This window comes from Lycium barbarum, chromosome 2 (genome assembly GCF_019175385.1).
Source record: "Lycium barbarum isolate Lr01 chromosome 2, ASM1917538v2, whole genome shotgun sequence".
NCBI classification, from domain to species: Eukaryota; Viridiplantae; Streptophyta; class Magnoliopsida; order Solanales; family Solanaceae; genus Lycium; species Lycium barbarum.
This window is the reverse complement of record NC_083338.1, coordinates 152,616,867-152,761,045: the sequence shown is the minus strand read 5'-3', so window position 1 is coordinate 152,761,045 and position 144,179 is coordinate 152,616,867. Positions and strand designations below refer to the sequence as shown.

Here is a 144,179-nt window from a genome sequence, read left to right as displayed (position 1 = left end):
TGTAATAGTCACGGAGTTTGAAAGAACCCAATAACTTTGAATCAAATTTTTTTTATTTATATGTATAAACAAAAATAATAGAGTACTAATTCAGAATATAACTTGAATCTATGTCTATCACATTCATGTTTGCATAATAACAATTAGCTAGTACAGTACAAACGGCATATATCTTTGTCAAACAAAATAATTGTAAAGGTAGATTTGACATATAGTACATGTATTTATTAAGAACTTAGGTGAAGTCGGTAACTCATTAATGACATGAAGGTATACCAAATAGAGATATGTCTAAAGTTTATAGGTAGAAAGATACATGCTCAGACCCTTTTGTTTTTGAGCTCTCTGAATAGTAGAACTTTATAGAAAAACAGTACTCATGAGATTATTGCACATGTAGGAAAAGAACTAGATCTTGGAAGTATTTAGGCAAGAATCTCCAATTAATACTATACTGTTGCAAAGAAATAAAGGAAGCATAAATAAATGGAGATGGATATGGTCTCTCATTAAATATTTTTAATGAACAAATAAAGCCATAAAGAATACATTAAACAGTTTTAGTACCTCTGGCATATATACTACTACTACATTCCATCACATGTTACAACATGAGACAAAACTCAAAACTCTAAAACCATGTTCAAAACAAGGGGACCAAAAGAAAAACATAAGCTTCATTTTGAGTTACTTTTATTTCTTGTAATTTGGGACATGAAAAAAGAAGAATGCGGTGAATAAATATTGTGTGTTATAATAATTACCTGGAAGTTCCCAGGGCTCGCATCTGTTGAGATCAACTTCAGCAATTTGAATACCACAAAAGGTGCCGTTGAAAACCTTGGAGGCTAAGTAGAAAGTGATAAGCTCTTCATCAGTAGGATGAAACCTAAAACCTGGTGGAAGGCCTTGTTCATTCATGTCCTCTCTATTCAGTTCACACATTATTTCTTCCATTGCCAACATGTCTTTCTGCAAAAATGTGTGGTGTATTGTTAAAGTTGTGTGAGTAGTGGTGATTGATAATAAGATAGGTTATAAAGTGGAATATTATATATACAAAAAGAAAAAGAAAAGAAAAGAAAACAGGCACTGAAACCAAAGGAGAATGGTGAGTTTGAGAGAAGAGATAATGAAGTTATGGAACAAGTGGATAAACAAGGATGGGGTAGTAGTTTAACTTATGTACTATTGATACCCTAAGGAAATTATGACACTTTAAGTATTAAAAATAATTAAGTAATTAACTATATTCTTTGCAGCAGTTTAAGCTTAAACTTGTACATGAGATGATCACACACTTTAAGTAGACAGAAATCCCGAGTTCAAGTCTTATTGAGTCACTCATCATCAAAAAGAATTTAATGTGCCTGACCCAAAAAAAAAAAAAACAATTATGCACGTGAAGAGCTAGCACGTTGAAGATATAATTAAATAATATAAATATACTCTTTCTACCAGCTTAAATTTTTATTAGATGAGATAGTTATACAATTCAACACTAATATCACAAAGATATCTACGAGTTATAAATCTACACAAAATTAAAAAATAAATCAGATTTTCTACGATAACAAGTAAATGTGAGACTTAGAGCCCGTTTGGATTGGCTTACAAGTTGGTCAAACCAGCTTATAAGTCGTTTTTAACTTATTTGAGTATTTGGCAAAAATAGAAAACAACTTAAATTAAGTTAAAAAGTGCTTAAAATAAGCTAAAACCAAGAAGTTGCTCAACCCCAACTTTTTTTTTTTTTGCTTAAAAGCTATTTTGATTTGACCAACAACTTTATGCTTTTATCTCTTATATTTTCTGTTAATTTCAATACTACCCTTACTTCTAAAAACTCTTTAAGTACTTTTATCCAAACATGTAACTGTTTATTTATAAAATAACTTTCAGTACTTAAAAGTACTTTAAGCACTTATGCTTAAAAGTCACTTTTTTCAGCTAATCCAAACGGGCTCTTATTAATTCAGTAACATAAAAAGATTTAACATAATCAAGAAAATTAGTTGAAATGTGGGGAGAATAAGGAGGAAGATGTGGGAGGTGAGTATTAAATGCGGTTGACAGGGGGCTATGGAACTCACCTGAAAGGGGTACCAAAAATAGGTAAAGGAAAAATGCAGAAAATCAGATATTTAGGAAAACGAGAGATTTTGGAGGAGTAGAATTTCTTTGGTAGAGAGAGATAGTAAATGCAGAAGGATTGGTTTGGTGGAAGGAGATTTATGCGTGCGTGTGTGAGCATGTTTTCTAACATAGCATGTACTGTTCTAGTCAGAAAATTGTGCAGATGGATGGGGTTAATCAGACACATAACACTACACTAGGTAAAGGACATTATGGGGTGATATCACCCCCTCTACCCCTGTCTATCTCCTACAACTCTTTTCTCTTATCATCCCAAATTTTGCTTAGCTTCAATTCTCTCTCTTTAGTCTTCAGTGTTAAATATTTGAATTACTACTCAATTACTCTTTATCAATTTTCTTGATCCACTACAATTTTACAAAGAAATTAAGAGATTTAAGAGTTTTTAAGAATTTCTATTTAAGTGCACATAAAAGAAAATTGAATTGGTTCATTGTATCTTGGAAGTAATTAAGACATCATGTCTTGGACCGATTTTACTTCCTAAACTTTCTCTTCTTTTATTGTTAATTGTTTTATCTTTTGTATTGTAGATTGTTCCTCTGTTTAGTACTTCCATCCTGAGAGATTTTTCCAAGATTCTCGACGTGATTTGAACTCCAAAGAATAAAGATACTTTACCCTCATAAAATTCAAATTTTTTGGGTGATGCAAGATTAATGTTTTAAACGTCAAATTGTTATTCTTTCAGAACTCTGGAGGCACTCGAAAATCGAAATATATACTCCCTCCGTTCACTTTTACTTGTCCACTATGGACTTTGCACACCCCTTAAGAAATAATAAATTAAGTGTTTGATTTACCATGATGCTCGTATTAATTGGTGCATATTTTTAATGAATTGAAAAGATAATTTGAAATAAGTAATTAATACTATGGGTAAAACAGGAAAAAAGAAATTGTCTTCTCTTAATATGCTAAAAGTGACAAGTAAAAGCGAAAATCTATTTTTAGAATATAGGACAAGTAAAAGTGAATGGAGGGAGTATATGAGTAAAGGCTTCATCTTCCCATTCTATTTGCTTTTCCACTTTAATAGTTCAATTAGAGTAGTTATTCGTACATACAATTATAAGCATTAACTTATTACTCCCTCCTCCCATAATAAGCGTCATCTTAGGAAATCAAGACATAAATTGGCTAGTTTTCTAACTCTACTCTTAGACAAAAACTGACAAGTTAAAGTAACATCTAAATGATGATTGGAAAAAAGCCACATAGTAACTTAGTATTATTGGATTCTCAATGTCAAAAGGTTTACTACTTGTGCATGCTCTAATCAAGAGAAAAAGGTAACTTATTTTTATTATATAGGGGTTGTAACGACCCGTTTGGTCGTTATAACACTTTTGACCCATTTTCCCCCGTTGACGTTTTTCCCAAGCCTTGTTAGTATGATTTTGACCCGCTTGGATGGGCAACACGGTTCTCAAAGTCATCGGGCGAGTTCTCTTGTGATTTATGAGAATTAAAGCTTTAAAGTGAAAAGGTTTGATCAATAGTTGACTTTTGGGTAAACGAACCTTTTTTCGGAATTCTGCGATTTCTTGAGATCCAGAGGGTCGATTATGACTTACTGGGATATTTGGTTCGATTCCGAGGCATTCGGGGGTGTTTTGTCCCATTGGTTGAAATGTTGGTTTTGGCCTTTTGGGGGTTGACCCGGTCAAATAGACCTCTGTTGGGAATTTCGAGGCCACAAGTAAGTTCGTAGTGAATTTTAATGTATGTATACATGTCTGATTTGTGTCCGGAAAGCCTCGGATGGGTGCGGGGATTTTGGATGATAACTTATTGAAACCAGATTTCCGCTATTTCTGGTGTCTCGCCCCGGCGAGTGTAGCTAAACCCCTGCAGGTCCGCCCTGGTTGTACTTGGCTCGCAGGCGCGAGCATCCCATCCGCTGAGGCGTTACCACTGTAGCGGTGTAACACCCCGTACCTTTAACTTGAACTTTGATCATGATCCTAGACTTAGAAAATCAGATAAAGAATGTGAGGGTTAGAATTTCTCTGCTCAGTTGTAAGATGGTGGTTTACGCCCATGAACAGTGACCGTATTTCAGTTTACGCCCATGAACAGTGATCGTAAACTGAAACCAAGAATTTCTGAACATTCTGGAATTTGGCATTTTGATGTCACATGGTTAAATACGGACCGTATTTCTATTTACGGCCCGTATTTCAAAACTTATTTGGAATTTGGGAAAACTTCCTTGATGAAAGTTGCAGATCTTTGAAATACCTTTCCAACGGTATATTATGGGGGTCAAACGAACATCTGTGCAAAGAGTTATGGCCATTTTACTGAAGAGACGCAGTGCAGTCCGTATTGCAAAATACGGCCAGCACTATGCTGGACGTAAACTGCAATTTCACAGGACAGTATATATTCGTCCATACCAGTTCAAGTCATTATTTTTCATTCCTTCAAGCCCTAGAACGACTTCCTACCCTCTTCCATCATCAAGAACACCAAGGTAAGCCTACCCTAATTATTCCAACTCAATTCTAATACCTATCCTTGTAATTTAAACAAGAAATTATCATTCTAAAATTAGGGTTTTCAAGAAAACCCATCTCAAGGTTCAAGAATTCAAGATTTTGGAAATCTTCTTCAAAGCTCAAGTCTTTAATTCAAGTTTTGGAGCAATTAAGGTATGTAGAGCTTCCATCCACATGTGGGAATCTCTACGTTCTTCCCCATGCTCCGTTTCTTGATATCCATGAAGTTCAAACCCTAGGGCATTAAACCCAACATATTGGTAGCCCGTATTTATGTATTTATGTACATGAATTTTGTATCTATATTCGTTATTGCATTCCTAATCTTCCATTACGGTTATTAGGAACCCTAGCTTAATCCATGAATCATAAATTCTTCCTCATGTGTTCTCATTATGTTTATATGAAACTTTATGATTTTATGTAGCAAGTTACAAGCATGTTTTCAAGTCAATTATATATATATATAATTATGAACTATTGTTATTACTGATGAATCAAGAACATGTTTGCAACACTATGACAAGTTATCTCATGAAACCATATTACAAGATATTTCATGAAACCATGTTACAAGTTATTTCGTGAAATCATGATTACAAGTTATTTACAAGTTATTTCACGAAAATCATGGGCTTCTTAGCCAACTATATTATGTTCATGTTTTGGGAATTTCTTAGTTAACCGAGAAGGCTCAGATAGCCTGAAACTACATAGCCACCGTAGGATAAGGGTTGTCAGCAAGGAGGCAACACCTTTATTATGCAGTTTGGATCCTTACATGCTTATTATTACTTAAATCTCATATCCCTGGCAAGGTTGTGAGTGTTCTGCTGGTAGGACGCAAGTACCAGACCATGTTGTTATACTATAGCATTCTCCACGTTACAAGTAGTTTTACATACAAGTATTTCTATTGATTATTGTTTTAAGACTTCATTCACGTTTCATGTTCATGTTCAAGTTACATTCAGTTTCAGTTCATATCCTATATCTATGTTGTGCCATGTTCTTCATTTCAGCAAGTTTTACATACTAGTACTATTCACCATGTACTAACGTCCTTTTTGCCCGGGGCCTGCACTTCACGGTGCAGATACCGGTTTTCAGGAGCATACATCTGCGCAATAGGATCACTTCAGATATCAGCTTATTGGTGAGCCCCACTTCTATCGGGGTTCAATATGGAGTCTGCATTAGTATTCAGTTTATGGTAGTCCAGGGCCATGTCCTGGTAGTTAGTATTCAGACATGTTTTAGAGGTTTCATAAACATATGTTAGTTCACAGAGTCAGTTATGCTTTTATGTTTGCAAACTATTGTGTTTCCATGATATTTCATGTTATGAGATAATTTCAAGACTTTATTCCGCAAATTACATTTTCATGATTTATTTAAATTGCATCATATAGATTATATTGTTTTGATGCCCATGTTGACAAGCAAGCCATGAGGTTCGCTCAGACACATGCAAGCAAGGTCCGAGTGCCGTGTTACGCCCAGGCCATGGTTCGGGGCGTGATAAGCGGGCCCCTATTCGCTGGAGTGGGTGACACTGAATCAGAAAACCCTTTTTAATTCTAACTTCGAAACCATTCCTCCTATTCACCAAATTATTAATCTAGAGAGCATTAAGCGCGATTTTGAGAGATATTTGGCCGGAATCTTTAGTAGGGTAAGATCTTCTCCCTCTTTGTTGCTTACATTATGATTAGTAGGGAAATCTATGATGATTATGAATGAGGTTAGTTGGGGAATATGACATTCAACCTTATTTTGGGTATCTGAATTTTAAGTTTGAAATTAAGTTTAATTGAAAATTCTTGCTAGACTAAGCATGAATCTTATGAATTAGTGGATTATAGCTTGGATCTCTAAATTGGATTAAGAAATTTATTATGGATAGTTAGGGTTTATTACTAATTTGGGGGTTTCCCATTAAATGATGAAATCGATGTCTAATTGAGCCTAATTAGCAATTGAAGAGTATAATTGAACTTCTACAACGTTAGATTACCATTTCCATTCTTAAAATTCCCATTTTGCCATTGTGGGTCTGATTTCCTCTTTTAAAGTCTAATCTTCGATCCAAATAAGTCTATAGCAATATAGGTATAGTTAGTCTCATTTTCTAACTTAGATTACGATGTTGACTAGACTTCGATTATTCGGAAGCTCCTCAGAAGGGCAAGGCTCACGTTTGATTGTTAATGGCACCAGCTCGGCATTGAGGTAGGCTACAGCTTACCTTAGTTAGAATTTGATTAATAAGAATGCATAGAATTGATGAGAGAAGGCATGATTAGGTCTTAGGACATGATGTTGGGTTGGATATACTCGTAGGTTGGTGTGATTTATGATTATGTGGGCTTGTCGCCATTATTTTAAGCATTGTGAATTAAGGTGTACTTGTTATTTTTTAAAGTGAAGTGATATGATAGATTCACAGTGGTGATTGAGATTAGATTGTTGATTTTATTTCCATGGTTGATATGATTTATATAAGTCCTGATGTGCCTTATAGTGTTATGACTCCCATAGTATGATCATTAGCATTGACTACATTGATTTAGCATTTTTGCATTCATTCACTCATACATGATGGAAATGGCTCGGAAATAATTGATGAAAGACCTATAGCAACTATGAAAGAAAATGTGAAACTTCTGATGAAAGTATGATATGAATCCGTGATCCGAGGTCTGTTCCAGAGCGGAAAGTGTCATGACCCAGCTAGAGGGCCATGACGGGTACCCGAAGCTACCCTACCGAGCACCACTAACTCACTTGTCATCACACTCAATCTGAACATACACCGTCCTCATCGTAAAACCCATTACGAGACAACCTTCATTTACTTCCCAAACACATATATACATATACATATACATAGGCCCACAAGGCTACAAAATGATGCACAGAATATGCACTAATAAGATCATAAGACATCTACTACCCACACACATGTATCTACGAGCCTCTACTAGAATACTGGAATCATAAGAACGGGACAGGACCCCGCCATGCCCCAAATATATACACAAAAAGTATACCAACAAGCGGCAACTCCGGAGAAGTGGAGTGCTCCTATACGACTGTTGATAGAGCTCCTAGGTATCCGGTCCGTCTCCCTGTCTACCTGCGGGCATGAACGCAGCGTCCATAAAGGAAGAACGTCAGTACGAACAATGTACTGAGTATGTAAGGCATAAACCATAATGTAGTAAAGCAATAAGGAAACATGAGGAAAAGAGATAACATGTATATTAAACTGCCCCTTAAGGCGAATACCGTGCATGCTTAACCTTTTAAGAAAACATTTTTCATACATACATAATATAATATCATCACTAGCCCGCGTTCGGGCCTCCCACGTCCGGGGTAATCATCTCACGCCGCCCACTAGTGGTGACTGCCCGGCCAACTAGGCACGGTGTAACTATCATCATCCATAAGCCGCCCACCGAAGTGGTGTCTGCCCGGCCAACTAGGCACGGTGTAATCATACATAAAAATAAGCATGCAAGAGAGTCCAATTAAAAGCTAAAAACTCTATCGGAGTGACGTAAGGTCGGTAACCTCCGATTATGTTATGGAACAATCATGATCGCCATGTCTCACCTTGAAGTAAATAGTATTATGAGGTGGGAATATCAACAATGAGTAATATCAAGAAAATTATGCAATAGGATCATTGGTCTCATTATAGCATCATTTCATAAGCTTTAGAATCTCGATGAATAAAATTATCATAATCATCGTCATTATCATAGAACATATCTCCTCTCTTTCTCATAGGAAGCTCTTAGAAATCTTTAGCCTTCAACTTTGGGATACGAGAAAGTCATGGAATATAAAGGAATCACAGTATAGGAGTCATGCCTTTGAAAGAAAGGGACTAGCCTTACATACCTTTACGTCTCTTTATCTTTATCGACTAAACGTTTCCCCCTCCAAGCTCACGATTCTACATTCGAGAGATTTTGTACTAAAATTAGATATTTGGAAGCATACTTGTGTCTAAACTAAAATGGCTAAGAGCTAACGAAAATTGGACAGCATTTCTTTTGTTCCAACAACTTTCTCCATATGGTAAACAACTCCAAAATATCGATAGCAACACCCATAATATCATAATCAATAAACTTCTTTAAGTTAAACATTATTCAACTCTTAAAATTCCCTTTCAAAGTCGTCCTTAACCATAACTACAATGCAACACCGTATCCATTTTCATATAATACTTCCTCAACATCATTAGTATCATTCACAACATGATTATACTCATGGCATATCGAGAATTATGATTCAAGTCAAATTACTATTCATGGATATCACTATTTCCACATTTGAGCCTCATATTCTACTTTCTTCCCCAATCCAAGTCATTCTACCACTCAATATTCTTAATAACATGAAATGAATACAAAACTCACCTATGGTGATGTAGGAATGGACTTTAGATGAAAATACTTTACTTGAGAGAAAAACCCAACTTCAATTCCAAGAGAATTTTTTGCTTCCACCAACACTAGTGAGCATCCACACACTTGATTCTCTTGATTCTTGGTGTTTAATCTTTGATTTCTCTTGTATTTGTGTTGATATGGTGAGTTAATGGGAGCTTTGAGAGGATTTAGGGTTTTAATTTGGGTGAAAATGAGGCAAAAGTCGTGGGAAGGGGTATATAAAAGTTGGAAAAAAAAATTCCAACGCCCCAAAATCTGAAAATCTCGGGAATAGTACGTGTTACTGTTCATCACGTACTTTGAAGTACGTGTTACTGTTCATCGCGTACTTTGAAGTACGTGATGAACAGTATCACGTACTTTGGGGGGTTGAAATTTCAAGTTCTGGAAATTCTGGGCAAAATACGCCCAGAAAGTGCGGAACGTACTTTATTGTACGGCTCGTATTTCCCTCCGTATTTCACAAAAATGCGATCCGTCTGTTGCATTGGAAAAAAGACTCGCCGAACTTCAATTGACATAGGCTATGGTTTCCGTAACTCCTCATATTCTAAGAGATATGCCCCTGACAAGTTGGGCCAAAATTTTCATCAAAATTTTGTCAAGTTTTTTTCCAAATTTTCAACGAACCTATTTTCTTCGATTCGCTTGATCCAGAAACCTTTAAATACTTGTCTAACACTTATTAAAAGTCTTCCTTGACCTTATAGGGTTATCATGGCCTCTCCGAACTCACGTTAGTTTGCTTACAACGACGCGAAAATCCACGAGGTGTAACAGAAGGTATGTGTATCCGTGATCCGAGGTCTATTCCGGAGCAGAAGGTATATGGGCTCGTGATCCGAGGTCTGTTCCAGAGCGGAAGGTATATGGGCTCGTGATTCGAGGTCTATCCGGAGCGAGTGGTATATGGACGTCATGGGCCCTCCGCAGGTCATGACTGCCAAGACGTCGAGATTGCGTCAGGAGCATGTGTGTACAGGTTGAGATACTGGCCATTGCATTGCATGACTTGCATATCATTACATTTCGTCCAAGACATCATATGGCACTTTTATTATTGATTATTGTCGTTGATTGATGGATTCTTCTTGTGGTAAAGATCAATTATTTGACTTGATAGCATTGTGGTTTAGTGGCCCCATCTAGGCTTATGGCTTGAATAGTTGAGTTTCTATATGCCTTCTGGCTAGTGGATTTCCCTGATTTTTATGATGATTTGATATGTGAGTATGCCTGATTTTCATCACATTTTAAATCGATTGACTGGAATTGATAGTTGTATTCTGTGGGGGTTACTTGAGGAAATAATGGAGGATTAACATACTTGTGTTTAGGTGCTTCACTTTAGGCGATGATTTGGCTATGATGTTCTGTGACTTGAGTGGTTACTATATGCCTACCTGTTTAATCTTGTAAATTATGTGCCTTATATACGCGAACTAATCTTAGTCGGACTATGATGCCTACCAGTACCTGTTGTTTGTAATGATGCTACCTTCCGGCATTCTTTTTTGAGTGCAGGGTTTGTTACAGATTCCACATCAGGCCCTCGTGAGTGAGTTCCCCGAGGCAGTTATATCCGAGTTTCCAGGGTGAGTCATGTTCCCGATCTGCTACACGGGAAAACTCTTCTATCATGATATCTATCCATTGTTCGAGATAGTATTATTCAGAAAATTTTGTAGTTCTATTTTTCAGACATGTGTACCTATTTAGTAGCTCTTGTACTATGACTTGACCAGACCTTTGGGTAGTTAGTTGTATTTCCGTACTTATTTATATTTATACGATATTGAGACTGCTTCAGTATTTTTTATTTTTCTTCTGCATGATTTCCGATGAATAAATTAAGTAATGGAAGGGTTCACCCACTAGGGGGATGGCGTGGGTGCCCTCACGATTCACCTATTGGGTCGTGACAGGGGTAATATAGTAAACTTTACATTGCATTATTATTTCTTAATATATGTGTTTTTTACTAAGGTAAACTTTACATTGCATTATTGTTTCTTAATATGTGCGTTTTTTACTAGGATGACACTATTATGGGACGGAGGGATATATAAGTAAAGGCGCCATCTTCCCATTCTATTTCCTTTTCCACTTTAATTAGAGTAGCCATTTGCATGAGTAAAGGCTCCATATTCCCATTCTATTTCCTTTTCCACTTTAATTAGAGTAGTCATTTGTACATACAAGTATTAATTATACGCATTATCTTATTATTAAGATACACGTGCGGTGGTGCTAAATACTAGTAGTAGTCTCTGCAGACTGTTAAAGGGGAAAAGGTGACGGAAGGTCGATCTCTCACGTAAGCCTAAGTTAACTACACTTTGGTCTCTATACACTATAGTGGTATAAGTTTGCCATCTTTTTACAACCAATGTAGTAGTCAGTACCTCTAAGATGAGCGGCAGGAAAAATCTCAGGCCTGAAAATCTAACAAAATTTACATAAAGCAATTTGAAGGATATTGAAGATTTATATGCAGTTGCACACGTACATTAACCTGCTCCTCTGCACCCCACTATTCCCTAGCTAGCTAGCTACCTCATTACACGAATCCTGTATACAGGCCATATATAGCTTCCTTAAAAAAAACTGCATTATTTTTTCCTTGCTGTAATTTTGTTTCTTTCTTTCCTTGTACTGCACAGAATAAATTCACACAGTAGCTTTTACTTCCACTAGTGCTGCAATCAGGGGCGGATGTAGTCAAGGCCCAGGGTGCTCACCCGAACACCCTCGGCAAAAAATTACAGTGTATATTTAGGGTCAATTTTCCGTGTTCATGTAGATATATTGACTTTTGAACACCCTGAACAAATGCAAAAATAGGTTCATTTGTTTTTCCGAACACCCTGATTGAAAATCCTGGATCCGCCACTGGCTGCAATGTGCATATAGTCTCACGTGCCACTCTGAAAAACACAAATGAATAGGAAAATTGTGCATCAAAAATTGCAATTTTAAGATTTCTGAACGTTATATTTCCGGTATCTTAGTATTGAGATATAGTATATATAGGACTAATTAGATAATTAAGAAATATTTTTTTTAATAACTTAAGATGATCACACACAACATAATATCATGAGAATGGGCAAGAGTTCCCGATAACGTATACTTGCTAATTTGCAATGTAAGGCAAGACTCAATTACGAGATAATGATTAATCAGTGTTATTGAGAGAGGGATCATAAGGGATAGAATTAATGGTAGTAGGAGAATAAAGTCGTTACCTTTATATATATGTGGATCGTATATATATACAGTGTTAGTGGGTAGATCTCACATCTGAAATGAATTTTAATTGGAAAATGTCGGGGTCTCTGACTACTTCAGCGCCGTCCTCAATAGACAATAATAATATAACAATGGCCATATACGTACCTTGATGGAGACTACACGCTTTAGCCTAGCTAGTAGTACATAAATAGAGACCTCTACTATAAATACTTATATTACTTTACACACTACTATTTGTATGCAACAAATTTTTACTTCTGTGCATTTATCCAGGCTGGGACAACAAGACTTCTCAATTTAATACTACTCGGTACTTATTTAGTGGAGGCCTAAAGAAAGCCATATTTTCCAAGTAAATAGTCATACCGTGACAGCCAGGGCGAATCTATGTATAAAAAATGAGTCACGTGAACCCATGATCACCTAACTAAATTCGATATATTATGTATATAACCCTTAAAATATATCTAATATTAACTAAAGAAACACATGGTCAAACTAGACCGACTAGAGCACTGGTTAAGTGATGAATTTAATCCCTTAAGGTTGTGGTATTGAACCCTACTAAATGCATTTTTGCATTTCTAAGCAGCCTTTAACGTTTTGCTCTCCAAATTGATGTCACTATAAAATTTTATATCTTATCTTAAAAGTAATGATGAACCATCTTCTTGAAATTCTTGATTCGCCTCTGGTGGCAGCGATCGTTGAAATGGTTGCCCTAGCCGAGTACATATCTGTTTGCACAATAAAAGAAAATCTATAAATAATAATTCTCCTATGGAGAACCTATTAATCAAATCCCGATCACGCCTAATCCGAATTTACACCAAAAAAGTTCACTCTAGAGAATAAAGGGCCTTCCACCGAAGATGACTTCATTCTCAAAATACGAATTCCCGACCTCTCCTTAAAAATGATGGGATACTTACAAATTAACCACAACCTTTTGCATGCATGCAGATTTTATAGAGTAGTAATTATTATATTCTTTAGAAAGGAATCGAACTGGCCATATAAAATGTTTGTTTGAATTAAATCGAGTTCATGACATTATACTACCAGAAGCATAAGTGGTAAACAAATGTTATGTTAATATTGCAAAAGTTTAATTTATAGTATACGAACTAGACGTTATCATGTTAATTAAACACGGAGTATACTAGCTAGTAGTGCAAAATTCATGCATATGGCTAGTTCGATTCCTTTCTTTTCTTCGGGTAAAACCGAAGGAGAAGGAAATAAGAAAAGGAAGAAAGGGAGCATGTGTTGGGATAAAATAGCTACAGTATATAATATGATATTGTTCGGTTGAATTAATTAAATTCGTACTACTTTTTGTTTCCAAAAGGCCTAATATCTTCCTACTTTTCACATGGGAGAAGATGAGTAAATGATCAATGGAAAGAGCAGAATACGCGTGTGAGGGCGGCTGTCATCAGAATTACATTACTAAACCAGTAAGCTATAGCCAGTTAGACACCCACCACCACCATACATGTTATATCGCCACCGTCAGCTACCATCAGCCCTATTCACTACCCGTAGAGAGGCCAGAGAGTCCTATAGTATATAATTAACCCGGCCCACTTTCTGTTCTTGCACTACTTTTTAGTGCCTAGCACGACACCAAATCCAAGATTGTCCAATTATGTGTTTCCTCTATTTTCAAGACACAGATTCTCTAGACTATTTTTCTTAAAATATTGTTACTCCTCAGTCATTTGTATGGCCCCCGCAAGTAGCTCTTTTACCTTCATTCAATGTCTCTAACTGCCCTGTCTAACTACCCTTTTATCTTCTTTTCTTCCACAAACTAGAAGAAATATAATGACGAAGAGAGGTTCTGCAGTACAAGTAGTTAATTAAAGAAGGATTCTCTTTTATTTATTTATCAGAAGAAAGCTTAATTCGTTGAAGCTGTTTGAAATTTCTTTTAGGGTCTGTTTGGAAAGCCACCTGGTAATTGAAATTGATGTAATTACTAGGGTAGTAATTACACAGCCTAATAATTACATAGTATTGTAATTACAATGATCTATTTGTTTGTCATAACGTAATTAAAGTGTAATTACAAGCGTGTTGTTTGGTTGCATAAGTGTAATTACACAGTTAGTTTAATTTAAGAATAAATTTAATTATCAAAAATTAAAAAATAATATTTGAAAAATATGTGCTTTTACAAATGATATTAAGTTAGGTATTTAACAACATATTGTTTTTTGAAAATATATTAATTAATAATCATATATTTGTAACTAATTGGTCTAAAGGATTCAAGTTGAGTAGGACCAAGACAAAGTACGGAGTGCAGGTTCAATGGCGTACCTCAGGAGGCTGACGTAAAAATAAAGCTTGGTACCCAGGTCATTCAAAAGAAAGGAAGTTTCAAGTATCTTGGGTCTATTATATAAGGAAATGGGGATATTGACGATGAGGTCACACATCGTATTGGTGCAGGATGGTTGAAATGGAGGTGCGCTTCCGGAGTGCTGTGTGACAAGAAAGTTCCACCAAAACTTAAGGGAAAGTTCTATAAAGTGGTGGTTAGACCGACTCTGTTGTACGGGGCAGAGTGTTGGCCAGTCAAGAACACTCACGTGCAGAAGATGAATGTCGTGAAAATGAGAATGTTGCGGTGGATGTGTGGGCACACTAGGAGAGATAGGATTAGGAATGAGGACATCCGGAACAAGGTAGGAGTGACATCGGTGGAGGACAAGATGCGGGAAGCGAGGCTGAAATGGTTTGGGCATGTGAAGAGGAGAGACATAGATGCCCCAGTGCGGAGGTGTGAGAGGTTGACTATGGACGGTTTTAGGAGAGGTAGAGGAAGGCCAAAGAAATATTGTAGAGAGGTGATTAGGCAGGACATGGCGCAGTTTCAGATTACCGAGGACATGACCTTAGATAAGAGGTTGTGGAGGGCTCATAATAGGATAGAAGGCTAGTAGGTAGTCTCGCTTTTCTGTCGCACTAGTAGGCGTAGTTTTGCTCCACTTTTTGTTGCCCTTTGATTCCTGCTTTTATGTGTTGGGTCGTGTCTTTCCATGTTGTTTTATCATGACTTCTTTGTTCTTGTTATTTCTCATTTTCGCATTGCTTTGATTTGCTTGTCGGTATCTGACTTTTTTTCCCTTGCTTTCTTTTGAGCCGAGGGTCTTTTGGAAACAGCCTCCCTACCTTCCAAGGTGGGGGTTTGGTCTGCGTACACTTAACCCTCCCCAGACCCCACACTGTGGGATTCAACTGGGTATGTTGTTGTTGTTGTTGTTGTAACCAATTGGTAAAAAATAATTGATACTATATTTTTTAAATTAATAATATTTTAATTTTAATTAATTATAAAAATTAAAAAGAAGACTTTTTTGTGAGAACATCATGGATCGAATGTTGGACCAAAAAATTAATATTATAAATATAATGCCATCAAATGTTTGACAAAAAAAAAATCTATCAACTATAAGTTAAAATTAGACAGCATGCAATGTGAAATAACAAGTCAATAGTGCTAAAGCAAATAATTTAAAATAAAAAATATAACCTAAATTCAAAATCCAAAAGAAAAAGTTTAACATAATACTCTTATGTCAAATCCTAACATAAGTAAGTTCCAACGTAACTTAAGTAAATATAATTCAAAATAAAGGAAAAATATAAGTCTATAACCTCATTCACAACCAAAATTCTACTTTAATAACATCACTCATTATATGCCAAGTTTATTAATGACTCATTCTTTCTAATATTAAGAGGCGCAGTTTCAAAAATTAGAATAATAACACAGTTATATTGCATGATTAAAAAAGAAAAAAAGCAGCAATTACATGGAACCACAACAAGTAAAGGTTGTGAATGAGAAGAAAGGAAATGAAAGATAGATAATTTAAAAACAAAAAATATATTTTAAAAATAAAAAAGTAAAAAAAATAAAATAATAGAAATAAAAATGATTTAAAAAATAAAAGAAATTCAATTAAAACAAAAAATAAAGAAACTAAAAAGTAACCTTGTAATTACATAGTGTAATTACACCCTCTCAATTACACTCAATTCCCATCTAACCAAGTAATTACTTGATCAAACTAACAGATCAAACTGTGTAATTACACCAATTCCAATTACTTAGGTGAGTTTCCAGACAGGCCCTTAGATGGTAAAATGCACATTATTCAAGCACAGTTTGAACTGAAAGATTTCCTTTCAGTCATAATGCAAATTGTTTTAATTAAGGTTTAAGGGTTTGGAAAGCCACCTGGTAATTGAAATTGGTATAATTACTACGGTAGTACACGACCTAGTTATACACACTATTGTAATTATGAGGATATGTTTGTTTGTCATAACATAATTACAGTGTCATTACAAGCATATTGTTTGGTTGCGCATGTGTAATTACACGGTTAGATTAGTTTAAACATAAAAATTAATACTTGAAAAATACATGCCTTTATAAATGATCTATATATTAAATTAGATATATAAGATACATCTTATTTCTTGAAAATATATTGATTAATAATCACATGTTTTTGTAAATAATATTGTAAAAGTAATTGTATTTTCAAATTAATAATTTTTTAATTTAATTAATTATAAAAATTAAAAGCACACATTTTGTAAGAACATCGTAGGCCGGATGTTTGACAAAAAGATTAAAATTTATACATATGTTTGACAAAAAAATAATCTATCAATTGTAACTGGAAAATGAACAACATACAATGTAAAACAACAAGTAAATAGTGCTAAAGTAAATAAATTGAAATCCAAAATATAACCTAAATTCAAAATCCAAAAATAAATAAATTAACATGATACTTTTATGTCAAATTCCAACATAACATAAAATGAGTTCGAACATAACTTAAGTAAATATAATTCAAAAGAAAATTAAAACATTTATAAGTTTATAACCTCATTCAACAACGGAATTCTACTTTAATAACATCACTCGTTGTATGTCAAGTTTGTTAATGACTCATTCTTTCTAATATTAGGAAGTGTAATTTTAAAAACTAGAATAATAACGTAGCTACACTAAATGAAGAAGAAAACAAAATACGAGCAACTATATGGAAGCACAAGAAGTAAAGGTTGGGAAATGAGGAAAAAAATGAAAGATAAATAATATAAAAACGTTTTAAAAAGAAAAAATAATTTAATATGTAAAAAAAAGAAGTTAAAAATAAAATAAAAAGAAAAGAAATTAAAAAGTAACCATGTAATTACACCTAATTCTCAACCCCCACGCCCCACTCCACCCCGGGGAATTGGAGAGTGTCATTATTACCCCCTTCCTAATACACCCAATTACATGCTCACCATGTAATTACTTGGCCGAACAAACATGCCAGACTGTGCAATTACATCCAATTTCACTCAACATACCAGTGTAATTCTACAAGTGGAGTCTGGAGAAAGTAGAGTGTACGCATACCTTACCCCACCTTATCCCTACCTCGTGGAGGTAGTAAGGCTAGTTTATCTCTCTTTAATGCCTTTCTACCCCTTGTTAACATAGAAAAACTATTTGTAAAATACATATTTGGATTAATAGCACTTTTAGTCCTTCAATTATTAATAAGTTATTATTTTAATTCTTGTGATATCTGATTAAGCACATTTTCTTATTCAATTAATGGGAACATGCACGTTTGATCCATTTGCTTGTGAATATTCACAAATTTATCATGATTGTCAATTTTTCTATCACTCATGTATGTTGAGCATTTATTGTTACTCCACAAATCAACATTAATACAATTCTAAAAACAATCCTCATACAATAGATTTCCTACATACAGGGACCACCAAAACACGTACCTAAATTATTTTAAATTAAATATGCTTAGTTAAATATCACAAGGTTAAAATAAGAGTTAATTAGTAATATTTGAGAGCAAAAATTCTACTGCTGAAATACCAATTGGCCCTTTAGTAGGCGCATGAACTAATACTGGAAGCCCAGATCGAGTCATGGAGCACCAATACTGCATTTTTTTCGCACGGATTGTCCTTCTTTTGGGGTGGTCTTTAACTTTTGGCCCTCAAATTGCTGGTCTTTAATTTTTGTTCTTCACTTAAAAAAGTGATCGAAAATACTCCGAGATTCTGAGTTCAAACCCAATCTATATCCGATCCGGCATAATTTTAGTTATGCCTTAAGACAACCTATGTCGTCTCCGGCAGAGGTTGCCTTAGCATAACTAAAAGTCTTCCTTATAAGGCAACTTCTAACGGATCCGACAGAACTTTAGTTATGCCTTAAGATAACCCATGCCGCATAAGGCAGACTTTTCCAAAAGTCTTGCCTTGCAATTTTTTATTTTATTTTTATGTCTGAGCCGGATTCAAACCTAGAACCTCAGGGTATTATAGACGAATGACAAAAATTAAAGACCACGCCAAATAAGGTCATTCCTGCTAATTGCAGGTGCTAATCCATTGGGCCTATGATGTTCACGGCGAATGTACATGTGGTCATTTACGGGCAATTTGCAGGATTGCCCTTCGCTGGGGGTGGTCTTTAATTTTTGCCCCTCAAATGGTGGTCTTTAACTTTTGTCCTTAAGAGCCAAATTCTGCCTTGCATGGACAGTTTTGCAAATTCTGCCTCAAGGCAGAATCTGCATGGATAAATTTGCAAAATTCTGCCTTGCGATTTTTTTTTTAATTGAGCTGGGGTTCGAACCCACAACCTCAGGGTATTAGGCGAAGGGCAAAATTTAAAGACCACCCCAAATGAAGGACAATCCGCGCAAAAAAAAAAGTCATTTACCGTTACTTTGAAGTTTGAAGTCTATTTACAAAATTGAAAATATGTAATTATGTTTAATCATTGTTACTAAAGAATAGTTGGTAAAATAGCAATCCATACTTATTTGACTTAAAATTCTAAATTCGCCCATAAACAACTTCGAACATCAGCACAAAGTTGTGTGTACTTACATGCCTAGCTTAATTTGATTATAGGAATCACAAAGTGAGAAAGCAAGCTAGCTAAAAATTCAGTAATAAGGTTCATAGCAAGATTGATTTGTAACACACATAAATTGTTTCCATAGCTTAATAAAGACAAAACACAAGAATTATTTCCATATTCAGTAAAGACAATTCAAAGGAAAGAGCATATATAGGCTTAAGAATTAATGACATTAATCTTATTTCTTGAATAAAACCTTGTGAGGTTCTAGGATATTGGAAAAAATAAATAAAACAAAACTATCAAAAGTATAAGACAGCCTGAAGATTTTCAAGATTGGAAAAAGTATACAAATATATTACTCCTGTGTAATTACATTAATACTTGGATGAATTCACATGACATATACACTTCCACTATTATATTCTGATTAGTCTTAAGTGCACGTGTGTTGCACGTGTGCATAGCGTGAATCAATAAATAATTTATATAAATGAAATACATTTTTCATTAAAATAAATGCAGTTGTCTAAAAAATGAAAATAGATAATATTATGCGGACGTAACAGTTAGAATTCGATATTTACTTAATACAAATTGCTACTATTCAAAAATATTTTTCCAAAGACAATTCAAACAAAAAGCTCTTTTTAAAAAAATAAGCACAAATAAAAAGGTAAATCCTAAGACTTAAAGAATCATTGGTTCGTTTCAAGTTTTTGTATCAGCATGGGTATCGTGTTACCATTTTATTTGGAGTCTATATTTCATTGAACTTTTTAACCGATACTTTTTAAAAGTAAAATCCCTAAATATTTGGACTTCCTATGTAGTAAGTTCAAATAAAAAAATATTTGATATCCAAAATTTTAGGTGATTTCAAATTGCTAAATCTTAGAGAAAGAATAAAATGTCTATTTTGTCCAGTGTAAAAGGCGTACATTTCATTAGCGAGCTTCGTGTTATTTATGAATCTTTTTATTTTTTCTGTATATTCGTTAGACACGATGGCTATTTATGCATCCTAAATTAAATCTCATGCAATTCAAATACTAAACTTTTCCCTATTCTTTTGGAATCTATTCATGTACATATATTGCATCATCATCATTCATTAGGTTTCGGCTACTGTGAAGAATTGACAAAAAGCCTTTAGACTTCAGAGGTTAGCTTTTCTTCGTTTTCATGTAGCATGTTCTTCACGTTATGGAGTTCATATTATATTATTTTCGTTATTTTCCTTTTGAATGATGTTGTAGTGAGAATACGTTTTTAAGAACAACATAATTATTATTCAAATGATATGTTTGCATTCTACTATAATTTTTTTTTAAAAAACGTCGCAAGTTCTAAAAATAATAATTATTTCTAATGAATTATACTGTTAAAACTTTATACATACAAAAAAGACTTATAAGCCTAAACGAATTTCGAAGTTGTCCGAAAGGTTCCTAATCTTGATTTAGAATTTATAATTCTTGACAATATCGATATAACTTTCAAACACATTTTTAATATTTTTGAAAAATTCTATGATTTTTTTTTAATTAAGAACTACATTTATAATAAATCATTCAAATGCCATCTAACCTTTCAGAACACTCAATATTCAGTTAGTAGTTTATCTTTGGACGAAGTCAATGACCATGATTTGTTGCATTTTTTAGTCCGTTTGTTAAATTATTTGAATAAGTAAAACTCTTATTAACCATTGAGAAAGAAATTTACTCTTATTAATCATTGGGAAAGAAACTTTCTTAAAATGTTAATTGGCACACATTCGTTTGCCAAGTCTATTTTAATTGTCATTGCAAGTGTATATGAATTCGCATGCGCACACCTGTTTTAAAACAGACAGGCAGTAAAATCATACAAATCAATCAAAACATTTGAAATTTATTTAAAGAAGATTTAAAAGAAATATTCAACCCATAATAAAAATTGAAAAGATTAAAACAAAATTATATCGTTACATTGACACCATTCTCTAACTGAACTATTAGCTATACAATTAGATGCTATAGGTCTTTTATAATTATCCAAATTACTATGCTCTCTTTTCAAGTTCTTGTTAGTTAGCACTTCAAGGAAAAAACCTTCAATTAGTAGACGTGATCAAGCAATATTCATCCAGTGGACGAAAATGTATAAGAAATAGCTTGAGTTCACACACTCAAAAATTAAGTGAAATAAGGATTGTAACAATCTTTATCAACAACAAGTCATATACTCGTAAAGTTGTACTCAACAACATTATTTATCCAACACGAAGTCATATACTCGTATTCGAAAGAATAAATCATGTTTGAAATTATATATATTTATATTAGGTAAAATTTTAATAGTCCTAACTATTAGATTTCCTACATACTTCATATAGGAAAAGATTTAATAATCAAATTTATTATAAACAAAAACCACAATCGACTATAGTTATATTATGTAAAAAACTAATAATCCTAACTATTAGAATTTCCTACCAACTTCGTATGAGGAAAGATTTAATAACCATAATTATTATAAACAAAAACCACAATCCAACCTGGTCAGATTTCACATTCATGGCACAAGGAGTACCTACAATGGAGAACCTCCGTCAATCAAGGAGTCTGAGTAAAACAAAAGAATTTATTAATTTGGCAGGCAAAAGTTGATCGCAAATGTTATTTCACAAAAAATTTACGCCACTAAACCCGAGCTAAATGCTAAACCCTGAAGAAGACATGTATGATTAATTAGACTGCAAGTTCAAAATGGAGTTGTCAAGTTCATCTGGCTCGAAGTACATGATTAAATCTTTAGGAAATTTACAGATTAGTTGTTAATTAAAGAAAAGAAAATGTCTTTTCTTTTTCCTATTAAGGAAAAGCCAAAATAGCATCAATAGATTGGTTTATGATAATAATTGGATTTTACTTTACCTTTGAACATTATTATAGGCAATAATCAAAGGCCAACGGTCCTAAATCATCCATGATGCACCTTCCACGAGACTTTTTTTAAAAGTTTTCTTTTTGTGTGGGCAAACATCCCATCAGTTGAATTATATATGCTCCAATATTACTTTCATAAAAAAGCGGCTAAAGTTTCAAATGCTCCAAAATTATCTGACGTTAATATACGAAAAAGGCTCAAATATGTCATCGAACTATCAGAAATGACTCATTTATGCCATTCGTCATTAGTTTAGCCTATTTTATGTAATCGAACTATCGGAAATGACTCATTTATGTCACTCATCAATAGTTTGACTCATTTATGCCATCGCCCGTTACCAAAATAGCTCATTCATGTCATTTTTCCTTAACGCCGGTTTTACAATACCAGATATGACACGTGGCCTCTAACTAGATTATGGTTGTGGGTGGGTAGGGTGTATGGGTCAAATTTTTTATTAATTTGGGATTTAAAATTGGGCTAGTTTAATTAAATGACGTAGACCTCTAATTAGAGGCCACGTGCCATATCTGGTATTATAAAACCGGCGTTAATGAAAAATGGCATGGATGAGTCATTTTGGTAACGGGCGATAAAATAAATGAGTCAAACTATTGATGAGTGACATAAATAAGTCATTTCTGATAATCTGATGGCATAAATGAGTCAAACTATTGTGAGTGACATAAATGAGCCATTTCGTATAGTTGGATGACATATTTTAGCATTTTCCGTTTAATATATTATTATCATGTTAACATATAATTCAATATATTATAAGAAAGATCCCACTTAAGAATATATATAATTATTTTTTTTTCCTTTCCTAATTAACTTTAGGATCTTTTTTAATATTATATATTTCTAGACCATCTTATTACTAATATATACACAATTGATAGCTCACTAATATTCACTAACATGTGAAATAAAGGAATTATTTAACAAATTATATTATTATATGCAATGAAATCAAGAGGATGGCACTCACATTTTTTTTTTTTGACAAGTTATCCTCTCTTCAATTATTGGATGAATATTTTCAGCTATCTTATTTAAAAATTTCTCTATAATTAAATTTTAGCGTATTTATCATAAAATTTCTTTCTAAATAGAGGGTGAAAAGATTTTCAGCTTAATGGATGTATTTGATATCAGTAAGTATTTACGTATCAAACAAAATCACGAAAAATATGAGGAACGTAAAGTAAGGTATTTTCCATTTGTGCCACTACACTTAGTATTTTGTCGTTGTTGTTGTAAGATAAGGTATTAAATTGAACTTTGTTAGTAAGAAAATTTAGTAGGTACAGACAGAGCTAATAGGCGTGTATATAATAGTTCCACCAAATTATTAAACAAAAAAAGACTTAACTTTTATGATCTGTTAAAAGTATTTAAATAACGAATTAACAAACACTATTTTTAACTGGGCAAAATACGGAAACACAAGTGCGTTTATATCAAACTAATAAATGCATGCCGTGTTTTTGTACATCCACTTCCAGTAACCATGGTAAATTAATACTTCCTCCGTTTCAATTTATATGAACTCATTTGACTGGACACGACATTTAAGAAAGAAGGAAGACTTTTGAAACTTGTGGTTCAAAATAAGCCTTGAAAATTTGTGTGGCTGTAAATCATTCATAAAGTGAATTTGTTTCTAAATTAGGAAAAAGGTCATTCATTTTGACACGGACTAAAAAAGAAATAAGTTCAAACAAATTGAAACAGAGAGAGTATGTATTTACCCAACTTTTGTTGGTTAAAGGTAGGGCTGGGTATAAATATCGAAAACCGAAAACCGAACCGAACCGAACCAAATTTCAAGAAACCGAAAACCGAACCGAACCGAACCAAATTTCAAGAAACCGAAATCGAAACCGAACCGAATCAAATTTCAAGAAACCGAAACCGAACCGAATTAGTTTGGTTCGGTGTCTACCTTCAAAAAACCGAAACCGAAATAGCCGAACCGAACTTTAACGAAACCGAACCGAAGAACCGAAATTTAATACATTACCCAAAAAAATTAAAATAGTCCACGCTCATTAAGTTTAAACAAAAAAAAACCCAATTGTAACAAGTCCTCTTTTGCTTTTGTATCCCTAATTTTCCACTTCATTGAGAAAATCAAATATCTTTAACAAAGAAATGTGACTATGATGTGTTTTTAGGATTAATGTATGTCCTTTATGTGTTTGCTTAATTATTCTTACTGTATGTATATAACACCTAGTAATCATATATTATTGTTATGATTTTCTATTCTTGTGTATCCTATTTGTTTGATTTTGATTTTAATTTGTCAGTTTTATGTTTTGTTGCTTTTGAGAATATGAATTAGTGTAAATGTTCGCTTCTAATATCATATCAAAAAAACCGAATTGAAAAAATCGAAACCGAACCGAACCAAACTTCAAAAACCGAAACCGAAATAGCCGAATCGAAATTTGATAAAATCGAACCGAAGAGCCGAACGCCACCTGAGTTAAAAGGTTGTACCTTTACCTTCTAGGAGTACCATTTTGTACTTATATCTTGATCAAAATTGTACTTCATTAATTGAATTAACAGCAATTAACTTAACTTCTCCTAAATCTTTTTGAAGTGGGACTAATGGAGAAGCTTAGTTGGACCCTTTTTGTCTTGATCTCTGTTTGCTAATAGTCCAATTTAATCTTTAAAAAATTCCTTTTTCTTCTTCAAATTTCTTTATTCTTCCTTTTTCTTTAGTTATTCTTCATTCTTTCGTACCCCCGTAGTTCACTGCCACCACTACTCTCTTTCTACTATAATCTTGGAGAAAAAAACAAAGATTGAAATTGTCTTGAAGATATTTTCCTGTTAAAGTTTCTTGGGTGGGTGTTGATTAAAGTGATAGATTTGACAGAACTGTTACAAAGACAAAACCTTTTTAATGATGTCTAAGGTTTATGTTCAAAGTCGGTTGGGTTAGTTTCTGTTGTTTTTTTAACCCTCTTGTCCGGCAATAAAGATTCATAAACCAAACTTGAAAAAAATAAATTCTGCTGATTAACTCCAATTCCAAACTGTTAGAATATACTCTTTCTGTCCTTGTTGAGTTTTGAGTATATAGTGGCTCGGCCACTTTTGGCTTTTACTTTCTCTAATCAAATTCAGCTCTCTAAAGGTACAATCTTTTTTACTTTGGGTCTCTCAATTTTATCTTTATAGACTTAGTTAGTGTTAATGACTTCTTTCCCATGTACACGATTCTTAGTTTTTGTCAAATATTGAATTTTTCTTCACCTATGGCTATAGTTTTGTCTGATAAGTGATAAGTGTGAAGTTTAGATCTGTGGTTTTGGTGGAAACTGAGTTCTTATTTATTTCCCTGTTCTTAATTTACAGGTATAGTTCAAGAATTGATTGACTTGTGTGCTACTAGTACTGGAAAAGATGAATGGTGCTGTGTTAGTTGCGCTTGCTGCGACTATTGGAAATTTTTTGCAGGGTTGGGACAATGCTACTATTGCTGGTACACATTGTCTACTCTGTATTTAAATTGTTATCTTTCAAATTAAAATTGTTTTGGTTGAATAGCATATACTGAACTTTTTTTTATAGAAGTTATAAGAAGGTTCAATGTAGAATTTTCTGCTATTGTAGCTATTGAATTGTTTTTCTCATTAAGAATCTGCAACTAAAGATCTTTACATATTCTTGCATTTTGTTAGTAGTATTTTAGCCTTTTTTTTTTATAATAACCGTGGTGTTCGGGACCAACTTGCGCGCACCTCGACTAATTCCACGAAGAAGCGAACTAGTGTTTTTGCCTCTGCTGGGATATTTTAGTATTGTCAATCATTTATGTCTTCCTACTTGCATTATTTTCTCAAACATGCAGAATTAAAGCCCTACTAGAGTTTTATACATCTTTGGTGTTCTAAGTCTTCAACAATTCAAACTTGCAGGAGCTGTTGTTTACATAAAGAAGGAACTTACATTGGACGCTTCAGTTGAAGGACTTGTTGTTGCAATGTCACTCATTGGAGCCACGCTTGTCACCACTTGTTCTGGATCCATAGCTGACAGCATTGGTCGTCGCCCTATGCTTATTATGTCATCCCTGCTTTATTTCCTCAGTGGCTTAATAATGTTGTGGTCGCCTAATGTCTATGTCCTGCTTATAGCTAGGCTTTTAGATGGGTTTGGAGTCGGAGTAGCAGTTACTCTGGTCCCACTATACATATCTGAGACTGCTCCATCAGAAATACGTGGGTCACTGAATACTCTTCCGCAGTTCGCTGGTTCTGTTGGAATGTTCTTGTCCTACTGCATGATTTTTGGAATGTCCTTGATGACTGCGCCGAGTTGGCGATTGATGTTGGGTGTTCTTTCAATCCCTTCTTTTTTCTATTTCGTAGTAGTTGTACTTTATTTGCCTGAGTCTCCTCGATGGCTAGTCAGTAAAGGAAGAATGGTTGAGGCCAAACAAGTTTTGCAGAAATTGCGTGGCATAGAGGATGTTTCAGGTATGCTATCTGCTATTGTTTGGAAACAACTCCTTTTTGTGTCAGCTGGCTATTTATATGTTGGGAAAATGTCGACTGTGAACTGTGCTTTCTCAAGGACAATAAACAACTCATTTTACAATCGGCTGTGGAAGTAGCTTCGAAATAGGAACACATATAAACTTTAGCTTCCTCTTTTCTTTATTAATATCATTAGGTAACTTTTCATGTTACAGTCATAATTCTGGCACATACTTAAATTTTTGTTGGCAGTTGGTATCAACTTCACTTCCAAAATATTATTGAGATTCATTGGCTTCAATTGATGAAATTTTCGCTAGAGGAATCTTTAGAATAAAATGTTCATTCCTAGATGCATTTGATATTTCTCATTGTCAAATTTGACGAGTACAGTTAGCCAATGTTATGTATTAAGATTGTTTTAGTTGGGGGAACATTATGAGGAATGTTAATGTGCTTACTAACTTGATATCCAATTCACTGCAGTAGCTTTCTTTCATATCATATCACTTATATGCTTCAAGAACCTTAAACTAAACTGGCCCCTTTCTAGAATTGTCAAGGGTTTCACTGAATAAGACTGGAGAATCTTATTTGAGTGTTTACTGTAATTAAATATTGACTTAAAACATTTTTTAACCCATATCTAGAGAAAAATTTCGTTAGATCGCTGAATGTAGCAGTATAAATAATTTATAAATATTTAGTATTACTCGTTTTGTAATGTTCATGCTGATTTCAGAATCTGCTAGGAAAGTAGCTTCCAAAATAGGGATGCATCTAAACCTTAGCTTCCTCTATTATTTATAGTTCCATTTTTCCACCTCCAAACTATTCAGTCAGCGCCTATCTTCTTAGTTATCAAAATTCTTTTCAAAGTTTCACTTTGGAAGGAAAAATGTCAGATTTGCTAATTAATTGGTTTATTGATTTGTATTCACTCAATGTTCTCTATTTTCGTTCTCCCAGATTCTACTATCTTTCATGAATTATTTAAGTTACTTGAGAAATTAGGAACTGGAGAACACGTAAATATGTACTCAATATATTGTGCCATATCAGAACACAATCTGCAAACAATATGTATGTTGTTCTACCTACATATATAGCGATTCAATATTCCCTGGTTCCTTCCTTTTTGTTTTTCTTTCTTCGGTGGCAAAAAGGCTGCCTAACTCTTCTTATTCTGGTTCTCTAGTCAGTATAATACTCCTCATAAATTCTTTCATATTCATCTGGCGAATCCTATTTTGGTAAAGACACTGATTTCATCATATTGATTTTGTTGATTATTCTGTGCCAAGGGGAGATGACATTGCTTTTGAAGTTGTAGCAGTTGGTGGTGAACCGTTGATAGAAGAGTATATCATTGGTTCACCACATGACCATATAAACATGTATTTCTCAGTATGTTATACAATATCATATTTGTACACAATGTATATTCTACTGACATATGCTGCCACTTGGTGTTCCCTGGCTCTTTCCTTTTTGGTTTTATTTCTTTTGAGGCAATAAAGCTCACCATCTCTCTCTCTCTCTCTCAACCTCTCCCTCTCTCTCTCTGGTTCTCTAGTCAGTAGGATACTCTTTAAGTTCTTTCATATTCATCTGGTGAATCCTGTTTTGTTAAAGACACGGATTTCATCATATTGATTGTGTTGATTATAGGGGAGATGGCATTGCTTGTTGAAGGTTTGGCAGTTGGCATTGAACCATCAATAGAAGAGTATATCATTGGTCAAGCTACTGAGCTTACTGAGGATCAGGAACTGGCTACTGACAAAGATCACATCAAGTTGTATGGCCCAGAGGAAGGCCTCTCGTGGGTGGCCAAGCCAGTTACCGGCGGACAGAGTAGTCTTGCTCTTGTGTCCAGGCAAGGGAGCATGGGGCAGCAGAGTGTGCCTCTTATGGATCCTCTTGTGACTCTATTTGGTAGTGTCCATGAGAAGCTCCCTGATACAGGAAGTATGAGAAGCATGCTATTTCCCAATTTCGGTAGCATGATTAGCACCATGGATCCTCATGTCAAAGATGATCATTGGGATGAGGAGAGTCAGCGAGAAGGTGATGGTTATCCTTCGGATGATGGCGGTGCATACTCTGATGACGGTCTGCAAAGTCCGCTAATATCACGTCAAACAACCACTGTAGAAAACGTGGTCCCACCTCCCCATGGTAGCACTCTGAGCGTGAGACGGAACAGCAGCCTTATGCAAGGCAGTGCTGGAGAAGGGGTAGGCAGTACGGGGATTGGTGGTGGTTGGCAGTTGGCATGGAAATGGACTGAGAGGGAAGGTGAAGATGGAACTAAAGAAGGAGGTTTCAAAAGGATATATTTGCATGAGGAGGCAGGCCATGGCTCTCGACGTGGGTCCCTTGTTTCAGTTCCTGGTGGTGATATTCCTGAAGATGGTGAATACATACAAGCTGCGGCTTTGGTAAGTCAGCCAGCACTTTACTCAAAGGAACTTATGGGTCAGCATCCCGTGGGACCAGCGATGGTCCATCCATCTGAAACAGCTTCAAAGGGTCCGAGTTGGGCTGCTCTTCTTGAACCAGGAGTCAAGAGTGCGCTTATTGTTGGGATTGGAATCCAAATGCTGCAACAGGTGGAGTATTATGCTTTTGCCATTCTGTTGCTTCTTTTGGTTGTGTTATTAGGATTCAATCTGATAGCTCCGAAATTTCAGCATGCAGTCCTTCAATGCTGATGAAATTGACTTACTTTCTAGTTTTAAATACATCATATCTTTGGAGTAAAGCATTCTGTTTCTTGCTTAAATATAAGTAAGGGTTGCTTGACCGATTGGTTGTGTTATTAGGATTCAATCTGATAGCTCCGAAATTTCAGCATGCAGTCCTTGAATGCTGATGAAATTGACTTACTTTCTAGTTTTAAATACATCATATCTTTGGAGTAAAGCATTCTGTTTCTTGCTTAAATATAAGTAAGGGTTGCTTGACCGAACTACACAGTAAATCCTCTCATCATTTATCTGGAAGCTGATACAAAATAGCTAAATTAATAATATCTAATTTATTACTAAGTTTTAAGGAAAGACTTTGTCGTGTGTCTGTCTGAAGCATTATTATATCCTCGTGACAAAAAACTAAGCTGTTTTACTATTCTGGTGTTGTCTTTTTTCCTGCTTAGTTCACCTTTGTCGATGGGGCGGGGATGAATCATTTTCTTCGTTAGTGGTTTTTCTTTCGTTATCTATTGCAGAGTCTCTTCTTTTGTACTCTCTATTATGTCGTTTTATAAGGAGAACTACCTTGTAACTAACTAATCTCATATTCTTGAGGTATTGCTCACTGTTCGTTAGACATCAAAGCGTGGAATTTTTCCATCTTACGCCGAAATATTTGTCTGCAGTTTTCTGGTATAAATGGAGTGATGTACTACACTCCTCAAATTCTTGAGCAGGCAGGAGTGGGAGTTCTTCTTTCTAACTTTGGCATTGCATCAGACTCAGCATCCTTCCTCATCAGTGCGTTAACAAACCTTCTGATGCTCCCTTCTGTAGCTATTGCAATGCGATTCATGGATGTTGCTGGCAGAAGGTACTCTCCTCTTGATTCCTTTCTTCTCTTTTAGATTAAGGATGGTTTTGGTTATGTACTGAAAATTTGGTGCTGGAAAATCCATGCCATATGTGCAGTGAGTCTCAAATTGCATATCAGATTATATTTTTGCTTTATACTGGTTCTGGTAAGTCTCCTTTCCTAGCCATATATATCCAAGGTCAGAAAATGCACTCGCTTAGTGCAATGAGACCAAAATATCTATTTTCAAATTGGTTAGCTTTTGAGTTGTGTTTCGTGACCCATAGTATTCTCTCTGTCCAGTTTCCATGATATTCAAAATGTTGTGTGTCAAACTAACTTTTCATCTAGTATTACTTAATACATTCTCTGGTTACTACTTCTACGTGTACATACATACACAAGCCAAATAGCGTCTTAAACTTCTTGCTAGTCAAATGGTGTCAAATAGATTAGGATGGAAGGGAAGTTTTCATTTCTTGTGCTCATCAAGTAGTTAGCCATATTTTTCATACAAATTTCTGACACTTTTATCTGAGGCTATTAGGGTTGAAACTGTTTTCATTTTAGGAGTATGGATTCAAACTTATCATCTTCTGGTGTTTGACTAGACAATTCTCGTTTGTCCACTTAAGTGTGTGTTTAGCTCTTTGAATCATCTAAAAATAAAAACCACTATTATGACAAATTTCCAACAGTGGCTTCAAAGGTCTAAAGGAGAAAGTGCAGAAGTATCTCCATGACATTCTTGTGCCATCTAATATATGATTATTGTTACTTGTCCGTGGCTGTGAGCATAGACTTTGTTACTTTATGTACTTGATTATAATAAAGAAATACAAACTCTTCCATGGTTGTATTCTTTCTTTTCTGGTGTTGAATGTCTCATTAAAATGATAATTGCAGGTCGCTGCTGCTGTACACTATCCCCGTTCTCATACTATCGCTCATCTGTCTTGTCATTGGTAACACTGTCAACCTCGGGAGTGTGGCTCATGCAGTCGTTTCTACTGTTTGTGTGATTCTATACTTTTGCTTCTTTGTAACGGGCTATGGACCAGTCCCAAATATCCTCTGCTCAGAAATATTTCCCACAAGGGTTCGTGGTTTGTGCATTGCCATCTGTGCTCTTGTCTTCTGGATATGCGATGTCATTGTGACTTACACGCTTCCTGTGATGCTCAGCTCGATTGGGTTAGCTGGAGTGTTCGGTATTTATGCCATTGTATGTGTCATTTCTTGGATTTTTGTCTTCTTGAGGGTTCCCGAAACCAAAGGCATGCCTTTAGAAGTCATTACAGAGTTTTTCGCTGTTGGTGCAAGACAAGCTGCCATCGCGAAGCACGAGTAGTTTAAGGTAACTTCTGTCGGATTTTACAAGTATTTAGTAACTTGTAGAAAATAAGATTTTATTTTCTCTAGGTCGTCGATTTTACATCCATTTGGCACTGGCATTTCTCTATAGTATATGTTCAGAAGTTGTATACCATTTTGATATGAATGGCAATGTCCTAATTAGTATATTCTCTAAGTTGATAGCTTTTCTTTTTCCTTCCAAAAGGTAAGAAAACATATTGACTCATCTTGTGACCTGTAAAGTGGGAATATTTGGCCGTGATGTGATGAAAATATTGAGGACAAATTCTTATAATGTGTGTATAATTCCAATGAACCATTTATTTGCCAGTTCAGTATGCCCTTCTTTGGGATTGTGAATCATGCAAGCCCTAATCAGTAATCAGTAAGTTCCTTTTGGAAGATATATTGAGCAGAAATAAGGCTATATTTACAAATTGCAATAGGCCAAATATATAGAAAGCTCTTTAAAGTTGTCACGTGCTTTCGTTTAGACATCTCAACTGAGATTGTTACTATCTATTAATCATCTAAAGTATCTTTAAAATGTGTCTATTGAACACCTCTCGCACATGTAACACATCAAGTGACTTTCACTTAGAGTTGAGCGCGTGAAATGTTATTATTATTTTTCTTCTTCTTTTCTCTCGTCTTTCTAACTTGAATTTAAGCTCTATATCTAAAGAAGCGCGTGAAATGTTATTATTATTTTTCTTCTTCTTTTCTCTCGTCTTTCTAACTTGAATTTAAGCTCTATATCTAAAGACACCGACTGGAAAAAAGAATAGAAAGAATTGGCAGTAGAAAAAAGAAAAGTAAATCCTTTAATTCGATCATTTGCCATATCAGTCATATATAAATAGAAAGTTGTTGCTTATTTTCATTTAGAGATCTCAACTGAGATTGTTACTATCTATTAATCATCTAGAGTATGTTTAAAACCTTTCGCACACATGTATCACATCGAATGACTTTCACCTATAGTTGAGCGCGTGAAATAATGTTGTTATTATTATTATTATTATTCTGCTTCTCCTTCTACTTCTTCTTCTTCTTCTCCTTCTCCTTCTCCTTCTCCTCCTTCTTCTTCTTCTTCCTTCTCCTTCTGCTTCTCCTTCTCCTCCTCCTCCTCCTTCTTCTTCTTCTTCTCCTTCTTCTCTTCTTCTCTATATCTAAAGACACAGACCACCGACCAAAAAAAAAAAAGAACAGAAAAAATTGGCAGTAGAAAAAAGAAAAGAAAATCCTTCAATTCGATCATTTGGCATATCAACCGTTTATAAATAGGAATGGCTTTATTTTTGTTAGAAATCACACATGAGGTTTTCAATAAGCACATATTAAACACAGTATAGGTGTTTATTTGGTAACAACCTTTTGTTGAGATGTTTAAATGAAAATTCGGGTCAATTTTAAGAGGTTGCCTATGTATTTGGCATCATCATACCATCCTGATCTCTTGTTGAAAATGATTGGTTTCACATACTCTAGACGGTCAGATAAGGTCAGGGATTGATCATTTTGTTCGTTAATTCCTTTTATCTCTTGCGTAAAACCCGAATCGTGACACGTGGTTCGAGTAAGCGAGAAGAGATAATGCAGTAGAAAAGGAAACATGCTTCTTGCATGTCTCCTGGAAGAAAAAAGCCTATAACCACCCTTGTCTTCATGCTTGCAAGTTGCAATCACTCCACCTTTTAGCCATAGAAACTGCTTCTTTCTGTTCCTCATTCTTATCCCATGCTTCCCTCCTTCACATGTATATCGTATCACCTTTTATCGTTAACAAATCGACTCGTATTTATTCTGAATCTTAACAAAATTCTGACTTAATTGGACTCTAACCGAAAGATATATATTATACCCTAACTATATAGTATAGTGGAGGAATTGATGAGCATTGCTTGCTTAAATATTTTTATTCCTCGCTCACACTTTAATGTCCTTTAAGTGGAAATTAACATTAGTGTATTATAAAGTTGTCTTGAAGAACTAGGTCTTGTAGACGTTATAGTGGATTTCATCGGTCCTCCCTAGTTGCTACGTTGGACGGCTCCCATTAGAAGGGAATAAATGGCTTGAATAAATTAATTAATAGTATATTTTACCACTAAGTTGGATTAAGATTTATCCTATCATTATAATAGTAAAGGTTAGGACATGGAAAAAGAGTGTGTAGTTTATTATGTACTACTAGCTTATTTGGAGCTATCCTTTGTGAATTGTAACATTTTCATTTGATTATAATAGTTTATTAGTAATTGATAATGTGCCCCCCACATTTGTTATTATCCAGTTAACTAACATTTTTGGTAGCTCATTTGGTGGTTTACCGACTTTATCGACCTCACCACTACAATTTGGACAAACAATAGTGCTGTTCAAGTGATTATGCTTTGACATCTTATATGCTAGACTACTTATTAGTATAAAGAAAAATTTCTAAAAAGAAAAGGAAGAAGCATAGAAGAAGGGTCCAAAAAAGTGACATTTAAAATAAAAACATTAGGGGATCATCTGATCTCCATTATAAGTAAAAATAGTTCCACATATACTTTTTATTATTATTAAAATATTATTTAAAAACTTTACATCACCAATTTGGTGTTCATTTGTTGAATATCACGTCTGTGAGAATCAATATGTAATTTTATTAGGGACTAATCACAGTAAGAACTAAAGCTTGTATATACGCATATACAAATAATTCTTAATTTTAATATCGCATTTTTTGCATAACAATCTTTGTCTTATTGTTCGTCACATAACAAATATAATATTTGATTAGCTCGTACGCATCTTGATTAATATTATCATGTATTGTTATCTCCTACCATAACTATTTCTACCGAGTACCTTTACGAAGCCTGTCCACCAAGGCTTGGACAAATAAAAAGAAATCATATAATTTTTTTTTCCTTTACACACCAATTTGCATCATAGTATTCCCACTTTATTGATCACTAAGCCATTAAGATTTTAGTGCACGTTAAAATATTTTGTTAAAGGACTAAGAATTTTATGTAGATGCATTCAACAATATTTTACAAAATATAACTCCTTGATGTATTGAGTGGAACAATATGCTCCCGGGCAAAAAGCGGAAAGGTGATTGACGGCCGCACACTTTGCTAACACACTTACCTTATTTTCAGGTAATATCGACCGAAATAATATCTCTTTTATCACCCAAAAAAGCTTAGAAGTTGCCTTGTTATTTTTCTCATAAAGAATAATTGAGGAAAAAAAAAAAAAACTAAAGAAGAAATCAGAGAAGTCCAGATAAATCTTTGTTAATGCAACAAAGATAATAACATATTCAGGTGTAGTCCTACAAGCGGGGTTTGAAGAGCGTAGAAGTATAGCCAATCTTAACTCCATCACGATAGAGGCTGTTTTCAATAGACCTTCAACTCAAATAAAGCATTTCAGGATAGTTTTGAAAACGGAACACAAAAATGAAAGCACAACAAAATAATGGATATCAAAGCATAAGAAACACAGGTGGTAACAGAATGCGATACCGGATAAATCTTTGTTAATGAAATGACAGATTTACACTAATTCAAAGTTTCAAACAGTAATATGTCACAAATTCAAACAGTGGTAATTTCTGTAACCCTAAATCCCTAATTAATACAGTAGAACTGAATGAATATACATTTTTCACATACATAATACTCCTATACACCCAGCCTAATCAAAGTTCTACGGTAAAAACGCATTTACATGATAATTTGTAGGTAATCCTCTCTCCGGCTCAGCTCCGGTAGTTCTCGCCGGCAACTCACCGCACTTATGACATCTCGTAACAACTAAGATCTGCCTACAAGAAGGACACGACGAATGCGAACCTAACCACGTATCAATACATCCTACATGAAAACCATGTCCGCACTGCGGCAACACACGAATCTCATCTCCGACTCCAAATTCCGTCAAACAAATCGGACATTCAGAGAATTTAACGGCATGTTCAGCTGTATAACTGAATTTCGGAAGCGATTTGAGAACCTTCTTCTTCAAGCCTTTATTCGCCGGAGCTGATGACGTGGCATTTCCGGTAGCTCTAGCGGAGATCCGACGGATCCAAGCGCAACGAGCAACAGCTACAAGGCCGAGAACGCAAATGAGAGCGCAAAGGAGAGCAGCAAGGATGACGACGAAATCAGAATCAACGTTACCGATACGTGTTGATGGAGTCGCCGGATATGGTGACGTGGACGGTTTAATTCCACCGCCGACGGTGGGGATATGTGAAGGATCAGTACTACTCATAGTGGGAGCTTAAAACTAAGGTATTACTATTTGATTTTCGTCTATTTGCTTTGCTTCTTGTTATTCCTGTGTCTATTCACTTCTTTTTTGTAGCTTTATATATAAAGGAGGAGTAACACATATACTATAGTATAGGCAACAACCTTTTTAAATTACGTATTTACTTGGGATTAACAAGGGGAAAGGATGGAGTCAATGTCACACTTGTTGTGTGGTACACTCACGTCGTTGTTAACAAATAAAGTTTTTTTTGTTTTTTTCTTTCACACAAGTGAGTGCATATTTTATATAATATAATTATACTACTTTAAGTTATGCATGTAAAGATTTTTTTATGCTACTAAATCGCCCAAAGAATATATAGAGTTAGGAGCGGATTCACATAAACTTAATAGCTTTTACTTAGATTTTGTGTATACTCTCTGTGTTCATTTTTTATTGTCCTTTTTCGACTTTATATTTTCTTTAAGAAATAATAATTGATATGAGTGTTTTAATCACAATATCCATATTAATTGGTCTTTAGTTTTAGGTCTTGAGAAATGATTTGAGAATAAATAATTAATGTCAAGAGTAAAACATGAAAAAAAAAATATATGTATATTTTTCTCTTGATATGCTAAAAGTGACAAGTAAAAGTGAAAATGTAATTTTAGTATACTGAACAAGTAAAAGTGAACGGAAGGAGTATGTATTAGGAAATTCACCAAATATCTGTATATAATTGACTGTGAATCCAGTTATTAGGAATTCATAAACTTCAAATATTGAATTGGCCTTTGTATAAATGTCAGCCTCGTTAAAAGCTGAATTTATAATCTTCTCATAGTTAAAATTTCTTACACAAACAATGTATATAACTTTAAACTCTATATTATACATATCTAAAGAAATCATATTTAAGTTATATATACTACCAATTTAAAGATCTTTTACCCTATTATTGATATCTCAAAAAATCATAACCATAAGATTTAACATGTGAAGATAGTGTTTCATTTTTATAGTCACACTCTAATTGAGAGGCTATTTGACGTTGTTAGTCCTCCTTTAGATCTTTTTATGTGATCATTTTATCAGGTGACCCTTTATCCCTATGAATCTCTAATATAAATTTCTTTTGGATAAGCAAAGAGTTGCTTTTCAAAGCTAAATTTCATTACGTAAACTAGTAAGAACTCTTTTAACAGTGTAATTCAGTGTCAAACGTCAAATTACTTGGAATCATAACTTTAGAACTCATTCACATTCGAACTCCAGGACAGTAATTTTAATTTTCACAAAAGTATTTCCAAATACGACAATAACAGGAACATATTTGGTGATAGAAGAACCAAATTAAAGTAAGCTATAGGTAGTTTAAAGGCCTAGCTAGGTCCAAATACTTTCAAAGGCAATATACCTCTCTTTCCTCTTTTAGGATTTCCTTCACCAAATTAGCTTTTTACTGTGCCAGATTCTAAGTGAGCCATATAAAGTACTAGCTAATAGCTATTCAACTTACGATGGAATCCGTTGATTTGTGGCGATCACGTCTTTTTTTCTTTTGGTAGATAGAGATGAAAAGAACATCAATTAGTTGATAGGTTAATAGTAATGACTTTATACTAGTACTAGATTGCAAGTACATGGGAATTAATTGGGATGTGATACATCCATCATCTATTCATACTGATGTTGACATACTAAGAAGAGTTTAACAAAATACAAGGTGCATTACTATGTAGCTCCACTAGCACTAAAGACGGATTTGAAGGGTCAGTTGGAGGCACGTCAATTCAGTAACTTTTATTCAGATTTTATATATTTATGAATTTTCAGATAGTAATAGAAGTTTATAAATTTCAAATTTTAAATTCATCTTTGACTAGCATTTCGTAGTACGGATTTACAAAAGACTTAATGCGGGGGAGATGGGCTGAAAATATAGAAAAAAGCCATACAGGGTGGAGCAGGTATGGATTTTTTGCGGGCTTAAGGCTCAATCCTCCCTTCCCATTTTCCGTCCCTATTTACTTGACCTAACTTGCATGATATATAGCTTTTCTTACACGTATTGTCCAGAAATTCTAAAAAATAGACAAGGACAACCAGCATAACAGGAGGGTAAAGGTTCAAAATAACCCTTTAACTATACAAAATATCTTAATTATACCTTCAGTGTGATTCTTTTATTTGAGGTTATTCATAACTTTTTCATTTGCAAATCGTCTCATATTTGTTCTTGATTTTAATAGAACTCCATAGAATGAGTGAATTTCACGTCGCAAAATAACTAGAAAAAACATACAAATTTACCTCTCCTTTGACTATGATTTAAAATAACCTTGTTATACTTCAAATTGGAGCTCTGTTAGATCAAAGACAAATAAGAGATGATTTACTAACAGAATGGATATGAATGATCCAAGAGGGTAATTTAAAAAAAAAAAATGAGAGACGAAATATAAAAAGCTAACCCTAATCAAACCCACGGAAGAAGAGTGGGTTCCCCTAAGTAGTTGAAGACCTTCTTTTTGAACTCAAAAACAATTTCACTTGAATTAGAAGGAACATAAAAACATTTCGATAGTAGTAAAGAGCTATTTTTTTATCCCACTTATGAAAGTACTGATGAATCATATAAAAGCAACCCTTAACAATTAATATTCGTACTACTTAAGAGAGCAATCCTGTAGTCCAACATAACTAAAGAACTTGCAAATTTTCCTACTTATGGATAAATATTGAGAATTGTCCATCCCCATGTGCAGATTTTGTTTATTCGAATCTTGCCGAACAAATCTACCCCTATACATTTTACCCAAATAATTATTAGTTTTAAACGTATAATACACTCCTTTCTCTTATACCAGTAATCTCTGTGATCTCAAAATTACAATATCACATTTTAAAGAAGCTTATATATAGATATTCTTTGGGTCACAGTAAAAGAATTCTTTACACTTACGATATATCATTTATACTCTTAAAAAGCAAATGAAACAAGCCTCTTGTGACTAAATTAACATCTTATGGGTCAATGGTCATGGTCAGCTCTAATCTCTTATTCGTCAACCATCTTCCACCATTTCGATACAAAATTTAAGAAAGAAACTTAGAAAAGTACATCAAAAGTCTCACAAAAGCAAAGGGTTTGTTGCATAAAATAGGTAGTGGATGGAGTAGGCCAGTAGAAGCAAGTGAGTTGGTCATCAAGCACTTGTTATTATGCACATGACAAGTTGGCCCTTACTTATTTGTTGCTTATTAAAGGATAAGTCCTAATTGGAGCACGTTTCTCTTTTCCCTTTTGGCTAGTCTTTATCTTAATCTCTCTGCTTGTTCCACATTCTTTTTAATGAGAAATTTCTTGTAAACTTCTAGGTAGACTGACTTCAGTTGGCACAACTACTTCGAAACTACGGAGAGTATGATCCGACCTTTATTAATCTGTCTGTTTGTTCCACATTCTTTTAATGAGAAATTTCTTGTAAACTTCTAGGTAGACTGACTTCAGTTGGCACAACTACTTCGAAACTTCGGAGAGTATGATCCCACCTTTATTACTTTGTCCTTAGTAGGATTTAAATTCATGACGTGACCTAACTTACACATTACATGTTGCATTCCCATGGGATTGTGCACCAAAGCTCTATGACCCGCATATATTACAAATTGGAAGAAAAAGAAAATAATTCGTGCCACCTCGACAATTCCATGATAACCTTTTTTTTTTTCGTCTCTATTGAGTTTTGAACACTGGCATACTATAATTTTCACTCACTTCATTGATGGTGAAACTACACCTTGGAGTTCAGGTACACCTTGGAGTTCAGGTCATTGTGCCTAACTTTTGGGTTTGAAAGGCATGTCACGTATATTTCAAACTACCGAGGTTCATGACTTGAACAATTATACACACAATTGACATGAAACTGATGTATAGTTCCATGCAGAAGAGCAAGTCGCAGACCCTATCATTTTAATGCAGGCTGCGAACTTTACATAAACGTGGATTCAAGATTTTAAGTCAATAGGTCTGAAGTAGTACTGCAGCGACTACTCTTTCGTTATGATGAATATAGAAGATGGCAGCTGCGTGCACATTCGCTTCATATATCTACATCAGTACCTGGCTTCATACGTTGGCAATCTTTTTCATTGCCCTTTTCTCATATGAAGGGTTAAACATTCCAAAAGTACATCCTATGTAGCAATAAAGGACACCAGAATAGACATTTCATGCAATAAACTTTGTATAAATGGATATCCACAAGATATAATAGACCCATTTGACAACCTCTCCGCGCAAATTTCATTGGATTGTTCTTTCAAGATTATGAAACTTATGTCATATGCATAACAAATCCCACTGGCAATCTGTTGCCGTACTTAATAGCTGCATAAAATAACTAACCTACTGCAACTGTCAAGTGAACTAATGAAATCACATAAGCCTATAGTAACAGAAAGTGGACCTTAAAGGTTAGAGCAAATCCAATTCAAACTAAACAATTTCTTAACGTGGAGTGCCAGAGAATCTATGAATGACGCTTGTAGATATGGCTTCACAAAAGACAATAGCATGTTTAATGGTTAAACAATTAACTAACCTTCTAAGTGCAAATTCGATGTAAAATTAAATAAAAACTTAGCTAATAGGAACCAAGTGAGCAAACATAGCTCCTGAATCATAATATTAGCTTTAACTTCAGATTAAATGAGGCAATGCGGACAAGCATACATGGAGATCAAAATTTCTTACACAATAGAAAGGTAATTTTCATGAGCTTGAGTTTTGTATTGCAATGGGTTACTATCTCCGGAGACAATACTCAAAAAGCAGATATCATAGAAGGTAAGGCCTTTTTGCAATAATGATAGAATGCCAAATATGTAACAGAAATGCAGATGACAGATTGTGATGGTTTTCTTCTATCTTGCAATAACTCACTCTCACTGGAACAAGCTACACATCCATCAGTAGTATCATAAAGCATATCTTACTTGCCATTTCCCATTACTGTCGACATTGAGAGTCCAGTTGTTTTCCCTGATCTGAAAGTAAGGGACCTAAAAAAAAAAAGAAAGAATAAACAGAACTTTAAATGTATGAAAAACAATGAAGAAAGGAACATGCAACCAAAATGGAAATGACACGTGTCAATACATGTAGTCCACAATTACCAGCAAAAGAATGTTTGACAATTTATATTTTAAACACTTAATTTTGTTGTTTGTTGGGTAATAAACATGAATATTAAATTCAACTCACTGTAATGGGGTGTTGTTTTTACTAACTAGCTCTATAATATCAGCAGGAACACTTGTGCAAGCAACATAGACAAAGTGCAGTCTCTAGTATCAGAACTGTCCCTTTTTTTTAGTTAGTATAAAAAATTAAAAAAAAATAATATTCATTTATGAGATGCGAAGGTGCAAGACACTACCATACATTAATGAATGAGATCCAGAGAAGCTCAGGATGACCATTTTCAATAGCCAAATCTCCATTTTCGTTTAACGGTTATCATTTGGTGGAAGATGGAGTTGGATGGAGAATATGCTACTTGCAGATTTGGGAAACTATTTACCTTTTCAATGACTTCATATCCAACTTTGAGCCTCATATCTTGGTCTTTAGTCACATTCATGATGTTCCAAGTAAGTTCAGCAGCACCTCTTGGTTTTTTCTGTAAGTTTTGAAGGAAGCAAAGTTTCAGGTCTCTGTAAAGACTGTTACTTCAAAACCAAAGATATAAGCAACATGTTAAATGCCAAGATATATCAAAATATTGATCAACTACACCTCAATCCCAACCTAGTTAGGTTTAGCTATACGGATCCTCTATATCTATTTCGCTCTATACAATCGGGCCAATTTCATTCCAATACTGGCCAAGATAAATCATCATAAAGAGAACATGCCTCAATTTAATATGATTATATGCTTAGTTCAAGGGAATAGATAGATATACAACTTGATATTCAAGCCAACTTAAGTACATATGTTTGGATTGAAGTACATAAGACTGCATAAATATGAACATACTCGATGTGCCAATGGGATTACTCATTTATACTTCTCTTTTTCTTTTTTCTTTTTTTTTTTTTGAATAAGGGGGGTTAATTCATACATTTAACTCAAAACCAAACTCCTTTAATTCGTTATTTGGGTTAGCTAAGAGTATATATATCCCAATCCTTACTCCAGAAGAAATTTATAATACACAACACTTAGTAAGGGTTTAGTCATCGAGCTAGCTTCATTTCACAGACATACTTGAGAGTCTGACAATGATAGCATAAAATGACACTTACAAGAAGGAAAAAAAAAAACCATATAATCACTCTTTAAACACCACGATTTCACTCATTTGCAGACCTTACAGATTTCAAATAATTACCAACCTCAACAATGTTTTCGTCCACATCATACTTGCCCTTGATATGAAAGTTTACTGACTCATCTGTTGTCACTGGAAATGCCTTTTTACCACGAACATTATACCAGAGCTTTTGACGCCTATAATACTGCACTCCAACAGCAAGGCTGGCATATTGCTAAAAGTTCAAAAGCATGTCAATTTCCGAAGCTACTGTAACAAAATTTTCATGCACAATAGCTATTCAAGCTGAATGTCACAATTAGCTTTGAGTTGACCAATTTGAAGTGAAATCAAAAGATTTCATTTATTCTACTAACAATCAATTTTACATATTAAGAACTAAACAAAAAGTAAGAAGGAAGAGAAGTTATAAGTTTAAAATTATTAACAACATTGGTAAAGTGTCGTAAATAGTAAATCGTAACATTCAATTTAAAATGGAGAACATAGTGGTAAGTTCAAATTCCAACGGAGGCGAAAAAACACTAGGTGATTTCTTCCAATCTGTCCAAGCCTTGGTGGATAGAGTTACCCAGTACCTGTACTGGTGGGACATCGCAGGTACCCCGTGGAAGTAGTCGAGGTGCACGCTAGCTGACCCGGACACCACAATTATCTAAAAGAATATTTTTGAAATGGAGAGAATATTCATTTGTTGTCATCTATTCTTTCCTTTCCCCATGTACTTGGGTGATGGGAATGAGGGTTAGTTTGATCGAATTGCCCACAATTACATTCCCAAACTTTTCTGCTCACTACAAAGAATCACAAGTTTATACTGCATCAACACCAGTTTATCGAGCTAAGAAGTAAGAAAACGTGTGATGATGTCATTAAATAACCGTTTCATCTTTAATGTATGAAATGAACCCTGGTTTATTCAAATTGCTTTCTCTGGTCTCAAGCAGGTAAGTGGATATCAGATCAGTTTTGGGGACTTGACGCGCTATGTTACTGAATCATAAGAATAAATAGAGTGCTAAAAAGTTGGCCCTAATTATTTGTTAGATCAGTCTATACATGCTTAATTAGACTTATTGGAGTGCCTGAAGCAGAAAATGTACCTACATGTACAAGCAACAAATTGTTGTAGAAAGGGTAGGAACATACCTCAGGAAAGTATCGCCTGATCATTGCACACAGATAAGTTGGAGCTCCAATTCTGGTGTCTAGTTCTGCATGACTCTGCCAATGAATGGAAATCCACGAGATAAAGAGACAATTGGAAGCCCAAAAGGCTTATAAACAGAGTAAGGCAAATGAAGAAACCAAAACAGCTCAAAATGACATATCAAGCTCTCTCTTTTAAGTTTTATCTCAACATACCTTCTTGGGGGAAAATACCCATATCTAAATATGTAAAAAAAATTACAGCAAAATCAGTTTATTTTGGACGTCTAAGCACGTATATTCATCATTCATTTTCCGCAACAAAAAGGAAAAACCAACAGCCAATTTTATTACCGATCAACTACACCTCAATCACAACCAATAAAGATACACGCTCTGCTCAATTTTAACCCATTGTTCATCGCCAATATGCCCAATAGTGTTCCATATTAGGAAATAATGATAAACAAACCAATTGTACAATTGTCTGTAAGTCACACTATCATTAGTAGAACTTGGTAATAGAAAAACAAAGATAAACTGAGACGACTTCAAAAGCAGAGCCCCAACCCATCATATGTTGTTTCAAGCACTTAAACTAAATCAACTAGGCATAAAGGAGGCATCTTTGATTATCCCAAAATCCTACTTGGCATTTTTAATAAGTACTAATTCATATGAAAGGAAGAAATTTTGGTTTCTGCAGAAGAAGCAAGACTCTATCAAGCAAAAAATTCAAGAAGAGTAACTCAATGATGCTCAAAACTCAGTCTTTTGACAAGGGCAGATGCTTAAACCAAATCAACCAGGCATAAATGAGGCACCATGAACTAGCAGAAAGCAAACCCGAAAAAACCCACATGACATATTCAACAAAATTTTCAAATGAAGGGGGAAAATTGGGTTTCTGCAGAAGATGCAAGGCATTATAGAGCAAAAAATTCAAGAAGAGTAACTCAATGATGCTCAAAACTCAGTCTTTTAACATGGGTAAATGGTTAAACTAAATCAGCCAGGCATAAAGCAAGCATCATGAACTAGCACAAAGCCAACCGAAAAACCCACGTAACGTTTTCAATAAAGTTTCAATCTTTCAAATGAAGGGGGGGAATAATTGAGGCTGTGGAGACGAAACAAGACTTTATAGAGCAAAAAAATCAAGAAGAGTAACTTATTAATGCTCAAGACTCAGCCTTTTGACATGGGTAAATGCTTAAAACTCAGTCTTCTCACAAAAATTCATGGGAAAAGGAGCAAAATGCAGGCAATAAGAAATATTTAATACCTGCAAGTGGGTAACAGAGTTGAGGGGGAATTTCTCCTTGGCATGAATCACTAGACTCTTGGAATCAACACCATAACGAAGTGAGGTCTCCATTTTTGGTTAAATGCAAGTCAGCTCTGTAAAAGAAACCCCACTCAGTCCCCAATGGTTAAACCCTAAAATGTATGTATACAAAGAGTTTGCTTCAGCCTGCAGAAATGGATAAACCAGCAGAACGAAAACAGTGATAGAGTTAGTTTCGATTTTAACTTTTTTGCCTCTGTTGTTTTCCTTTTTTACTTACTAGTACACCATACCAAGGTCCCCTTGTTCACTATTGTACATAAACTTTATCACTTCATTATAATTAGTATTAATTAACATATATTGTCATCTCACTAAATCACTTAACTATTGTAATTGGGATAAGAATACATATTAGTCAATTATAGTTAGATGATAAAAATTTATATATAAACATATGTTAGGCATCTATTAGTTTAATACAAACACGAAATAAGTATTTAGGTTGAATAACTAAAAAGAAATACCCCTCCTGACAGACCAAGCGTACAGTGGCGTTATTTTTGTCAAATTTGCTTGGGCAATTGTCAAGTTACGGTGTACTTTTAAGTGACATTTGTTTCCGAAAAAATTGATATTTTCTTAATTAAACATTATTGGGAAAAAAATCATTATTTTGTTAAACTCAAAATTTCAAATAAGCATACAACTAACTTAAGCTTTGACATAGAACTCTATGATAACATAGTTAATTGGGACATTCTAGGGTCATAGTTGCTCTCCTCACATCTTATAATCTTCAACTAAAGTACCCATGTAAACCTAAATTTTTATCGGTCACAATTTCGATAGCATGACCTTAGTTTGTACTTCCTCCCATCCAAATGCCAAAAGAATGTATACATCTAATAATTTTTGAAAGAGAAGAATAAACCCACCCTTCGTAGTCTCCAGTCCTTTAAGAAACAAGAAAAGTTGCTAAAATTTTGTAAACTAGCATCCTTCCTGACTAGACGTCGAACTTTATAATAATTCAATCAACTTAGTCCCAAAGTTCCAGTAATATGCAACTAATGCATGTACTATGATAAGTAACCAGAAATTTGGTGATCTTTGAGCCCAATTACACTAGAATACTTTAACTAAACTGCTCCATAAATATGAAAAACAGTGGTCACTGCTAACTCATTTTACTTTCAACCAAGAAGCTTCAGCAGCCCACGTAAGAACTCAGGTGCTCAACAGCATGTGGCTGCATCAACTAAATTCTGAAATTGAACTCTCGTTACGCTGTTCGCCTCGCAACAAAAATTTGAACCTACATTGACTACATGAACCATTATAATGGTTTAATGGGTCGAAGTTGTCAGCGCTGAAATTATATCTCATCAATTATTTCCAGAAGATCATCAACTTCCTGTCTCAAGGCTGTAATTCTTTGCTGGATTGGTGCAATACGGTTCTCAATATCCCGCCCAACAGACTTCTTTTCATAACTATCTGTAACTGTGGTGTGTTTCGCTATCAGCTTCTCTTGCAGCTCTTTCTCCTTTGCAACCAGCTCCTCAACCTTCATAAAACAGCCAGAAAGTTAGTCATTGTAATACACTGATAATGAGTTCATTTGATAAGATGGGGCCAACCATCTGTGAGTGCTTCAATTAATGCACTTTTATCAAGATAACTATCCGCAAGAACAGAATAGATAGACACGAACCTTGGAATATAATGAAGTAGCCAGTGGAGAAGACTGCAAAAATGAGAGTAAAGGCTTCAAATCCTTTGAAAGCTCCTTCAACATATTATCAGCTGATTTACGAGCAGCTTTGCATGCTTGCACATCACCAGTCCTAGACAGATCTCGCAATGATGCTTCAAGTTGGTCGTGAATGCCCAAACAACGATTCATTATGCTCTGGATCTGCTGAAGAGCAGTCTGCACCTGAAAATACCGAAGGAAAATTTAAAGCACTTTCTGTACTACTGACACGAAAAGTGGTTATACTACTAGCTTACCTCATCCCACTGCAGTTTGGCAAGGTAAGAAGGAGAGGACTTCGAGATTGTTAAGTCCGCATGCATATATATGATACATGCAAGGAATAAGAACAAAAATCCAGAAATTAACATCATTGGTTCCCTAAGCAGTGACAGATTGCTGAACCTGTAATAGACCTGTCACCAAAGCTTCATCTGTCAGTACCTATGTAAAACATAAGCCAAAACACAGAAAGTTGTACTCAAAAGATACAGCAGATGATTAGAATTTTATGATTTTGTAATTCCCAGATATATAGAATGGCCATCATTAATGAACTGGAAAGTCTTAACATAAAAAGAGCCAACAGTGCGATAGAAAAAGGAGAACAATTGCTGTAATGTGTGGTATTGCCCCACCACTGGCTGAAAAGAAAATAGCAAAGAGATAAGATGTTTTTCCAGATCAGGACAGAAACTTTCTGCATGGTAATTAAACTCTAAACCTATATAAGGGATGTCATTGAAACCTCAGAATGGTGAGGTAAGCATTACTTATTCTTGTATGAAATCCCTTACAAAAACCACTAAAAGAAAAGGAAAAGAAAGAAGCATGGAGACCCCAACAAGATCCCAAGCACATTCAGCTAGCCTTATCCCTTCAAAGGAGACAATCCTTGTTCTTATCTGATATCCGAAGACTTCTTTCAGGCATGACTCTGAGCAGATGCCTTAACGACATTAAGGTAGAATAACCAAGAGGTCTTGATGACATGATGATTAGCTCAACTAAGCAGTACTCAGCTAGACTTATTGACCCAAATGGAAAGAGAGTAAGGAATCTTAAACAACACATTGTGCTTCTAATAACCAATTAGCCCAACCATTTAAATCGGAGTGAAAGATGTAAGGTTTAATTTACGTAACTTTTAACTTATACTGGTGGAACATGTTACATCATTGTGAGTAGTAATATGCCTATCCAACTGATAGGTTAGATGTCATAGTTGATATTACGGAAAAGATGCAATGGGGTCTTGTCTTATGCTCTGAATTCAATGAGATAAGTTGCAATATGAGTCTTACAATTTGGGTTTGTCACAAAAGCACAGCTATAAATGGTTTTTATTTCAATAATTTCATCATTCTTTCTTCTGGAGAATGAAAATATTTGTCCTAAATAACTTGATCCAGCAAACATATGCCCAGGGTAGCATGTGAATAAGCCATATGCAAGCAAACATATGCTGAAATGCTTGTACAGTCTGATATGCTAAATCTCCATTTCATAGAGGATGTCTGACTGGCTGTAACCATTGTAGTTAGTTTGTTGTTGTATAATAGACCAGCGGCCGAGATTTCCCTGGAGATCTTACCAATAAATCACCACTGTAATTTTCTTTCTAGCCTCTTCTTCTTCCAGATCCAAAAGGCTTGTCTAGATTATAGAGCTCAGGTTCAGCTTAAGTACCACCATTAAACCTTTCAGATTGAACCAAGCCTAATCCTTTTTTTTGAGGCTGTCATAGCTGAACTATTCTACCTACACCGAGTTTAACTCATGCCAAAAATGGTCTTGGCTTAGCTTCGCCTGTATGCAATGCTACTCACATATAGTTCTTTAATAGCAATGTGGATGGACTTCTGTACCTGGAAATATTGGTTATGCTCAGGCACAGCATTCGTCTTTTCTAGAACAACCACTGGTCTACCAATCATATCCAAATGGGAAAATTTCATCTGCAAAAAAAAGCATAAAAAGTAATAGAAAGTTAAGAGGAACAAACTTTATCATACAAGCGGAACTTCAGAGGGGACAACTAAGATTAAATCATACCTCTTTTGACTCTTTGACAGGAAATGGGACAGAGACAGAAAAATCTTTTGAACCTTCTGGAAGAATAACCTGTTCTCCGCAAAACAATTCCGTATTTATCATTTAGAACTTTTCAAGAAAAAAATTAAAAAAGTCAACTACATGCAATTAGTAGACACCGAACATACACAATGACCCAAAGAATCCCATACAATCACACTATACCATAAGCCCTCTGTTGCACGAAATATATCATAATCTTCTAAAGAATCCATGTTTTAGATTCCCGTGACAACACTGAAATCACACCATGAAAGATACGGAACTAAAGGCTTTATTCAGATCTTATAATAGTATTACCTTCACAACAAGGTTGTCAACTACCACGTCATCCATTGAGCAACCAAAAGATATATTTAGGAAACGTTTCCCCTCTGCACGGAACAAATAGTCCTTAAGGGGCAGCCCATAGCCGATGGTAAAAGAAGTTCTCCAGCCACCAAACATTGGATACCTAGGTTCAATTTGTAGCAACGTCTGAAAAGAGAGATCATAGTGTTAAGCTAGAAACAAGCTGCATAAAAGCTTTACAAAGTATGTTTTCTAACCTTTGATGAGTCACCATATACATTGGATGTTGATATATTGCCAATTTCATCTCTGTAATAAATGGAATGGGCTCTGGGAGGCAATTTGGCAACAAGATGTTTAAATGATGATGCACCTCTGAGATGTGGCCTGGACTGGTACTCTAGCCTGTGATGTTAAAAGTGGGAGACTTCCTGGTCACATATACCAGCTTAATAATTCTTGAACTTAATCAGAAAATATGATAGTACCTTGAGAACTCCCCAGTGCTTCTGGCACCAGCATTGACAAGGTTGTAATGCTCTGTGATCTGAACATTTCCCCAATGAGAGATTTCTATCTCTCGCACCAACTCCTGGGCAACCGCGAATGGCTTATTGCTCACAAAGTGTACCGCTATATGTGAGTATGACAAAGGAGGAAGATTCTCATAAGGTCCATATTTAATTTCTGAACCAGAAAATTTGGTGTTCTCTAACTTTGTATATGATTCAACTTTTGGTTCGGGTAATTTAACACTGAGAGATTGGACATTAACTGCATAAGGAGAAAGATAGTAGGCACTCTCCTGGAACACAAGAAGTTGGATATCAGCTTGAGTAATTTTCTCAGGAAATGGCTGTAGTGCATTCGTAAATGCAGTCCTGACTTCCAAATTCACGCTCTGCCCCTTTGCCAGCTCCTTTTGTAGGGAGACAGAGTACCAAGCCAATGATGGTGGCATGCCTTCAGGGTTAACAACTTTAATAGGTAGGCTACTGGAAGAAGTTTTAGTTTTCCCTTTCCCTTCACTGGTTGTTGCCACTAAATATGCTAAATCTTTTGCCTGGTGATCTCCAAATGGTAACAAAACCTCCGAAATTGGATCATTACCGGTATTCTCTACCTGAACAAACAAATAAGAAATAATACAAGCATCACCAGTTAGGTAGTAGCACTAGGCCCATTAGATTTTGCAAATTCTCAAATACATTAATTGCTTCTGGATTGAAGTAAATAGACCACTACATCTATTATCTGTAGTTTGTAATATTCAATAAACTTGTCCAGATTCTCAAAAAACGCGAGCAATAACCACTAACCTTCAAAGTTGCAGTCACACGCATTACTTGAGAGGTCAGGTCAATCTGCAATACCAGATACATGACAGCCAGGAGTGAGCATTATTGAATGGATAATTGCAATTTAGATCCAAGTCTAATTAACAGCTCAGATTTTCTCTCGCAAATGGCACCAAGATATGAAATGACAGGTAACCCAAGTAACGACCATGACAATCAAAAACAGTACCAAACACTGCTGCAGCGGACCATTAAATCTTAAGAAGATAATTAGCAAAGAAAGGGGATGAAAGATTATTATTATTATTATCATTACTCATATATAAGCATTCTATGCCACATTCAACTTGCTCTGAGCCTGAGAATAAACAAAATGAAAATAAAAAGAAACAGTGGATCGGCATCAAATAACTCTCATTGTTAGACCACTAGTTATAAATATTCTGCAAAACAATTATACAGTTAAGTTTGCCAATCACCAAAAAGCTCTTATTTTTTAAGAACTGCCAGCTCCCTTGATGCCAATATAGGGTAAAACAAAAAGTTGCAACAACAACTCCTTGATTTTAATGCTGCTTTAAAAAAAAAAAATTACTTAGCAAATTACTCCCTTTGTCCCAATTTATGCGATACTTTTCGCTTCCCGAGAGATTTAATTTTAAACTGCATGAACTTTGACCAACATTTTAAGATTGTATTTTGTTTCCCCAAATTGATATGAGAAAAGTTGCAATAAGTTATAGAACTTTTCATGTGGTTTTCTAATATATAAATTTTAATCTTAAAATATTGAGTTAATCTAATCCAATTTAGCTTCAAATATCACATAAACTGGTGGGACGGAGAGAGTATAAAATTCTTCCCAAAAAGTTATACTGATGACTAGATCTTAAGTCTTATAATCCAATTAACCTTAATATCATAGAGGGGGGAAGGTAGTAACAAACCAATATTTGTATGAAGGGCGGAAACTAAATTGAGAGGTACCTTGCGATCAAGTTTGGAGATGACTAGATCGGAAAGTGCAGGTGCCGACTGGGCCACTATAACCATAACTATAAAGAGCAAATTCAGACGCGACATCGTCATTTTCCTTTAAAACTTATGCTAATTTGAACACTATAAGATCGGACAAGTATCAGACGACCATAACCGGAGATCTATAAGTGAAGGCTCCTAAAATAAACCCTCCCTCTTCCTAATACTTTGCGATGTCGTTTTCACCCTGTACTTGCTTATCTTTCTTATAATAAATATTTTCCCCTTTTTCATTCGTCTAACTTTTAAAATCAGCTGTAAATTTCACTTTTCTTTTCTTATAAATACTGTAAATCGAAGAATTAAGTGGCATTTGGACATAAAAAATGTAAAATTTATGAAAATATTAAAATTTATATTTGAAAATTAGAGCTGTGTTTGGACATGAATACAACTTGAAAAAATGTTGAATTTTTGTGAGTGATTTGAAGTGAAAATAGGTATTTGGAGTTTTTCGAATTCCGGAAAATTGTAATAATTCTATGTCCAAGCATGACTTCGGAATACAATTCCGGAAAAAGTGAAAATTATCCCTAGCCAAACGGGCCCTAAAAATCCGCTAGTCATGAATAAGTGCATTTGATGTAAATTAATTATATAATTGATTCGGATTATTTTGAAATTAAGACATAATCAATTGAAGAAAGAAAATCTCTCTGCCAAATATGAGAATAAGAAAGAAAAATAAACAATTAAAATCTTCTTAATAGATCAAATTCTGACCAAGTATTCTCCTTATAATTCATTAATTTATAGTAATACGCTATTTTTTGAACTCGCACATTTTACCTATTAAAATCACACTTGTATGCTTGTAGCGATTTTCTCTCTTTGTAGTTTTTCATAGAAAATTGCAAGTATAAACTCAACACTATTCAAATTACATTTTAGCTCAACGACGGGAAAGGCAAAATAAGGGGAGATAAGCAATTGTGTTTCTTTTGAGTTGTTTCGTACACTATCGACCTAAGAAAAATAAAAATAAAATAAAAGAAACGAAAAGAAATATGGGTTGCCACTTTTTGCTTTGAAAGAAAATAATTTTATTCATTATTTTCATTTCCCATCAGCTAAATTTCACAAATGTTCACACAACTATAAGTTTATTGCACTAAAGTCGCACAATTTTATTTTGTCACTTAAAAGTCACAACACTATAGTCTTGGTAACTAATTGTCACAATAGCCAGAAAGTGTAACTTCCCGATGGACTTTTTAAATCTTTTTCACCTCTATTGCAACACCCCATGATTTCTCTCGACCTAGCTAGTGTGATGTCTCTCTAAATTGTAACAAACAACGTGGGAAGTTATGAAGTTGCAAAATATTACTAGTACAAAATGAAGAAGAATGGGAAAAAAGGGGAAGAGAGTTACTCCATCTACATACAAACATTAAATAGTTAACATGAAGGAGAAACAAAATTCATGGGACAATATTGAGCTTCTACATTCAAAAGCTAAAAGAATCACTTGCTAAGTTAACAAAATGTTGACGATGATGAGAATAGTTGGCACAGTTGGTGAGGCACCTCCACCTTCAACCAGTAAGTCGTGGTTCAAGTAACGTGAAGAGTAAGTGAGAACTGCTATCGGTTCCTTAGAGATTGGTGTTCATGAGAGAGAACAAAACTTTTACAATAATGAACAAGAGGAAAGGCAAGGCATATATATTCTACAGTCCGGGCACCTATTTCTTCCCTTCCGCTGATTTTACTTCCAATAGTTCAATATTCAGGTCGAATGTAGCCCCTGGCTGCACCACAGAAGTTGAATATTCATTAAATCTCGGAAACAAAAGAGTTGAAGATAATCGACAAACACCAATAAAATCAAACAAGATATTTCAGCCAAGAACTCATAGTAGAAGTGTTGTTTAATCCGCAAATAGCTTCTCCTTTCCCTAGTTGGTGAGTGGAGCTGAAAACAACCACTCACAGGTAATTAAGTACATCGATAACTAAATGACCAAGATATTTACAGTCAATTTGGCTAAAAGGGCACGAGAGGGCTGCATTAATCTCTACCAGCTATGTACTATAACTGATTGTGTCGAGAATTTTGGTTGGAGATTCTTATTCCATTGCATAACTAATTACTAAACACGCAAGCAACATTGTTGTTAGACCTTGGAATGAATACCAGGATTGTGATGGCATTTGAGCACAAACTACTCTCAAGATAAACTCACTTCTAACTGAATGCGATTTGACAGATACAGTGAACTCATCGACCTTGGTAGCTTGACATTCTTTCAAAAGAATCAAACCATAATAATAACTGTTTTTAGCTAAGATAACAAAGAAGGGAAAAAAGTGAGATTCATACCGGAATCTCATTCATTCCCCTTGAGCCATATCCAGCTTCTGGGGGAACGATCACAGTCCTCTGAGCAAAAGAGACCATTAGCAAATAATAAAACTATGTGCTTAGGCAGAAAAGAAACATCATCGCACCTTTCCTCCAACTTTCATCCCTTCAGTAATTGAGTACATTGCTTTTGGAGGTTTGGGGGCTGCTTGAGCAGAAAATAAACCATTTGGATTGTCCACAAAATCACGTTTCCGCTCTTTCCCAGGAGGAGCTCCAACCTGGAACTCGTAAGGCTACTTAAAAGTAGAAAGACATATGTATCAGTAACGAGTGTAAACCAAGGGCAGCAAATACATGTCTATTAGTAAGATGTCAACTCAATTATTGCATACTCATTTCTTATTAGAAAGAAGTCATCACAACAGACCTGTGAAATGCTACGATTTCCAGCCAACAGTTTAGATTCTCGACTTGAAACTGCAGTAATTTTACGATATACACAGTCAAAATGTACCTGCAGGAGTCAGGAGGGAAGCCAGAAATAGGTCAGTCTCAACTGGAAATCGACATGTGTGCAAATTACAAGAACGACGACGAAACCTGTACAGTGGCGCCCTTTTCAGCTACAGGACCTTTTCCTTCAAGAATATCATAGTACTTCAATCCATCAGCTGCTTTAAAACCAATCATTAATAAAGATAATATTCATGGACTCGTATCCATGATATTGTCAGGCTCTTTCAATTGACAATCAGGTTATTACTTATATATGACTACAGTATTATTTCGATTTGATTTGATTATTTTGCCAGTAAAGATTGGTCAAAACTCAACAGCAATGTCCTAATGGATGAGATAGAGGAATTATGTTACATGTTTGCCAAAGTATCAAACAGTACCTTTAGGCGCGGAGCTAGAGTATTGGTTACGGGTTCAGCAGAACTCAATAGCTTTGGCTAAAATCTTGTATTTGTGTTATCCACTTATTATGAAAAATAATTTATCCAAAACCACGTAAGCTTCCTTTTCTAGAATTCAGAACCCATATGTAATACGGAACCGTGTGGTCAAAATTCTAAAAACTCAAACTCAAACTATTGATAACTTATCTTAAGTGTCTGTTGTTAAGTAAAAAAATTACTTTTTCCAGCACTAGCTCATCATTATACAAGCATAAGTTAGCATCAATGACCATATTTTGTAGATACTAAGAGGCAAAAAAAAAAAATAGGGGTACAAAATAATACTTAGGAAAACTCCAAGTATCATTTCAAATCTCCTTTCCCCGATAGAATTCCACCTTTACTATAAGTTATAACTTCAATGTACATATCAGAACTATGGTAAATTTTGTAATTTATGAGACTACCAGTATCAGAACTTGGAAATTGCACCCAATATTGAAAAATGAAGTTAAAAAGGCATAATTGGGAAGAGGGACTAACAGCTAGTTTGATAGTCTTCAAGAGGGATGTTCTTCTTATTGCGCCTTTCTCTAGCCATGGATGTTTGAGGAACCAAACTGAGGCTAAGGGGCAACACAGAGATGAGAATTACAGATCTTCTTGAAATTGGTAACTTTAAAAACACCTGCTTTAGCTGCTGGTCATTCTGGGGACTGGACGAATTTGAAGAATTTTTTATGATGCATGATCCTTGAATGCTTAGTGTTGCAGCCATGGCTAAAGGATTTTCAAGAAGTGTAGTATACTAATTATGTCATTCTTGATTGGCTCTATCCAAACTGAGGCCGTTGAAGGGAGTTAAGGGGTGAGAGAGTCATTTCCCTTGCAACAATATCCTAAGCTACCTCTTTCATCTTCCCTTTAGTTCGCAAAGGAAATAAATAAAAAAGTATTTTTTACATTATTAGGTGGATCCTGCTCATAGGGCAAAATTGAATCATAAGCATAGTATAAAGGTAAATTTGACCCACAATGGTTTTATTACACGTGGCATAAAATTTGAGCTAAAAAATACATAAATTAAGGTCTATTAGTCAAAAGGTCAATTTTGAGTCACTTTAGTAATTGTAGAGATAGATTTGCGGCCACTTTGTAATGAGAGTTAAAGTTGTTCCATTTCGCATAGTTCAGGAGCAGCTTTGACCATTTGTTGTTCGAGTTATTGTCATAGAACCTATTACACTTTCCGAATTATGAGATTAAATTGAAAAGATTTAGTGATGATCCATATATATATATATCTTAAGCATGCTGTGTGGTTCAGTTGGAGCTGTCAATTATACTCTCCATCTGCCACTGATCGTGCAAATTTCTCTTCTGCAATTTCATCTTATAGCTATTTAGTATCCAATAGCACAGCTCTTCTAATTTTCTCTGCAAATTGGAGTGTCGTGAAAGAAAGAGAGAGATGGAGAATCTACTCAGTTGCGCATCAAAGAAAGATATTACGAAGCAAAACTTGAGAAGCTGAAAAATGGACACCTAACTGTATATCTCAAGATAAAAACAAGTGCAATAAATACAATACTAGTCTCGCGGTAATCGTGAAGAAAATTGATTTTGCTGGGAATCACTAGGAACAAATACAGGAAGCTGACCACCTCTTTGTGTTCTACCCTTATAGTAACTTCGCTGTGGACCAGCAGACAACGTACCGCCACTTCTTGCCCCTCTGCTCGCGTTCTCGTTCAGTAAAGGCCCTCCGAAAAATATAGATTGACCTGTGTATGTAAGCTCTGTCCCAGAAACTTGAGAAGTAGAACCAGCACCTCTGTTAGTATTAGCAGTAACAAATCGCCCGGCTTCTTGATCCCAGAAAACTGATGACCTAGTGTTCTCTGGAGTGCCCGTATTGTTCTTCCTTGTGGATGCCTCTGAGAGATTATCAGGGGCAGGAGATTCATTCTCCTGGCATGCCTTTGCTGACCAAGGAGACTGATCTGCAGATGACAGATATATTGGATTGAAGTGGTCTCTATTTGAAGGGTGATGCTGCAGTGCTAATGGAGACGGGGTTAGGTTAGGGGCAAGAGGACTGCTCATATTACTCATGCTGTGGCTGCATGTTTCTATATCGTCCCTGCTGGCACGACTGGGCGGATACGAGCTTTTGGAAGGAGACAACCTTGAGGTCCCAGCTCTAGCATTACTGTCATAAAATCCGTGATTAGTACTAGCTGGACTGCTTCTACCGCTCATGCCACTGGACAAATGATCAGTGTCATAAGGATTATGCTTGGCACCAACTGGACGTAGAACAGATGAAGAAGCTCTAGCCTTGGCACCAGCCTTGATTGCTTCATTAGAATCTAATTTTGCAAGCTTCCATGCACTAATTCTGACTGGACGGTGGGATCCTTTTTTGTCCTTATCTAGTGCATCAGGATCAACAGTAGATGGCAATCGCCCAGGCTCAAGATGAGGAATAATTTCATCCTGCACGGGGTGTTTAAAGGATTGAAATTAGCATCACGGTTCTATAGTTGACTGATTTGCTCAAGGAGAATGTATGAGCTCAGTTGCTTAAGTAAAAACTTATCCAGAACCCATTCTCCTCCCCCTCCCTTATACCCTCTCCACCCACAGAGAAAAAGTGAGAACTTTCTTAATCAATTCCATGTGACTTAACTTATTTTTAGCTGAAAAGCAAAAAGCAAGCACCAAAGAAGGGACAAGTAACTGAACTAAAACTGTGGAAGAGGCAGAAACAGATGACATTTTTGGAGTTTAAAGTAAATGCATACCACGGGTGTCTTTTTAAGATGGACTGCTGTTGGTCCCTTGTACAAAACTAGAAGCATGAAAGAAGTATAACCTGAAGGTCCATGAAGATTCTTGGAGGAGTACACCAAGCACCTTTATGTTGCAAGCTCATCCCAACAGAACTTCTTCCACTGATAGCAGTCACTGCAGAGCTGGTCGGTGATGATGGCAAACTCTGCTGATCACCTCCATCTATAGAGGGTCCAGGCGGCTCACTTTGAGATCTCATTGCAACAACATACTCATATGTTGTAATACCCTATAATACAGCATTATAGCAGAATCAGATATCTTTTATATATAAGCATGCACATACACAAACAAAAAACCGAGAATGAATGAGGATATGAACGGACATACCTTACGAATGAGAATAATGTGGAAGAAGAACAGTTCACCTAAAGGCACGGTTGCAAGGAAAGAAACAGCAGTACATAAGGCCTGAAACAGAAAAATAAAAAATAAAAGGATTAAACCCAAAGAGAACAAGAAAAGGCACAAGAGAACAAGGAAAAGAGGGTGTTTATTTAGTGAAGTTGTCCACAACAATATCAACAAAAAGGAAGGGGTTTTGGGCATCAGAAATTTGAAAATCATAACAACAGCTTGATGATGAAATGGTACCGCTTCCTATGGGGTTAGCTTATGGAGAAACGCAAGGAACCTGTGACCGCAATTTGTGAGCACTATTGGGTTTAAATTGGTGGTGGTAGAAAAGTTTTCTTCTGCGGTGGTAACTGGATTGACCATGCTCCTCTCAAAGAACAGTTCCCAGATCTCCGCGGGCTCTCCTTAATGGAAGAAGCAAGTTTAGATTCTTGATGGATGGAATTTCAATTTTAGGAGGAATAAGAATGATTCTGACGGGCAGATTTGCTGAATTGTTACTGTTTCCGGATAATATGATTTTCACTGTAAAATCATGCTATGATAATATGAACTCTGGGGGCATACAAAATACATATGGTGCATGCCTACTTGCCTATAAATACTGGAGAGCTGCTAAAGTGCTGGTACATCAGGGGAGAAGCAAGAAACAGAAGAAATTGTGGCGCACCTGCGTGCATTTGGTGGACTGTCTGGAGGAAAGGAATGTGAGGTGCTTTGAAGATAAAGAAAACCCTATCTAGAAGATCAAATAAACTGTTTACTTTTGTTTTGTTTAAATAGTATTTTAGTACTGATGCTGAAGAAGTGATATGGTTGATAGAATCCCTTTAAGAATAGACGGGACATACTTTTGCTTTTGATTGTAAATACTTTTGACAGCACCTCCTTTATGCAATGTTTATAATACACTTACAATTTCTCAGAAAGGCACAAAAGATGTTACAAAGCTTCAATTATGGAACAAGTTCTATGCAGCACTGTATGTCATATACACATGGTGATTCTGGCACTATGATTTGCACATTTCAAATTTACCAGCTGCTTCAAATGCCTTGATACATAAATGTTATTATATCTTTCCTTCAAAAAGTTTGCTTCAACCAGCCTAACACTTATGACCTTAGCATAGTGGATTACACATCTAAAAATTCCAACTACAATACCAGCCTAAACTACAACTCCCACAATAAATTATGGTCTAACAAAGACAAATTAGAAAATGAAGTACACACAGAGCATCTAAATACTAACACAGCAATCAGAATAGTTCTTCTGCAAGTAAAAAACTAGCTTACATACCACTACAACAGCAAATGGAGGTCTAGAGAATCCTTCTCCAAGCCTCTCTGTTATCTGATTTTCTGTAGCTTTCTTATCGACAAAGCATCTAACTAGGACCGCAATGCCCACTCCACCTTCAAAGACAAGCTACGTGCAAAGAAACATATTTAATTTTATTTTTTATTTTTATTTTGAAGGGTGAAGAAATGATTATGCCTTGCCAAACATTAAAGAGGAGATAAAATGAAAGAATCTCAAAGTGACTTACCCAGACAAAGCTGGCAGCCATCAGGCACACAAATGTGATATAGTTTTTCCTTCCCACACAATTATTCAACCACTGTAAAAAGTACACATCCGACATGACACTAAATGTGATGATAGTGACAGAAAAATCATAATGACTGCAAAAGGGAGATATGAAATAGCGTACATTATTAACAGCATGAAATGAAATATATTTTTGTTTAGTAATTTATATTTGCCAAAAATACCCTTATCTTGAACTCCTAGAATAGTAAATCAGATTCAGCATATTCCTCCAACCATTATATCATGTACCAACAGAAAATTAAAATAGAAGAGAACTCATATTTGAACTCACACGGCAGTGATGATCAAATCCATCAACACATTTGTCACAACTTCTACAGTGTTTGCTGAACTTCCGAACCTGCATAAGGAAAAAACACCTTATTCATGCCTCTCCAGTATGCCCAATAAAGTCTGAACATTTGGATGAAGTTGCAGGAGAAAGATATACTGTAGATGCAGGGTAGATTAGAGAGAGAAAGAAGCAGATGAGAAATGGTATACCTCAGCATTACACAATGTGCAAAACAAAGCATCTTCATCTCCATTCTGCTGAAGCAATTGATCATCGTTCCGACAGTCTTCAATGACGAAACAACAACAGAGGACTTTTCCGACGCTTCCACAGCAACCTGAAGCATCACTTGCAGGTGTTCCTCCATCTCGGAACCCTTCCTTGCTGGGGCCCCCTGCAGCAGATATATCACCTATCACGAGCAGTTCAAGATGCCAACAGAAGATGGATCATGGTTAAATTACCAAATGGATACCGATGTTCCATCTTTCACCCACTCCCTCCCCAACAATGCAGCGACAAAGTCTTTATACATAACATTTGATAATCATTTTCCTATTTTTAACTATAGTAAAACTTGACTATTTTTTAGTTCATGAGTAATAGTAAAAGTTGATAAATCTTAAAATTTTGTTCAGTTATATTTCCAAAAGTCTAAAAGGTCACATGCCAGGGTTTACTAGTTTATCTTCAACTCATATCTAATAGACACAATACTTGATCTTTGATTACCCACCAAAAAGATAATTCAGATGTTTCTTCAGGTTGTTTTAATCCCTTTGAAGATTTAAATTTATTTGCCTCTACAGCTGCCCTCTCCTCATTTAGTGCCATCACTACAGGTTCCTGAATTACAACGCCTACAGCGGGACGTGGAAGATGAATAAGAGGATCCTATTTCATCTAAAAACTAACCAGGCAACTCTATTTCATTGTGTGATTGATAGGCTGTTGACTTGTCAACTTCAATGAGAATCCCGGGATCCGCAGGATCAATTGCTGTGCATCTAACATAGAGCGTAAACACACACAGAGCCTGAAATCAAGAGTTAAAAGATGACAAAAAGTAACAAGAAAATGAAACAGGATGGATTGTTTGCAACAAAAATAGCAAGAAGGTTCATCCCTATTGCACTCACCAAGAAGGAATAAACACCAATTGCTATGTACTCAAAGATGTCTTTTCCTAGAAAAGGAGCAAAAAATGCATAGAAGGCAACAGATAGCAGGCAGAAAACTGTTATAGCCACAACCTGCACAGCAACATGGAATAATGAGTACATAAGCTTCGAGTTGCACAGCAACAATAGATCATATTAGTTAATCATAAAGGCCGATAATATATGATGTCACTAATCATAAGTAAGGACTGCACCTTCCAGAAGAATTTATCATTCAGAGACATGGGAAATGGGAAAATGAGTACTGAAGAAAGAAATGCATGCTGAACAACACACAAAACTAAACCAATAAACCAATAAAGTATTTTATTTTGTCAGATGGATGGCAAGAAATAATATCACGGGACCAAACTAAAAGGACATATACGGAATAGTTGCATTACTCAATCCAGTGAACTTGATTCAGAGCTAAAACCTCTTTAGACTAAGTTGTACGGTTTATCTAACAAGGAACTGGATGAAGCATATATGCATTATTGCATTACGAGCGATGGAAAGCTAGATCTCAGTCACCGTCACAGAAATTTTAATCTTGTTACAATGCAGGGTTATCACCATAAACTTTAAAACTTGTCAGAGCAAAAAATAATACGTAATAAGAATAAAGAAACCCGTCAAAAAAAATTCTCCCACAAACAAAGTTGGCATTTGGCCATAGATTCCAAATATTTTTCACTTTATTTGGAATTTATGAAGTTGGAGTTGTGTTTGGTTATATTTTTTGCAAAGGAGAGAAGAGAGCACTTTATTTGGAATTTAAGAAGATAGAGTTGGAGAACTTTTCCAAATTTGGAATCCAATTCCAAGTTGGATTTCGAGATTTTATAACCAAACACTGATTTTGAAATAAAGTGAAAAATTATTCTGAAAAAAAGTGAATAATTCTCATGGCCAAACTGGCAACTTCACCTTCTTCGCTCCAAATTCATCACAGACTCAAAACCAATTAGAATATCCAGATACAACAACTCCAACTCAAGTCAGATACCTACTCATAAGTTAAAGATCGCATTTTTCAAGAATGTGAAACACTAGAAATATCTTAGCAAATGTAACTTAAAATTTGAGCAAATCCCAAATCTACAAAGAAAACTAACATTATAGCTTTTGCAAGTAAAAATGCATTTTACTAAATAAAACATCAGCAATGCCAACAAACTACTCTACCACCAAAGCCAAAAAAAAAAAAACCACTTTGAACACCCAAAAAGATCTAATAACACCAACATTATGGCTTTTGCCAGTACAAGTGCAGTTGACTAAATAAAACACCAGCAATGCCAACAAACTACTCTACCACCAAACAAAAATCCCACTTTGAATACCCAAAAAGATCTAAATAACACCAACATTATGACTTTACAAGTGATCCAACTAAAACAAAGAGTAAAAGAAAGAACCTGAAAGGAATGGGCTGGTAGTTGCCACCCATGACGCCTAGCCATAGAGAACCGGGTCAACCCGTTTCAACTCAAACCATACACTACAAATAACAACACTCCAAATTGTAGTACCACTGTGCAAACTACTGTTCTTGAAGTAAAAGAAAATAAAAACTATTGCTTTGTTTATGCTACAATGAAAAATAAGAATTTGACAACGACCCAGATAATAAAATCAAGAAATAAGACGACCCATTAACTTAGATTTTTCAGTTTTAGGGTTTTGGAAAATTTGAAGAAGATGAAAGATGTAACTAGGAAGAAAGTGGGTGAGGAAAATAAGGAAAAAAGAGTGAGTTTCTGGTTATAGAATTCAAAGTAGTGTATAAACATTATGCAGAAAAAAGTGTAACTAAAAGAAAGACGAAAAGTGTTCTTTTCTGTTATTATTATGGAAATGGAATGATCTAAAAAAGATACTATTTCGGAAAAATAAAAAACAAGAAATTTTTTGACTATGACATATAGCCGGCTTCTTTCTACTATCTTTTTCACCCCTTTATTTCTTCCTTTTAGCAAACGGTCTCTCTACCTTTCAAGATATGTGTATATGCTACTCTTATTAAAATATGTGTATATGCTACTCTTATTAAATTTCACTTGTGAGATTACATAGGACATGTTATTATTATTGTTGTTATTGTTGCACGTAAATTTGGTTGAAATTTTTTTTAAAAAAAAAGTATATTGAAGTTAAAGTTGAAAATGATTGAAAGTTGAAATAGTATTTGAACGTGTATTTCATTTGAGAAAACAATTAAAGTTTTGTAAAATTTTAATCAGTTTTTCAGACTTGACAAAATTATATCTTAAAAAATAAGCAACAAATCAGTCCAATATTTTGAAAGAATTTGAAAAAAAAAAAAAAAGAGAGATAAAAATTCTCTATGTTCAAAGTCCAAACGGCTTCAAAATTTTCCCTTTTTTTCAAAATTTTTGGTCCTTTTCAATTCCGTACAGTTGATGTTTCATTATTTGAAAGATGGGTCCATTGGTATTCCATTATCTGAAAGATGTGAAAATTTTAACTTTTATTCCGTCTTTTTAGTGTGAGGTAGTTCTAAAAATGCTCTGACCATAATATTTTTTTTATTTAAGGAACCAAATATACATTTTATGTAAATGATGGAATAAAGTGTAATGATCTCTTTTTTTTTTGTTTTTTACTTTCCACTTTTCGATGTGGTTAACAGAATCCTCGAGCTACCAAAAGTGTAAGATTTTATTTTTGTTAAATTTACTGCTATCATCTTTTTTCTTTTTTTCACTTTATTCACAAATCACAAGTACTTTCAATTGTACATAGTAATAATAGTAGTATGATATTCCAATATAATGTCAGTGTGCAACATTAACCTTTTACAGAACTAAGGGGCAAATTCTTTCCAAATTATTACTTGCAAGCAGTCAGCTTAATAGATCTTTAAGCTAGGTCATATTTACAAATTTAATAAAGTGACACTATTAATAGTAACTTTAAGTGTGGCATAAGAGTACTAGAAAATTGAAGAAATTAGTCAGCTTTTGTATGTGTTAGGAAGAAATAAAAATGAAAGTTGAAAGAATTAGAGGAAGTATTCGAAGAACCTAAGATAGTAATATTGACATTTTTTTCTTTTTCCGTTCAACTTGATTATTACATTAACATCATCAATCCTTTTGACTACAAAGAGAGAAATGAGTGTCTAAGTGGACATCCATTATATATATATATATATATTCTTATAAAACTGACGTTTATGTTGTTATTCATCATAGAAACTCAAAAGGATAATAAAAATATAAATGGACCATAATTAAAAGGAAACCATCATTAACATTTTTACTTGTTTTGAGGAGAGTTCAACTACTAGTAAAAAAAAAGTCTAATTATTATTGATGATTTCTTAGGATTGCAAAAAAGGCATAACAAGTGGCTAATATGCCGCCATGACAAGAAAAAATTATTAAAGCCAAGAAAATCCTAAAGATGAGATAAAGTTAATATATTAGTTAAATGATGACTGAATAGAATCAATGAAAACGATAATTGAAATGCATGTGGATGTTTAGGTAAGTGTAACTTAATCAAATGAATATAATAAACAGCTTTGACCTGTGAACATTTGCTTAGGAAAAGTGAACTGTCTATCTAATTAAACTAAAGTTTGTTTCTTTGTTTTTTCCATCATGGACTTGTATATTTGTCTCAATTCTTAAGTACCAAACTGACAGGCTCTTAGTTCATGACATCATTTTGTTTATATTCGTTTTTGTAAATAAAATTATAATTGTTTAATTATTGTGCATTGAAAGTGTTACTAATAGTTTTACACAATCAATTGCTCAATTATCAGTAATTGAGATGGAAAAACGAAAAGAGAAAAGATTATAAAGAAGGACAAATGGAAAAAATAATAAAAGAGCAAGAAAAAAATTAAATGAAAAATGTGGGGTTTTATTTTTTTAGTTTCTTTTTCTAAAGAGAGCTAAGAAGTGGATGATCCACTTTGATACATCTAATGGCATATTGTCAAATAAATCAACATTGGATATTGATCCCGAATATGTTAAAGAATGCTACCTATTTTTTCATACCACTAAAAATAATTTAGATATATATGGTTCCACTTTAAATTTAATAAACTTGGATAGCACTTTTACGGTGAAGTCATCCTCGTTCAATTGATATCCCTTACTGAAAACTTACATTTTGTGGATAGATAAAAAAATATTATTCATATATACTATGTTTACTCCGTTATATTTTAATTCATCTTAGTGAAATTCTTAACTCTACCCGTGCTTGCAGTTATCACTTGGCTTTTAATTTTTTCTATGCATTCTATTCCGTCCCGTTCTATCCAAGACTAAATAATGAATAATGATCAAGAAATCACTATTTTTAGAAATGATTCTTCACCAATATTAAGCTAACAATTATTGTTTGGTTTAGTATGGTATATTTGAATTAATAATCAAACTGCAACCAACTAACTTCAAGTTGATAACTAACGTAATTTCATATTTCAGAAATCTTGTCACCAAACGGCTTGCAAAATTTAATTTGTAAAAATTGAGACATTTTTTACAGTTGTATAATTTAAGAGAAATTGCATTATCACCGCACTGTTAGTATAGAATTGTTTTAGGGTCTAGGAGTAGTAAAGCGGGCAAATAGTCACTTTTTAAATTTACACCGCTAATAAAAAATAATCGTCATCTCAAAATCAATCAACATTTAATCACTTTGTCTTACGATTCTTCTTTGGTGTGAATAAGAAATGAGGAGAAAACAATACATATGGTACACATGACTAATGACAACTATAAGAAATTGGGTAATTCCGGTTGATTTTTTTTCGCTGAATAATTTTTGAACCCCCTCATATTACTTGTTTCTTGTAGCACTTTAAGGTTAAATAATTGCTTGTCGAATTTGTGACTCTACAATTGAAAACTCAGCTCAAGAAAGAATCAGTTAGTGGTTCTACGTCTAAGAACTCAAGTAAATAGTCTTGGAGTTTTTTGTGCTATAACTGTGAACTTAAGGAAAGAGTCCTAAGTTTGTGGTTCTACAACTAATAACTCAAAAACTTTATATGCTGGTTCTACGATTGAGAACTCAAAAATTTTATTTTATTTCACTTGTAATTTTTTTTTTCGTATTTTAGCTAAAAATATCTTAGTCTAATTTTTCAATTACCTTTCAAACGAGGCTAAACTTAAAGGAAATGCCGTCTCAAAAACTGGCCATCCGACGCCACTTTCACTATTTTGTAAACAACGCTTTGTTTCAAGTCTAAACAACCAAGCCCTTTTACTTTAAATTGATTTGGATTTGGGTCATGAAAAAAGACGGGCTTACGTTGCTTGCTATCTGCTTTTCATTTGGCCCGGATAGATCAAGATTAGGACATTTGATTCTATTTTAATGTCTTGCCTTGCTTTAACAATTTGATATCCTTCCAAGTTTCCATAAATCAAGAAAAAGATGTTATTGCTATAAACTAACAGATAAATTCGATAGAAATTACCATTTTTACTTGATGTTTTCAGTAAGAAAATTTATTTTATAATTTAATGGGTTTATAATGGATTAAAACTCCTTAGAAAACATTTTTCTTTCCGTTATGCTTATATATATATATATACTAGATGGCCTATGCCCGTGCTGCGCACGGGTCCAACACTTTAGACTATAGTGCATTTATGTGTATGTAGTTGTATTTGAATAGTGATTATATAGAGAGAGAGAGTATATATGATGTTCAAAACAAGATTAATATAACATTATAGTTTGTGTTCCGTGTCTAAAATTTTATTATATTAATGTTTGCTACAAATACAAAATCGGAAAATTTATTAATATTTTTTAAAAGAGAAGACTTGTTTAAAAGGAAACTATTTTCCTTTTTACCAAATTTTGATTTGGATAATTCTAATTCAAATTATTAAATTAATTTTACATGTTTAAGACGAAACAAAGTAGAAATTGATTTTCTATTTAAACGAAGAAATACTATTTTTTTTATTTTTGGTAAATATTCTCGGTTTAGCTCATTTTACTTGTCATGTTATCTTTTGCATGGTTTTTTAAGAAAACGTTGATTAGAATTGTAATTTGACTAATTTACCTTATTCATTATTTGATCTCCATTTGATTTTTTTTTTTTTTACGACATTAATCTCTTTTCACATTTATTAGAATAAGAATAAAAATAAAGAAGTAATTAACTTCTATCTTATTTTAAAATATAAATATTTTAAGTATATTTATTTTAGTGAACATAACAAATAAATGACATGGCGGAATAGCAAATACAACAGTTTAATATCTAGATTAGATCTCAGGCTAATATAAAAAAAGAAAGAAAACTGTATGGTTTGACTACTTAACTTTTTGAAGAAAAGTAATTTCATTTGCTCCGACTAATGGATTGATACGCACGTGGCAATGAATACATCATTATTGACTTAATGAGATACTTTGGAAATTACATGAATATTCTTTGATTTTTTAATATGGAGCGTAGTTTTTTTTTTACATTATTAATTTGTACTATTTTTATGCATATATATATTAGAATTATGGGGCCCACAATTTTTTTTTGAACTTTTTTTTTTTGACATTGTTTGTTTTTTTAATATGGGATTCACTTTTTTTTATATATATATATATATATTGCTTGATTTTGTCAATATGGGATACTATGTTCAAAACATGATTAATATAATATTGTAGTTTGTGCTCCGTATTTAAAACTTTATTATATTAGTGTTTGTTACGAATACGCACGTCGCAATGAATCCATTATTATTGACTTAATGAGATACTTTGGAAATTACATGAATATTGTTTGATTTTTTAATATGGGGTGCACTTTTTTTTTTTGACATTATTAATTTGCACTATTTTTTTAATATTAGTTGTTGTTTAATATATATGGGGCCCATAATTTTTTTTAATTAAATTGGAACGGATATATATATATATATTAGAATTATGGGGCCCACACTTTTTTTTTGGACATTATTAGTTTGTACTATTTTTATGCATATAATATATATACATATACTATGTTCAAAACACGATTAATATAACATTGTAGTTTGTGCTTCGTATCTAAAACTTTATTATATTAGTGTTTGCTTCGAATACAAAGCCAACACTTTTTTTTAATATGGGGTTCACTTTTTTTTTTTTTTTTTTTATATTGCTTGATACATTATTAGTTTGCACTATTTTTATGCATATAATATATATATATATATATATATATATATATATATATATACACTATGTTCAAAACACGATTGATATAACATTGTAATTTGTGCTCCGTGTCTAAAACTTTATTATATTAGTGTTTGCTACGAATACAAAGTCTGCACTTTTTTTTTTGACATTGTTAATTTTTTTAATATGGGATTCACATTTTTTTTTGTATATTGCTTGATTTTGTCAATATGGGATACTATGTTCAAAACACGATTGTAGTTTGTGCTCCGTATTTAAAACTTTATTATATTAGACATTATTAATTTGCACTATATATATATATATATATATATATATATATATATATATATATATATATATATATATATATATATATATCCCACAATTCTTTTCTTGCACTTTTTTTTTTTGACATTGTTTGTTTTTTTAATATGGGATTCACTTTTTTTTTTATATATATTGCTTGATTTTGTCAATATGGGATACTATGTTCAAAACACGATTAAACTTTATTATATTAGTGTTTGATACGAATACGCACGTGGCAATGAATCTATCATTATTAACTTAATGAGATACTTTGGAAATTACATGAATATTGTTTGATTTTTTAATATGGGGTGCACTTTTTTTTTTGGACATTATTAATTTGCACTATTTTTTTAATATTAGTTGTTGTTTAATATATATGGGGCCCACAATTTTTTTAATTAAATTGGAACGGATATATTACTACTATATAGAAGGGCTCACAATTTTTATTTTTATTTTATATTAGTTGTTGTTTAATATATATGGGGCCTATATTTTTTTTTTTTACAATTTTGTTTTTTTTATGGGCCTGTTTAATATGGGGCCCAATTTTTTTTTTTTAATGGCCCACAACGGACGAAGAAGGACAAGTAAATGAACCAAAATTATTTAGTGTATATGAGTTGGTGTTTAATTCTTTTGGATATAATTTCTTGCTAGATTTTTTAGTCACATGTCAGTAATTTTATAAGATTTTCACATGCATCATGTCTCTTTGATGCGCTTTGTCTTTGTCATCAATTAATTAGTGAAAATTGAACGGTCTTATGGAAAATCAAAGAAAAATACCAGAAAGTATGCACGAAGTGGACTATGCACTTTGGTGTTTGCTGGATCTATTTTCTTTTTATTCTTTAATACAGTAAAAACAGGGTTACTGTTGGTCCGAGATGCAATTTTGAGCTCTTTGAAGCATTAAAGTTATCATCACTAACTACATGAACCTATTCCTCCTCTCCTTTTGGCCAAGCTGTATTTTTGTGTTTTCCTCCCTGAATTTCGTGAGCATAGTTGACATGATTTAGTTTGTTGATTTTGGTATGAGCAGTGTTCTGCCCCTTGAAGCTTATTGTGAGTTTGTTCATTGGATTGTGGGTTTAATTGGATAGCAACCTATATTGCTAAAAGAAATTTAAAAGTTTTTGTATCGTTTAACTTGACTGCAGCATCAGGAATAAGTCCTTCTCGCTCAGAAGAAATATGCGATATTTTAATGTTATGATTCTTGCCCCAGCGGTCTCATGTGAAGCTAATTTTCACAATCAATATGCCAAGTAAATGAAAGTGCATGTTGCTATTATGGTTCACACTGTATGGTAAATAGTAATGGGTAAGGGTGTCGTAACCTATTTTAGTTACTGAATTGTTGTGTCAGTTATATATGTGCTATGAGCCTGTTTAATATGGGGCCCAAAAAAAATTTTTGCACTTTTTTTTTTACATTTTTTGTTTTTTTTTAATATGTGATTCACTTTTTTATATATATATATTGCTTGATTTTGTCAATATGGGATACTATGTTCAAAACACGATTAATAAAACATTGTAGTTTGTGCTCCGTATTTAAAACTTTATTATATTAGTGTTTGCTACGAATACGCACGTGGCAATAAATCCATCATTATTAACTTAATGAGATACTTTGAAAATTACATGAATATTGTTTGATTTTTTAATATGAGGTGCACTTTTTTTTTTTGACATTATTAATTTGCACTATTTTTTTAATATTAGTTGTTGTTTAATATATATGGGGCCCATAATTATTTTTTTTAATTAAATTGGAACAGATATATTACTACTATATAGAAGGGCCCACAATTTTTTTTATATTAGTTGTTGTTTAATATATATGGGGCCCACATCTTTTTTTTCAATTTTTTTATGGGCCTGTTTAATATGGGGCCCAAATTTTTTTTTAATGGCCCACAACGGACGACGAACGGGAGCCATTAAAAAGCCCCCAACTGGTGCTTTTTTTTAATGGCCCACAACGGACGACGAAGGGACGACGAAAAAGCACTCAACTGGTGCTTCTATATAGTAGTAATATATATATATATATACACTAGCAATATATGCCCATGCAATGCACGGCCTGAATATGCTTATTCACTTTAATTAGTCAGTCTTTAAGGTTTGTATTTTGAAAATAACTTTTAAAAACATTCTAATTGTTATTATATATAACAACATACACAAAATGTATTTTATGTACCATCATTTTAGTTATAATTAGAAAATGGAGTTTAAAAATTAAAAACATATGATGGAATTAAGTCATTGAGATGGAAAGAGTCAGAACTTTTTGTTTCTCGATGTGAAAAAGAAAATTAGTAAGAATATGAGGGAAAATTAATATTTTGATTCTAGAGTTTTGGTATATAACTTTTGGTACAAATTTGCATTGCTATTGTTCGTCCTCTCTTCACGTTTAAAGTATTGACAAAGAAGGAAAATGGGGGTAAAAGTCACTCCCTCCGTTCACTTTTACTTGTCCATGTTAACATATCGAGAGAAAGAAATTTTTGTTGTTATTATTAATTTTACCCTTCACATTAATTGCTTATTTTCAAATCATTTTCCAAGGCTATTGAGACTTACACCAATAAATATGAATATTATGGTAAAATATAGACGTCCTCCGTCCCATATTACTTGCCACTTTTCCTTTTGCACCCCACTTAAGAAATCATAAATAAAAGATATATTTTACTATCTTATCCCTATCTTTCTCCAATAAATACATTCTAATCAAAATTGACTATTTTCAAGAACATTTATTACTAAGGGTAAGATGAAAAAGATTTAATTAATTTTATCTTGATTTTGTAAATGAATAAGTAATTTGGACATATATTTTTAGTAATGTGGCCAAGTAATTTGGGACGGAGAGGGTAACATGGGAAAGATTTAACAAGTAATTTGGACATATATTTTTTGTAATGTGGCCAAGTAATATGAGACGGAGGGAGTACTTCATTTATTAATTCTTAAAGAATGTGAAAAGTCAAAAGTGAATAAGTAAAAGTGCACGGAGGAAATAAATATGTGTCGGAGAATTAAAATTGAAGTGCATACGTGTATATATGAGAAGAGAATAAATACTCAGCACTATGACATATGTCCACATAAGATAAAATAATAGTTGATTAAAGTGTATAATTTATATAGCTTTTGATACAAACATTCATTATTGTATTAGTCCCTCTTGGACACTTATATATATAATGGAAATATAAAATATTTGTGAGTCTCTATTACTAAAGAGCAACTGCCTAGTTGCCCCACAAGTTACTTTATTAGTGGTGGACAAAGTTAGCAATATGTGTGACGGCGGAAGGTATCAGACACTCAGTAAAATTAGTTGAGATGAGGGTAAGCTGAACCAAACAATATTAAAAAAATTAGCGATTTGAAATGCAAAACTCCCAATGTTAGGTGGTTAAACGACGACGGGATCAAAATAAGCCATTATTTCAGCCAATTCACTAAAATAATATATTCTTTTAAAAATTTACAGAAGTAGAATAAACGTATTCCGCAGTAACGTATTATGCATTATTTTATTCAAAAAATTCAACGGGCAAAAAAGTTAAAGGTTAACGGTGTTAAAGGGTAATTCGTTACTGTGAGTAACGTTTTATGGTTAATACGTTACTGTGAGTAACATTTTATGGTTAATTAATGGTTTCAATGTTCCACTGATTTGAGTTCTTTATTTTATCCTAGCTGATTTGTGTGCTTTATTTTATGGAGTATATATGATTCACTAAGGTCTCTTAGTCTACAACTTGATGGAAACCATTCTTAGCTGCCGTTTTGCTTTATACAATTTTAGTTCCCGCGAAGTGAATTGAGAGACCAATTTAGCTGTTGTTTTGCTTTTAGAAGATGGAGTATTTTTCGTTAAGCAATATATATGAAAGATGGTTGCTTCTTAATTTTCATATACGAAAAGGCTGTGATATATAAACATTAATTACTAGTAGTTATTGTTGTAAACTTAAGACATTGTATCTTTAATTTCTTTTGGGTCTTAACCATCTTGCACTTTATAATGTATAAGAAAATGTTGAAAGGGAGAATTAACTAACTTCTGCTCATATAATTTCCCACTGCTGGTGTTGTTTTGAAATTGAAAAACAACTACTTTATTTAGCTAATCAATACTTTTTTTATAAGGCTTACCAATATTTTTTAAGGCTAATCAGTATCTTTTTGTAAGGCTAATCGATATTTTTTTTTTAAGGGTAATCAATATTGTCGGTAAAGTTTTATAATTACATCAATTAGAAGGGTTCGTAATTTGAGGAATTCTTTGCAGGATTTAACTGCTCGTGCCTGGATTCCGTAGAAACGTTACTGTCAGTTACGTTTTAGCCTGAAGTTGTAACTCTGAGTTACGACTTTAAGATCAATCAATGTTAGATTTTGTATTCTTTAGAGTCGTTACTCACAGTAACATATTAATCATAAAACGTTACTCACAGTAACGAATTACCCTTTAACATCGTTAATCTTTAACTTTTTTGCCCGTTGAATTTTTTGAATAAAATAATGCATAATACGTTACTGCGGAATACGTTTATTCTACTTCTGTAAATTTTCGAAAGAATATATTATTTTGGTGAATTGGCTGAAATAATGGCTTATTTTGGTCAAAGAGTCGTGGTTAAACTCTATTTAGAGTTTACTTTCTATTTATTGACAGCAATTTTCTTACACAAATAGTTGTGAAAACTTAAATACAAGTACTAACTATCTACATTCACTGTATAAATGTGAATTTGGGAAGATGATATATAATCTAGGGTATGGATTTGGCCATTACCCCAAACATGTAACACTAATATTGCATCTGTCACAATTTATGTAATACAGTTAGAATTTTAAGAGTCAAATTTTTTTATTTGATCGTGAATTTAGACATAAAATTTTTAAATTTTTTGAAAAATAATTTATATATTTAGTTATTACATAAAAAGTGCTATATCTCACAATAATTAACAAATTAAAATAGTTAAAAGGACATACGAATACTAATATTTGTTGAATTAATTGTTAACAAAAATATTGGTACTTAGGAAATATCCAGGTGTCTAGTTAAACCACCTTGAAATTATCGACGGGAAAAATATAAAAAATTATAATATGACCCTCACTTCTCTGTGCTGTTTCAATTCAGTCTTCTCTACAATCGCAACTCTGAAGTTCAAACAATGGCAGCTCTTTCAAATTCATTGGTTTTATCCAAACCCACTAACCCTTCTCTATTTTTCTCCTCTGGTAAAATGCTTTATCACTTTTTATCTCATTTTTTTTTGTTGATGTTTTTATTGTCTTCATTTCTTGATCTGGTTGTATTGGGTTCTTTTTTCTGTACTCTTTTACTGATTTGCATTTTTATATGAGATTTTACGAGGTCTCTTGTGTACCCAAATTGATTGTTTTACGGTTCTGTTTTATTTTCGATATTTGTTGTTTTTCATTTCTCTCTGATTTGTGTCTGTTGAGCTACGTACTATACCCAAATTGAAGAACTGTTAGATGGATGTGTTTATTTTCTATATTTTGTTGTTTATTCTTTGTTGATCTGGTTGTCTTATTTAGTTTTGGTGCATTTGCTTACTGATTGTTTTGCTATGGATGCTGTTACTGTGTGTTTTCTAGCTCACAATTGTACCCAAATTGACGGACTGTTATGTGGGGGTGTTAATGTTGGATTTAGTTGCTCTTCCTCTGCATGGATTTAGAGCTTGAACGAGATTTCTTGAAATATATATCTTCCTTGTCTTGACAAATTTAGTCCCCGAGGAAAAATTAGTGATAAAGCAAGGTCAAGCTGATGCAATATTGAATATATCGACAACCCCTTATACTTGTCAGTGAATTTCATTTAGACACTCGAACTATGACATGTTCGAATTGAGCACTTGAATACATGACGGAGTGATCTTATTAAACACTTTTGGCTCATATTTAGGAAAAGTTTATGTGTGTCTTCTCAAGTGCCCGTCACGTAAATAAGTTAATCACATATAATATGCCTCCTCCTTTAATTACACACATTGATATAATTGGAACATGCCAAAGGTGTTACGGCTTATTGAGGCTAATGCTTATAGTTAAAGGAGGTGAGACATTTTACGTGGTTAACGCTTGAGAATACGCGCAAAAACTTTTCCAATATTTGAGTCAGAAGTGTCTAGTAGGAACACATTATCATGTGTTCAGGTGCTCAATTGAAACAATCTGTAGTTTGAATGTCTAAATGAAACTTACTGACAAGTTTAAGGGGTTGTCAATGTATTCAACCTTTTAAGTAAGTTGGTGTGCGACATGTGTTGCACTGCATCACTACTCCTTTGAGACAAGGCTGCGAACTTTAAATTTTGATTTAAAAAAAAAAAGGATGCAAACTTTAAATGTATTATTTCTGGCCCAGCGCAAAGGAAAACAGTTAAAAGGATCATGAGGTACCTAAAGTGTAACAACCCTCTGCGTGTATGTATATACTATATTCACGACACAAGGGCGCACCTTCTGACTAAACATTTCGAGCTCCCTATTGTACCCAGGTTGACGGACTCTTATACAGGGGGTGTTAATTATGGATAGTTTGTTGCCCTTCTTCTGCACGGGTTTAGGGCTTGAACGAGATTTCCTGAAATATGCATCTTCATTGTCTTGGAAAATATTAGTTGGTAAAGGGATGGTCAAGCTGAGGCAATATTTTAAGTGAGTTGGTGCAGAGTTCCAGTGCATCACTGCCCCAAGGGTGTGGACTTAGTGTAAATATATTCTTTCAAAAATAGTTTCATATAGTGTGTGTATACATAGTTTTATGTATAGATAAGATGAAAGGGTGCACCCATTGACAAAACCTTGATCCAACTACCCATTGTTGCTGAGATCATGAGCGCTAACATCTGAATAATGAGCCTTTTGGTTACAACTGCCACATCCATCTGTCCTTTTATAAGTTCGATAGGAAGAAGCCTGACTTCTAATATTTTTCTAAGTTCACATATTCATGCATGTATTAAGAAAGTTAGTGACAGTTTTCTGCAATTGGGTTATGTTCTGCTTGGCAATGACATAATTTCTCCTTTTTTATTGGTGTCACACATTTCTTGGGTCAATTTTGTATATCTTCTACCTGATTGTTCAAGTGATATTAAAGTTATTATTAGTTAATTTGGTGTACTTGTTCAATTTATCTTTTCTTTTTGATAATTGTTGTTCTTTAACAAACAACCTCCCGTTTATATTGCAGTTACTATTACTGTTAAAGGTTAAATAAGCTTTTCATTTGAATGTGAATAGCATGGAAATTATGCTTTATATACGCATATATACGAATGATATGCACAATTCCAGTACGTGGAGCTTTTGTACTTTCGTGGGAAGCATGATGCTAATATTTCTCACAATTATGCCCCCTGGGCTTTGGTCTAGTGGTAAGAGTGCAACACATGATGTGTTGGTTAGGCACACTTCACGGTTTCAAACCGTGTTGCAGATAAAAGCCTGGTACTTAAGGGAGAAGGGTAGAGGGGCTGGCCTGTATCCCCCGAGTTTCGAACCGTGCGCCATTGGCCTCGGGGATTTCTCGGTTTTAAAAAAATCATATATTTCTAACATTTATGATTGAGCCTATAAATAACATTAGCAGATCGTTTGTTGCATTGATGGTCCCCCGTCTTTCAGAACCCTATAGTTGACGAATTACAGTTAGTAGATTTCATAGGACTTTTGAAATTAATACCACTCTGTAGCTCTCTTTTTGGAGGTGGCCAGCATATCCCTTAATGCTGAGGAATACAATGTTACCAGTTTCAAAAAAAAAAAAAAAAAAAAAGAGGTGGTGCGGTGTAAAACCTCTGACTTTCTTACTGTGCTAGGTTCTTGCTTGAAGTCATTGGACCAAAATGTTAGTGCCACCAAGTTGTCCTTCGGTCCAAGTCACGGAGGAAAATCATATTCTTCTAAAAGATCATTAACCATTCAAGCGTCATACAGGTATTACCTTCTCGTATTCAATATGCAGCTTGTGCATGAACTCTCTGCTTTGAGTTGCTTTCAGCAAAACAAAACAGCAGAACCAAAATTGTCATATATAGGGGCAGGAACAACTTGGCTCTTGCCCCTGAGAAGCCACAAAGAAACTGTAGTTTTGTTTCTTCATATATTGGTGATCCCCATAAACCTAATGGAGACTGGAGAGAACATTATAGCGGTTATTTCTCCTTCTGAACTGGCAGTGATGGTGGACGGCCAAGCGGCAGCGGTGCTGGCATCTTTGTTGGTGGCTTTGTTTTGGGAGGAATAATTGTTGGCACACTTGGCTGTGTGTTTGCACCTCAGGTAAATATGGGATTGCATTGTTTGCTGCCTTTATTGTGCTAAACATACCGTTGAAAGTCACATCTTGATCTTATTGGTCATTCTATATATTTTCTTCTCTTTCTAAGTGTTTCACTTTAAAGGAGGAGCTAGCTGATTGCCATATAATTCTTCTTTACAGATCAGCAAGGCATTAGCTGGAGCTGATAAGAAGGACCTGATGAGAAAATTGCCCAAGTTTATATATGACGAAGACAAAGCATTAGAGGTAAGCTGGTGTCGTGACGTCTTTGATTATACAGCAGTAAAGGGGTATCGGATATAAGGAAGATGGATATCTTCGTGTCAACCATCTCTTCTGATTGAATGTAGTTCCCTTATGATTTTAGTCTCACTGGTTGATGTGATTCTGTTTTTTTGCTTTGATGTAGTATGAACTTGTGCCACAAATTACTTTTTTGAGATTCGAATTCTGAAGAATACAGTTAAACAGCAAGATTATGAAAAAAGCTGTTAGATCATCTCTACACAAGTGTAATGGCAGTGTCCCACATATTCACTTCATGGTCTATACTTGCACAGAGGATATACCAACCGCTCGGGGTAATAGTCTTTTTTTCCACTTCATCTGACTCATGCATACTGTTCTGTCTGCAGAAACAGCGCAAGAAGCTTGCTGAAAAGATTGACCAGCTGAATTCGGCGATTGATGACATTTCCACTCAGTTGAAGTCAGATGACACACCGAATGGAGGTGCTGTGAACTCGGATGATGTTGAAGCTATTGTATAAGAAACATTTCTATCTTCTTAATGTCAAGTCAGCTGAGGGCATTGAATATATCCTGGGAATATTCTTAGTTCAGTTTTGATGTTTTTGGTAATTGCTACAATATAATATCCAAAGTGAGGAACACCATGTGATTTTATATGCTGCTTCTGTTTTCTGATGAAAGTGGTGCAGCTTGAAGCTGTAGTATACATGCTTATAATCCTTATTCTCGTTGCTCGTATTTATTTTTTCATCTGTTTATAACTGGTTGATTCAAGCTCGGTACATTTATTAGGGTTAGCACGAAAAATGTGTTGTTTCATGGTATGGCATGTGAATCTTTAATATTGGAGTACACTAAAGTAGAAGCAAGACAAACCAGGGTTGGGGATACAAATTTGAGTAAAAAAATGCACAGCAAAGTTCAGGTTCTTTGTTCAGGTTTTTGTTATGGAATCAGGACCACTGGCATTTTGCATTGAACTATGACCAGTCATTGTTGCAGATCTGAAATACTAATGGTATATCAACATTGCCCATTAGCAGAAATATTTTCACTTCTTTGGTTTAAGAAAACAATTAAGACGCATTAGGGCAGTTGCAGATCTAAAATGAACTCCAAATTGTCACCTTTTTCTAATGAATAGACACTAACATTTTTTTCCTGGATAGTTGTTCATATTAGCCAGAAGAATTTATCCCTATTTAAAAGGACTGAAAAAGAATGCAATAATTATAACTAGCACCGTCCTCCTTTAGTTTCATTTCACGTGTTTCCATTACTTGTCTTCTTGCATTAATGTCCCCACATTAAACTATGTTTCTACAAGTATTTTTGCTGGTTAGATTACACCAATAGTGTAAAAATTCCTTAAGATCGTAAGTGTATATGAATTTAAATCCTTTTCACAAAAGATAACAAATTACGGCCAGGTCAGCATAAATATTCTCGAGGGCATGCATGGAATAAAAAGAAATGTGCCAAACAATCTGTGGTTGAGATTATGAAAATGGAAGATTACATGGGGACAGGGAACATGACCTTATCTTATATCAATCTCCATAGACCATCTTCACCACTCATTCTATTACCTTCAATGTCAACCATGACTTTATTTTAATTGTCTCGATTAAAGAAAAAATATTAATAATATGGTGGGAACAAACCATATTTCAAACCATATATAACAGAAGGAAGTAGTTCCTCAAGATCATTTAGTTGCAGCCATGGCTTCTCATGCAGCTTTGGCTTCTTCAAGAATTCCTACAAGCACAAGGCTTCCTTCCAAGAACTCCCACTCATTCCCCACACAATGTTTATCCAAGGTTTCTTTTCTTTCCTTTTTAGTGTGTGTTGATAGTACTAATCCGCTATGTTGCTCGGACTTTCCAAAAACGCTACTACACCCGTGTCGGATCCTCCAAAAATATAAGTACTACTTTTAAGGGATCCGACACGCACTCGTTGACATTATTGTAGAGTTCGAGGCTTCGAGCAACATAGCTAATATGTTAAAAAATTATGGTCTTTCTGAATTCTCATGCTTTGTCTGTGCAGAAGTTTGAAGTAGCTGAATTTTCTGGTCTTAGATCAAGTGGATGTGTGACATTTTCCCACAGAGAGTCTTCTTTCTTTGATGTTGTCTCCGCTCAACTCATTCCAAAGGTAACTCTTTGATCTCCCTACTTTCAGCCTTTCTTATAAAGAATACTAAGAGTAAGACAAGCTACAGCTTATCTATCGGAGGATTTATGCTATCGATCAATGTATTTAACATGTTGTAGCAGGTTACTAATAATAGTGATGTGGACGATTAGTTGTAGTTATCTCTTAAGTGATCTTAATTATAGTGTAATATTGTCAGTGTATGGAAATTAAACTCTTTGTAGGACGTTAGGAGTATTCTGGATATCTTATGGAGCTGATCTATTTTTCATGGTATGATATACTAGACCACAGGATCAGCCCCTATTAAGGGAGAAACTGTTGCTAAATTGAAGGTTGCTATCAACGGTTTTGGACGAATTGGTAGGAATTTCCTCCGATGCTGGCATGGCCGCAAAGATTCACCACTCGATGTTGTGGTTGTCAATGACAGTGGTGGTGTCAAGAATGTGAGTTAAAAAAATTCTACGTTTCGTTCTTGAAATGTAATTACAGCTAAACTTGATTAGTAAAAGTTGCTAATTTTGCTGCAATATGGATGCTGCAGGCATCTCACTTGCTAAAGTACGATTCAATGCTGGGAACATTCAAAGCTGATGTTAAAATAGTGGATAATGAAACCATTAGTGTTGATGGAAAGAACATCAAAGTTGTTTCTAGCAGGGATCCCCTCAAGCTTCCTTGGGCTGAACTTGGCATTGACATTGTTATTGAGGTAAACTTCTCCTCAGTTTGCTGAATACATAATTAAGAAAATAAAAGTGTGTTCTCTCATAACAGTTTAAGTTCTTAGATGAGTTGGTCATGCACTTCAACACAATTCTCATCACAAAACTAGATCGCTTACAAGTTCACTTTTATGGTAAAATCCTTAAACTTCATATTTTCATCTCTAACTTAAGAAACAAAAAAGAAAAAGAAGGAACAAAGACAACTCTTATTTGTTAGTGGTGTGATAACTGATATCAATGTTCATTGAAGAAGTAATTTTATTCTGTTTAGCTTCAAATACTGGTACTAATTGCTAGCTTTAGAAATTTAGGCAAGCAAAACCATGATTAAGTGATTTGCTTGATAAGATTGAAACAACAGGTTTTGAGGTAGTCAAGTTGCGGTCTTTTGTTGAAATATACTCTGATCATTGAGGTTATTCAAGCATTTACAACTTGATGACTTCTGAGAAATGGTTCCGAGCTGATTATATTGTTTGAATCATAGGGAACCGGTGTGTTCGTTGATGGTCCTGGTGCTGGGAAGCACATCCAAGCTGGTGCCAAGAAAGTTATTATCACTGCACCAGCAAAAGGCGCTGATATCCCTACCTATGTTGTCGGGGTGAACGAACAAGACTACTCACACGAGGTTGCCAACATCATAAGGTCAGTGTTTTCCGTCAATTATGTATATTCATCGGTTGAAAAGTTGGTCATCCGCAAGTATATAATCTTTGCACAGTTCATATTTTTCCAAACTTAAAAGTTAATTTCTTTGCAATTGCAGCAATGCCTCTTGCACCACTAACTGCTTGGCTCCATTTGTAAAGGTCATGGATGAAGAACTTGGTAAGCAGCAAATTCTATTGCAATAGCACTACATGGACTATTGTTGAAATCATTGACACAAATTTCATTGTTCTGTTTACTATTCACATTACAGGTATTGTAAAGGGTACAATGACAACAACTCACTCTTACACCGGAGATCAGGTAATCATACACATATAGTCAGAGTCAGACCTCTCTATAATAGCATCGTCTTTCCCAATATTTTTTGACTGCTACAGTGAATGTTGTTATAGAAAACGTATAACATAACATAACATGAAATATCAGCTTCATAGAAAACATGGTTGTTATAGTGAAATGTTGTTATAGAGGATGGTTGTTATAGAGACTCTGGCTGTATATGGTGGCTTCATGTCAATAGAAAATGAGCTTGCTTTCTATGGATGGTAAACATTTGTAACTCCGCGCTAAAAGGATTGATTATGTTGTTATGCAGAGGCTTCTTGATGCTTCACATCGTGACTTAAGGAGAGCGAGAGCAGCAGCATTGAACATTGTCCCAACTAGCACTGGTGCAGCCAAGGCTGTGTCTTTAGTGCTACCTCAGCTTAAGGGAAAGCTCAACGGCATAGCTCTCCGGGTCCCAACACCTAATGTCTCAGTTGTTGACCTTGTTGTCAACGTCGCGAAAAAAGGAATTACAGCTGAGGATGTGAATGCAGCTTTTAGAAAGGCTGCTGATGGTCCATTGAAAGGCATATTAGCTGTGTGTGATGAACCTCTTGTTTCCGTTGACTTCCGATGCTCTGACGTTTCATCCACCATCGACTCGTCCTTGACCATGGTTATGGGAGACGATATGGTCAAGGTCGTGGCTTGGTATGACAACGAGTGGGGATATAGGTAAAGTTCAGTAATAATATGTGAAATATATAACAAAAATCTTGTAAAACTTTTATGGTGATCATATTTTTTTGTGATTTTTGCAGCCAAAGAGTGGTGGACTTGGCTCATCTAGTAGCAAACCAATGGCCAGGTGTTGCAGTACCAGGAAGTGGAGATCCATTGGATGAGTTCTGTGACAAAAATCCTTCTGATGAGGAGTGCAAAGTCTATGAATAGACGTTTTTGTTATGTTTAATTCCTCTTTTGCGATGGATGATATAGAAGAACAATAGTTTTGTTATCTACATACTTAATGTGTAAAACTGAGTGGGAAGTCCCATTAGTTTAAGCCAATAATGTCACAGTATTATGAATTCTTTCTATATCCATTTAATGGAGACTGAATAAATGATATGCAATTTAACCAGGCATATTTTTTAATGTGATTTTGGTTTCTCTGCTTCTTCGAAATGAATAACTCTATAGTTTATTTCTTTATATTGGATTTGTAAAAGCTCGTTATTTTCAGGACGTCTTAAGAAAATTAAATCTAAAATACAGTTGTTTGTTGTAGTGGTTGCAATTCGTAAATCTCATATGATCAAAGAAAATGTAAAGTCGATGACAAGTTCATTGACATTGTGTGAAACGAAAGAGACATTGCCAATTCACTTTGTTATACGGAATTTTACCTATTAAAGACGCGAATATAAAATTACCCTTTCTTTTTAAAAAAAAAAAATGGAAAAACAAATTACAAGCAATACTTTGAATAAACTCGATTGAAACTACGAAATGATTGTCGATCTATTCTATATGGCTATTAAGGTGAATTTGTACTTATAGAGTTTTCCTTTAACCAAATTATTGGCAGTGGGGGTGAATTCTAGCAACCTTAAATTATTGGGAAAGTTAAGTGCAATTCACCAAACGTAAATTATTGGGGGAGTTAAGTGCAATACATTTAAAAAAGTGTAAAAGAGATGCAATCAATTCCAACATTGAGTCATTCTATCAAATTTGACTATTCCACAATTCACATGAAATTCATTTCTATCACAATCAAATTACTTATACGTTTATAACATGTGAATTTCTTCGTAACCTTTAATTATTAACACAATGCAAATGGTAACTAACTAATTACTATTACATGCTAAAATCAACTAATCTATATTATATTAAAAGTACGAAGGGCCTTAGAAATATTGATTGAACTTTTTGCTCTTCATTAAAAAACTCTACAATAGATAAAATGGTCATTTACCATTTTCCTCATATTATTATTTGATATACTACATTAAATAAACACTTATAGTATATAAATAAACACTTATAATATATTTTCGGCAAAAGAAAAAATAAGTCACATTAGGATTCCTTTACCGAAATTGTCGTAGATCACTGCAAAGGAAAGAGATCACGTAGGATTCTGCAATTAATATAACTTTAGCTTTTAGAATTCCTTTACCAATTCAGTTTCTTACTTTAATTTTCTAGAATTGTAACACCAAAATTATTTAGAATTCCAATTCAATTAAGACTTCTCTGTAAACTTACTATTTTAATTCGGCAATGCTTTGTTATATCGTTAAAATTCTAACCATAAATATTAGACTATCAAAGTTAGTCTAGAACTCTTTTTTACCTGACAAGTATATGAATAATACTTCTAATATGGTAATACCAAATAAATATGGATTTTCTCTATTGCCGTTCTTCTTTACACCCTTTTCTTCTCTTTAGACTAATATTCAGCTTCAGTAGAGTTTAATAACCTTTTTCACGAGATATATGCTTTTAGTTTTTTTCCCCCATATAGCTTTTTTATTTCGCTTGTTGGAATCGTATTTTAAAGTAAATCAAATCCATTAATAATGAATGATGCAATTAATAATGGATGACGCACTGATTATTACTTCGTAGAAGAGAATTAGTCAAATTCGTTAATAATTAATGATGTATTACTTTTAATCTGTAGTAAAGTTGCAATTTTATTTTCAAATGGATTTCTGGATCAAATTGTATGCAATCATATATTGATTTAATATTATTCTGGGGTTATTGCTGATTCTTTTAGTTTGAAGTAGAATTTTTATTTCATGTTTGTTGTTAACTTGCAGAACAACCCTTTATTAGAGATGGATTATTCCGTTTAATGGAGTTTCGCAAGCACTTTGCATTGGAGCACTAAGGTAATATAATGGCATAATCACATCTTGGGTGCCAAATAAACTTACATCACAAATTTTGATTAGCTTCTTTGATTTACTGTATTTATTTTTATCTTGGTGCTCTTCTAACTCATTCATGCAACTCAGTTTATAATATTTCAATATTTTGATTTCTAGCTTCAAAAAACAGATATATATAGACAGATTCAAGATTTAAAATTTAATATGTTCACTCTAAAAAGTCTTTAGTATAAAATTATGAATCTTGATTTAATAATTATTGATGTTTTTGGTGATTTTACATATTTATTTAATTTCATGTCGAAAATACTAAGTTCAGTTGAAAATCCAGCCCAAAATCTACATCCGCCTCTACATATATGCTACTTGAAGTTCAATTGTTACATTGATTATGATTAAGATGATTGCAGGGAGGACACCCTTGATCTTCAAAAACCAACAGTTAATTATCCGGGTAAGTTTTTACTTTTTTGTATTTAGTAATATTTGTACGTTCTATTTGATATCTTCTTTCTTTCTCCGTAATCATTGGCATTGCCATACAAAAATTGAGCTTAAAATGATTTATAAAAGTATTGTTTGAATAGCGCAAAATTACCTAATATTTAGGAACTCATACAAAGAATATAAATCACCTAAACTTTTTTAAGTGAAAATATTTGCTTATTTGAACTATTAGATAAAAGCAATCATTTTATATATTTTTAATACTTAAGACTTCAAAATCAACAAACATATTGATTATTATATTCTTCCTTATTTGAATTATGTAAGAAGTTCTAATATTTAGAAATTTAAAATCAATCAAGATTTTATCACAAAATATTTTATTTGAACTATTCACACGCATATTTAATTAAAATTATATTATAATTTCGTCAAAGTTTTATGTACTTTCATTCTTATTAGTCAGGGATCCTATTTTGTTAGGAAGTAGGGTTTTGGGCAGTGGATTACTTCGGTCTATGTGTTATCTGCTAAATATTTTCATCTTTTAAATTTTTTACTACGGTTGCATTGCTCAAGTCCGCTTTGGATCTACCAGTTGAAACATTAACTCAATTTAATAATGAAGCATGAGGGTTGAGTTCAAGTTGGTGTATAAAAGCTTTGATAAATTGATTAAAATGGAGTTGATATTTGTAGTTCAATTATTTGGACAGAATTTTGAACGCAATCATGCCAGTATTAATACATTGAATCTTATCAAACATCCCAACTTGCATGTTATGATTTATATAAGTTAAAAACTTATATATTCACATCTTTTGTTATTTTTGGACTTAAATTATGTAATGATTGATATTGGTACAACCATCAAGAACGGAAACTTGCATATTGTAAATCTTTAAGAATATAAATACATGCCTTAATTTTATTTTTTTTAAAACACGAAACTTTACATGAAATAAATGTTGTAGCACGTGAAAATCACATTGTAAAACTTTTGAGCACTTTAAACTCCTTTTAGATTTATGAGGCTTTTGACTTTACCCAATTTGTATCATTTTTCCTTTTTATTAATTTCCCTAGAATTGACGATGGTGTATTCTTTCTTTCTTTTATTTAGATCGTGTTTGGGTGGAGGAATAGTTTGAGAGTAACTCCTACACAGTTAAACGTCATCAACAATGTGAATAAATGAGGGTGCAAATGTTGATCAAAAGTCTTGCAAGAGTTTCTAAAGAAGGCATCTGAATTATGTGGGGCACGATTTATTCCTTCAATATTGAGCTACCTAAACAAAATTAACATTGATCTTTTTGAGGAACTTAAATTTTTTCCTTTCATATTTATTATATAACTCAAATATATTATTTAAAAATATTTACGTTATTTTTTGAAGTTTTGTACTTAATTGTATGAGGTACGCATACAATTTATTTTTTATATACATTCATTATTAATTGCCACGATACCCACATGCAAAGTATATACACTCGAGGCAAATAATGTGCCTCTATTTAATTGGCAAATACACTCAGAGTAATTATGATAATTATTTTGGTATTAATTATGACAAGTTTGATGTTTTCTAGATCAATTCATCAAGGCAAATTCTCTTGAATCCTCATCAAACCATCAAGGTATGTGACTTCAACCTACCTCCAAAATTTATTTTCTATTTTCATAGTTTAATCTTTCTGGAAAGAATTGTATTTGTCCAATTTTATGCATCAAAGTTTATCTGATAATTCAATATTATTTAAACAAATAAATGATTTAAACTTTTATTATTAGAGACTATAAGTAATTTTTTTTTAAAGAATTTGCATCATCAAAAATTGTTGATTGATTGAATCAGGATTGCTAACCAAAATTCCATTACTAAAACTAAATCATTATATTAGTTTTACTTAATATTTTTGGAAAGTATCAATTTGTGTTGATCAATATATTTGAAAATTAATTTTTAGTATTTAGTAAGCATGTTTATTATGTTCGGCCAATTTTTTTTCAATAAGTGGTTTTGAATATAAAATTACAACTAAAACATGCATCAAAGCTTATTTTATACTTTAGTATTATTTAAACAAATAAATAATGAATTATTAATTTTAAAGACTATAAGTAAATTGTTTTAGACATAACACTTCTTAAAATACTGGATTCATTAATCAATATTAATAATGTTAAACCAAGGCAGATATTCAAAATTTGGTTTAATCAATTATATATTTTATGCAAGATGATTTTACGATCTATACTACTGTACTATAGAAGTGAGAATTAAGCCCCATATCAAAATATTGAAATAGTTCTTTAATGTTGATGAACCAATAAACCGCTTTAAAAAAATTATTTCATAAATACTAATGTGTGTAGTAGACATAGGAGTCCTTTCATTTTGCATGTATATACAAAAAATTTCACCCACTTTCTATTTCTTTTAGATGGAAAAGTCCTTCTATTCTTGTGATATTTTATAAATTTCACTCCTGCTTACATATTTATTTATATTTCATGTCGAAAATACTGAGTTATCCAAACCCAAAATCTACATCCGCTTCTATATATATGTTACTTGATGTCTGCTTCCAACACCAAATACTTGTCATTTACAAGGTCATGGAAGTCTTATGGTGGATGAATAAATTAAAGATTGTGAAACATTTGAAGATTCAGCGAGCCAAGAAAAGGTAGAGCGCAAGAGCTAGGAATTTATGATCTATGAGAGTAATTTTCAGTACCGCAAAACTACAAGGAATCTTGGCAAGTATTTTGAGTTTGGGTTTAAGATTTGTTGTATTTTGTTATTACTATTTTTCAAAATAAGTAAAATTCATCGCTAAATTTATTTAACGACGGATCAGTAACGATTGTTTTTTAAACAAATATTTAGCGATGGATTAACGACGAAGTTCGTAACTATGTCCAATTATTCAATTGGTCACGTGCAAAGCCATTATTATTTTTGGTTCAGTCACATAATGACCTTTGTATTAAAAGAATATTTATATATCTTAATAATCTCTCCAAAATCCAATAAGCAAATTAAATTTGCTTGTGATCCACAACTCACAAGTTAAAATTTTGAATTGACCTTTGATCCTAAATTCAAGCAGGAGTGGTTTGCGGGTTATACAATTTTCAGTTTGAAAAAATGCATTACGATCACGAAGACCCTTAGCGAAATGTCGTTCGCCTTTGTTGCCCTTTAATAAAATCACACTGGACAAAACTGTAAATAATAATTTTAATTATTTTTCAAATATTTAGGACTTCAAAACCAACTAAACTTAATAATTTTTCTAATATTTAGCCTTTCTTTTAGGCGTACGACTTCTGAGTTTTATACAAAATCTAACCGCTGTGTTTCTTTCCTAAAAAACCGATTAATTTACCTTCCTATTGACAATTTTGTGGTCAATTCCTTTTGGCTAAGCAACAATCTTCATAAATCATAGAAAATTAATAACATTACGAAATTCAAAATTGAAACTAAACAACATATTCAAGAAAGACAAATAGTTGCCATAAAATTATTCATATAATGAGGTACACGCGTTGTTCACGCGCAAAACGTGTACATTAAAACTAGTATTACAAAAAATCTTTACACCGTTAATATACTTCTCCGTCTCAAAATAAGTGTCACTTTGCAAAAAAATAAGTGTCATCTTAGAAATCTAAGACAAAAATTGACAGGTGTTTCCAACTATGCCCTTAGCATTAAAAAACTAATCCTCTTTAATTAATTCTTAAGGAACATCTAATAAATAGGAATAGTTTAGTAAACTTCACATACTACATATTGATATTTTAATGAACATGATTTTCGCTAAAGTGACACTTATTTTGGAACGAATGAAGTACTAACGTAAATTCATTTTGACCTTTTTTATAACTTTCACATTTTAAATTAGAAATTCATTTAATTATTTTACACTTTGGGAAATTTTTTTCTTATGTCCAACTAGATTTTCAGTCATTTTTACCTATTCTCTCTATCATCCACTCACTTGCTTACACCAAAAAGCTAAACAAAAAAATAAATCAAAGAAACTTTTCTTTTTCATTTTCTCAATCAAATTGTCGAGCTAAAATCAGTTGACCGGACATCATAGTAGCGCCGAAATAAACGGTTACAGATCCCACCTTGATTTCTGCAAAAGATCCAATTTTTCCAATTCAAATTATCCCCAATTTCTGTATTCGAAAACCCTAGAAAGGAAAGATCAAAAAAGATAGTATATAATTTTTACCTTCAACAAATCCAAATTGTCTTCAAAATCACCATCTTCTGTTCATAATTTGCTGCAATTGAGAAATGGAAAATTCTTGTAATTTTATGAACCCTAGATCTTAGAGATGAGAGGTTATTTCCTCATTATATTCTTTATAGTAATCGTGTTCATAGCTGTTGTATATGGAGCTCCATCAAGTTCTCAGGGACCCGACCCGGATGCTGACGTCATACCTACCCCCAATTCTCTATTGCCTCTCAAACCGTAAGTAATTAGAAAAAAAAGATTCATTTTTTACATTTTTAAGCTGTAGTCGTTTTCGTATTGATTAAGGCGCAGTTGATTGATTTATATACTGATAAGAGTGCTTATGAGTGTTTTTTCTTTATGGATTAGCTTGCTTAAGTATGCTTTTAGTCATTGGTTTTCAAGTTGTAGTATCTAAGCTATGGTGTTTAGGAAAAAAGATGCATTTTTCCCAATTAAGCTGTAGACGTTTTCGTCTTTGATTGAGGCGTAATTGATTGATTTATATACTGATATTTAGGATGATAAGAGTGCTTATGAGTGTGTTTTAATGGATTAGCTTGCTTAAGTATGCTGTTAGTGATTGGTTTTCAAGTTGTAGTATCTAACTAACTGTGTTTTGACATTGTTTTTAGTTTATGGAAATATTTGTCCCTCATAATGACCTTGTTATACTCTGTTTAACTGAAAGCAAAGAATTAGGCCTTTTAGAGTCGCAATATTGAGTCCCAATTTGTATAGATGACGGATTGGATCTCTTTTGTTGAGAACCATATTTTGGTGTAGGTTCTTTTCTTTTGGCATAAGGTTTAGATACGGGTTTCCCCCCAAATTGGGAATAAATTATTTACCTTATAAAAAAGAATCACAAATTCAGCATGAAAGGGAGAGGCCAAAGAATTTGGAAGATTTACGACAAATGCATTTCCCAATACATTGTTACAAGTTAGGAGATCGTGCACGTGTGTGTCTGCATAACTTAAATTTGTCTAAAGCTATCTGATTTTATATAGCGATAGTTCTTTTTTGAGAAAGGTAACATTGTTATATAAATAATCAGTACAAAGGCTGTAATGAGATCTATCTTTACAGCTTACATAAAATTAAAAAAAAAAAAATTAAAAAAACAAGAGTAAATGTTTGTTCTTACAAAGATTCTATAATGCCTAACAGAGATTCTCTGTCATTTACAAAATCATCTTGAGTCTCCGAATGGGGGTGTTCATTTCTTCAAAGCATCTTGAGGTCTTTTCCTTCCAAATAGTCCACCAAAGACACATGGTTTTCCACCATCTATCCTGATTAACAACTCCTCCATTGAAGTTCCAGCTTGCTAGCAGATCTCTCGATGTCTTAGGCATGACATATTTTAGACCTTCGATATCAAGTAACAGTTGCCACAGCATCTCAGTGACGTTACAATGCATAAAAAGGTGGTTGTTGCTTTATGACTCCGTCCACATAAATAGCATAAATATATATAGAGGGATATTGAGATAGAAGTGTCAAATTGGCTCGTTTGTTGTAGATTATCCGGGTCCAAATTGGTTGAGTAAAAGCATGAGTCATGGACCCACCCACCATATTGCATTCCTGTCAGTATGGGTTGGGTGGTAAATGTTTTGAGCGGTGGTCATAGCCTAACCCATCAAATTCAGGATCAAATTGGAAAGTTCAATTTCAGTGACTCACCGTCCATGCATCTTGACTGAACCTTTTCTACAAATAGCCGCATAACATTAACACTTAACACTAACTTGGATTTGAAAGGAAGTTCTTGGATTGTTTCCATTTGGAAAAGTTCTGATCAGGTATGACACCAAATTTTTAGCTAGTTATTTTTCTTACTGAAGTCTATGAAGACAAGCACACATTAGCATGGCAATAATAGTTTTGTGACTTCACTGCTGCATCAGGATCAGTGGCTATTTGTTCAATAAATAGATCTACCTATTTTCAGCTTTTAGATTTTTTCTGAGAAATTAACTTTAAAAAGTCAACCAACTCTGCATTATCTCGTTAAAGGTGTAGATCTGTCTGTATAAAGTAATTTGATTTGCTAACATGAAAAGTTGCAAGGAAAGCTGAAGACAATAAATGGGAACAAAGCATACAAGTCTGAAACTTAAAGTCAGCACCAATAGAAACCTCAAGTTGGCAAAACTGACGGGTAAATTTGGGATACTGCACTTAACCCATGTTGACCCAATCTTCGGGCTGGTTGGTTTCGCTTAACCACATGTTGACACTTCACTTGACATATTAAGCACCCGACTTATTAAGTTTGTGGTTTGGACAGCTATGGAGTTGATGGTTCAAAATTGGAATCCTTAAATTGGATATAATAGTAGGATAAAGGACTAAAAGCTAATGAAAACTATAAGCCAGTGGGATAGAAAGTTGGGAGTGGGATAGGGAAATAACCGTGCACTCAATACTGTGACCTTTTTAACCATTGCTCTTTTCTTGGTAGATTGGTGGTTACAAGTATGGGGAAAATAAATTGGGACAGGCTTCACAATTGATTTACTCCAAAGATGCTTTGTGTTTTCTACTTCTTATTAAAATAGATGTCATCGATGATGAAGACATATAAAATGACACAAAATAATTGTGGAATGCTGGCATGGTAGAGAAGTTCTTATTTTTCAAGGTTAGAAAATAAAGGGAGGTGGTTTCTGCTTTTCAGTTTTTGAAGGGTCTTCTTCAGCTAATGAGACCTCGATCCCGAAGCCTTCGAAGTATCTTTTTGATAGGTGCTGCTATTGGTATGGGGAATTTGCTGCTGATAGATCTCGCCCAGTGTCCCCCTCTTTCCCCCTCCGCTTTGATAAGACTAATATGCCTATGTTCAGTACATTTTCACCTCTATTTTCATGTGCTTAGTTTTACATATTATCTTTAATTTGCTTTCCTCTTAGTATAGATTTTTGGTGGAGTGCCCTTAAGCTAATTCAAGTGCAATCTGTTGTCTTCTTGTTTTGAAACTCAGTAAACGTGATACAGCAATTGTAGCTGCTCCAGATGGCATGGTACACCTAGTGGAGCTAAATTCAGGAGATATAATCTGGTCATTTATGTCAGGCACATCCATTTATTCTTCATATCAGGCTCTCTCTGAATATCAAGGTAATAGTGACAACGTTACCATTGAGGATGACAACTTCTATATAGATTGTGGTGAAGATTGGAAACTATACATGCATGGCAATGGCTTCGAAAAAGTGGTACGCTTACCGAACTTGTCCTATATAATACACTATAATATAATAGTTATAATTATAATAATAATAATCCCTTATCTTTATCTGCTATATTTTTTTTTTTTGATTATTTCAGGAGCTGCCATTCAATGCTGAGGAATTTCTAAAGCGCACTCCATATGTCTCAGCCAGTGGAATCATGTTGGGGTCAAAGAAGACCTCAGTATTTGTTGTTGATGCTAAAACCGGGAAACGTATCCGCACATTTATGTCGGATGTGTTTCCTTTAGATGGTGATGCAGACGTTGGACAAAATCCAATTGTACCAAGGGAGGATGTTGAAGAATGGACAGCATCGCAAGACACAGACTCACAAGCTGTAAATCCACTCTACATTATGAGAACAGATTATGCCCTGAAATATACTTCTTCGAAGACCGGAAAGGTTTTATGGTACTTAATGTTTGCTGATTTTGAGGCTTCACAGCAATGTTTGAATATTGAAAGTTTTGTTGGTGGCCTGTCTGGCCATGAGGATCAATTGAACTCCGTATCTGGAGTTTGTTCTGCAAAGCCAACTGTCCACCGAGTCAGGGATCGTAAATCATTAGAATTACTTTTTGCATCTGATACTCCACAGAAAGCTCTTTCTGGAGATGGGGCACTTTATAGTGCCATTGTTCCTTATATAAAGCCTACAATAAAACCTGTTGCTGATTTATCGAGAGTACCTCAAAACAAGGGAGCTGATGTAATCCCTCCTTTAGATCCAGCTATGGCTGATAAATCTGGGATCATAGTTCTGGCTGGAGATAATGGTCAAATAAATCCAGTCACGAAATCTGATGCTTTAGTACATTCATATAACTGGAATTCTGTTGTACTAAATGCATTCATGCTGCTCATTACAGCTTTCTCTTTTAGTTATACTGTGCTGTGGAAAAGATGGAAGTCGCACAAGCAGGCTACAGATCCCAAATTGCAAGCTGTAACCTCAAAAAAGAAGAAATCTCGAAAGTCAGGTTTGAGTAAGAGCAGTACCCGTAATGAGAAGAATAAGAAAAATAGTCATAATGATGACACTGAAGTAGTCGCTGACATTGGAAAGAGTGAGAAAGTTTTGGAGCTGAATTTATGCAAGTATGATAGTCTTGTATATCATCGCAAGATAGGTAAGTTGCTGGTTTCTAACACTGAAATAGCTAAGGGGAGCAATGGCACTATCGTACTCGAGGGAATTTATGATGGTCGTCCTGTAGCTGTTAAACGCCTTGTCCAGACCCATCACGAAGTGGCTTTGAAAGAAATTCAAAATCTTATTGCCTCTGATCAACACCCAAATATTGTTCGTTGGTATGGGGTGGAGTACGATCAAGATTTTGTTTACCTGGCTCTTGAGCGTTGCAGTTCTAGCTTATATGAGTTTATATCATCAGTCTCCAGCTCCTACCAAAAGCAATTTTCTGTTAATGGCCAGGATGCCGGTTGTTTAAGTGATTGCACTGTAAAATTTCAGTGGAAATCTGGAGACAAGAAGGACTTTCCGTTATGGAAGTCCAGTGGATATCCTTCAGCTCACTTGTTAAAATTGCTGAGGTTGGTTTATTGTTATGAGCGGTTTCTCATTTACTTTCATTGGTCTGAATTCTTTGATATGGATACTCAATTCAATATCAAGTGTTTTTTCCATGGATCAGTCAATAGCAAGTGCATGATCTATAGCTTTCTCAGCAATATGACTGGAAGTCACTCTCGTTAAACTTGGTAATCTGTATAATTTTCATTTGAATTAAACCATGCTTAAGAAACTGCTTCTCTTGGATTGTCTGACTCTGGGGCATGGGGCATGTCTAACTGGACTTCTTGAATGTTTATCCAACTCTTATTCATATTTAACAGACTGTTCACGTCAAGTTTTTCTTGAAGAAATTGATCGAAAAGTGTGACATAGGAAATGTTCATGGTAGTTTGAATTTTTTTTATATGAACGGAGTGGATACAGAAATAGGTAGCATACATGATAGCTGGTTATTCTGTAGCTTTTACTTGAGAAATAAAAAAATTCTGTAAGGGTCAACATTTGAATCTGGAATAGACCAAAGACCACTAAGATTTACATTGAAATAGCTCTTGTGTATATGTGCAGAATTATTTCAAGAATTATTATGGTGATAAATGTTTATCCAAAAAAAAAAAAAAAAGATTATGCTGACAATTGTTCAATCAAAACCTTTTTGCTTAGCGGACTCCTAGTAGTAACTCATTGTTTAATTAATCGAATTACACTAGAAATGGGTTCTAAAAAGTAATTATTTATAATTGATGATGTCAGAGGAGTTGTATCATAATGGTCGTTGTCACAAATTGAGAATTGAAGATGGAAGATTTGTTACTACATGTGTAAACTTGCAGAGAAATGACTCTCAGGCAACAGAGAAATGAATCACAGCCTTTGGAACATATAAGCTGAGAATTCTCACATCTATAATGCTGAAGCATCTAATTGGCTGTTATGGGAATTTCTGCAGTAATCAGCTTCAGTTCTGTTTTAGATTGTGATACCCATAAATCCTTTGAAGCATTTCTCTCATCTTTGTCTGAGAGTTGCTGTATTAATCTGATCTCACTAAAGGAAAATAAAGGCAATAAGCCTCTGAATCATTTATGAGTCACATCTTATTAATTTGTTTACCCTTTTGAACACACTAATTTTTCCTTCACATTTCAGGATGTGGTCCTCTCTGTGCTTGCATATTAGATGTTTCATGTCTTTTACCTGCTTTTTCCTTGCACTATTATTTAGTTACAGCTCTATCAGAAGTATTTGAGAGACATTCAAAATTAACAATTAAGCCCTTTCATGATTTCTAATGGCAGAGATATGGTTCATGGTCTTGCTCATTTGCATGAACTGGGAATTGTACACCGGGACTTGAAGCCTCAGAATGTTCTTATAGTAAAAGACAGATCTATAAGTGCAAAGATTTCAGATATGGGTATCAGCAAGCACCTTGTAGGGGACATGTCTTCTTTAACCAAAAATTCCACTGGTAAGCCTTAGTTCCAGAACTTTCATTTTCTTTTGCAACAATTGACATTTGCTAGTGCATTCCCCAGCCCCAATGCTGCCTTATTTTCCCTGAGTGAAGGGTGAGAAGGGTCTTTTTTGTTGTTGCTTTTTTTAATTTTTCAATTTATTTAGTACGTATAAGCTCCATTCTCGTTCTTTTTGTCCCAAAAAATTTTAAAAGCTTCTAATCCCTTTCTATTTGGAGTTGATAATCCGTATATTTCTATAGTGGAGCCATGCGGTGCCTTTGCAAAGAGGGATTTCTTGAACTTTCTTCTGCATATCCATTTGCATCTATCATACATGCATGAACGTTACTCAGCCCGTGTTATTCTTCCTACAATATCTGTAGGCTCTGGGAGTTCAGGTTGGCAAGCACCTGAGCAACTTCGTCATGAACGGCAGACACGTGCTGTGGATTTATTCAGTTTAGGTTGTGTACTTTTTTTCTGCATAACCGGGGGAAAACACCCATACGGGGATAGTCTTGAACGTGATGCAAATATAGTTAACAATCAAAAAGATTTATTCCTTATAGAGAATATTCCAGAGGCAGCAGATCTCATCAGTGCACTCCTACATCCAGAGCCAGAGCTAAGGTAATAACATTGTGGTTTATAAATTTCTGGTACACTATGATTGATTCCCTGATACTATAAATTTGAAAGTAACTCGTCATTGATGTTCTGGTCTTCATTTTTGCACTTCCATTGATGGTGGCATTTGCCTTTTTGCTATCCCATAGGCCGAAGGCAGTGGAGATATTGCATCATCCTTTCTTTTGGAATTCCGAGATGCGGCTCTCATTCCTCCGGGATGCCAGTGATAGAGTAGAATTAGAGGATAGGGAGAATGGATCTGAACTTCTGGAAGCACTGGAAAGTGTCAAGACCGTGGCATTGGGTGGTATGTGGAATGAAAAAATGGACACTGCCTTTATCAGTGACATCGGTCGCTACAGGCGTTACAAATACGATAGTGTCCGCGATTTGTTGCGCGTTATCAGAAATAAGCTAAACCATTACAGAGAACTTTCAAAGGAAATACAGGGAATTCTTGGACAGGTTCCTGAAGGATTTGAGAGCTATTTCTCCACCAGGTTTCCTAGACTTGTAATTGAGGTCTACAAAGTATTTCATACGTATTGTTTAGAAGAAGATATCTTTAAGAAATATTTCAGAGGCGATCAACTAAGCCAATACTAGCGACGTTTTAAACCTTTGTACATATTGTAATTTGTAATCTATAATCATGAATGATTGACAAAACAGATGTTGTAAATGCTGACCTCTTCAACTACAGCTGATCATGTTCTTTCTATTTCCACTTTATCTATAGCTCATTGCTGCTATTTGGAGAGTGCGTTTTACTAGTGTATACCTTATGCAGTGTGATGCTTGTAGTTGAATGTACCAGATAAATGCCTTTTTTAAAATCGTATACATAGTCAATCAGTTGGAAATTCACATGCTTCAACATTTTGCTGTGACTTAATGTTGTACAAAGGAGCAACAAGCAGCAAAGTACTTTAGGGATGTCCCTTAGTTAGGACTTTTGTTCCCAGTCCCCAGAGTTAAAATTTCGCAAATAGCAGAAAATAATACCGACAATACAGGAAGGAGTGAGTTTTGCATCAAAACAACAAGGCGAACATATAGAAACACCGTAAGGATCACTTGATCAACACTAGTTCAAAAACATCAGTTTGTCACAATACAGAAAGGAGTGAGTTTTGCATCAAAACAAGAAAGGGAACATATAGAAACACCGTAAGGATCACTTGATCAACACTAGTTCAAAAACATCAGTTTGTCACAATACAGAAAGGAGTGAGTTTTGCATCAAAACAAGAAGGGGAACATATAGAAACACCGTAAGGATCACTTGATCAACACTAGTTCAAAAACATCAGTTGTCAAGAAGGGGAACATATAGAAACACCGTAAGGATCACTTGATCAACACTAGTTCAAAAACATCAGTTGTCACGATCTGCACACAAAAAGATAAAATCAATTAGCAATTGAAATTTAAAGACAGCTAAATTTATCAAAGTTTTTATCAAAGTTGAACATATAATACTCACGGGGTGAATGATAAGTGATGTAGCATAGCTCGACTATGTAAGCTAAGACACATATTGTGGTGGGGATAAGCAGAAGGCTGTAGTTCCTCTTAATATGTAATCCATTTCCAGAATTCGTAATTGCTCGGGACCTCCTTATCACAGATTCATCAGTCTCGTTATAGTCTAAAACATCAGCACTTTCTTCAGCAGCAACTGCCCCCGCAAGTGCAGCTAGACGATCACTCTTCGAGTGGAAAATCTGAAGAGCCCCAATGCCGGAGAACGGATCTGAACTTCTGGAAGCACTGGAAAGTGTTAAGACCGTGGCATTGGGTGGTATGTGGAATGAAAAAATGGACACTGCCTTTATCAATGACATTGGTCGCTACAGGCGTTACAAATACTTTAGGGTTCTGTTCGTAGTCCCCAGAGTTAAAATTTCCCAACAATATCAAAGTGACCAACCCAAATTATTATTTACCTATCCTATAACATCCCTACTAAACCAAATTAAAATGGAGGGGTCCCTGAAAATGCACCAAGATAATCACATTTATTATGATTTATGGTAATGCCACCCTTTTGTGCAACACCTAAATCTCTATCACAAAATGTCGCAAGAATAAGTTCATAAGGGTTTGTAAAGTCTATTCCACATTGAAATCTGGACCCTATATTTTCTTTTGTTTCTCAAGTAAAAGGTTAAAATAAATAGCTACAATGTATGCTACCTATTTCTGTATCCAACTCCGTTCATATGAAAAATTTCAAGCTACCATGAACATTTCCTATGTCACACTGTTCAATCAATTTCTTCAAGAAAAACTTGACCTGAACTGTCTGTAAAATATGAATAAGAGTTGGATAAACATTCAAGAAGCCCAGTTAGACATGCCCCAGAGTCAGACAATTCAATAGAAGCAGTTTCTCAGGCATGGTTTAGTTCAAATGAAAATTATACATATCGCCCAGTTTAACGAGAGTGACTTTCATTTTGAAGTCATATTGCTGAGAAAGCTATAGATCATGCACTTGGTATTGACTGATCCATCAAAAAAAGGACTTGATATTGGAGTGAGTCTCCACACACATGAAATAATTCAGACCAATAAAAGTAAATCAGAAACCGATCATTACAATACCAACCTAGAAACACCTTACTAGTCCACAGAAAGAGAGACTAATACTAACAATACAAAAAAGAGTCTTGCAACAAAATAAAACCACCGTAAGCAAAGCAACATCATGTGATCATTTGCCACAGGAAAGAGCTTTGCATCAAAAAACCAACTAAGGAGAACTACAACTTGATTAACATCCGTTGTCACGATTAGTGGCGTACGCAGAATTTTTTGCAAGCAGTGTCGACATTTAAAGAATTTTAATTAAAAAAAAGAAGAAGGTACTTTTAATAAGAGGCCTATACGTTTTTGCACACTTTTGTTTATAGTGTATATCCTTAACAACGTAAAGTCTTTAATTTCACTTAATAATATTATTGCTATCATTTATATTAGTAAGTATTAATTCAAGTTAATAAGATGTTAACCATGGGTTAGCAATACAATCTGTAGGATATTGTTGTATAAAATTTATTTACTCATATGAAGATATGAGTAGGCTAATGCAAAATTCTAAAATATTTTTACAATAAAAGTAAACAGTTTTTATTTTTATTGTTTACTTTTTTTTTTATATATTTCTACAAACTACATTATTGTTTAAGCAAAGCTCAAATCATGAAATTGACACTTAATTAAAAAAATTGGAGCCTCAATTTTTTTGAGGCCTAAAGCAAAGACTTCACTAGTCTCCCCGCTTGAGCCACTTCTGAAGTGAGCAAATGAATAAGTCACTATAACGATAACGTAATTTAGAAAAATACAATTAAGGTGTTAAACTACAACTCTCCTCGATGAGCTTCTATTTTTTGAAACGTAACCGTAATAAACTCATTACAAATATTACTAATTTTTTTTTTACAAGTCACAAAATAACTACTCAGAAGCTCAGCAAAGACAATAACTTATAAATCACTATAATGACATCGTAGTTTAGAAAAACACAATTCAAGTATAAAATACAACTCTCCTCGATGAGCTTCCATTTTTGAAACGTATCTATAATACACTCATTGAAAATATTATTGAATAATTTTTTTTATACAAGTCATAAAACAACCACTCATAAGCTCATCAAAGACAATAACTTATTTTTTGCACCAATATGAATTTGATGGATGTTGGTTTACTTGGTTTAGAAACTTTATTTTTGGGTAGGCGTTAAATGATCAAGACCTGACTTCAGTAAATTTTCTAAACAATGCTAATTTTTTGTGTTTAAAAGTCATTAGGGCTGACCAGATTTGAACACTCGACCTCGATAGTAAAACTAACGGCCTAAACCAGCGCGCGGACGGAAGCGCTTTTATCGAGTAGTGTCATTTTTTTTTATAAATAACCAGTATATCTTTTGGTTCGCCAGATTATTTATGTATATATAAATAAAAAATATTTCCGGCCAAGCGGTGTCAGGTGACACCGCTTGGCGTCATGTGCCTCTGCCCCTGGTCACGATCTGCACACAAAAAGGAAAAATCAATTAGCAATTGAAATTTAAAGACAACTAAATTTATCAAAGTTGAGCATGTAATACTTACGAGGTGATGATAAGCGATGCAAGTTACCATACATATTGTGGTAAGGATAAGCAGAAGACTGTAGTTCCCCTTAATTTTTAATCCATTTCCGGATTTCAAAATTTCTTAGGACCTCTCTATCACAGATTCAGCAGACTCATTATAGTCTAAAACATCATTACTTTCATCAGCAACTCCCCCCGTAGCACGTGGATCTTGACCTGCAGCTTGATGATCATTCTTCGATTCCAAAATTTGAATAGCCTTCTTTGCTATTTCCTTTTTCTGTCTCTCCAAATCTCTGATGTTAGGCCGCTTAGCATCGATGCCAACATACAGTAGGAAAGCAGAAACACAGAAGGAAAAAAAGTCCGACAATTGTCACACACATAAATCTAGATGCAGCATCACAACTTAACACGAGGCTCACGAGACACATTCCTCCCCCGGACAGCGTAAAGGCAAAACAAACTTGGCCAACAAATGCATTATAAATCTCAGCTGCTTCTTTATGTAATTGTGAAATAGTGAGCTGTAGAGTATTCATCTCCTTTTCCAAAACAACCTAATTATGCACGTTAGGCAGGAGTCGTCTAGGAGGAGTAAGGTAATCTGGAGAAATATTCATACAAAATCACAAACATAAGTAAACAATCATATAAAGAGCAAAAAAGTAAAAGATAGATTAGGGCTGGGCATAAATACCAAAAATCGAAAAACCGAACCGAACCGAATTAATTCGATTTTTCGGTTCGGTTTCGGTTTACGTTTTCAGAAACTTTGGTGTTCGGCTTTTAGAGTTCGGTTCTTCGGTGTTTCGGTTTAAACCGAAATTTTATACATTACCCAAAAAAATTAAAATAGTCCAGGCCTATTAAGTTTAAGCCCAAAATAAACCCAATTGTAACAAGCCCAAAAAAAACTCAATTGTAATAACACCTACTCCTTTATGTGTTTTCTTAATTATTCTTACTGTATGTATATAACACATAGTAATCTCATATCATGGTTATAGTTTTCTGTTCTTGTGTATCCTGTTTGTTTGATTTTGATTTTAATTTATCAGTTTTATGTTTTATTGCTTTTGAGAATACGAATTGCTCCTAATATCATATCCAAAAAATCGAATTGAAAAAACTGAAACTGAATTGAACCGAACCGAACTTCAAAAAACCGAAAACGAAAGAACCGAACTGAACTAGTTTGATTCGGTGTTCGGTGTCCACCTTAAAAAAATCGAAACTGAAATAGCCGAACCGAAGAGCCGAACGCCCACCCCTAAGATAGATGTCGGAAAACCCTTCATGTATGAAGACAGGAAAAAAAAGAGACAATAATACTATGCTTGTCAATAATGTACATATTATGGAAGAAAAAGATAGAAAAGAAGAGAAACCCTTCATGTATGAAGCCAGAATAAAAAAGTGAAAATACTGTAATATATTTGTCATTTACATGAACATATTATGAAAGTAAATGACCGAGACAGTTTCTTCATTTTATTTACGTCTGTGTTAAGCTCTTCATTGTTACTAGTATCATCACTAAAGTTTAAAAACTCTGAATATAAAAAAATTTCTTACTGCATTTTTTATTTTCTTTTAACAAACACTATTTTCCTCCAGTCAAATCTCTAATCTCGTACTCAGAGCCATCTAAAAAGTACGCAATACTAGTATTAGACTCGCATTTTCCATCTCCTTTCAACAAACATAATTTTTAAAATAAAATAAAATCTCTTCTGATGATACAGTAAAAAAGTTAGCGTAGGAGTTATATATATTTTACCTCAATCAATTTTCCGCCATAAATGGAGTATGGCGCCGGATGAAGCTTTTCAACCTTGACATGGGGCCGAAATGAGGTGTTTGTGGCAGCAGACTACTGGAAGAACAAGAAGACATTGTTAAGCTAAAGTGTTTTTTTGTATTTGTTGAACAAGAGCAAGGAAGAGAGAAATAGAAGTATAAGCTGAAAGTTTTAAGAAAAATAGTGGTCCTCGTTCGTGAAAAAAAAATAATGTTGTTTAGAGTTTTATTCATTTGCTCGGAAACAGCCATCCTACCTTGGTAGGAGTAAGGTCTGCGTACATTATACCCTCCCCAGACCCCAAGATGTGGGATTTCACTGGGCTGCTGTTGTTGTAGAGTTTTATTCATTTTAAGAAGAATAATTTTCTGGAAATTTATAAAATATTGCAACATAGTTATATCTTCATTTTCAGTTACCCCCTCCGTCTCAAATTATTTGTCGCTTTTTGGTTTACACGCCCCTTAAGAAATACTCCCTCCGGATAAAAAAGAGTGGCCACTTAACCTTTTTTTCTTGAGTAAAAAAGATTGTCCACTTATCGAATCAAAAAAGAATTAATCTTATTTTTTCAGATTTGCCCTTATAAGTACTATGTGATCGTATACCATGAAGCTATTGATGAATTTAACCTAATTGAATCAAGGAAAATACATGGAAGATGAGAATAGAGTATGAGAGAGAAGAAGAAAATGTATCCGTTAAAAACTTGTGTCAGAATACACTTTAGGGTCCTATTTATAGTTAATGGCCCTCTTACGTAACTAACTACCATACTTTAATATAATTACTAATCTACCCTCCTAGTTTATACTTTAACAACATGGATCTTGACGTGCAACTTGACGATCATTCTTCGATTTCAAAATCTAAATATCCTTTTTTGCTATTTCCTTTTTCTGTCTCTCCAAATCTCTGATGTTAGGCCGCTTAGCATTGATGCCAACATACAGTAGGAAAGAAGAAATGCAAAAGGTAGAAAAAAATCTGACCATTGTCACACACATAAATCAAAATGCAGCATCACACTTAACACGGGGCTCAACTTGGCCAACAAATGCATTATATATCACAGCTGCTTCTTTATGGAATTGTGAAATAGTGAGTTGTAGAGTATTCAACTCCTTTTCCAAAATAACGAAATTATGCACATTACGTAGGCATAGCCTAGGAGGAGTAAGGTAATCTGGAGAAATATTCATATAAAATCACAAACACAAGTAAACAACCATATAGAGAGGAAAAAAAAGTAAAAGATAGATGTCCAAAAATCCTTCATGTATGAAGATAGAAAAAAAAAAAGACATAATACTGTAATACACTTCTCTTTAATGTACAATGGAAGGAATAGATAAAAAAGAAGAGAAACCCTTCATGTAAGAAGATAGAATAAAAAAGAAATAATACTTTAATTTACTTGTCATTTACATGAACATATTATGAAAGTAAAAGACCGAGATAATACTGCCATTTTATTTAAGTCTGTGTCATGCTCTTCATTGTTACTAGTATCATCTCTAAAGCTAAAAAACTCTACATATGAATTTTTTTGTTACTGGCATTTTTGATTTTCTTTTGAAAAACACTATTTTCCTCTAGTCAAATCTCTAATCTCGTACTCAGTGCCATCCAAAAGGTACATAATGTTAGTATCTTACTGGAATTTTTCAACAAACATACTTTTAAAATCAAATAAAATCTCGTCTGATGATACATTAAAAATGTTAGCGTAGGAATTATATATATTTTACCTCGATCGGTTTTCCGCCATAAATAGAGAATGGCGCCGGATGAAGCTTTTCAACCTTGACATGGGGTCGGAACGAGGTGTTTGTGGCAGCAGGCTACTAGAAGAATAAGAAGACATTGTTAAGCTAAGTGTTTTTTATATTTGTTGAATAAGAGCAAGGAAGAGAGAAATAGGAGTATAAGTTGAAATTTTTAGAAAAAATAGTGGTCCTCGTTCGTGAAAGAAAAAATATAATGTTGTTTAGAGTTTTATTCATTTTAAGAAGAATAATGTTTTGGAAATTTATAGAATATGTCAACATAGTTATATCTCATTTTCAGTTGCCTCATCCGTCTTAAATTATTTATCACTTTTTGATTTACACGCCCCTTAAGAAATACTCCCTCTGGATAAAAAAGAGTGTCCACTTCACCTTTTTCTCTTGAGTCAAAAATATTGTCCACTTATCGAATCAAGAAATAATTAATCTTATTTTTTCAGATCTGCCCTTATTAAGTACTATGTGATCGTGTTCGCCTGCTCTGATACCATAAAGATATTGATGAATTTAACCTAATTGAATCAAGGAAAATACATGAAAGATGAGAATAGAGTATGAGAGAGAAGAAGAAAATGTATTCGTTAAAAACTTGTGTCAGAATACACTTTAGGGTCCTATTTATAGTTAATGGCCCTCTTACGTAACTAACTACCATACTTTAATATAATTACTAATCTACCCTCCTGCTTTATACTTTAACAACATGGATCTTGACGTGCAGCTTGGCGATCATTCTCTGATTCCAAAATCTAAATATCCCTCTTTGTTATTTCTTTTTTCTGTCTCTCCAAATCTCTGATATTATGCCGCTTAGCATCTATGCCAACATACAGTAGGAAATTCACATGCTTCAACATTTTGCTGTGACTTAATGTTGCACAAAGGAGCAACAAGCAGCAAAGTACTTTAGGGATGTCCCTTAGTTAGGACATTTGTTACCAGTCCCCAGAGTTAAAATTTCGCAAATAGCAGGAATAATACCGACAATACAGGAAGGAGTGAGTTTTGCATCAAAACAACAAGGCGAACATATAGAAACACCGTAAGGATCACTTGATCAACACTAGTTCAAAAACATCAGTTTGTCACAATACAGAAAGGAGTGAGTTTTGTATCAAAACAAGAAAGGGAACATATAGAAATACCGTAAGGATCACTTGATCAACACTAGTTCAAAAACATCAGTTGTCAAGAAGGGGAACATATAGAAACACCGTAAGAATCACTTGATCAACACTAGTTCAAAAACATCAGTTGTCACGATCTGCACACAAAAAGATAAAATCAATTAGCAATTGAAATTTAAAGACAGCTAAATTTATCAACGTTTTTATCAAAGTTGAACATATAGTACTCACGGGGTGAATGCTAAGTGATGTAGCATAGCTCAGCTATGTAAGCTAAGACACATATTGTGGTGGGGATAAGCAGAAGGTTGTAGTTCCACTTAATATGTAATCCATTTCCAGAATTTGCAATTGCTCGGGACCTCCTTATCACAGATTCAGCAGTCTCGTTATAGTCTAAAACATCAGCACTTTCTTCAGCAGCAACTGCCCCCGCAAGTGCAGCTAGACGATCACTCTCCGAGTGGAAAATCTGAAGAGCCCCAATGCCGGAGAATGGATCTGAACTTCGGTGTCCACCTTAAAAAAATCGAAACTGAAATAGCCGAATCGAAGAGCCGAACGCCCACCCCAAAGATAGATGTCGGAAAACCCTTCATGTATGAAGACAGGAAAAAAAAGAGACAATAATACTATGCTTGTCAATAATGTACATATTATGGAAGAAAAAGATAGAAAAGAAGAGAAACCCTTCATGTATGAAGCCAGAATAAAAAAGTGAAAATACTGTAATATATTTGTCATTTACATGAACATATTATGAAAGTAAATGACCGAGACAGTTTCTTCATTTTATTTACGTCTGTGTTAAGCTCTTCATTGTTACTAGTATCATCACTAAAGTTTAAAAACTCTGAATATAAAAAAATTTCTTACTGCATTTTTTATTTTCTTTTAACAAACACTATTTTCCTCCAGTCAAATTTCTAATCTCGTACTCAGAGCCATCTAAAAAGTACGCAATACTAGTATTAGACTCGCATTTTCCATCTCCTTTCAACAAACATAATTTTTAAAATAAAATAAAATCTCTTATGATGATACAGTAAAAAAGTTAGCGTAGGAGTTATATATATTTTACCTCAATCAATTTTTCGCCATAAATGGAGTATGGCGCCGGATGAAGCTTTTCAACCTTGACATGGGGCCGAAATGAGGTGTTTGTGGCAGCAGACTACTGGAAGAAGAAGAAGACATTGTTAAGCTAAAGTATTTTTTTGTATTTGTTGAACAAGAGCAAGGAAGAGAAAAATATAAGTATAAGCTGAAAGTTTTAAGAAAAATAGTGGTCCTCGTTCGTGAAAAAAAAAAATAATGTTGTTTAGAGTTTTATTCATTTTAAGAAGAATAATTTTCTGGAAATTTATAAAATATTGCAACATAGTTATATCTTCATTTTCAGTTACCCCCTCCGTCCCAAATTATTTGTCGCTTTTTGGTTTACACGCCACTTAAGAAATACTCCCTCCGGATAAAAAAGAGTGGCCACTTAACCTTTTTTTCTTGAGTAAAAAAGATTGTCCACTTATCGAATCAAAAAAGAATTAATCTTATTTTTTCAGATTTGCCCTTATAAGTACTATGTGATCGTATACCATGAAGCTATTGATGAATTTAACCTAATTGAATCAAGGAAAATACATGGAAGATGAGAATAGAGTATGAGAGAGAAGAAGAAAATGTATCCGTTAAAAACTTGTGTCAGAATACACTTTAGGGTCCTATTTATAGTTAATGGCCCTCTTACGTAACTAACTACCATACTTTAATATAATTACTAATCTACCCTCCTAGTTTATACTTTAACAACATGGATCTTGACGTGCAACTTGACGATCATTCTTCGATTTCAAAATCTAAATATCCTTTTTTGCTATTTCCTTTTTCTGTCTCTCCAAATCTCTGATGTTAGGCCGCTTAGCATTGATGCCAACATACAGTAGGAAAGAAGAAATGCAAAAGGTAGAAAAAAATCTGACCATTGTCACACACATAAATCAAAATGCAGCATCACACTTAACACGGGGCTCAACTTGGCCAACAAATGCATTATATATCACAGCTGCTTCTTTATGGAATTGTGAAATAGTGAGTTGTAGAGTATTCAACTCCTTTTCCAAAATAACGAAATTATGCACATTACGTAGGCATAGCCTAGGAGGAGTAAGGTAATCTGGAGAAATATTCATATAAAATCACAAACACAAGTAAACAACCATATAGAGAGGAAAAAAAAGTAAAAGATAGATGTCCAAAAATCCTTCATGTATGAAGATAGAAAAAAAAAAAGACATAATACTGTAATACACTTCTCTTTAATGTACAATGGAAGGAATAGATAAAAAAGAAGAGAAACCCTTCATGTAAGAAGATAGAATAAAAAAGAAATAATACTTTAATTTACTTGTCATTTACATGAACATATTATGAAAGTAAAAGACCGAGATAATACTGCCATTTTATTTAAGTCTGTGTCATGCTCTTCATTGTTACTAGTATCATCTCTAAAGCTAAAAAACTCTACATATGAATTTTTTTGTTACTGGCATTTTTGATTTTCTTTTGAAAAACACTATTTTCCTCTAGTCAAATCTCTAATCTCGTACTCAGTGCCATCCAAAAGGTACATAATGTTAGTATCTTACTGGAATTTTTCAATAAAAATACTTTTAAAATCAAATAAAATCTCGTCTGATGATACATTAAAAATGTTAGCGTAGGAATTATATATATTTTACCTCGATCGGTTTTCCAACATAAATAGAGAATGGCGCCGGATGAAGCTTTTCAACCTTGACATGGGGTCGGAACGAGGTGTTTGTGGCAGCAGGCTACTAGAAGAATAAGAAGACATTGTTAAGCTAAGTGTTTTTTATATTTGTTGAACAGGAGCAAGGAAGAGAGAAATAGGAGTATAAGTTGAAATTTTTAGAAAAAATAGTGGTCCTCGTTCGTGAAAGAAAAAATATAATGTTGTTTAGAGTTTTATTCATTATAAGAAGAATAATGTTTTGGAAATTTATAGAATATGTCAACATAGTTATATCTCATTTTCAGTTGCCTCATCCGTCTTAAATTATTTATCACTTTTTGATTTACACGCCCCTTAAGAAATACTCCCTCTGGATAAAAAAGAGTGTCCACTTCACCTTTTTCTCTTGAGTCAAAAATATTGTCCACTTATCGAATCAAGAAATAATTAATCTTATTTTTTCAGATCTGCCCTTATTAAGTACTATGTGATCGTGTTCGCCTGCTCTGATACCATAAAGATATTGATGAATTTAACCTAATTGAATCAAGGAAAATACATGAAAGATGAGAATAGAGTATGAGAGAGAAGAAGAAAATGTATTCGTTAAAAGCTTGTGTCAGAATACACTTTAGGGTCCTATTTATAGTTAATGGCCCTCTTACGTAACTAACTACCATACTTTAATATAATTACTAATCTACCCTCCTACTTTATACTTTAACAACATGGATCTTGGCGATCATTCTCTGATTCCAAAATCTAAATATCCCTCTTTGTTATTTTTTTTTTTCTGTCTCTCCAAATCTCTGATATTATGCCGCTTAGCATCGATGCCAACATACAGTAGGAAATTCACATGCTTCAACATTTTGCTGTGACTTAATGTTGTACAAAGGAGCAACAAGCAGCAAAGTACATTAGGGATGTCCCTTAGTTAGGACATTTGTTCCCAGTCCCCTGAGATAAATTTCGCAAATAGCAGGAATAATACCGACAATACAGGAAGGAGTGAGTTTTGCATCAAAACAACAAGGCGAACATATAGAAACACCGTAAGGATCACTTGATCAACACTAGTTCAAAATCATCAGTTTGTCACAATACAGAAAGGAGTGAGTTTGGCATCAAAACAAGAAAGGGAACTTATAGAAACACCGTAAGGATCACTTGATCAACACTAGTTCAAAAACATCAGTTTGTCACAATACAGAAAGGAGTGAGTTTTGCATCAAAACAAGAAGGGGAATATATAGAAACACCGTAAGGATCACTTGATCAATACTAGTTCAAAAACATCAGTTGTCACGATCTGCACACAAAAAGATAAAATCAATTAGCAATTGAAATTTAAAGACAGCTAAATTTATCAAAGTTTTTATCAAAGTTGAACATATAATACTCACGGGGTGAATGATAAGTGATGTAGCATAGCTCGGCTATGTAAGCTAAGACACATATTGTGGTGGGGATAAGCAGAAGGCTGTAGTTCCTCGTAATATGTAATTCATTTCCAGAATTTGCAATTGCTCGGGACCTCCTTATCACAGATTCAACAGTCTCGTTATAGTCTAAAACATCAGCACTTTCTTCAGCAGCAACTGCCCCCGCAAGTGCAGCTAGACGATCACTCTCCGAGTGGAAAATCTGAAGAGCCCCAATGCCGGAGAATGGATCTGAACTTCGGTGTCCACCTTAAAAAAATCGAAACTGAAATAGCCGAATCGAAGAGCCGAACGCCCACCCCAAAGATAGATGTCGGAAAAACCTTCATGTATGAAGACAGGAAAAAAAAGAGACAATAATACTATGCTTGTCAATAATGTACATATTATAGAAGAAAAAGATAGAAAAGAAGAGAAACCCTTCATGTATGAAGCCAGAATAAAAAAGTGAAAATACTGTAATATATTTGTCATTTACATGAACATATTATGAAAGTAAATGACCGAGACAGTATCTTCATTTTATTTACGTCTGTGTTAAGCTCTTCATTGTTACTAGTATCATCACTAAAGTTTAAAAACTCTGAATATAAAAAAATTTCTTACTGCATTTTTTATTTTCTTTTAACAAACACTATTTTCCTCCAGTCAAATCTCTAATCTCGTACTCAGAGCCATCTAAAAAGTACGCAATACTAGTATTAGACTCGCATTTTCCATCTCCTTTCAACAAACATAATTTTTAAAATAAAATAAAATCTCTTCTGATGATACAGTAAAAAAGTTAGCGTAGGAGTTATATATATTTTACCTCAATCAATTTTCCGCCATAAATGGAGTATGGCGCCGGATGAAGCTTTTCAACCTTGACATGGGGCCGAAATGAGGTGTTTGTGGCAGCAGACTACTGGAAGAAGAAGAAGACATTGTTAAGCTAAAGTGTTTTTTTGTATTTGTTGAACAAGAGCAAGGAAGAGAGAAATAGAAGTATAAGCTGAAAGTTTTAAGAAAAATAGTGGTCCTCGTTCGTGAAAAAAAAATATAATGTTGTTTAGAGTTTTATTCATTTTAAGAAGAATAATTTTCTGGAAATTTATAAAATATTGCAACATAGTTATATCTTCATTTTCAGTTACCCCCTCCGTCTCAAATTATTTGTCGCTTTTTGGTTTACACGCCCCTTAAGAAATTCTCCCTCCGGATAAAAAAGAGTGGCCACTTAACCTTTTTTTCTTGAATAAAAAAGATTGTCCACTTATCGAATCAAAAAAGAATTAATCTTATTTTTTCAGATTTGCCCTTATAAGTACTATGTGATTGTATACCATGAAGCTATTGATGAATTTAACCTAATTGAATCAAGGAAAATACATGGAAGATGAGAATAGAGTATGAGAGAGATGAAGAAAATGTATCCGTTAAAAACTTGTGTCAGAATACACTTTAGGGTCCTATTTATAGTTAATGGCCCTCTTACGTAACTAACTACCATACTTTAATATAATTACTAATCTACCCTCCTAGTTTATACTTTAACAACATGGATCTTGACGTGCAACTTGACGATCATTCTTCGATTTCAAAATCTAAATATCCTTTTTTGCTATTTCCTTTTTCTGTCTCTCCAAATCTCTGATGTTAGGCCGTTTAGCATTGATGCCAACATACAGTAGGAAAGAAGAAATGCAAAAGGTAGAAAAAAATCTGACCATTGTCACACACATAAATCAAAATGCAGCATCACACTTAACACGGGGCTCAACTTGGCCAACAAATGCATTATATATCACAGCTGCTTCTTTATGGAATTGTGAAATAGTGAGCTTTAGAGTATTCAACTCCTTTTCCAAAATAACGAAATTATTGTTACGCGACGCCTTCCTGAGACTTCTTGGAAGGGCGACGTAAGGCTAAGCAACCGATGATTTCAAGGTTACTGTCCGCCAACCGGGGTCCCCTCCGCACGCTAGACGAGACTGTCAGTGCCGTGCGGGAAAACCAATGTCAAAAGCAACTGAGAGAACAGAAAAGTGAATTGAGAATGAGAAAGAAAGAGAGCTTTTTTGCATTAATGAAAGCTATTACAATGAGAGCAAGCGGTGTCGAGGGGGAGAGACACCAGTACAGAGAATTGATTGCTTGCTTGAAAGTTTTGATTGCTTGATCCCCCCTAATAATGCTTTAAAAATAAAAACCCAAGTTACAGGACTAGACATAAACTTGATAGAGAATCACAACCAAAATTACATAAGGTAAACCACTCTATATTTACAACAAAAGAGACCTAACTAGAGCAGGTCCATGTGCACCCTCGGTCGGGGCACTGTCATGCGCGCAGGGCACAGTGCGCGCGCGCACTGGGGCGCAGGCACTGGGCGCTGAGCGCTGGTACTGTAGCAGGGCTGCACTGTCACTGGGCGTTGGGCACGCGCTGGGGCACGGCTAGCATAGGGGCGCGAGCGAGGGACATTGATGGGGTGACATAGGCAGAAGCAACCTTGTCACTTGGAGCGTCCGAGACCACGGGGCCGTCCATGGCGCTAGGCGCTGAGAGGCTTGCCATTGCGCCATGGGGCGCATCCAAGGGGTCATGGGGCATGACTGGAAAGCCGCCCATGACATTATGCACGTTACGTAGGAGTAGCCTAGGAGGAGTAAGGTAATCTGGAGAAATATTCATATAAAATCACAAACACAAGTAAACAACCATATAGAGAGGAAAAATAGTAAAAGATAGATGTCCAAATATCCTTCATGTATGAAGATAGAAAAAAAAAAGACATAATACTGTAATACGCTTCTCTTTAATGTACAATGGAAGGAATACATAAAAAATAAGAGAAGCCCTTCATGTATGAAGATAGAATAAAAAAGAGATAATACTTTAATTTACTTGTCATTTACATGAACATATTATGAAAGTAAAAGACCGAGATAGTACTGCCATTTTATTTACGACTGTGTCATGCTCTTCATTGTTACTAGTATCATCTCTAAAGCGAAAAAACTCTACATATGAATTTTTTTGTTACTGGCATTTTTGATTTTCTTTTAAAAAACACTATTTTCCTTTAGTCAAATCTCTAATCTCGTACTCAGAGCCATCCAAAAGGTACATAATGCTAGTATCTTACTGGAATTTTTCAACAAACATACTTTTAAAATCAAATAAAATCTCTTCTGATGATACAGTAAAAAAGTTAGCGTAGGAATTATATATTTTTTACCTCGATCGGTTTTCCGCCATAAATAGAGAATGACGCCGAATGAAGCTTTTCAACCTTGACATGGGGTCGGAACGAGGTGTTTGTGGCAGCAGGCTACTAGAAGAATAAGAAGACATTTTTAAGCTAAGTGTTTTTTATATTTGTTGAACAAGAGCAAGGAAGAGAGAAATAGGAGTATAAGTTGAAATTTTTAGAAAAAATAGTGGTCCTCGTTCGTGAAAGAAAAAATATAATGTTGTTTAGAGTTTTATTCATCTTAAGAAGAATAGTGTTTTGGAAATTTATAGAATATGTCAACATAGTTATATCTCATTTTCAGTTACCCCATCCATCTTAAATTATTTATCACTTTTTGGTTTACACGCCCCTTAAGAAATACTCCCTCTGGATAAAAAAGAGTGTCCACTTCACCTTTTTCTCTTGAGTCAAAAAGATTGTCCACTTATCGAATCAAGAAATAATTAATCTTATTTTTTCAGATCTGCCCTTATTAAGTACTATGTGATCGTGTTCGCCTACTCTGATACCATAAAGATATTGATGAATTTAACCTAATTGAATCAAGGAAAATATATGAAAGATGAGAATATAGTATGAGAGAGAAGAAGAAAATGTATCTGTTAAAAACTTGTGTCAGAATACACTTTAGGGTCCTATTTATAGTTAATGGCCCTCTTACGTAACTAACTACCATACTTTAATATAATTACTAATCTACCCTCCTAGTTTATACTTTAACAACATGGATCTTGACGTGCAGCTTGACGATCATTCTCTGATTCCAAAATCTAAATATCCCTCTTTGTTATTTCTTTTTTCTGTCTCTCCAAATCTCTGATATTATGCCGCTTAGCATCGATGCCAACATACAGTAGGAAAGCAGAAGCACAGAAGATAGAAAAAAATCCAACAATTGTCACACACATAAATCCAAATGCAGCATCACAACTCAACACGGGGCTCGCGAGACACGTTCCTTCCCTGGACAGCGAAAAGGCAAAACAAACTTGGCTAACAAATGCATTATAAATCTCAATTGCTTCTTTATGGAATTGTGAAATACTGAGTTGTGGAGTATTCAACTCATTTTCCAAAAAACCAAATTATGCACATTACGTAGGAGTGGCCTAGGAGGAGTAAGGTAATCCGGAGAAATATTAATACAAAATCACAAACACAAGTAAACAAACATATAGAGAGGAAAAATAGTAAAAGATAGATGTCCAAATATCCTTCATGTATGAAGATAGAAAAAAAAAGACATAATACTGTAATACGCTTCTCTTTAATGTACAATGGAAGGAATACATAAAAAATAAGAGAAGCCCTTCATGTATGATGGCAGAACAAAAGAGATAATATTGTAATTTACTTGTCATTTACATGAACATATTATGAAAGTAAAAGACAGAAAAAGAGAAATCATTCATATATGAAGACAGAACAAAAAATATAATACGGTAATTTACTTGTCATTTACATGAACATATTATGAAAGTAAAACACAGAAAAAGAGAAACATTCATGTATGAAGACGGAGCAAAAAATGATAGTGTAATGTATACCTCAAAACCTTTGCCTTATCTAGCACAATGGTAAGCTTTGAAGAGAAAACCACTACTATTTTCCTCCGATCAAATCTTTAATCTTAGGCTCAGAGCTCAAGACACCATCATTTTACTTACTCTGTCATGTCAGTCTCTTCATTGCTACTCAAGCTTAAACTCCAATATAAAATTCTAAAAAGCAATATCTTCTTTCAACAAACATTGAGTATCTAATCTCAGACTCAGAGCCCGAGACATCGTCATTTTATGTACTTTTGTGTCATCTCTTCATTATTATCATCTCTAAAGCTTAATAAAAAATTAAATTTAAAAATCTAAAAAGCAATTTCCATTTTCTTTCAACAAACACTATTTTCCTCCAGCCAATCTCTAATCTAAGACTCATAGCCCAAGAAACTATCATTTTATTTACGTTTGTGTCAATCTCTTCATTATTATCATCTCTAAAGCTTAATAAAAACTCGAATATAAAAATCTAAAAGAAATATCTTCTTTCAACATACTCTTCTTTTCCTCCAGTCAAATATCTAATCTAAGAGCCCGAAACAGTACCGTCATTTTATTTACGTCTGTGTCAAGCTCTTCATTGTTACTAGTGTTATCTCTAAAGCTTAAAAACTCTGAATATCAAAAAATTTGTGGCAGCAGGCTACTGGAAGAAGAAGAAGACATTTTTAAGCTAAAGTGTTTTTTGTATTTGTTGAACAAAAGCAAGGAAGAGAGAAATAGGAGTATAAGTTGGAAATTTAGGAAAAATAGTGGTCCTCGTTCGTGAAAAAAATAATATATAATGTTGTTTGGAGTTTTAATCATTTTAAGAAGAATAATATTTTGGAAACTTATAAAATATTGCAACACAGTTATATCTTCATTTTTCAGTTACCCCCCGCCGTCTCAAATTATTTATCGTTTTTTTGGTTTACACGCCCCTTAAAAACTACTCCCTCCGGATAAAAAAAGGTGTCCACTTAACATTTTTTCTTGAGTAAAAAAGAGTGTCCACTTATCGAATCAAGAAAAAATTAATCTTATTTTTTCAGATTTGCCCTTATTAAGTACTATGCGATCGTGTTCTCCTGCTCTGATACTATGAAGATATTGATGAATTTAACCTAATTGGATCAAGGTGTTACACCCTGTATCTTAGAACTAAGTTTAGACTCGTATCGTTAAAGTTTTAGTGGAAAAACTGAAGGTTTGAACGTTTTGTGAAAATAATTGATAGGCCTATTTCGAGTAGCCGTAACCCCTTGATTAGTTGGGAATTTGGGAAAGTACCCTTAATAAAAGTTGTGTTACGTAGAAATACCTTTCTAACCATATAAGGACCACGCTTATCAGAGAGATTGGAGTAGGGAGATATGATCATTGCAAGATGGCAAATAGTAAGCCGCTTAAGATTCGATAGAATTGACTAAGTTTTCGATACGTCTGCCTTCCAGCCTAATTTCGTGAAAATTTGTTTAGAACTTGAGAAAACATAAAACATGGAAGTTGTATCCCTTTGAAGTACCTTTCCAACGGTACATTTTGGAGCCCGAACAGAGCTCTGTGCTAGGAGTTATGCCCATTTTACTAAACGCTGTTGACGAGTAGAAAAATATGAAATTTTGACTAAGTGTAAAATGCCAACGCTATTGACGAGCAGAAAAACGTGAAATTTTGACTAAGTGTAAAATGAAAAAGGAAGCTCGCCCAAAGTGAGGAAGGGCCAAGCCATAGAACGCGCTCAGCGAGGTAGGGGTCCAAAAAGTGAAAAAAATCGTCCAAGTGTAAAATGGATAGGGCTCGCCTTAGACTGCGCTCGGCGATCTTGGGGGTCCAAAATGCCCCATGCTATAAATTCAACACTTAACTCAAAATTTCATTTATTAGACATTCCAACTTCGTTCTAAAGCCCTAAGCAGTCGTTTTCCTCCTCTCTTTATCCTCCCACGTCAAGGTAAGATCCCTCTAACGATTCTTAAGTAATTCTAACATTAATTCATGATTAGTAACATGATTCTTCAACCAAAACATAGGATTTCCAAGGTAAATCCTTCTCAAGCGATTCAAAGCTAGGGTTTTGGTGTTCTTCGTCGGAGAAGCAATTTAGTTCATTGGATAGGAGCGATTACAGGTATGTGAGGATAATTCTCTACGTGTGGGAATGATAATGATTCTCCCTACACTATGTTTCTTTTACAATGTTACGAATTTCCTTAGAAATATAGTTCAGCTTAATCTCCTTGAATAGTTGCAGAACTTCTATTCCCTAGTTTCGTAGTTTGTTCATAACTTTCATTCCGAATGTTGTGAACCCAAAACGTAATCTAATTAGACTCGTGTTTTATACCCATGAGTCTCAGTCTAGAAACTCAGCATGATTATAAAGTAGTTAAAGTTTCAGTTCTCATAATCAGTTCATAAATTCATGTCTCAACTAGTATAGTAATAGTCAGTACTGCACACCAGCACCTCGGTATGCTTCCATGCCTCAGTATGAATTCATGTTCAGTATCTCATATCAGTATGTCAGTATGACTCTCAAAGCCTATGTTAATATGATTTCATGTCTCAGGATAGTAATGTTCAGATTTACTTATGAACAGTTAATGCTTTAAACTCTATAATCAGTTCACGAATACATGTCTCAGTCTAGTTCTATTCAGTATTCCAGTATTATGTAGTCCAGCATGATTCAGTATTCCAGTATTATGCATTACAGTATGACTTTCAGCTACTTGATATTCCATGAGTCTCAGCCATGAAAACTCAGTACTTCATTAGAGGCTTCATAGACTAGAGTACTTCATTAGAGCCATGAAAACTCAGTTCTATTCAGTCAGTGTTTTCAGTACTTCATTAGAGGCTTCATAGACTAGAGTAACAGTTAGACAGAGTCGCAGGCTTTTTATGTTTAGCAATGTTGGCTACAAATATGCTTTAGACTTATACTAGTATTTTCACACTTTGATTTATTTCATTCAGACTTTCAGTATATCAGAATGTATTAGTTTATTTTCCGCATTCAGTATGTTATGATATCACATGTTGATTCTGCCAGTCAGTTGGTTCGCTCGGTCATATGCAGTCAGGCACCGAGTGCCGTGTTACGCCCAGACCATGATTCGCGGCGTGACAAAGAAAATACATGGAAGATTAGAATAGAGTATGAGAGACAAGAAGAAAATGTATCCGATAAAAATTGACTAAACTGATTTGGTTTTGATTCTAACTAAACCACTGACTCAAACCGAGACTATGAACACCCATGTGTAGTGGTCTGCTAGATTGTTGATATTTATAGTTGACGAGGTGAGTATATGAATTTGTTTTAGGATTTTCGCATTGCGTATATAAAATTCAAGTGAGAAAACAGATGACTTTGGTTTGTTTTGTATGTGATTGATTTCCTTAACGAGCATTTTGTCTAAGGCAGTAAGGCGGATGATGATGGAACTATATGCGAATTCAAGATTTAAATTTAAATTTAAAAAAAAAAAAACTCATTTTGAGTTCAGATCTAATATTTATTTTACATGTACATCCAAAGGTGAATCCGAGATTTAGAGGATGTGGGTACCACTATTTTATGTAAAAAGTATATCTATCACTAGCGACAAAGATTCAATTGTTGAAAGAGTACCACCAATTAGAAAATTTCTTAAAAAGTAGCTTAATTACTACACATTATTTGTTTGATTACATTAATTTACCTTATTGTTCTTGAGTTAATTTCTTCACTTAGTATATTAGTTTGTGCCTATGATAGTTATTGTTCCTTTTCCTTTTTGACCGGCTTTAATGTTGCTTTATCTTAAATTGAAAATCTATCGAAAAAAACCTCTTCAGTTCTCAAGGTAGGGGGAAGGTCTGGATATACTCTACCCTCCAGGAAAAATAGATAAATAAGATTCCTAATTTTTAAGAGCTGTCAAATCACTAGGCCCATGTCCCTCCTTTATATAATTATATATATTATAAAGCATCTAATTATGAATTATTAACCTCTCTTCCTCATATTTGTGATCACCTCCCATTTTCCAGATCACAACTGGAAACCGCTGTTGTTAGATTTATCACTTTACACAAAGTTTTAGACGGTAATATTCAAGCTTATTTCCAGCAAAGCAGGCAAATAGCTAGCTGACTGATTGAAGCATCAAAAGCACATAGAAAGAATTGCAAAACTCATTTTCATTGGCAGCTTGTCATGGATCCCCTCCAAACACAGTGATTTTCTAAAAGGAATTCTTAAGAGTAATTTCACATATAGTCAGTCATTGGACTAGATGTCTATTGCAACAACGTCAGAAAACTAAAATATACATCAAATATCTGTGCCTTTCGCATTAAAAATCATCAAACAGCTCGGCATCAACAATTACAACTGTGTGTGATATAATTGCCAAATAAGCAATGCCACATCATCAACACTCATAACATAAACTCGGAGTGTTGATTTCTGTTCCCAAGAGTGGCTCAGGGAAAATTGGGTACAAAGTATATAAAATGGACATGATCAACTGGTGTAGGGTATCGGACATCACAAATTAACATGGTAAAGCATTTAACATTAGCTAAAGATTAAGAATTTTTCCAGTTCCAGTGCAAGAAAACTAGAAACATGCCGACCTCCACTCTTATGGCTTAACCATGTAATTCATGTATACCGTAGCGTCTACAAATATAAATTTTGAAGGGTCTGAAATTGGTTGGGACAAAATAGATCCAAACCAAAAACGTTGCATTGTCACAAAGTACAGTCGAGTTTAAGAGAAAGTTCAAGTCATTTAGTCGAACAATATCCCTTTAGATAAGCATGTATGCCCCCAACTTGTAACTTACGCGATAACATTTGCCACTTCCATGGAGGAGGATCCAATCTCCTTTATGACATTTCAACATTTGGAACACATGGGAAAATAAATTTGCATGTAAGCTGACACATTCTTTATGCAGAATACTACCAACTCAACAAAAAACACCATTTGATAATTAACAAAACAGCAAAATTATAACAGTAAATAATAAGAACTAAGAAGCAAGGGGAATTAAGCTAATGCCAGTAGGCTCTTTATACAATGTATACATGCTTAAACATACTTTATGTAGAAAGATGGGTGAACCCAACACTTGTGTGAAGCATTCAAGTGCCATAACCTAGGATTGGCGAATTTCCCTGTAATATAATACTATCATTCAGAGTTTTGAAAGATGGGTAATCATAATACTGTAATAATAATCATTGGGGAAAGGAACTTACAAAAAGTCGATGGGTTTGATTTTGAAGGCAAAAGGACTCTACCAACTGAAGACGGACTATAAAGACTAGGTTATTTTCCCTTCCCTAAATTATTATACAGTTGATTTCGGTTTCAGAAATTGTTTTTGTTTTGGACGATAATAATGTTCAGAAAAAGTTCAAAATGGTCCCTTATCTTTGACTTTAGACTCAAATCATCCCCTTCTTTCTAGGGGTTTGAGTCTTGGTTGGATATAATAGGAAAAACACTACGGAGTTTTTATTAAATTGCAAGTTCATGATTTCGCATTCCCTTAAAATATTCGGTAATTATTTCTTAAAACGAAATATTGGTAAAGATGGAAATGCATCCCCTAATTATTGGGTTTGGCGTTTAAAATGGAATATACCGGTAGTTAAGGGATTGCAATTACTTTTCCCCCGTAATGCTATATTTGTTATACTTATAATACGGAGTATTCAAAGAATCATGTTATTCCTGTAATTAACTCCTAATAATTGATAGACCAGGTAAAACTCTTGATATAAGGGACCCACATAAAAATCAACACCAACTTTATATAGTGTTTGGTTAGATGTTGGAGATTTAAGAGCCGTTGCGGCATAGATTTTTTTTTCTTCAAACCACTGTTTGATTACACATTGAACTGATTTTTGATTAGTTTTTTGAGGATGAGTGTTTCAAGTTTGAAAAATTGGCCTGTTTTCCAAGTAAATGTCATTTTCAGCTCATAATAACATAACTTCAATTTCCAAATATCATATTTCAACTTCAACTTCAGCTTCTCTCTTTTCAAGTTTCAACCAAATACGGCCAGACCTCTTTATACCAACATTTCACTAAAACGATCAAATTTTCTTTGGAATCGATTTTATGTTATGTTAAATTATATGTTCTCTATAAGAATGTTTTGTTCGAGCAACCAAAAAGGTATCGGGACAAACGACGCTGTTTTACAGAGGTTTGACTGCATATGTTTAAACACCTACTTAATCCTTGCATAGAAATTAAAATTAATTAATACAATGTTTGATTGTTCCATTTCGTTTTCCTCATAAATCATACATGCATCATTTCGTTTTCCTCATAAATTATACATGCATAAGTTATGCAACAATCTATATATTATTTTATGTGTGATATAATGTGAAACAAGAATGCTAAGTGTTGCTTAACGAATATTAAAATGATCAAACTAACCTCGTAAAAGGGCACTCCGGTGCATTATCACAAAGTATAATCGAGTTTCAAAGAAAGTTCTAGTCATTTGGTCGAACAAGGCTTTAGAGACAAACAATCATCTTTTCCTACATTGTAGAGTCACAACACAAGTATGGGCATTATTTATCAGTTTGGCCAAGGTGAATTGGTCAATGTCAGAACACACTGCAGATCTCCTAAGCTACTGGATTAGGAGGGGAGGTAGCAAGAGTCAAAAGATGTGGTGGAAGACAATACCTGCTTGCATTTGGTGGAACATTTGAAAAGAAAGAAAAGATAGGATCTTTGAAGACAAAGAAAGCTCCATACAGAAGATCAAGTGGAAGGTCATCACTTCTTTAGGTTTTTGGTGTAAAGAACAACGTATAGAAGAGGAAGTTCAGTTAGTGGATTTCATAGGATTATTGTAACTAGCTCTTAGTAAGTGTAAATTATTGGAGGTGGCCAGCATGCCCTTAATATTGAGGAATACGAAGTTACCGATTTCAAAAAAAAAAATATCCCTTAAGATAAGCATGTATGCCCCGAGGTTGTGACTTACGCGATAACATTTGCCACTTCCATGCAGCAGGGCCGGCTAGACCCCAAAGCAAGTCAAGCACTTGCTTGCTTTGGGCCCCAAGAATTTGAGGGCCCCAAAATAATTATTATTTTTCCATATATAGTATATAATTATATATTTCTTATCATTGATAAATTTATTTCTTTATTTTCACATTAATGTTTAATGATTTGATTTTTTTTCTCTCTCACTAAATAGTTCTTTCCCGTCTTAAATTACATGTTTTAGTTTGAATGGCCATGAAGTTAGAAATACATGTAGATTGCTGAATGATGTAATCTATAATTATAGATGCATATAGTCCCTTAAATCTTGTGATCTTAAACTTGTCATGTAAAATATAGAGATTGAAAACTTACTAAATATATAAAGAAACACTCTTTTTGGGATGGAGGGGATACTAATTAATATTTTTGCCAATTTCATTTTACTTTATAGCTGAATTCTTTTTCACTATTCACTAATCACTCACTTAACTCTATCTAATAATTCAACTTATCATTTATTTTTCTCACATATATTGAAAGTTTCATGGGTTCTCTTCTTTCGGTTGTGATGCAATCAAACATGCAAGTGCCTCGACAAACAAAGTTTGCAACGTTTAACTCATTCAATTATTTTATAATATATAAAACCAAGTTCTTATTTTTTTTTTTTAATTCCTCATATTCACTTGCCTAATTTCAATCAACGATGCTCATTATATAATAAGGTCTCTTATAAAGATTTAGCTGCTATTGAGCACATGGAAAAATTTGCATGCAAGCCGACATATTCTTTTTGCAGAGCACTACCAACTCAACTAAAAACACCATTTGATAATTAAGAAAACAACAGAATTAAAAAAGTAAAGCTAATGCCAGTAGGCTTTTTATACAAGGTCCAGATGCTTAAACATACTTTATGTAGAATATTATCAACTCAACTAAAAGCATCATTAGATAACTTTAAAGAAAACCAAAATTAGAAAGGTGACGGATGAGAATTATAAAGTGAGGAGTTAAGCTATTGGCAGCACACTCTTTATATAAGCCCCAAAAGCATGTATCCCATTTGGCAGATTGAGTACAGTCCCAGTTTTATGATCTAAATTATAAAAATACAAACAGCCGCTGTTCAAAAAGTACAACAGAAGTTCACCGTCTTGGTTGTAGAAAAGCTTTATCTTCTGATACATGTCTATAGGTACTTCCCCGCCGTAAGGGAACCCAAAAGGAATCTTAACCTTATACCTTTTGTTCCATGCCCACATTTCATAGTCCTCCAAGATCCATATATCCACTGCAGGCTCAGGGAAAAGCAAGTGACAAAAAGACAAATGGTTTTCCTTCACAAAGAGAGTCATCATTTTATGCTCCTTCACTGTGTTGCACACACTTCCAGGATGAGGCTTAACAGAGAGTTCTTCCTTATCCATTGTAAAAACAATGATTCCGTTATTTTGACAACTATAAGTAAGGCCCTTCTTTTCTAAATCGGCGTAAATGATCCAATGCAATGCTCCATTAACAACTGTTGAAGAGCTATACGGCAAAAAGTTGAAATTAGCGGATGAACGGGTTTTCCTCCAAGTCCGTGTCTTGAATATATATACTAAATACTGACAGAAACTGCCTCGTATTTGCGCATAAAGAAGTTTGAATTCTCGAGAAAAATAAAGCGCACACAATCGGCCGCGTTCAAATGTATGGCGTACAAATACTTCCTCTAGTGTTATGGGGTTCAAAACATAATATTTAGTAGGAGGCCACCAAGAACTACTCATAAACAGAAGAACTCCTTGACAAGAGTATACAATATGAGGGGAGTAGTAGTATGGTCCCCACTTAAGCGCAGGTTGGGGAGAAAGGTATGGATATGTAAACTTGTGCTTGTTAGCAAAAGACACATAAAGGTGTTTGTCACCCTTGCCAGAAGGACTTAAATTATCATGATGCAGAAGAAGCAGGGGTCTAGCTCTGCTGAGATGTAATGTGGTAAAATAGTGTGATGAGATCAAAGCTCTCAAATCCCTACAGTCCCTTCGACATCTAGCAAGGGTACGTATCGGAAGTCTAGTCAGGATATCAATGATGAGACAATCAGGCAACCATCGAAAAGTTTCAGCAAGTTGGTCGTCGTCATCACCCCTACATATTTTGTCAAATAGTGAACCCAACACTTGTGTGAAGCATTCAAGTGCCATAACCTAGGATTGGCGAATTTCCCTGTAATATAATACTATCATTCAGAATTTTGAAAGATGGGTATGATAATAATAATAATAGAAAAGAAACTCAAATCATAAAAACATGGACATGAGCAGGTAGGTAAATCTGATAGAAGCAAATCAAGAAGATATATAACTACTGGGGAAAGGAACTTACAAAAAGTTGCAGATCAGATGGGTTTGAGTGGGCCTAAATAAAGACTAGGTTTTTTTCCCTTCCCTAATTTGTTCAGGAATCCATCGCTATACAAATTGTTTTTGGTTTTGGACTTAATAATGGTCCCTTATCTTTGACTTTGGACTCAAATCATCCCCTTCTTTAAAGGGGTTTGAGTCTATATAATGGGGGGAAAACATAAGTAAGCAAATTTTGAGAAAATTTTACAAAGTCAAATCCCAACCAAGATTCTCTCTTCCCATAAAACACTCAATTAAATATAGCAAATCCAAGATTTCTCATTCCCTTAAACCGAAATATTGGTAAAGATGGAAATGGATCCCCTAATTATTGGGTTTTGGCGTTTAAAATGGAATTCCCATTATAGCGGCAGCTAGCCCCTTGTTTGGATGGTTGTTTACTGTGGTTCATTATTGTAGGGTTTTCATTGATGCCACATTTATTTTTACTGTTCTTAAAATTATATTGCAAGATGTCGTAAACCCTTTGTAATTCTGTGATTTCTATGTCCAGTTTTTCTATAGCGCATATGTTGCTATTCAGAGAGTGCATTTTACTAGCGAAGACTTTTTGCATTGTAATGCTCGTAGTTGAATGTACCAAAAAAGTACTTTTTTAAAAATTATATATGTTGTCAATCATATTGCTTTGAACTGCTTGTCCCTATCTGACTTTTCTTATGTTTTCTCTTGAGCCGGTCTTTCGGAGATCGCCTCTCTACCTTCCAAGGTAGAGGTAAGGTATGCGTACACTCTACTGGGCAAAATTATGCCTAGTCGGCAGAGGTTTAGCGTAAGACAAACTTTTATCCAAAATTATGCCTTAAAGCAAAACTCTGCTTAAAAGGCAAACTTCTGCCTATATAGGCCTAATTTTGATGCAAAACCTCTGCCTTGCGATTTTTTTTTTTTTTAAATTTTCGTATGAACAGGGGTTCTAACTCGGAAATAGATTTTTAGGTGAAGGACAAAAATTAAAAATTCCAAATTTGAGGGGCAAAAATCGTTGGCCATTGCCTTTGAAGGGCATCCACACAAAAAAAACGATAAATCAAAGACCTCCAATTTGAAGGTCAAAAATTAAAGACCAGCCCAAATTCACTCAGCCCACGTAGCAATCCTTATTTGCTGATACTATAACCGTTTTTCATCGATGCTTAATTACCAATAGTTACTCTGCCCAATTAATTCTCTGCTTATATTTTCCCCTCATATATACTATCTTCTTATTCTTTCTTTTTTTTTTGTCTATTCTCCATATGTTGTGCCTTTGTGCATAATTTACTGTGCACTAAAAATATCGTGTATGATCTTATTTTTTAAGCTTTTCATTTTTGTAAATTAGTTTTTGATATCATATATCGATTCTAAGCAACAACGCAATATGATGGATTTTAGTTTGTTTTCTTACAATTATCATTCGTAGTGCATCAATTTTTGATATGTTGTTTCTTGTAGGATTAAAGAGAAGATCAAATGATCTACACATGAAAAGAAGACTAGAAAATGACTATGGGGAAATTTGAGGAGAAGGACAAAGGCATTATCATCACTAGCCACTTGACGTGAATATTCTTTTTGGTAATGTTTTTTCTTTGTTTCATCCAAATAGTTTAATATCATTTAGTACTTTTTAAATTTGACTTTGCAAAAGGAAAATCAATTTCCTTTTCATCACATGCAATGTATCTAACTTTTTTTTTTTTAAATAATTGGAGTATTTAAATGACTTAATTTATTTATACTGAATGTTTTTTGCTCTTTTTGATATTTTTTTTTGGCTTGATCTCCTTTTAGTTCATTATTTTAGCCAGATAACTAATTTTTTCTCTTTATTTTGGTAGGTGGTTAGAGATGTGATTAACTGTCAAAGAATAGAAATGTTGAAAGAAATTATCTACAAAATAGTTAATTATTTGGTTCATCGCCATTAATTTTGCATGCTAGAAGGTTTGATTTTAGTTTTAACAGATTACGTCACTAAAATTAAATTCTATTTCTCAATATACAACTAAAAATTAAATTGAACGTTTTTATTTGTGTGATTATTATTATAGTTAAACATAATATGAAGCCTACGAAAAATTATTTTTAATTTTACCTTTTATTTTTAGTACTCCTTAAAAAATTCTTATATAAATGTTTTAACGATACATTTAATTGTACATTACATTAAAGTATAGGCTCCAAATAACACAAATGTATGAATTAGCTAATGAACTATGAATTAGATAATGAACTAACACCAAAAGGATGTTGGCGGTTTTTTCCCATAGAAGAAAAGGATAGTATCAAAAGTAATACTGGGAACTAACAATCATTTCATATCACTAATATGCATCACTTCAGTTATGCCTATATTTAAGTTTGTTTGGGTATTTTGTTTGTTCTTTTCTTTTTCGCCATTCTTTTCCTCATCCTTTTTTTTATTTAATACAATTCAACGTAATTCTAAAAACACAAAAGTCACAATAGAAAACCCAATCATTTGCTTTAATTAGTAAAGCCCAAAAAATAGTAATTTCCATTATTCATTTTATTAGAAATTTTAAAAGTGTCTACTAAAAAATAATTACCTTCCATTTAGAGCCCAAATTTAAAATGTAACCAAAATGCTTCACATTAACAAGTAACTAGGGAAGATCAACATTTTATATATTAGTATTGGCACCCTTATAAGTTAAGAAATGTGTATACACACATGAAAGAAACCATTTTTTTTTTTGGTGTAGCTATCATAGTAGATGGTTTATAAAGGATTAAACGAAACTGGCTACCTCTTAAGTTTGCATTTTCAGTTTTTTCACAGTTTTTTCTTAATTTCCATTCAAGTTAACATATATTGATTTAGATGAATAATTTCATATTCGATCTTGATGTGTATTAATTTATCTAAAGAATCATGAATTAAAAAAATGAAAAGATGTTTAATTAAGAAATATTATTTCTTTTACAAAATATATAACATTAATATTGTTCATATTTTGTATTTTCTTCACGGCCGCGCGAAGCGCGGACAAGTACACTAGTATATATTATAAAGCTAGACATAGATAAGGTGATGTGACACCTCTCTATGACCAGCATTCCTATTTATCTTTTTTCTCATTTTTTGAATTTTTTTCCTTCATTTCTCTATATTATCTAATAACTAGGATTATCAAAAGCCTCATATAATAAATATTTTTTTTTTTGCACGGATTGTCCTTCGTTTGGGGTGGTTTTTAATTTTTGCCCTTCAAATTGGTGGTCTTTAAATTTTGCCTTTCGCCTAATACTCCGAGGTTGTGGGGTTCAAACCCCAACTCAGTTAAAAAATAAAATAAAATCGCAAGGCAGAATTTTGCAAATTCTGTACATGTATAAATTCTGTTTTTAAAAAAATTCTACCCGAAGAGCAAAAATTAAAGACCACCATTTTGATGGACAAAAATTAAGGACCACCCCAGCGAAGGACAATCCTGCAAATTGCCCAAGATTTTTTGGCAGTAAAGCCCGCGTAACCGCATAATTCAGTCAGCCCACGTAGCAGAGAATTAATTTAAGATGATTTTTATGATAGATACATGTGCTAAATGTTTAATGTTGAAAGAAACTGAAAAGTTTATAACTCCATCCTTTAATTCTCCTATAACACCTTCATATACTCTTCCTGCGTGCTACCTACCCCTATTTATTTATTTTTGGTACCCCTCCCCCCCCCCCCCCCCCCCCCCGCAACATGAGTTACATAACAAAAGAGTTCGTTGTTGTGGAAAGCAATGATTTTTTTACTTTCTTTTATTCATTTCTTCCAAATACGTAATTTTCTCTAGATATATTATGTATTTCATTACTTCTTGCAAAGTTATTTTCAATTCTAAGAATAATCAATATTAGAAGGGCTGCCTATCATTCCCGTATACTGTTTCACTTGTGAGAAGGTAAATTTAATACCGATAATCTTTTTCTGTTTTTTCCTTCATAATGTCTGATTCTACAGTTTTTTTATACTGATGTATGACAAAGTCTAACAAATCCAAGATTTTGTACAAATTCAGAGGAAAAGAACTCCTACATTCTTCCTCAGGTATCAACTTTTTTATTGTCTATTCGTATTTGTAAATGATAATCTATAAACCTGGTGTTGAAGTACTTGCAAGTTGGAACAAAGAGGAATCAAACACCAGCAAAAAATCACCATGAATTCATTAGCTACCCAGTTTATTTATGGACCAAGAAAAAAATATTGCTCTTGCAATGTTCATAAAAGAAAAAGATCAAGAACGAATATTTTCGGCATTACTTTAAGTACACAAAGAAATAAATTTTCTCCTCCTCCTTTTTCGACTTTCTCTGATTATTTTAACGCGTTAATTACATTTCCGAAATTATAGGATAAGTGTGATGAATAGAAAGCAGCAAAGGGAATTTGAAAAGAATTATGAGAAGAAATTGAAAATTTATTGGCATGAAAAAGGAGAAAAGTTTTTCATTTTTTGGAATAGTATAAAAGAAGATAGAACAAGAACGATAGTAAATTGGCAAAAAGAAAAACGAATAGGAGAAGAAATGTCGATTAGACGCCACAACTTGCGATGCCCCTTATTTCTTTTTTTTTCTTCTACTTTTAATTTCATATTTTCTTTTTAATTAATGGAAGGTAATTTCTTAAATATTAAAAGTTTTACTACTATCTAATGCACCAAGTAAATATAGAGTTTCGCTTTAGACTTTTCAATGTTGTGCCGCTATGGCAATTTCATTTTAATTTACTTTTTCGATTACTACAAATGTATAGGTCATGTTTTAATTTTACTTTTTGTTTAATTTTGTTTATTTTTTATTTTGTAAAATACCTTTAGCTTGACTATAAATTAGTAGTATGTTTAGTTGTGAAAGAAAAATTAAAGATATATTTAGTATTTGGCATAAAGAAACCTACTCTTTGATAGCGTAAAAGTGTGATTAAATTATCAGCCTATATAAATTAGATCATTTTTTAAACTAACCCCTTAAGTATAATGACAATGAAATATATTATGTGACAGATAAAAAAAAATAAAAAAAATTATGTGACAGTGAAGGGATTTGTTAGTTTTTTGTTACTACTCAGTCATTATCACATCCAATCATGTTAACTTTTATTTTCTCCTTCAACCACTATTCTTTGATTGGGTCATAAAATTATGTCCATCTATTAGAGAAAAAAATATAATTCAATAGATTTCTAAACGATCAAAACTCATGTGCAATTATTCAATACTATCATTAACATTATGAATATTATTTTTCTCCAGCTATAAAGGATAGTATTAAAACTAAAATTTCAAAATATTCATAATCTAACAAGGCAATGTAACTATATATGGGAGTACAGGCACGCAGGAGTCTTTGAAATTGAAGTTTTTAAGCTTTTTTAGTGTTAAAGTTAATTTAAATTATCTATTTTAGTACCCAGATAGAAAATATCATCTAATAAATCTGATCAAATTTTGTATGACTGCGCGAAGCGCAGAAATATTCACTAGTGTCGTATAAAGTAGCAACAAGCAGCAAAGCACTTGACAAATAATGAAGAGGTTGCTATTCTTTCATTAATATAGCAGTGTGTCCATTTTAGGATGTCCCTTAGTCTTTTTTTCGCACGGCTTGTCCTTCATCTGGGGTGTTAATTTTTGCACTTCCAATTGTGGTCTTTAAGTTTTGTCCTTCGCCTAATAAAGCTCGACTCGAGGTTGTAGGTTCGAACCCCAACTCAGTAAAAAAACAAAAAAAATCACAAGGCAAAATTTGCATGGGCAGAGGTAGAATTTCTGCCCATACAAATTCTGCCTTAAGGCTTTGCATGAGCCGATTTGGGCCTTAAGGGCAAAAGTTAAAGACCACCAATTAGAAGGACAAAAAATTAAAGACCACCCCAGCGAAGGCCAATCCTGCAAATTGCCCTCCCTTAGTTAAGAGCTTTTATCTCAGGCCCAGAGTTAAAATTTCCCAATAACAATAACCTTTTTTTTGCGCGGATTGTTCTTCATTTGGGGTGGTCTTTAATTTTTGTCCTTCAAATTGGTGTCCTTAAGTTTTGCCCTTCATCTAATACCCCAAGATTGTGGGTTCGAATCTCAGCCCAGTAAAAAAAAAAAAAAAACTGCCTTAAGGCAGAAATTTGCAAATTCTACCCATGTGCAAATTCTGCCTGTAAGGCCCAAACTCTGCCTTACATGGACAAAAGTTAAAGACAATCTTTTTGAGGGCCAAAAATTAAAGATCACCCCCAGCAAAGGACAATCCTGCAAATTGTCCTGTTAACAAAGTGACCAACCCAAATTATTATTCACCGATCCTATAACATCCCTACTAAACCAAATTAAAATGGAGGCGTCCCTGAAAATGCACTAAGATAATGACATTCATTATGGTTATGACACCTTTTTGTGCAACACCTAAATCTCTATCACAAAATGTAGCAAGAATAAGCTCATAAGGGTTTGTAAAGTGTACCATCATAAGCTCATAAGGGTTTGTAAAGTGTACCATTTTTTGTTTTCATTTTCCCTTCTCCACAAGAGAGTTCAGTGGAAGCTGTAATGATACAAGGGCTAAGTGCATTGCTCTTTTTTCCTCCTCTGGGAAGTAAGCTAGTGGAACTAATGATGAATAAGGAGGACTAAAGCAAGATTTTGTGATTATTAAATTGTGTAACTATTTCATCTAAAAGCTGAAATTATTAAAGAGTACACTTCCATTTACTAAATTATATCTTTAATACACCCTTTCGCATGTGAACGTGATGTTTCCAGTGAGCTAATTTATTTATATTTATGATGAAGGCAGGCAATGAGATTTGAACGCATATCTTTAATACACCCTTTCGCATGTGAACGTGATGTTTCCAGTGAGCTGATTTATTTATATTTATGATGAAGGCAGGCAATGAGATTTGAACGCAGGTCCATTGCATGTTCTTATACCATGTTGAATTGTGTGACCATCTCATCTGCGCTTAAATATTAGAAAGTGCACAACTTTTGTTTACTTAATTATACCTCAATAAAGCAAAGGCTTCAGCCAAAATCAAGTATCAGTTACAGCTGCTAATAATACTCATCTTCAGAGCTAAGTCCTGCGTAGAAGAGTCTAATGCCAAGGCTGATAATGCGTCTTAACAGAATGAAACCTTTAGAGGACTAATCATCCTTTTTTTCTCTTTTTTGATAATTTCGAGGACTTATATCCTTTATAGTTACATCTTGAGATAATTAATGCACGATGACAAAGTCACCACCATTCACATGAAACCAAAGAAAAAGACTTCTAGAGTTGAAGCAAACTTTAGTTCCATCACTCTTCCCAGAACAAGAAATGCTATTGATTATGTAAAGATTGTGCTAATTTACAGTTGACATGGAATCTTTATATGATGTATAAAAACAATTCTATCATCTATAAACATAACTAAGTGATTGACTGATCTTTTAATTGATTACTGATTAAATTACTCAAAATTGAAACTTGCTGAGAACCCTATAAGAAATGTAGGCTAGCATAACTGAACTAATGAATTTCATTCTGAGAAGCAACCTGTGATTCTCTCAATCTGGAATCCCTTCCCAAGTCACTTTCGATGTTGTCATCAGAAACTGATCTGTCTATTTTCCTTCTCTTACTGCCTCTATTCGATTTATCTGATTTCTCATCAATAAGTGACAATAAAGTTTGAAGACGTTTAGAACGCGAAGTATTACTCTGACCATCTGAAACAACTTCAGCTTTGGAAGTCCGGCGAAATTTACGCAGAATCTGGAGGAAATATATTAGGAGAGCAATGAAGCATGCAATCCCACATATAAGAAAGAGGCCTGAAAAGCTTCTCAAGTGAAGGCGATCTGATTCAAGCTCAGCATTGTCTAAACTGCACGCACTTCTTGCTAACCACTTGTCATGTATCCGTTGGAGATCTCCATTCTCCGATAGTGTTAAAATTGCAGTTGACAAGTCGACAGCTAAGGGAGAGTCCCGAGGAAATGCCTATTCAGAATAAAAAGCACAAAATGAGAGAGGAAAACATGATTGCTGGATTCTGTGTCTACAACAGATAAATAAAGAATCTAATAAACTTTATAGAACTGCAGAACCCTGACATCAAATCATGCTACAAACAATTCAAGGACAGAAACTTTTAAGTCAATGAAAACTTCCTTAAGAAGTGCCTGAACCTGAAACACCAATATCACTTTCACCTCAAAGACATTTTAGATAATTTTGATTTGCAAATATCAGACATGGAATAAACTCTCTATCTCCTCGAGGTAGGGGTAAGGTCTGCGTATACTCTACCCTCCCTAGACACCATTTGTGGGAATATACTGGGTATGTTGTTGTTGCAATAAACTCGCATTCTCGGGTGTGTAATGAATCCTCCAGGACTTTCTATGACATTCAACAACTCTTTTACATGCATTTGTTTTCACACACAAACGAAATGCAACTCTTAATATGTACGACACTCTTCCCAATTTTCTTCAGAACCAGAAAACTCCAGATAAGCTGCAAATCCTCTTTCATATAAAGGATTAAACCAAGGAGTACTTACAGAATCAGGATATAAAAAAAGGCAAAAAGAAAGAGCAGGAGGCACACAGAATGAGGAAAAATGAAAAAAGAAAAAGCAGTAGGAATAGAGAAACTTACAAAACCCCATCCACTTTTGGTGAATTCTTGACCTACAATCCTGAATTTGCACTGATTTGACAGGAAAAGTTCTACATATGGTCTTTCATCCACTACTGCAGCTACACCCCCTTTTGCAGGACCACGTTGAAGTGCTGTAGCATATTGTTCCGGCGATCCAAGGGCAACAAGTCTGGATTTTGGTATACCAATTTCCTCCAAATACCGCTCTGCAAAAGAACCCACTTGGAACCCGATAGGTTCATCAATTTCTTTCAAGCTTTCGATTCCTTTAATAGGAGAATATAGTTGTTGCACAGTGAGGATGGAGGTCAAACTTGCAGTGTAACTTGAATTTATTATCAAGACCACAAAGAGCCATATGATCAGCACCATGCGACCAAGCGTACTTACAGTATTCTCTCCTGTGTAAAAGATGATAAAAGTTAAAGGAGTAAACATAGGATGCACCACGAAACAAATATACCGAACTATAGTTCACTTACTATGGGCGAAAAAGAGAGTTGAAAGGCTGAACCTGCAAGAAGAACAAATAATTGTCAGACAAATAGTCTTTTTACAACAGAGATTTTGAGCTCAAATCAAGTTCAATTGAACAATTAAATGGACCGTGGCCAGTGCTCACATAAAACTAAAGCCATAAACCATATGAATGCTCAAAGAACTTCCAGCTTTATATGTTCCCACTTTCGCAAAAAAAAAAAAAAAAAAGTAGGTTGCTGGAGATTCACCATTTTACGAAAACTATGAATTCCAGAAACCTAGGAACGTTCAATCAAAGAACTATTGTATGAGCATCAACTGCATTCATAACTTATATAGAGAATAAAGAACTAAAATTTACAAAGTGCCAGGTGCAATTTATGAACTTCCAATCATTGAGTAGAAGGATCAAAGAGTCCCATGGTATAAAGGAGGAATCGGAGGCACTTTAGCAAAGTTTAAAGTCGAGGCAGGTGGTGTTAACCAACATAGGTCTTGAAAGCTGTTATAAGTATTGTAAGATAAGCAGTCGAGCGAATAAATCGCAATGAAGTAGCTATAACAGCATGATATCTCTCCATTGTAGCGGTTTGACCCATAGCTATCAAGCTGTTTTCCGAACTCATATAAAATTTAGGTACAAATAGAAAGATACAAATGATACATGTAACTGTAAGTTTTGACATAATAACAATCATATCATCAGGAACCAGCATTTTTATCCCACAATCTAATTTTTCTTGTTCAATTAAGAGGAGAAGAAAATAAATGTATGGACCTATGTCACTAACATTAGGGTGTTTTTAGGCAAATCCTAGGCTCTTATTGGCATATACATACACATTCCGCACCACCTTATTGGTTGGGCCTGCTCACAACCCTTTAGTTAGCAGTTACAATGTCCGGTAAATAACATGCAAGTATTGGGATTATGATGCTTCTTTTGTCAACGGTCTTTGTTCTCACCATTTTGTAACTTCATATGAGAATGTTAACACTTTGTAATGGTTTTTGTTATTTCGTAAAGCTAATTGATGCAAGATGGGGAAATCATCCTTTTGTTTTCTTAGAACATTCATGTATGCACATAAATACATTATGATTTTTTATTTAAAGTGGCATTTCCGCTTTCCACATGGGACTTCTGGAGGTAAGGAATTATGTCCTCCTACTTTATGTATTCACGTTTTGGTTGTTAATATACATGAGGGATCAATGCTAGACCCTCTGCCACATTAAGGTTGATTTAACCGGAAAAAGATGAGGAAAAAGAACCTTTGATCTCACCATAGAATCGTTATCAACTGCTGTTTGGGAGGCCCACGAAACTCGTCATTGGTTCGGTGCTCTAAAATCCACACTACCATCCCAACAAAGAGAAAGAAAATAGTGATAACTCCCCACATTTGAGCGGAAAAGGGTCTTAGGAAGGCCCAACCACCTGAATTCAACTTTTGGAATGGAGCCACAACAACAAGTCCAGATGCGACATATGGCTGTGTGAAATCGACAATTCTAGTCCGATTCGTAACTATTGCAATATCACCAACAACACCATCAAATTTCTGGGAGCACACAAAAATAACTAATTTAAAATATAGTTAGACTCATCTAATGTTAGGTAAATATGGATATAACTTACCCCGGCTGTGATTAGCTTCACCATATCAGTGTAGCTTGGATTTTCATGCCCGTTTCCATAGGGGACAAATTGATGTGGAACAGCATATGGCAATAAGTTTACAGCAGCAGTGAATACATCAATGCAAAAACCTTTAAAATTGTTAGTGCCTTGAATTTGAGACACAAATTCCCGGTAACTAACTCGGATGGGCACCCCTATTCTCAGTTGCTTACCATTGTTTGGAAAAACCCATCCACGAGGTTTTTGAACATTGTTTCCAGGCCATACAACACTATAAATCTTTTGGTTTGCACTTGAACGATTAGGTGGACTCGAGTAAAAGGTCTCGGGAGGCAAGATGGACAAGCCAGAATAGTTAGACCAGTAACCAACACGCCGAAAACCAGTTCCAATTACATTTATGATATCATATGCTGGACGAATAAGAGAATTGTCAGGACTAAACTTGAATGGCCCCGTCAAACCGATAAAATCACTCTGCAACAAGTTCTTCAGCAGAAGTGGCCCACCATCAAAAATACTCATTGCTTCAAGGTGAAGATTACTTCCTTCAGCTGATTGCAACTTAGTATCATTAGAAAACGAAACCCTCCCTCCCTGATTAAAAAATGAATCTATAGCATGTGCAACTAGCCAAACCGTGTCATATGCATGAAGTGCATAGGAATTTAGCCCTAATAAGCCACCTGTCAACTTGTTCCATCTAGACGAAAACGCTCTTTTATTTTCAGAGTCTGGAGTGTGTTGACGCAAAACGAGAACTCCTTGCATGGTATCCATAGTTTCTAGTGGAAGGGGAGAAGACGAATCTAACACAGTGGTGAGCCAATCTGTGGATATCCAGACATAACCATCACCCATCATTCCAAGATAGTGTGCCACTGAAAGTACCATGAACCCTACCTTGGGATATGCATGTAGAACAATGACTCTAGATTCCATTAGGGCAACCTTTACCAGAACATCCATAATATCACCTCGGGTTACAGTAGCTCCAGGGGAAATCCCTGCTTTATATGAGATGCGACAGCGCCTCGATGCAAGTGTATCGTCTAACGCAGAGATACCATTTCTCCCATAGTCATCATCAATAAAAATCGCAATCGCCTCCTTCCAACCATAATATTCTATGATCTCAGCTATTGCAGTCATCTGGTACAGATCACTTTGAGTTGTCCTGAGAAAATAAGGAAACTGAAGAGAGGAGAGTGTGGGATCAGTAGCAGCAAATGATAAGAATGGAACTTGGAGTTCATTAGCAACATGGGATATCGTATGGGCCACTACAGAGGATTGTGGTCCTATTACTGCAACAACATCAGTCTCCATAAATTTCAAGGCTGCAAACAAAAAAGAAAGTGTTAGTCTTTGAATCTCAAATTTACCCTTAAATGAGAGAATTGGAAAATAATCAACCACTGCCATCATAGTTCGGTTTCTAATAGCACAAACCATCAGTTATCTACAGTCAAACCTCTTTATAACAGCATCATTTGTCCCGATATTTTTTGGCTGCTATAGCGAAATGTTGTTATAGAGAACATATAATATAACATAACATGAAAGGTCAATTCCACAAAAAACATGGTTGTTATAGTGAAATGTTGTTAAGACGGATGACTGTTATAGAGAGATCTGGCTGTATATCAACTGAGCCTAAGGTAGTGTAACAGATATTAAAGGAAATGAACAGAGAATAAAGTACCTCCGACCATGCCAAGAAACCCACTGCAATTGGAATTTTGCAACTTCACAACAAGTTTGGTTCCTTGGAGGACGCTAGAGTTGGAATTAACATCTTTGACAGCCTCCTGAATTGCAATCTTGGCAACTCTTCCAATTGTAGAGTCAAATGTAAAAATAGCTCCAACGTTTACAACAGCTGGCCTTGACGTCCCATTTCCACTCAACCCATCTGAACTCACTCCAAGGCATACCAGACAAGAGACAAAAATCCAAACCACATTCATCCTAGATGAACGGCACACCAGGATCTTTGCGTGCTTAATTAACATTCATCCTACCACTTCCTTCTACAAGATAGGATTCTCAAACAGTTAGGTTCATTTAGAAAGATCATACCACATCAATATATATCAATGCTTTAACATATTATCGAGTAAATGCTATGAAAGCTGTATAAACTACAAAATTCCAACATCAAACTTTATATACTATAATTAAATATTTATCAAATATACAAGCACTCACAAAAGAAAGAGCTCGTGCATATGCATTACACTGAAAAAAAAAAAAAAGGAAAAAAGTAACAGCTAGCTTAAACTGAAAAAAGGAATTAGATTCTATGCTAAAATTAAAGTGTGACATAAGTAGTCACTAGAGAGGAACCATTATTGTGAACACCTAACTTTCCTAAATGAATAAAGAGTGAGAAAGAAGCAAAATAAAGCAGAAAAGGAGGCAGATTCTTTTAGCCATGAGACAAGTACAGGAATAGATGTCATAAGTGATAGATTAATAGTAACAAGCAAGGGAAAAAAGAGGAGCAGACATAGTAAAAGATAGAAAAATGAATAGGGACTAAAGTCAAGACTTTGAACATACCCTTTTACCTCTGAGCAAATCCCTTTGTATCTTCTTCCTGCTGCTAGCAAAATGATGAGCAACTACTTAATTACTCTTTTTATTTTTCAAGAATCTGGCAGTTAGGAATGACCCTTCTAATTCTTTAACTGAAAAAACTTAAAAAGTTGAAATCTTGGTTGAGTAAAACTGGAAAGTTTGGAACTTTGAGAATCCCAGTGAAATTGTTGATTCTCTTTGGCAAGTATATATAGGGAATGCCCCAAACAATTCTTTTATTCAAAAGATTGGTTTTTTTTAAAATGGAAAGTTTGAAACTTGGCAAAAAAATCCAGAAGAATTTATTTAAGAAGGAGAGTGAAAACAAAGTCAAAGATTAGGACTTAGGAGACAAGAAGGAAGGACGACTCTTATAAGCACGTGAATATTTAAGTTCTGAAAAAGAGGACAGCAAAAAAAGATGGGAAAAAAAAAAAGGTGTTCGTAACTTAAATTAAATTGAGAAAAAGGGAATTTTTCACGTTCATTTGGAGTGTACACCATTCACAAGGAAGAATAAGAGAGTTTGTGATTTGGCCAAAGCAAAGAATAAAGTGTGTTCGGAATAATTTTGAAGTCTTTATCTTTGATGGGGCTATAATTATTTCAGTTACAATAACAAACATTCTGCAACTTGCGTCAAAAATATCTAATAATTGTCTCATTTTTTTGTATTTTAGGAAGGAAACTTCAGGACTTGAAAGGGAGTTGTGATCACGTTTTATTGAAAATAAATGAATGGATGGAATAATTTTGTTGCGGGGGTAGGTTGTGGAGTTATAATTGAAGTTACAAGTTTTGCAGAATCTAATAACTTTGATCTAAATCTTATATTTGTGTTAAAATATCTACTTAGTATGTATAAATAATTTATTCAAATCTAGCGAGCAACAAGAATATAATTATGATACAAATGGACTAGAAGCGATAAAACTTAAAATCTTTAATCCGCCTTAAAAATAATCATTTTTAATCTATTCGATATATATTCATAACAACACATATTTGAATTAGGAAAAAAATAAATCAATTTTCTCCTTTATATGAATATCACTAGTATTTTATGGTTGGATAAGCAAGGAAGCATCTTCGAATGCAATCATTTGTTTATGGAGTTAATAATTAAATGAATTTGAATTCTTGAAAGTAGTACTAGATAATACATGATAAAGTTAAATAGTTTGAAATGTCTCAAGATAAGAAGATTTTCACTTTGAGAGAGGTAAGTGAAATATAAAAACAAATCATGAAAAGCTAGTTTCGCCTAAAAACTTTGCGATATAAATTATAAACCATATTCCTTGTGTATTTTAACGATCAAGTGGTTTTTTATTAATGGAAAAATAATATATCTACTGATCGAGAAATTCTTGTCTAATAAGTAAATTGGTTTAAGCTTAGACTTCTTATGCTGTCCTATAAATAATTATAATGTGATTTTCAACCAGTAATTATGGAGCTCGTTCCATTTATCAACGAAACTTTAACTTAATAAACAAAATAGAAGTTGTTGCTTCTAGATTTATTTATTTCTATAATTTTCAAACATATAGCACAATACATGCATAATATTCAATTGGCCAAATGATGTTCGGCCTAAAATGCATATATTTATTTATTAGTTGCCTCACATTTTAATATTTTTAATCATTTATTGAATATTATTATATTACTTTGTGCTTAATATTATATTTTTATTATGTAGAATAAAGCGGTGTAAAGATGAGAAATTTGTCGCAAAAATTGGATTGAAATTACAAAAGAAAAAAATGAAGAAAAGAAAAGAAAGAAACAAGAAGTGGGAGACATCATGATGCCTAATCATTGGCTACTTATGGTGTAATGGTTGGGATTTTTTATTTTTTAGCAGCAATTCTCTATGTCGCAACAGTGAATGCGGCAATTTGCGCACTGGCCTGATTTCGGAATCAAAATATTTCCCAATTCACTTTGGATTCAGTTATTTTATTTGGGTTTTTTTCTACACCTATAAATATTTCATAAGCCACAATTTTCACATAACTTTGGATAGCTTGAAACCTTTAGTTCAGAACTTTGGACCTAGAGAGAGCTTGGAATCGCCGTGGAGGCCGTAGTTACAGGGTTTTGTCTTCTCTTCTCTGTAGTATTCGTGTTTATGTATTATTCGGGTGATTTGTTATTTTTCCTCCATGTCTATGTGGAGCTAAACTCTTTAGTTCTAGGGTTTTGGCTCAAACATCAAAGTTGACGTTTGATTATCGTTTATATCTATTGATTTTCATCTTTGGGTTATCTATTTATTCTTGGTCTTAATTGTTTGATTATTTGACGAAATAGTTAGACACTATCTGTGGCGTGTGAATTGAACTAGGGATAGGGAATTTGCATGCGTAATAAGAATTAATAGAGCTTGTTCGATTAATCGTTTTGCCTATAAGGATATGAATATACCCTTTAGCCTTGCTTAGTTGAATACGGAGAAGTAAATGCATTTTTGTTATTTCTGGCGATCACAGGAATATAGACGTTAAAGTAGCATCTACAGGCTTGTGAGCAACTCGGAAGATACTCATAAAGTTAACATCAACCCATCAACTAGTAACCCATAGGTAGAACGATTTGAAGACTCAACTGGATTGTTAGTAGTCATAGCCCTAGATCTATCTCTTCTCTGATAAAAATCTGCTCTTTCTTGGTTAAGTTCATTATTTGTTTTATTTTTTTATTTTTAGTTAGTTTATAAATATAACTTTGGATTCTATTTTTTGTTTAGATAATTAGCATTAGTTTAATTTAGTTGACGGTTAATCATAAGTCTCTGTGAGTACGATATCTGGACTGTAAATCCTATATTATTTGTACGATCGCGTATACTTGCGTGTGCATTTGGGAGCAACACCAAATTAGGTTCCTTCCTTTTCATATCTCCATCAGCATTTGCCAGCTGCAACTTGCAACTATGCTATTTTACGTGTACTTGTTTTTTTTGTTCGTGGTCTTTTTTCCTTTGCATTTAATATTGCAGAACCGTTTATTGTTTAAGTTTTCACTCGCATATTATTAATCATTAATTAGGAGTAGTATGAGACATGAGGACAAGTATGTGGTTCAATAGGGGGTATTGATGCAAGTATATGACTCAGTATACTAGATATACACGTGGATATACAGCCGAGTTAGTTAGGCAGTTAATTTCAGAAAGTTAGTTAGGCTAAGTCCCAAAGTTAGTCACAGCTTAACTGATTGGTTACAAAGGTGCAAGTGATTGTAATGTAGTTAATTAATGATTAGTTCATGATTAGAGATATAAATACAATGTAATGTGTAGAGTTGAAGCATTCATGATAATACAATTTAGTCTGCTGCTCTCTATAGTCTTTTTCTCTCGATTAACTGTTTTTCGGATTCTCTATCCCTGAACTGTTAGCACAACTTCTTCGATTAATCATCCTAGATCTGTAATTTCTCTGTTAACTAGTCGATTGCACTGTAATGGTGCAACATTGACTTGTTGTTGTTGTTCGATTTATATGGGTAAAAGAGGAGTTCAATTGGGAAAGTCTGATATTCTCCAAAAGGGATTTGTGCATTAGATTTCAGTCCACTAGTCTGTTTGTGGGGCACAAAAGACCAATAGTGGCGGCTTGAATAGATTATTGGTGTGGCGGTGCTCCAGTAGTGGAAGAAAAAAAACTCGCAGCCAATAAACGGGTCGGTGGTCCTTTGATATAGATTTGTCTGGAAAAACCTGTCCGACGTTCTTTTTTTTTTTTTTTTTCTCCGATAATCCTTGCTTGTGTAAATAGTGTATAATATATGTATCATTAGTGTGTATACATTATTACACTGATTATACGTTCATTATTCATTTATTATACTCTACTTATACAATAATGATATATTTTATACACATATACTTTAGGGATACATATTCTATACAACAATGATGCAGTTTTTATATGTATGATACATTTTCTACATATATACAGTAGAGATGCATATTCTATACAATAATAATACAGATTCTATAACATGTTGGAATTAGTTGAAAAATGGCTAGAAAATGAAATTATTTTGAAAAAGCTAAAAAATATCTTTTAAGATTCTTGGGCCATCCGGTGTCAATAGTTTCACTCGGATGGTCATTTATGTCTTTTTCCCTTGTATTAACCCAAATATTATAGGGAAAAGAACGCGCGTGCACCCTCAAACCAAAAAAATTACCCTCTGATACTCCAGAAAAAAATCAAAACTATTTACCCGAGATACCCCCAAATTATGATACTAACATGGTATATAAATATAATGAGATGGTATCATGGAAGACTGCTTCAGTCCTTTTCTTAGTCCTCCATGATGTCATCATGGTATATAAATATACTGAGATGATATTATGGATGATCATGTTCATTTATTCAAAAAGATACACTTTTCTCAAAAAAAAACTCTATGATACCATCATCTTATATACATATATTGTGATGGTATCACGGAGGACTGCTTCAGTCCTTGAATGAGACACTCCTCAAAACCATAGTATCATCGTGGCCGACCCGATTTGAAGGTAAGATCAGAACAATATTTTGTACCCACTGTTATGAACTGTATTAGTAGAAAGATGAATTATTCCATCTTCCATATTTGTACCCGTAGCCATTTCTAGCTGCTCGGGTTTGTCTACAACTTCAGCCATATTTGAGGATTTTACTTTATAACCTAAAACAACTAAAAGTTCATCCATTCCAGCATCTTGTGCTTCTTCAAAATCTTAGCTTTACCAGAAGATTGGGTTTCTTCTCAATCGTGATCTATCTTCATTTTTTTGGGAGTATTGGTTATGTGTGACAATTGCTGGATTTTGAGAAGCAATTGGTTTCAAGAAAGCCGGTTGATTTTTTTTATCAATGGGGGAGGAGTTTGAAGGAAAAAGTCCGATTTTTTTGCTTGGTTTTTTGCATCAACTTTCAGGTAATTTCCTCTAGTGAGGAAGAAGGAAATTACTTGAATTCACAGGAGTTACAGTATGAGCTCTAATTAGAACTTGGGTGGGTTTTATATAATTATTATAAATTAAAACATGGCACCAATTAGAAAATGACACATGGCTTTTTTAAACAGTCAACATTTGATCTTTTAGTTTTGAGGGGTATATTTGAACCAAAAATAAATCTTAAAGGTATTTTTAGACCAAAAGGTGTAAAGAGAGTATTTATGAGACTTTTTCAATAGGGTAGGATGTTTATGATCTTTTTCCCATAATTTATTGTTGTAATTTTGTATTATAGAGTCGATTTCAATGTTAAGTGGATACCAATTCACAACCCTCTTTAATACAGGGCATAGGTAGATCCGTAGATGTGCCGCTGCTCAGCCAAATTTCACATTTTGGGATACTTCAACATAGTTGAACTTTCATGGTGAAAATCATAGTTTAACTTTCTTTAATGTAATGTTAATTATCAATGCATGTATAGAAGGATCACTTAATGAAATTGTTAAAAAGAATCACACATTTTATTCAAAGACTTTTTGAAGTTATAATAGTCTTCTAATAATTTAAATAGGCAGAATAATCAAAGACCCTAAATTTGGTACGTCTTATTTTGTTTCTCCCTAAATTATCAGTAATCTTAACTATCCCTTAAACTTAGCTATTTGATAGCCTTTACCCCATAGAAGATACTGTGGAAAAGAGAGCGGCCACTCTATTTTAGGTGTGTGGAGATTGAATTTTTTTTTTAAAAGATTAGCTCTCAAGTACGTACGGTTTCAACGGTTAATCGTAACCTAATCATATACAATGGTTTATTTGTTTTATTTGTTTCGATTGTCTTCTTGCTTCAGTTTAATAGATAATACAAATTTTATCTCAAAATTATATTTTTAATGCAATGACAACTTGTTCCAATTATTTGTTTCAACTGTGTACTTCTTTCTTTCAGACCAATTCGAAAAAAAAAAAAAAAAAAAACTTGGCTTGAACTTCATCGCTTTAGCCAAATAAAATTAGTTTTGTCCAAAATAATGAAGCACCAACTGTGTATTTCCTCTTTAGATGCAATGGCCTTTCTACTGTGTATTTTCTTATTAGGCCAAAATCAATTGAAAAAAACTGTAGAGTTCCATTAAAAGGAGAATTTGAAAAATTATAAATTCTTAAAAGTAAAAAGAAATACTTATTTTTTATTTTTAAAAATGTCACACGGATAAGAAAATTACGTGGCAAACGAATCTCACTCTCTTAGAATGAGATCGTGCGGGGGAAGGGGAAGTTAAAAACTATCAAGAGCCTGTTTGTATTGACTTCTTTTAGGTGCTTTTAAGCCAAAATAATTTTTAAGCACTAATAACTAAATTCATGGAGGTAATTAATACTGATAGTTTAGGAGGAATCTAAACAAAATACGCAAAGCTTAGAAGGGTATTTAGGTATTTATTCTATATATATATATGGTGGTGGTTAGGGATGTTCATGGGTCGGTTTGGGTCGGTTTTTTGTTAGAATCAAAATCAAACCAATCTAGTCAATTTTTTAATTATTAAAACCAAACCAAACCAAACCAAACATAATACATATCCATCGGTTTGGTTGTAGTCGGTTTGCATTGGTTTTTCGGTTTTTAAGAAACTTAATGGTATTTCTCTCATCCATTTTTTTCCTACAACTAGGAAATACTTTTCCATCCATTTTCAACTTATTATCAGTTATTGCCCTTTTATTGTGGGAGCTATATGTTACACCTGGAAAATTTTCGCATCGTTTGCGTCGTAAGTAAAGTAACGTAAGCCGGAGAGGTCATAGAACTCTTATAAGGTTAAGCACGACCTTTAACAAGTATTAAGAGAGTATCTAAGGGTTCCAGGATCAAGCGAAATAAAGGAATTAAGTATGTCAAAATTTTGGGAAAATTTGACAGAATTTCGGAAAGAAAAGGGCAGGGGCATCGTGGTGGTGTTGGGGCTCGTGGTTCGTTGGCAATGGCAGCTTCGCCGAAGAATGAAAGTGACGAGGCTCGGCAGCACTTTGAGAGAAAGAGGGAGACGAAGTGGCGGTGAGTATGGTGGTTCGCAGCTGCTCCTCGCTGGAGCAGTGGGGAGAGGACAACGAAGGAGAAGAGGAAAGGGAAAAATGGGGGGAAGGGCGGCGTTTGAAAGAGGAGTAGTGGTGGCGGCTGTTGGTTGGAGAGGAAGAGGAAGTTGTGGGCAGTGGGGGTTCACGGCTGGTGGTGGAGGTGGTTTAGAGTTCATCGAAGCTCCGGCGTGGAAGGGGTGGCGGCGTTTGAGAAGTGGAGGAGAAGTGTTTAGGATTTTGTTTTAGAAGAGAGAGGGGCCAAATTTGAAAATTAAGTATATGAAAAACTATGAACTCCTCCTCTTACAAAATGGCCCGTTATCCAAAAAATAAAGTGCCACACCCCTTTGTCCCCTTGATGCTACTTTTAATCCTCAGGTTATTATTCAATGGGGTTTTCACCTTTTTAACTAATGTGTAAAAATATATCAACCAATGAATGAAGAATTCAACCTATCACTTCAAATGTCACCTTTTTAAAAGTGATATGACCTTGACTTGATCGAATTTTTGCTCTACATTTAAGAATTAATTGCTTCGATTTTCTTTACACTGACGGACTGTATTAAAATATAGTTAACTAATACATGTATAAATAATAATGTAAGTATAAAATATAAATATTAATGTATAAGATACAAAAATGTATTGCTATAAAATAAAGAAACAATTATTAATTGCACAAAAAATGATAGTATTCGTTGTACATATGAAAAAATAATGATTCTTGAAAAATGATAATAAATTGATAAAACTCCTAAAATGAGGACAATTATCAATAAATCATAAAAAATGTGTAAAAAATATACTTTGTGCTCCAAAATGTTAATTTTAAGCACGGCGAGCCAAAATTAGGTGTCAATAGGGAGTAGAAGAATGAATAAACTAAAGTCTAGATTTTGAGTAGACCCTTTTACCTGTCAGCCAAAATCCCTGTGTATCTTGTTCTTGCTGCTAGCAAAATGATGAACAACTACTTAATTACTCTTTTTATTTTTCAAGAATATGGCAGTTACGAATGCCCCTTTTAATTAGTTAACTAAAAAATCTTAAAAAGTGGAAATCTTGGTTGAGTAAAACTGGAAAGTTTGGAACTTTAAGATTCCCAGTGAAATTGACGAACTAAGTTTCTCTTTGCAGTTTAGGAAATGCCCCAAATAATTCTTTTATTCATAAGTTAATTAGAAAGTGAAGATGTTGGTTTTGTTAAAATGGAAAGTTTGAAACTTGGCAAATAAAAAATCCAGAAAAATTTAGATTAAGAGGAGACAAGAAAGAAGGACGACTCTTACAAGCACGTGAATATTTAAGTTGTTCTAACAAAGAGGACAGCCAAAAAAAAAAAAAAAAATTGTTCCTAACTTAAATTAAATTGAGAAACAGGGA

General features: G+C 34.1%; 11 protein-coding genes and 1 pseudogene across 16 annotated transcripts in view; 4 read left to right on the top strand and 8 right to left on the bottom strand.

Moving 5' to 3' along the window:
* LOC132628247 (protein CUP-SHAPED COTYLEDON 3) overlaps positions 1-1,528 on the bottom strand; it is a 3,762-nt gene extending 2,234 nt beyond the window's left edge. The window contains exon 1 of the mRNA XM_060344015.1: positions 765-1,528. Within this exon, the coding sequence (XP_060199998.1) occupies positions 765-966 (202 nt within the window). The 5' untranslated portion in view covers positions 967-1,528. The remainder of the gene's footprint in view (positions 1-764) is intronic.
* A 23,346-nt stretch (positions 1,529-24,874) lies between these two features.
* Positions 24,875-31,952, top strand: LOC132628245 (monosaccharide-sensing protein 2-like). 2 transcript variants are annotated; one of them, XM_060344012.1, is made up of 6 exons: positions 24,875-25,111; positions 25,626-25,752; positions 26,189-26,749; positions 28,421-29,364; positions 30,132-30,319; positions 31,208-31,952. In XM_060344012.1, exons 2-6 carry the CDS (start codon positions 25,674-25,676, stop codon positions 31,650-31,652), a joined length of 2,217 nt encoding a protein of 738 aa, XP_060199995.1. In that variant the 5' UTR covers positions 24,875-25,111; positions 25,626-25,673; the 3' UTR covers positions 31,653-31,952. The 2 variants fall into 2 exon arrangements, with proteins under 2 accessions (XP_060199995.1, XP_060199994.1); XM_060344011.1 differs by having other exon boundaries at positions 24,876-25,404.
* A 3,213-nt stretch (positions 31,953-35,165) lies between these two features.
* On the bottom strand, positions 35,166-36,021 carry LOC132628243 (RING-H2 finger protein ATL8-like). Its single transcript, XM_060344010.1, has one exon. It carries the CDS (start codon positions 35,933-35,935, stop codon positions 35,366-35,368), a length of 570 nt encoding a protein of 189 aa, XP_060199993.1. The 5' UTR covers positions 35,936-36,021; the 3' UTR covers positions 35,166-35,365.
* Positions 36,022-40,604: 4,583 nt separating this feature from the next.
* On the bottom strand, positions 40,605-44,966 carry LOC132628242 (outer envelope pore protein 21B, chloroplastic-like). The gene is made up of 5 exons (XM_060344009.1): positions 44,702-44,966; positions 43,417-43,491; positions 42,329-42,481; positions 41,512-41,610; positions 40,605-40,990 (listed from the first exon to the last, which is right to left on the bottom strand). The coding sequence occupies exons 1-5, from the start codon at positions 44,792-44,794 to the stop codon at positions 40,907-40,909; spliced, it is 504 nt and encodes a 167-aa protein (XP_060199992.1). The 5' UTR covers positions 44,795-44,966; the 3' UTR covers positions 40,605-40,906.
* Positions 44,967-45,706: 740 nt separating this feature from the next.
* LOC132628241 (dolichyl-diphosphooligosaccharide--protein glycosyltransferase subunit 1A) lies at positions 45,707-51,378 on the bottom strand. Its single transcript, XM_060344008.1, has 10 exons — positions 51,134-51,378; positions 50,168-50,212; positions 49,337-49,971; positions 49,106-49,253; positions 48,858-49,034; positions 48,519-48,587; positions 48,332-48,421; positions 46,721-46,879; positions 46,422-46,646; positions 45,707-46,274 (listed from the first exon to the last, which is right to left on the bottom strand). The coding sequence occupies exons 1-10, from the start codon at positions 51,233-51,235 to the stop codon at positions 46,083-46,085; spliced, it is 1,842 nt and encodes a 613-aa protein (XP_060199991.1). The 5' UTR covers positions 51,236-51,378; the 3' UTR covers positions 45,707-46,082.
* A 1,163-nt stretch (positions 51,379-52,541) lies between these two features.
* On the bottom strand, positions 52,542-55,304 carry LOC132628240 (peptidyl-prolyl cis-trans isomerase FKBP18, chloroplastic). 2 transcript variants are annotated; one of them, XM_060344006.1, is made up of 6 exons: positions 54,941-55,301; positions 54,096-54,166; positions 53,923-54,009; positions 53,639-53,788; positions 53,511-53,570; positions 52,542-52,938 (listed from the first exon to the last, which is right to left on the bottom strand). In XM_060344006.1, the coding sequence occupies exons 1-6, from the start codon at positions 55,173-55,175 to the stop codon at positions 52,873-52,875; spliced, it is 669 nt and encodes a 222-aa protein (XP_060199989.1). In that variant the 5' UTR covers positions 55,176-55,301; the 3' UTR covers positions 52,542-52,872. The 2 variants fall into 2 exon arrangements, with proteins under 2 accessions (XP_060199989.1, XP_060199990.1); XM_060344007.1 differs by lacking the exon at positions 53,511-53,570 and having other exon boundaries at positions 54,941-55,304.
* Positions 55,305-55,919: 615 nt separating this feature from the next.
* LOC132628239 (protein S-acyltransferase 21) lies at positions 55,920-62,524 on the bottom strand. Of its 2 annotated transcripts, none has more exons than XM_060344004.1 (10): positions 62,083-62,524; positions 60,641-60,754; positions 60,417-60,537; positions 59,711-59,913; positions 59,499-59,567; positions 59,163-59,234; positions 58,913-59,041; positions 57,584-57,664; positions 57,276-57,482; positions 55,920-56,896 (listed from the first exon to the last, which is right to left on the bottom strand). In XM_060344004.1, the coding sequence occupies exons 1-10, from the start codon at positions 62,125-62,127 to the stop codon at positions 55,988-55,990; spliced, it is 1,950 nt and encodes a 649-aa protein (XP_060199987.1). In that variant the 5' UTR covers positions 62,128-62,524; the 3' UTR covers positions 55,920-55,987. The 2 variants fall into 2 exon arrangements, with proteins under 2 accessions (XP_060199987.1, XP_060199988.1); XM_060344005.1 differs by having other exon boundaries at positions 59,711-59,895; positions 62,083-62,523.
* A 10,766-nt stretch (positions 62,525-73,290) lies between these two features.
* LOC132628238 (uncharacterized) lies at positions 73,291-81,780 on the top strand. Its single transcript, XM_060344003.1, has 13 exons — positions 73,291-73,447; positions 76,066-76,183; positions 76,426-76,528; positions 76,689-76,775; positions 77,165-78,604; positions 78,837-78,944; positions 79,232-79,393; positions 79,492-79,659; positions 80,163-80,323; positions 80,445-80,506; positions 80,601-80,650; positions 80,946-81,352; positions 81,439-81,780. The coding sequence occupies exons 1-5, from the start codon at positions 73,381-73,383 to the stop codon at positions 77,297-77,299; spliced, it is 510 nt and encodes a 169-aa protein (XP_060199986.1). The 5' UTR covers positions 73,291-73,380; the 3' UTR covers positions 77,300-78,604; positions 78,837-78,944; positions 79,232-79,393; positions 79,492-79,659; positions 80,163-80,323; positions 80,445-80,506; positions 80,601-80,650; positions 80,946-81,352; positions 81,439-81,780.
* LOC132628236 (glyceraldehyde-3-phosphate dehydrogenase B, chloroplastic-like) lies at positions 78,416-81,780 on the top strand (annotated as a pseudogene).
* A 6,182-nt stretch (positions 81,781-87,962) lies between these two features.
* On the top strand, positions 87,963-95,868 carry LOC132628235 (serine/threonine-protein kinase/endoribonuclease IRE1b-like). Of its 2 annotated transcripts, XM_060344000.1 has the most exons (7): positions 87,963-88,481; positions 90,934-91,012; positions 91,237-91,471; positions 91,584-93,043; positions 94,325-94,497; positions 94,870-95,116; positions 95,263-95,868. In XM_060344000.1, exons 1-7 carry the CDS (start codon positions 88,400-88,402, stop codon positions 95,720-95,722), a joined length of 2,736 nt encoding a protein of 911 aa, XP_060199983.1. In that variant the 5' UTR covers positions 87,963-88,399; the 3' UTR covers positions 95,723-95,868. The 2 variants fall into 2 exon arrangements, with proteins under 2 accessions (XP_060199983.1, XP_060199984.1); XM_060344001.1 differs by lacking the exon at positions 90,934-91,012 and having other exon boundaries at positions 87,965-88,481.
* Positions 95,869-120,812: 24,944 nt separating this feature from the next.
* On the bottom strand, positions 120,813-122,448 carry LOC132624048 (putative F-box/kelch-repeat protein At1g12870). Its single transcript, XM_060338872.1, has 2 exons — positions 122,339-122,448; positions 120,813-122,179 (listed from the first exon to the last, which is right to left on the bottom strand). Exon 2 carries the CDS (start codon positions 122,155-122,157, stop codon positions 120,973-120,975), a length of 1,185 nt encoding a protein of 394 aa, XP_060194855.1. The 5' UTR covers positions 122,158-122,179; positions 122,339-122,448; the 3' UTR covers positions 120,813-120,972.
* Positions 122,449-129,684: 7,236 nt separating this feature from the next.
* Positions 129,685-136,265, bottom strand: LOC132628233 (glutamate receptor 3.3). 2 transcript variants are annotated; one of them, XM_060343998.1, is made up of 7 exons: positions 135,722-136,265; positions 134,862-135,189; positions 133,154-134,496; positions 132,799-133,076; positions 131,514-131,545; positions 131,029-131,432; positions 129,685-130,365 (listed from the first exon to the last, which is right to left on the bottom strand). In XM_060343998.1, exons 2-7 carry the CDS (start codon positions 135,169-135,171, stop codon positions 129,892-129,894), a joined length of 2,841 nt encoding a protein of 946 aa, XP_060199981.1. In that variant the 5' UTR covers positions 135,172-135,189; positions 135,722-136,265; the 3' UTR covers positions 129,685-129,891. The 2 variants fall into 2 exon arrangements, with proteins under 2 accessions (XP_060199981.1, XP_060199982.1); XM_060343999.1 differs by having other exon boundaries at positions 134,862-136,265.
* Between the last annotated feature and the right edge of the window lie 7,914 nt (positions 136,266-144,179).

Excerpts from the sequence above, each read along its gene's own strand:
- LOC132628235 (XM_060344000.1), top strand. The coding sequence starts at position 88,400 with ATGGAGCTCCATCAAGTTCTCAGGGACCCGACCCGGATGCTGACGTCA. Across the intron at positions 91,472-91,583 it reads GCAATGGCTTCGAAAAAGTG|GAGCTGCCATTCAATGCTGA; the intron begins GTACGCTTACCG and ends TGATTATTTCAG. Across the intron at positions 94,498-94,869 it reads TTTAACCAAAAATTCCACTG|GCTCTGGGAGTTCAGGTTGG; the intron begins GTAAGCCTTAGT and ends CAATATCTGTAG.
- LOC132628245 (XM_060344012.1), top strand. The coding sequence starts at position 25,674 with ATGAATGGTGCTGTGTTAGTTGCGCTTGCTGCGACTATTGGAAATTTT. Across the intron at positions 29,365-30,131 it reads GAATCCAAATGCTGCAACAG|TTTTCTGGTATAAATGGAGT; the intron begins GTGGAGTATTAT and ends ATTTGTCTGCAG. Across the intron at positions 30,320-31,207 it reads ATGGATGTTGCTGGCAGAAG|GTCGCTGCTGCTGTACACTA; the intron begins GTACTCTCCTCT and ends TGATAATTGCAG.
- LOC132624048 (XM_060338872.1), bottom strand. The coding sequence starts at position 122,157 with ATGGCACTTGAATGCTTCACACAAGTGTTGGGTTCACTATTTGACAAA.
- LOC132628238 (XM_060344003.1), top strand. The coding sequence starts at position 73,381 with ATGGCAGCTCTTTCAAATTCATTGGTTTTATCCAAACCCACTAACCCT. Across the intron at positions 73,448-76,065 it reads TTCTCTATTTTTCTCCTCTG|GTTCTTGCTTGAAGTCATTG; the intron begins GTAAAATGCTTT and ends TTACTGTGCTAG. Across the intron at positions 76,184-76,425 it reads ACCATTCAAGCGTCATACAG|TGATGGTGGACGGCCAAGCG; the intron begins GTATTACCTTCT and ends CTGAACTGGCAG.
- LOC132628243 (XM_060344010.1), bottom strand. The coding sequence starts at position 35,935 with ATGAGTAGTACTGATCCTTCACATATCCCCACCGTCGGCGGTGGAATT.
- LOC132628239 (XM_060344004.1), bottom strand. The coding sequence starts at position 62,127 with ATGGCTAGGCGTCATGGGTGGCAACTACCAGCCCATTCCTTTCAG. Across the intron at positions 60,538-60,640 it reads TTGGTGTTTATTCCTTCTTG|GCTCTGTGTGTGTTTACGCT; the intron begins GTGAGTGCAATA and ends TCTTGATTTCAG. Across the intron at positions 59,914-60,416 it reads CAATGAAATAGAGTTGCCTG|GTGATATATCTGCTGCAGGG; the intron begins GTTAGTTTTTAG and ends TGCTCGTGATAG.
- LOC132628240 (XM_060344006.1), bottom strand. The coding sequence starts at position 55,175 with ATGGCTGCAACACTAAGCATTCAAGGATCATGCATCATAAAAAATTCT. Across the intron at positions 54,010-54,095 it reads AAAAGGGCGCCACTGTACAG|GTACATTTTGACTGTGTATA; the intron begins GTTTCGTCGTCG and ends TGACTCCTGCAG. Across the intron at positions 53,789-53,922 it reads GAAATCGTAGCATTTCACAG|CCTTACGAGTTCCAGGTTGG; the intron begins GTCTGTTGTGAT and ends ACTTTTAAGTAG.
- LOC132628233 (XM_060343999.1), bottom strand. The coding sequence starts at position 135,171 with ATGTTAATTAAGCACGCAAAGATCCTGGTGTGCCGTTCATCTAGGATG. Across the intron at positions 133,077-133,153 it reads TGAAGCTAATCACAGCCGGG|AAATTTGATGGTGTTGTTGG; the intron begins GTAAGTTATATC and ends GTGTGCTCCCAG. Across the intron at positions 130,366-131,028 it reads CCAAAAGTGGATGGGGTTTT|GCATTTCCTCGGGACTCTCC; the intron begins GTAAGTTTCTCT and ends TATTCTGAATAG.
- LOC132628242 (XM_060344009.1), bottom strand. The coding sequence starts at position 44,794 with ATGGAGACCTCACTTCGTTATGGTGTTGATTCCAAGAGTCTAGTGATT. Across the intron at positions 42,482-43,416 it reads TCAGGCGATACTTTCCTGAG|CAATATGCCAGCCTTGCTGT; the intron begins GTATGTTCCTAC and ends TTGAACTTTTAG. Across the intron at positions 40,991-41,511 it reads GATATGAAGTCATTGAAAAG|GTCCCTTACTTTCAGATCAG; the intron begins GTAAATAGTTTC and ends TTTTTTTTTTAG.
- LOC132628241 (XM_060344008.1), bottom strand. The coding sequence starts at position 51,235 with ATGACGATGTCGCGTCTGAATTTGCTCTTTATAGTTATGGTTATAGTG. Across the intron at positions 49,972-50,167 it reads GTGTGACTGCAACTTTGAAG|GTAGAGAATACCGGTAATGA; the intron begins GTTAGTGGTTAT and ends TTGTTTGTTCAG. Across the intron at positions 49,254-49,336 it reads AGCACTGGGGAGTTCTCAAG|GCTAGAGTACCAGTCCAGGC; the intron begins GTACTATCATAT and ends TTAACATCACAG.